Source organism: Vanellus vanellus, assembly GCF_965231255.1.
Source record: "Vanellus vanellus genome assembly, chromosome: 12".
In the NCBI taxonomy this organism is placed as follows: Eukaryota; Metazoa; Chordata; class Aves; order Charadriiformes; family Charadriidae; genus Vanellus; species Vanellus vanellus.
In genome coordinates, this window is record NC_138917.1 from 12,046,155 (window position 1) to 12,170,032 (window position 123,878).

At 48.8% G+C, this 123,878-nt stretch overlaps 7 protein-coding genes and 1 long non-coding RNA gene across 12 annotated transcripts; 3 read left to right on the top strand and 5 right to left on the bottom strand.

Annotated features, from left to right (window-relative positions):
• Positions 1-18,001: 18,001 nt before the first annotated feature.
• DHX38 (DEAH-box helicase 38) lies at positions 18,002-27,974 on the bottom strand. Its single transcript, XM_082489331.1, has 27 exons — positions 27,831-27,974; positions 27,350-27,743; positions 26,614-26,801; positions 26,354-26,458; positions 25,780-25,945; positions 25,547-25,665; positions 25,346-25,422; positions 24,971-25,126; positions 24,564-24,725; positions 24,371-24,478; positions 23,352-23,464; positions 23,111-23,248; positions 22,670-22,856; positions 22,394-22,579; positions 21,815-21,955; positions 21,509-21,619; positions 21,317-21,433; positions 20,973-21,080; positions 20,743-20,855; positions 20,070-20,278; positions 19,837-19,991; positions 19,604-19,759; positions 19,394-19,528; positions 19,189-19,314; positions 18,695-18,790; positions 18,409-18,530; positions 18,002-18,266 (listed from the first exon to the last, which is right to left on the bottom strand). The coding sequence occupies exons 2-27, from the start codon at positions 27,676-27,678 to the stop codon at positions 18,182-18,184; spliced, it is 3,708 nt and encodes a 1,235-aa protein (XP_082345457.1). The 5' UTR covers positions 27,679-27,743; positions 27,831-27,974; the 3' UTR covers positions 18,002-18,181.
• A 746-nt stretch (positions 27,975-28,720) lies between these two features.
• LOC309676831 (haptoglobin-like) lies at positions 28,721-30,696 on the bottom strand. The gene is made up of 5 exons (XM_082489479.1): positions 30,623-30,696; positions 30,337-30,398; positions 30,065-30,166; positions 29,726-29,800; positions 28,721-29,521 (listed from the first exon to the last, which is right to left on the bottom strand). The coding sequence occupies exons 1-5, from the start codon at positions 30,631-30,633 to the stop codon at positions 28,758-28,760; spliced, it is 1,014 nt and encodes a 337-aa protein (XP_082345605.1). The 5' UTR covers positions 30,634-30,696; the 3' UTR covers positions 28,721-28,757.
• A 2,866-nt stretch (positions 30,697-33,562) lies between these two features.
• DHODH (dihydroorotate dehydrogenase (quinone)) lies at positions 33,563-37,304 on the bottom strand. The gene is made up of 9 exons (XM_082489478.1): positions 37,282-37,304; positions 36,837-37,040; positions 36,227-36,426; positions 35,920-36,002; positions 35,187-35,374; positions 34,641-34,754; positions 34,134-34,287; positions 33,901-34,060; positions 33,563-33,754 (listed from the first exon to the last, which is right to left on the bottom strand). The coding sequence occupies exons 1-9, from the start codon at positions 37,297-37,299 to the stop codon at positions 33,700-33,702; spliced, it is 1,176 nt and encodes a 391-aa protein (XP_082345604.1). The 5' UTR covers positions 37,300-37,304; the 3' UTR covers positions 33,563-33,699.
• A 382-nt stretch (positions 37,305-37,686) lies between these two features.
• IST1 (IST1 factor associated with ESCRT-III) lies at positions 37,687-47,533 on the bottom strand. 2 transcript variants are annotated; one of them, XM_082489460.1, is made up of 10 exons: positions 47,435-47,533; positions 45,192-45,291; positions 44,333-44,513; positions 43,981-44,068; positions 43,587-43,670; positions 43,069-43,179; positions 42,465-42,671; positions 41,251-41,343; positions 40,002-40,047; positions 37,687-38,854 (listed from the first exon to the last, which is right to left on the bottom strand). In XM_082489460.1, exons 2-10 carry the CDS (start codon positions 45,277-45,279, stop codon positions 38,655-38,657), a joined length of 1,098 nt encoding a protein of 365 aa, XP_082345586.1. In that variant the 5' UTR covers positions 45,280-45,291; positions 47,435-47,533; the 3' UTR covers positions 37,687-38,654. The 2 variants fall into 2 exon arrangements, with proteins under 2 accessions (XP_082345586.1, XP_082345587.1); XM_082489461.1 differs by lacking the exon at positions 47,435-47,533 and adding an exon at positions 47,327-47,332.
• A 321-nt stretch (positions 47,534-47,854) lies between these two features.
• Positions 47,855-61,024, top strand: ZNF821 (zinc finger protein 821). Of its 4 annotated transcripts, XM_082489457.1 has the most exons (8): positions 47,855-47,901; positions 48,130-48,338; positions 49,823-49,914; positions 56,847-56,972; positions 57,506-57,648; positions 58,215-58,319; positions 59,220-59,386; positions 60,118-61,024. In XM_082489457.1, exons 3-8 carry the CDS (start codon positions 49,875-49,877, stop codon positions 60,770-60,772), a joined length of 1,236 nt encoding a protein of 411 aa, XP_082345583.1. In that variant the 5' UTR covers positions 47,855-47,901; positions 48,130-48,338; positions 49,823-49,874; the 3' UTR covers positions 60,773-61,024. The 4 variants fall into 4 exon arrangements, with proteins under 4 accessions (XP_082345583.1, XP_082345582.1, XP_082345581.1 ...); XM_082489456.1 differs by lacking the exon at positions 47,855-47,901 and having other exon boundaries at positions 47,933-48,338; XM_082489455.1 differs by lacking the exons at positions 47,855-47,901; positions 48,130-48,338; positions 49,823-49,914 and having other exon boundaries at positions 56,329-56,972.
• Positions 51,474-54,108, top strand: LOC309676814. The gene is made up of 2 exons (XR_014269626.1): positions 51,474-52,202; positions 53,484-54,108. It is a non-coding gene; the product is annotated as an uncharacterized lncRNA (long non-coding RNA).
• Positions 61,025-68,061: 7,037 nt separating the features above from the next.
• On the bottom strand, positions 68,062-70,424 carry ATXN1L (ataxin 1 like). The gene has a single exon (XM_082489454.1). It carries the CDS (start codon positions 70,314-70,316, stop codon positions 68,238-68,240), a length of 2,079 nt encoding a protein of 692 aa, XP_082345580.1. The 5' UTR covers positions 70,317-70,424; the 3' UTR covers positions 68,062-68,237.
• Positions 70,425-82,153: 11,729 nt separating this feature from the next.
• Positions 82,154-120,155, top strand: AP1G1 (adaptor related protein complex 1 subunit gamma 1). The gene is made up of 22 exons (XM_082489526.1): positions 82,154-82,407; positions 86,538-86,662; positions 89,581-89,722; positions 90,982-91,078; positions 93,359-93,435; positions 97,381-97,476; positions 97,981-98,061; positions 98,310-98,408; positions 98,831-98,886; positions 99,760-99,873; positions 103,414-103,554; positions 104,198-104,252; positions 105,911-106,033; positions 106,360-106,449; positions 106,925-107,052; positions 107,684-107,788; positions 113,123-113,264; positions 113,692-113,818; positions 114,271-114,366; positions 114,607-114,767; positions 115,810-115,908; positions 118,320-120,155. The coding sequence occupies exons 1-22, from the start codon at positions 82,207-82,209 to the stop codon at positions 118,419-118,421; spliced, it is 2,457 nt and encodes an 818-aa protein (XP_082345652.1). The 5' UTR covers positions 82,154-82,206; the 3' UTR covers positions 118,422-120,155.
• The last annotated feature ends 3,723 nt before the right edge of the window (positions 120,156-123,878 follow it).

Genomic DNA, 123,878 nt, shown 5'->3' on the forward strand with positions numbered 1-123,878 from the left:
GGGCGGGGCGGGGCGCGGAGGGATCCGGGGCGGGGCCAGGACGTGGCGGCTCTGGCCGCGCCTCCTGCGCTGCGCCTCCGCCCGCCGCGGCCCCGGCCTCCCCCTGCTCCGGCCTCCCGTCTCCCTGAGCCTCCCGCCGCTGCTGGGCCCTCCTGCTCTCCTCGGGCTCCTTCATCCCAGGCCTCCCACCTCCTCCTGCCCCTGGGCCTCCTCCTCGCCTTCAGCTGCCACCGGCCCTGCCGGCAGTACCACCTCCCTTCAGCATCCACCTCTTCCAGCCTCCCTGCTTCCCTCCAGACCTTCCCCTCCCAAAAAGGTCTCCCCCTGCTTTTTGGACTCTTTCTCCTCTCACTTTATTCTAGGCTCTGGGTCCCCTTCTGCCTCCCTTCAGCTGCTTGCTTCCCCCCCCTTCAGCAGCTCCTTTCCAGTCTCCCCCATTCCCTTTGGGATTTCTCTGCCTTTTCAGCCTCGATATCCCCTCTAGCCGCCCCTTCCCCTTTGGTATCTCCCTCACACTTCTTTTTAGTTTGCTCTCTGGCCTCAAACTTTTTATGGACTGCTGCTTCCATATACCTCTCTCCCCCCCCCCCGTTTCATCCTCTGTTCTTTTTTAAGCCTCCCTCTGGCCTTGTTCCCCCAGGAGTTGGGAGGCTGAACAGAGGTGGGAGGATGAACAAGGGTGGGAAGCCAACAAGAAAGTAGAGACTGAAAAAGGGTGTGAAACCAACAAGAAAGTAGAGGCTGAAAAAGGGTGGGAAAACTACAGAAAAGTAGCGGCCAAAAAGGGGTGGGTGGCCAAGAAGAAAGTAGTGGCCGAAAAAGGATGGGAGGCTGAACAAAGGCAGGAGCCTGACAAGGGGGGATAGGCCAACAACAAAGTAGAGGCCGACAAGGGGGGGAGGCCAAACAGGGGTGGGAGGTGGAAAAGGGGTGGGAGGCCAACAAGAAAGTAGAGGCCGAAAAGTAGGGGAAGGCTGAACAAGGGTGGGAATTGGAAATGGTGTGGGAGGCCAAAATAGGGTGGGAGGTGAACCCGAAATTAGAGGCTGAAAAAGTGTGGGAGTCTAAAAAGCAGTGGGAGGATGAACAAGGGTGGAAAGCCTAAAACAGGCGGGAGGTGAACAAGAGAGTAGAGGTCAAAAAGGGGTGGGAGGCCAAAAAGGGATGGCAGGCCAACAAGAGAGGCCGAAAAGCAGGAGGAGACCGAAAAGAGGTTGGAGGCCAAAAAGAAGTAGAAGGTCAACAAGAAACTAAAGACTGAAAAGGGATTAAAATCTGAAAAAGGTCAGGAGGCCAAAATGGAGTGGAAGTCAGACAAAAAATTAGAGGCTTCAAGAGGGTGGGAGACTGAACAAGGGGGGTAGACCATAATGGGGTGGGAGGCCAAAATGGGATGGGAAGCCAAAATGAGGTGGGAGGTCAACAGGAAGGAAGAGGACAAAAAAGTATTGGAGGCTGAAAGGGGGTGAGAGGCTGAGCAAGGGTGGGAGACTGACAAGAATGTACAGGCTGAAAAGGGGTGGGAGGCTGAAAAGGGGTAGGAAACTGACAAGAATGACAAGGCCAAAAAGGGGTGGGAGTCCAAATGTGGGTGGGAGGCCAACAAGAACATAGAGGCCAGAAAGGGATGAGAGGCCAAGAAGAAAGTAAAGGCTAAAAAGGGGTGCAATGCAAAAAAGGGGTGGGAAGCCAATGAGAAAGTAGAGACTAAGAAGAGAGTAAAGAACAAAAAAGGTGGGAGGCTGAAATGGGGTGGGAGACTCAACAATGGAGGGAGGCCAAAACACAGTAGGAAGTTGACAAGAAAGTAGAGACCAAAAAGTGGTGGGAGGCTGAAATGGGGTGGGAGGCCAAAAAAGGGTGGAACATTGACAAGATAGTAGAGTCCAAAAAGGGGCGGGAAGCTGAAGAGAGATGGGACGCCAAAAAGGGGTGAAAGGATGAGGCTAAAGTAGTGGCCGGAAAGAGGGGGGGAGGGGGCAAAATGGGGTGAGAGGCCAAAATGGGGCAGGAGGCCAACAACAAAGTATATGTCAAAAAAGAAAGAGAGACTGAACAAGGGTGGGAGGCCAGCAACAAAACAGAGGCTGAAAAAGTGTTGGAGACTAAAAAGGGATGGGAGGCCAACAAGAAAGCAGAGGTCGAAAAGGGGTGGGATGCCAAACATTGGTGTGAGACCAAAAAGGGGTGGGAGGCCAACAAGAAAGTAGAGGCTGAAAAGGAGTGGAAGTCTGAAAAATGGCAGGAGGCCGAAATGGGGTGGAAGGCCAACAAGAAAGTAGAGGCCAAAAAGGGGTAGGAGGCCATCAAGAAAGTTGGGGCCAAAAAGGGGTGGGAGGCTGAACAGAAATGGGAAGCCAAAACAAAACTAGAGGCCAAAACAGGGTGGGAGGCCAAAAAAAAAGTAGAGGTCAAAAAGGGGTGGGAGGCTGAGCTAAAGGTGGGAGGCCAAAATGGGGTGCAAGTCCAACAAGAAAATAGAGACCAAAAAGGGGAGGGATGCCAAAGATGATTGGGAGGGCAAAATGGAGTGGGAGGCTGAACAAAGGTGGGAGACTAACAAGAAAATAGACACCCAAAATGGGTAGAAGGCCGAACAAGAGTGGAAGGCCAAAAAGGGGTAGGAGGCACACAAGAAAGTAGAGACTGAAAAAGTGTGGGAGACTGTAAAAGGGTGGGAAGCTGAAAAGGGGTGGGAGGCCAGTAGGAAAGTACAGGCCAAAATGGGGTGGGAGGCCAAGCAAAAGTGGGAGGCTGAACAAGAGTGGGAAGTGAAACAAGTGTGGGAGGCTGAATAGGTGCGGGAAGCCAACAACAATGTAGAGGCTGAGAAGGGGTGAGAGGCTGAAATGAGGTGGGAGGCCAAACAAGGGTGGGAGGCTGAAAAGTGGTGGGAGGCTAAGGAGAAAGTAGAGACCGGAAATTGTTGGGAGGCTGAATAGAGGTGAGAGGCCAAAAAGGGGTGGGAGGCAGACAAGAAATAAGAGGCCTAAAAGAGATGAAAGGTGAAACATGGATAGAAGGCCAAAAAAAGAATGAGAGGCTGTACAAGGGTAGGAGACCGAAAAGGGGTGGGAGGCCAAGGAGAAAGCAGGGGCCAAAAAGAGGTGGGAGGCCAAAATGGGGTGGAAGGCCAACAAGAAAGTAGAGGCTGCAGCAGGGTGGGAGACTGAACAAGAGTGGGAGGCTGAAATGGGATGGGAGGCTGAACATAGGTGGGAGGCCAAGAGGGGTGGGAGGCTAGCAAGAAAGTAGAGTTCTAAAAAGGGTTGGAGGCCGAAAAGGGGTGTAAGTCTGACAAGAGGTAGAACACTGACCAGAAAGCAGAAGCCAAAAAAGGGTGGGAAATTGACAAGAAAAAAAGAGCATAGAAAGGGGTGGGAGTCCGTAAAACCTTAAGAAGCTGAACAAGGGTGGGGGGGTCAGAAAGGGGTGGGAGGCCAACAAAAAAGTAGAGGCCAAACAGAAGTGTAGGCCAAACAATGGTCAGAGGCCACAAAGGCAGTTGGACGCCAAAAAGAAGTGGAAGGATAAAAAGAAGATAAAACATGAAAAAGGATGGGAGGCTGAAAAGGGATGGGCAGTCAAAAAGAAAGTAGAGGTCAAAAAGAAGTGGGAGGCCAAACAAAGGTGAGAGGCTGAAAAGGGGTGGGAGGCTGAAAAAGCATGGGCGGCCATCAAGAAAGAAGAAGCTGAAAAAGGGTGGGAGTCCAGAAAGAGCATCTAGTCTCATATCCTTTTTGCCATCCTTTTTATCTTCTGCTTTCTTGTTGGCCTCCCACACCGTTTTGGCCTCCCATCCCTTTTCGGCCTCACAGCATTTTTCAGCCTCTACCCCTTTTTGGCCTCTACTTTCTTGTTGGCTTCCCACCCCTTTTTTGGCTTCCCTTACATCTTTTTTTGGCCTCCTACCCTTTTTTGACCTCTCGCCCTTTTTTGGCTTTTTCTTTCTTGCTGACCCCCCCCCCCCCCCTCCTTTTCCACCTCCCTCCCTTTTTCAGCCTCCCATCCCTTTTCATCCTCTATGTTCTTGATGGCTTCCCATCCCTTTGTTGGTCTTCCACCCTTTTTCAGCCTCTATTTTTTTCCCACCTCTGGGCCTCTGCTTTCTTGTTGGCCTCCCTGCCCTTCTCAGCCTCCCACTTCCTTTTTGTTCTCCCTCCCTTTCTTAGCCTCTTCTTTCATTTTAACTTCTTACCCCTTTTTGGTCCTCCCACCTTTTGTCAACCTCCACCTCTTTTTGGCCTTTCATTTTTTGTCACTTTCGCAGCCTTTTTTCTGCCTCCCACCCCTTTTCAGCCTTTCACCCTTTTTCAGCTTCTTCTTTCGTGTTGTTCTCTTACCCTGTTTTGGCAGTTGCCTCTCTGGCTCACTCAAAATTCCTGCTTGGGCTACCAGGAGTGGTTCCGCTGGGACCTGGCATGATGCAGCAGCGCTCCATACAGCGAGCTCTGCAAGGCTGCTACATGTCACCTTTGTTAAATTTGTCACTGAAATCAATAAGCAATCCTCAAGTGGTGCAGATGTCTGCAGCTCTTCAAGGAGCTCTGGACTAACCCTTCCCCAAATTCTAGGGCACTTGGTATTTTTGGACTTTGCACGGATGGTCCCGTTGTCGGAAAGCCGGTGGCAACGGATGGCCATGGAGACGTTTGTACTCTTACCTGTGGTTTCTTGCATTGTTCCTGTCCCTTGAGGTGGAAGAGCTCCCTAGCTCTAGATGCGAGTGGGTTGTCTCCTATTTTCGGACCAGACAATAAGCACATTCCCCATTAAATCCTGCTGGAGAAATCCAGCTGTTCCCCGGCAGCCGCTTTTTCCTTCCCTCTTGCCTCCAGTCATGCTCGGTCTGAGTGCCAAAACCACAAAAAAACCTGGGAAACCTTCCTGGGTGAGTCACCTTCTCCACGTTGACCACTGCCGGCGCAGCCCCGCAGCACAGCAGTCCTCGCCGTGGCCCCTCGGCAGTGGTCCACCCGCCCTGGTCCCAGCAGCCCAGGAAGCCTCTGCTGGGGCGGCCACGGCGGTGGGTGCTCTGGTTGCCCCCGCTGGGCCCTGAGCCAGAGCGTGTGGTCTTCTGCGCTGTGTGCCTAATAGGGGGGAGGGCACGTGCGTCCTGGGGAGAGACATCTTTCATGCTATCTCTGCTCTCAGTTAACAAACGTACACATAAAGTACAGCTAAAAAACTGCAGCACAGTGAAAGAAGCATGAAGCCTCTAAACTGTGGGATGGCGGGCGTCAGTACAGCTGTGGCCTCCTTTATGAGGTCTTGGGCATGTGCATGGTGGTGCATACAGGGGGTCAGGGGTGTCTGCTTATTTTAAGGTTTCTTTTTCAGTTCTGTTGTACAAATGACATCCACCGATGGCTCCATGGTCAGGTTGAGGGAGACAGTGGGATAGACTGGGGTTCCCTTAGTTTTCACTCTTTTTTTTTTCCCCTTTCTTTTTCCTTCTTCTCCCCCCTCCCTTTTTCCTTCTTCCCTCCCCTCCCTCCCCCTTCCCTCCCCCCCGTAGGCTTAGGATATACCATCTGAGCTTGTTCGAAAGCATTTTTGTTGTAGTTGCAAGTGTTTGTTTCTCAGGAAGGAGTTAGGCCACATGAGGATGAAGTCTGGTTAAGCTAAAAAAAAAATGTATCTATTTTTCCTGTGGTTAGAATTATTTTTAACACGAGTAATTTTTTACATGCGAGTATTTTTCCACGCATTCCACAACTCAGAAATAGTTGAAAGGAAGTTAATCAAACATTTGAATTAAATGCGTCTTCACGCATAGGCTCAGCATGGAAAATTTTAGCAGCAAACCAGACGTGTTTCAGAGGGAATTGAGCCCAGGTATGACATGGTCATGTCCGTGGTCCCCTCAGCCTGCAAACACCGATGTGCACGTACCCTCTGCTCACCTGCTACGCAGGTAGAGCCCCTCTGAGCGGCACTAAAATCCTGAATAAAGCTCTCAGGCCAAGATCTCTTTCAGTACTTCTGCAGTAGCTCACCCAGAGCCTTGATCATCCCTGTGAGCACCAGCACAGCAATACATCCCTGGACAAGCCCAGGGATGGTGTGCTGGCTCAGGGCACCAGAGGGGACCACCAGCATTAATATCTACTTTGGAATCAGTAACTGGGTGAACAGAGATGGAAACAAGCTAGCCAAACTCTGGTTTAAATGGCCACTGGTGGCACATCTCCTGCAGCCTTCAGTTTACTCTGCCAAGAGTTAACTATTAATGCATATGCTTTATTTCCAGTTTAAGTTTGGCTTGTTTCATCTTACAGTCATCAGGTCGAGATGTACTTTCACCTGCTAGAGCCTTCTGTTATCGACTCTGTTCTCCACAAAACCACTTACATACAGAGGCGTGAGCAAATTACCCCTCACGCCCCCCCCCTCCACTAAGCCCCGCACGCAGCATCCCGTGAGTCTTGCAGGCTGAGGCAGTGCCTGTGGCTCCTCTTGGAGCCCTTCCCAGAGCTCCAACATCCCTCTGCGCTGTGAGCACCAGGAGCACGCCAGCTCTGGCCGCCACCAAGAGACCACAACTCCTTGGTGAGATGTGCCTGTCGCTAACTCAGCAATAATGTTGACTCATTGAAGCCCACAGCTTCCACTGAGCACCCACAAGCTGCTGACATCTCCAATACTGCCACGTCTCCCACCAAGCCCGTGCGCCCAGGACAGGTCTCTGCACTGCTGGAGCAGTGTCTGTGCTTTGTTCCTGAAAGCAGGAGTTTACATTTTGCAGTGACCTGGTGTCATCTGCCTCCTCCTGGTGTACCACAGCATCCGGAGTCTCTGTAGTGGTGGGACACTTCCTTTGCTGTTTCCTACATCCCCGTGTGCGTGAATTTGTCATTAATGATTTCATCAGTCATTTCTTTGTTTTCTTCCATTTGCTAGGTAAAAACACTACTATCTGCTGTGACGTAAGTGCCTCGCAGTCGCTGGAGGAGTTCAACCATCCTCTGTGCTTCTTCATGTGCTCTGAGAGCTCATATTAAAGTGATCCCATTTGGGTTTTACTCCAAACTGTTTTTTCCTTTCGATTTGCTCGATTGCAGTATATTGGGCACTGGTACAGAGACCATGCAGTCCACCCATGTGGAGAGAGTGCGGCAACATTTGGGCTTGGGCCGGGGTGGGGAAACACATGCACAGACGTGCAGGTTTGGTGGGAAGGCAGAAGTTCCTTATGTTAAAAGGTGCTTCCAGTAGAAATACTGCACTGGCAAAAAAAAAACAACTCAAACCCATTCCATCAGTGGGCTTGACCCACACTGGTGCCAGTAGATGTATCTGGTCAAAACCAGACAGGATTACCTGGGGGGGAGGGGGGCGTACATATTAGCATACTCACTAAATACTGAAGTTTAACTGAACTGACATATAGTGGCTGCGCAAAGGCAGCGTTCCTTCCTCCATTCAGTGGAGGGGACCGTAAAGAAGGGGCTGTCAGAGAAAGGCAGGTTAAAATGCAGGAGGAGACTTCTAAGCTGTTAGACAGTTTACATACTTGGAGAGTTCTCCTTTTAAAATACCACCCAAAACCATCAGGTGTATTATGGAATTGGACCTCAGGACATGAGCGTCAGACATGTCTCGACAATGTGAGATAAGAAAGCAAAGAAAATAAGGATTCAAAGTCCACCCTGTCCAGAGCATTTTCCTGTTTCCCGTGTGCAAAAGCATCATCGTTGCTTTCTGAAAACTGGCCCTTTTAGGGTGGCTGCTAGGAAATAATAGCCAACCACGGAGGAAGCCTGCATGAGTTGACTCTGAGCAGCAGAACATCTGACAGTGCCCCCCGCAGCCCCCGCAGCCAGCAGAGAGCTGCCTGTCATCGGCTCCCCGGGCGTCGGGTCCATGTGAAAGGGAAGAGGCGGCGTTTGCTCCAGGGCCACCTTGCCGGGTCACTCTGGGGCTGTTCCTGTTATGCAGCTGATCACAGGCAGGACACTTCGGCCCACATTTTCGTTAGCTCTCTCTGTGGATGTTTGCGAACTGCCCCCTCCTGTGCACGCTGGCTGATTCTGCCGCAGTCACAGGCGTTTGGCTGCACAAATAGCCATCGGTGTGTCCGACGCAGTACTGGTATGTGGAAATACACTGTGTGGCTGCACGAGCTATTTATGCATTCACATGGTTACAAGCAAGACCTTAACTTATCTCTGCTTCGGCTTCCCTGTGCAAAATGGGGATAATAACACTTGCTCATTTTGCAGAAGGGCTCTGCAGTTGGGTTCATGAATATAAAGTAGTTTGAGATCTTCTGATGGAAGGTGCTAGAGATGGACAAAGGGGTACTAATGGCACAAAGCTGACTAAGTCCCAAGCACTGGTCTCACCCAGTTGTACTGTGTTTGCTAATCCAAGTGTGTAATCAGCGCATACACAGGCGACATGTTGGTTCAGGCTGTGTAATACACAGCAACTTCAAAGCAGGCTCTCAATGTGAGCTCACGCTTCCCGAAAGGGGCAGGCGGCTTCTGTGCACACAGCCACAAAGGGCTGGCGATGCGCGGATGAAAATGGAGAGCTGCCTGGTAGCGGGAGCGCGAGATGGGTGGATATCTAAATACAGACATGGTGCCGCTCCTTGAAACAGAAAACATCTAAATCTCTCTCCTCCCTCCCCACCTCTGCCTGTCAGCTCTTCCGAATGAAGTCCCAGCTTTGTTTTCCTGATTTCCATTTTGTATCCTAAAATATTCACTCCAAGTTCCGCTTGACAGACATCCCTAATCTAATCTCCATGTCTGCTTTCTAATTTTCGCAGTCAGGATAAAACAAATTGGCTGGCGTTAATTGCCTGTGCAGCGGCCTGGAGCTTTGAGCCGTGATTTACGAGCTCAGAGCAGGCGCTCTGCAACACATTTTTCTTAATTTATTTTTAATGAGTCTCTCAATTAATTTTCTTGGAAACATCTTAATGATGTTGGAGGCGGGTGTTAATGAGGTTTGTACCAGCGCCTCATTTTGCATATTTTAAAGTACTGAATGGCATCACAAGCAAGCTCCTAGTCCTAAACCAGGAAAAAGCTTAAGGCTGGAGAGAGAGACCCTTCTCAGCTAATACAGCTGTTTCAGATCAGGCTCTCGGGCTGTACGGGCCGGTTGGTGACTTTGAACATCGGGAGGCTGAAGCCGGCCAAGCCCGCAGGGATGTACGACCCTGGCAGCGCAGGAGGTCCGAGGGACAGCGCTGGGGCATGGCTCGTGGCCGGACGCTTCTTACAAGACGGGATCAAAGCCTGGACTCTGCGCCTGGCCACGCCGCAGTTCTCCCTGAAATCCCCGTGACAGCATCCCCCGTGACATGGGGGCCCTGTCTTCCACGTCCCCCTGGCCAGACCCTTTGGGTGGAAGCGCCCCAGGGCACAGGGGCCAGACTGCCTGGGGCTGGTGGCTCTGGGGTGCTCCGCGGCATCTCCACTGGCTCACGGGGTCCCCGGTAATTGTCGGTGTGAGTGCCGGAGAGAGGCAGCAGCTGGATCGCCTTTGTTTTCTCTCAGCACGTCAGTCTTCATTAAACCAGAGGGGAATGAAAAGGGATTCACTTTTGTCCCAGCCAGAACGTGGCAGCTGTTTAATTTCAATTAACGTGGCACTGAAAAGAATAACATTACGGCAGTAATTAAAGTGAGACAACTCCCACCCACAGCACTGCGCGGTGCCGGCTCACCCAGCAGACTCCAGTTTGGCCCCCCTGTCCTCCCAGCGCCCGGCGAGCACGGGCAGGTGGTTGTGGGTCGGGGCAGTGGGACTGCCCCAGAGGCTGATGAGGAGCCGGAGCAGGGTTGAGCCCTGCCAAGGTGAGCGGTGCCCACAGCCCCGCAGCAGCCCGGGGACAGCAGGATGGGCAGCACATCAGCTGGAGGCGAGGACAGGTACGGCAGTGGGTCAGGCGTGCCCAGGCACAGGCAGCCAACGGTCGCCTCCGGAAACACCGTCCGGAGGCACAGCCCCACCGCAGCTCCCCTGCTCCGGGAGCAGGCGGCCGGTCCATGCAGCACAGCGCAGCATGGTGCATGGCACAGTGCAGCACGGTGGTGCATGTTGCACAATGCAACATGGCATGGCACGGCTCAGCACGCGTGGCACGGCACTGCGGACCATTGCTGCACATGCAATATCCAGCTTGGCAGTGGGCATAGCCCGGTGGCACTGCTGCATGCAGTGACAAGGGCAAACGAGGTGGCAAAGGTCCACCTAAGCCATGGCTGCAAGGGTGCAAACTGCTGCGGGACAGCAGAGCGATGCCAAGCCATGCCGCCGTGTGCTGGGCAGAGCTGTGCCATGCAGATCTCCGTCCCAGCACGTGTGTTGTGAGCAGGGTGCTGCCAGGGGAGGGCTAATGGCTTTAATTAAAGCAGCAATAAGGCCGTGACAGAGCACCGAGGCAGAGGATGGCAGCTGTGGAGGCTCTGTGCCCTGTGGAGGCTCTGTGCCCTGGCTGCCACTGCCTGAACAGGACTGAAATCTGCAGGGAAATGTTGTTCCCTTGCACTGGCAGAAATTAGGGCTAAATTCAATTGCGTTCTGCGCAGTGGGGGTTAAGTGGCCCTGCTCGCAGGACTGTTGGTGCTGCACCCGCTCCCACCGCCTGTGGCTGCAACCCGCTGGTGGAGCAGGTCGTCATGGCAACCGATGATTTCTATTATGGTACATCTGCGTCCACCTTCTGGGCCCAGCTTGGCCTTGGAAATTTCCAGTTAAAATACTTACCTGCGAAACTACACTGAGCATCAGCGAGGGGGTGAGAGCGCAGGGAGCCCTGTCGCACAGGCAGCCCGGGCCCACAGCAGCTGTGGGCCCAGGGCACTGCTGTGCAGCCATGCTGCAGGCAGCGCTGGCACCCAGGGACACGCTCTGCCACCCCGGGTCAGTGGTGGAGCGGCGGTGCAGCCCCAGGCAAGGAGCACAGACCAGCCACATGCTGCCCAGAGCTGTGGAGCCGTTGTGGGGCAGCCCCATCCACTGCCCCCACCGCAGCGAGCACGCTGGCCTGGGCTGCAAAGGCTCACCCAGCGCCCCCCCCAGCTCAGGCACCGCAGGCCCCATCTCACCAGCCAGTAGTTACATCTGCACCAGCATTTTGCCTTTATGGACTGGTTTTCATACATCTGCACTGCTGCACACCTATCTACTGCGGGTGATAGGGTCACTGTGGCCCGGCAGGATGGAGGAGGTCTCCTGTGCCCCAGGAATTGGCTGGAGGTCGCTGCCTGCCAAGACCCGACACTGGTTCCTCCTGCCAGCACCAGTCCATCCCCTGTGCACCGGCTGATCGTTTTCCTAAAAGCCTGGGTGGAGGTTTCCTGCAGGGTGGCATGGCAGGATTTCCCTTCGCAAGAGCTGCTTGCCCTTGCCCCAGCAGATCGGTGCTGCACGTGTGCCTGGTGATTTGGGTTCCTATCGATGGCCCCAAGGCTGACAGCCATGCTCATGGCCGTCCTCAGAGCCTCTCCTCGCCCATGGGTGCCGCACTTGCCCCAAGAAGCTTCTGGGGCTCACTCAGCCTGCCCTGGGACCCGTGGCTGGCAGCCCTGCCAGGATGCGCCACTGTGGCGGGTCCCTCCAGCCGTGCCCCGTGCGTGGTGTGCCGAGCAGAGGGGCCAACGCTTCCCAGCCGCCCACCCTCTGCTGCCGTCACACCGCTTGGGCGGCCCTGGGCCCGATTTGTTCATATTTACTCTAGCACACACAGAGGCAGACGGTTTGTTTTGGGGTTGGGTTTTTTTTTTATGCTATTGATCTGGTGCTTTAAGAGGGGAAAAAAATCTTCTTTGCTGTCTAAACACTATTGATCTGTGCTGGGAAGCCGCATGGACAGGGAAGGGCGTGGAAAAATTGAAATTTCATTTCCGACAACTTGTTCCTGTTATTTTTACCCTTTTGGACAAGGAGAAACACGGAGCAGCGGCCTCAGTCGATGTGGTCAATAGCTCCCCTGAGAGCTCGGCGCAGCTTGGGGGGGGAGCATCTCGGGGAGCCGCGGGCTGGCACAGTGGGAGGCAGCTGTGCCCGGCTGTCCCAGGGCATGGCACCAAGCGTGGTGCCACTGCTGGCCCCACTGGCACCTGCCTCTGGCTGCCAGCCCTGCAGCGTGGCCTGGGGCCAGCAGTGGGGCTGGAGCACGGCACAAGGACGGTGCAAGGAGGGGGTAGCACAGAGAGAAGGGGTGCAAGGGCAGTGTGACGCCCAGCCATGGCACGAGGCTGCCGCAAGGCTCTCCATGTATGGCAGTGCTGGGTATGCCAGCAGGGTGGGAGAGGGCTTGCCGCATGCACCAGTACCAGGAAGGATTCCCTGCTGCACGAGGTCACCAGGTTCTGGTTCTGGGCATTGTCCCCAGAACCGGACCAGGGCATGGGCTGCAGGCAGGGCAGTGTCATGACGTGCCAGGGACAGATCGCGATCGAGGAACATGCCACATGAATGCTTTGGTGAGGGCTGCAGGCAGCGGTGGGGAGTTGCAGTGGCAATGCCGCAGGATGGTGGGGCTGCCCCAGGCAGGGCTGGGTGACATCCCTGGCTGCCTCCTCCCTGGGACCCAGGGTTGTCTGGGGCCAGTGGGAAAGGCCTGTCCCATGTTGTGGTCCCTCTAGGAGTGAGAGAATGTCCAAAATGTGGCACGTCCAGGGAGGTTCCTGCAGCTCTGAGCCAGCCTGAGGGTCCCTGTGGAGGGCTGCCAGGAGCAGAGGAGGCAACATCAGAGCTAAGCAGCTCCATCCAACTGCTTCAGCAGGAGACGGAGACCTGGCAGCCCCAGGTGAGCAGTGCTGACCCTATTCCCACCCCAGGCACTGTCTGTGTAGCTGCAGGCTGGTGGCCGGATGGTATATAGGTGGCTCTGCCCAGCCCTCACCTGTGCCACAGGGCAGCCTGTCCCGTAGGGCTGGGGAAAGCACAAGGGCTCAGGGGCGTCCAGCCCTGCTGCAGCTGCACTGGTCACACTGCCACCATTTCCCACAGCAGCCACAGCTCACATTGGCATCGCTGCATTGCCGAGTTCCAGCAGTGTCAGGGGCTTGGCTGTTCATGAGCCCAGGAGCACTGTCAGAACACACACACAGGGTGGTGCTGCCTGGGGGGAGAGGTCTGCACCCCACCAGTCATCTAGACCATTGTTGCTCTCTGACCAAAACCTGGACCATCAGCGTTGTCATCCTGCCCCAGTGCCTAGCAAGAGCTGCAAGATGGGCTGGCCACAGCAGCCAGCCAGACAGATGCTGCTCATGCTGTGTCCTAGGGCCAAAGGCAAGCCTCGGTGCTGGAGCCACAGCAAGGGGAGCCCCGAGCATGCCAGGACACCGAGCAGCAGGAGCTGGAGGCAGCACAGATGCTGGCCTCAATACTGCAGCTGCACCTGGACTTCTTCAGGGCCATGAACCACAAGCGGCTGGTCCAGCTGCAGCAGCACGAGCGTGCAGTGGAGCAGAAGCACCAGGACTTGGTCTTTCTGATGCAACAGTACCAGGCGGTAATGGGCAAGGTACCACTGCTGGGCACGATGGTCACAGCCCAGGCTGTATGGGTCCCTCACCCTTGGCCATGTGTCCCCCACAGCCATCCCATCACAGGCGAGGCACCATGCCTGCCCAACAGTCCTGCCTGTGCAAACAGCTGGTGAGCAGACCCCCACCCCGGGGAGGGCAGGGGATGTCCTGCCAGCCACATGTGGGACAAGGACTTAGCACTGCACCCTCAATGGAGCAGCCCAGACACAGGGTGGCACGGCCCAGTCCACCCAGCTGAGCAGAGCTGGAAGACTGCAGCCCCCAATGGCCCCACTCACACCCTGGGCACCATCCCCAGGGCTGGTGGCACTGCTGCAGTCCACAGCCTCACCAGTGAGCTGGGCTCACCGCTCTCCTCCCGTGCCCATGCCCTGTCACAGGTCAGGAACCTCAGGGATGCCTTTCCAGGGCTGATAGGTGTCCAGCAGACACTGCCACAACAGGGAGGGCATCTCTGGGGGCGGGAGGGAGGCCTGCACAGGGATGAGAGGGCCAGGAGCCAGCAGCCATCCTGTCTCCCACCTGGTGCAGACCACATCCTGCTGCCACAGACCCTCACCAGTAGTCCATTGCCTGGGGGTTGTCCCAAACTAGCTGCTTCTCCAGCCCCAGCCATTCCACAGCAGGAGCACAGGGCAATCTGGCACGTCCCGCACCCTGCTGGGTACCCACAGGCCAGTGATGTACCTCTCCGCAGGACCAGAAGGATGAGGCGGTGCAGACAGAGGTCACCTCCTACATGGCTGCCCATAGCCATGCCAGCACCAGCTACAATATCCTGAAGGAGGAGCGCACAGAGCTGCTCGAGCAGGTCAGTGCCGGCAGCCCAGCAGCCACAGCACCGGTGCATGGGGCCAGGCTGGAGCCGGCAGACAGTGCATGGCTGTGCTTCTCACACAGGTGGTGGTAGACACAGAGATGATTCACTGCAGGCAGAAGTGGGCAGCTGAGGAGCACCAGTACCAGGCACAAGACACGCAGCTGGGGAGGGCAGCTGAGCGGAGCAGTGCTGAGGAAGGTGGGGTGGGTGAGGAGGGGGGGGATCCAGGGCCACAGGGCTGGGAGATGTGAGGGCTGGAGCCCCCAGCCAGAACACTGGGGTTCCACGCTCTTGGTGTCTCCAGTACGGAGACCAGGCCCGGCCAGAGCTGGAGCCCATGGCTTGCCCTGATGGCAGAGAGCAGCAGCAAGGAGGCATCTGGCACCCCTAAGGGTCAGCGCACACACGGCTGGAGGAAGAAGCAGCAGACCACTCTAGGAGGCAGCAGGCAGCACCTCCCCATCAGTTATGGCACATCCACGTGCTACAGCAGCACTCAGTCCATCCTGGTGCAACCATGGGGAGATGGCAAGGTCCTGCGGTCACCATGGTCTCCCTGTGCTTGTGGGGCATCACTAGTTACCAAGTTACAGGGCAGACAGCATTTCCCTGTGCAGTTCTGGGAAGGTGGAGAGGCAACGCCCCAAGCCTGGGGGGAGGCAGCCAGGGGGCATAGGAGCAAGAGCAAATGTCCCAAAACCGCGCTGCAGGGCTGAGCCCTGCTCTGCTTCCCACAGAAGCCGTGGGACAGCATGGGGGGAAGGCAATGCCAGACAGCCCCACTGTCTCAAGCAGCCCCAGGCACCAACAGAGCAGCTGGTAACCCCGAGCATCCTTCCGCCTGCAGCGGAGCAGCCATGCCTGTGCTCGGGGAAGGGCATGCCCCATGAGGCCAGCTGCGAGGGGGAGGCCGAGCTGCAAGCACTGCAGAAGCAAGCAGCCAGCAGCAAAGCTGAGCAGGCAGAAAGCAGGTAGGCAGGCCCGGAAGCCAGCTGTCCCGGGCACAGCCAGAGCCCAACCAGGGTTCTGCCAGTGCCCACTCCATGAAGGGAGAGCAGCGCGGGGCTGCCACAGCTCGGACTGTGCCCTCGCTCCCAGGGAGTTGGCGGTGCGGCTGCAGGCAGGGCTGAGCCAGTGGCAGTGGAAACAGCAGGTGACCCTGGAGCAGGCGCTGCAACACACACACGCCACGGCCCAAGCCCAAGAGAAGCTGCAGAGAAGCCAGGAACAGCTCCAAGCCCTGAGGGAGCAGGTAGGTAGCAGGCAAGACCTGCTGCGGGGGTCCCTCCATCAGCTTGGCCCCAGTCTCCCCTGCCCCATGGATAAGCCAGGGCCTGCCCAGTGCCAGGAGCAGGCTACCATGCCATGGGAGCTGCCAGGGAGCTGTGCTGTCAGCAGGATGGGAAGAAAAAGCTCTAGCAAGAGCTGCAGCAGAGGAAGGAGTGGACGAGCACCCTCGAGAGAGAATAAAGCCCTGCAACAAAGCCAGTGCTGCAGGAGTGGGCAGCGAGCTGGGACCAGCAGCAGGAGAGAGGGCACAGCCCTCGCGGTGGCACGAAGCAGCACAAGCACAGCAATGCAGCACCCACTAACGTGTTTGCCTTCTCTGCAGCTGAGGGCACAGGAGGAACAGAGCCAGGGCCTGCGGCACAGCCTGGCTCGGCTGCAGGAGGAGTTGGGAGCCACCTGCGTCCAGAAGCAGCAAAGTCTGCAGCAGCTTAGGAGAGCCAAGGAGACCATCCAAGACCTGCAGCAAGAAGTGGCCTCCAACAGAAAGCATCTGGCAGAGCTGCTGCAACAGGTCAGGGCAGGGACAGGACAGTCCAAAGGTGCAGCCAGCCACCATGCAGCCCTCGGTGCCAGAGCCCCTTCCTGCTTCAGGGCAGCACTAGCCCCTGGGGGGAGCCCCAGCCTGCCCACGGCTGTGCCAATCACCCTCCCTACCCCATAACTTTGCATGCAGGTGCGGGACACGGCCACCCTGCAGGCAGAGCTGGCCCAAGCCCAGCAAGAGAAAGCCAAGCAGGAGGAGAAGATTGCAGCCTATGAGGAGCAGAGGCAGCAGCTCCACTGGGAGCTGAGGAAGTTGCAGGGGGCCCAGGAGCAGAGCAAGCAGGAGGTAAGCGCGTCCCAAGCCTTCCCACGGGGCACCAGGAGTCTGTGCTCAGCCTGTCTCTCTCACTGCCTCTCTGTGCCACCGATAGGCCCACTCCCTCCAGGAGAAGCTGCAGGAGCTGAGCAGACAAGCCCAACACTGGCAGCAGTTACACCAGGACAGCGAGCGAGCTCTGGCTGTGCAAGAAGAGGAGCTTGTTGTTTGCAAGGTGGAGCTGGCTTTCCTCAAGGAAGAGCTCCGCAAGGCCAAGGAGCAGGTGCAGGATAGAAACAGGCAGCACCACAGCCCAAGGGCAGGAGCACAGGCTGGACCCCTAGCACCAGGGAACGACGACAGATCCTCGCCAACAGGCAGGGGAGAAGTGGAGAGGACAGGACAGGGAACAGCATACTGCAGATCCCAGGCCAACAGAGTCTGGCAGCAGCAGGGCTGAATATCTTATCCTTAAACTAGCCCTCTTTGCTCTGTTGCTAGAAAGAAGCCCCTCAGCATGGAACTACCATGTTGTGACAGAAGTTCACGGCCAATAGTGCTGAGGTGACGGTTCTTCTCCAGAGCAGCTCTCCCAAAGCACCAACATCTCTAGAGCCTCTGCTCAGCCCCCACCTGGTTTCAACTTTAGTCCTGGGCTCATAGAGGGTGGGAAGAGCAGTCACATGCTGGATCACACATGGCACGGGGGCTCATTCTTTCCAGGTAGAAACCCTGTGCTCTTCCCATGCTTTGGCATGCCCTGACAGCAGCAGGCCACACAAGGAGATGGAGCTGGTGCTGGTCAACATCAGCCAGTACGTGAAGGAGCGGATGTGAGTGAGAAGCCTTACCGGAGTAGAGAGGAGCGGGTGGCTTCCTTCTCCTCACACCAACTCACTCAGCTCACGCCTTGTTTTCAGGCAGTCAAATGAGAAACCAGTGCACAAGATCCAGCAGCAAATCACACAGACTGCAGAGTTGACAGGCGAAAAGGAGTAAGTGGGGAACATGAGGAGTGGGGCTGAGCTGCTGCTCAGTTACTGCTGCTGGCAGGGATGTATGGGACCAATGGACAACTGCTGGACTACCCAAGCTCCTGCGAGGCCAGATCAGGATTGTCTCTGCACCACTGCATCACCTCATCTCCCCTGCCTTTCCTCCAGGCATCTTCAAGACACACTGGGCAGGACGCAGGAAGAAAACACATACCTCATGGTCAGAACACACGAGCAGCACCACAAGTGTGGGCAGCTGAAGGTGAGCAGAATTCCTGGCACAGCCTGGCCTGAAACAGGGCTGGGCTTATGGTCATGTGTGTACAGGGACAGCGGGGCACCAGCTGCCTGCCCAGGGCACGGGTTGTGGGAGAGCTGCCTTTGCAGTAGTATGGGCCAGGGACAGGTTGTCTTTGCCCTCTAGGTCAGTGTAATTCTGTGCCTTGTCCCAGGCTCTACAGGGCAACAACTTGACAGTACCAGCCCTGCACGATTCTACAGGGCTGCCTCCACCCAACACTCACCTCCAGGACAAGAAGCAGCGCAAAACAAAGTAAGAATTAGACTGACAATCTTTAAACAAATAAAATTATTTATGTTCTGTAGCAAAATTAGTGCCAAGCAACCAAAGCCTTCCTGGACCACAAGCTGCAGAGCACTTCACAGAGTACAGTGATCAGAGGAGCTCGGCACTCTCCTAAGGCTCAGCTGCTCCTGGAAGTCTTTAAGCCTCAAAGCAATGGGCACTGCCTCCTTAGAGTCCAAAGCGGGCTGGGGTGCGTCGTGGCGTCAGGGGCTCCCCCTGCTCCTTCCGCCCAGGGGTGTAGATTTTAGTGGATCTGCCAAGAGAGGACAAGGGTGGTCAGTGGAATATGCAACCTTTCCCTGCACCAGAATACCCTCAGGGAAGTTGAGATCCTCTACACAGCTCACTACTGTTCTTACGTAAGCAACCCATAGCCAGGTAGGGCCAGCACCTACCTTGCACTGCCCAGTGGGTTACGGCGCTCCTGCTCCTCCCGACGGGCACGCAGCTGCTCCTCAGCCAAAGCCATCTCTTCCTCCATGGCAGACACTTCCTCCTTGGCACGGCGGCGGTTCTCCTGCAGCAATGCAGGAGGAGGTCAGGGACAGGCAGAGGGCTGGCCAGCTGCAGACTCTACTGGCCCACAGGCCTGGTCGCTCCATGTCAAAACACACACACTACACTAGAACAGGCATACAGTGGGCCTGCTGTCTGCCAGCTCGTCCTGGACAGGAGACTCACCTGGCGTGACTTGCCAGCATGTTTGATACTGTAGAACATGGGGCCCAGCTCTGCCAGCCACTCTCCATCCACAGCAGTGACACACTGCATGTATTCCTGCAGGGACAGAAGGGCAGACCAGGGTAGCAGGATGGCACTGTCAGGGCCTGGGTACCATTTCTAGAGCCATGGCAGCTCCCTCCCTCCCCCATTCGCTCATGGCACTTCTCAGGCTAGGACTATACCCCTTCCAGACAATTCCTCCTGGCCTCAGAAGCTGCTATGGGCTGAACTTGGTGAGACTGCAAAGAGGTTCAAACATGTCCCATGTAGGCCAGGAAAAAAATATTGGGAAATGGACAAACAGGACTCCGCAGAGGACAGACATGCCTAGTCAGTTTAGATGAGAAAGGCTGAGAACTGCCCTTCTGATAGATCCTAGTATCACAGCAAAGCCCTCTCATCTCCCTCAGAGCACTCCTCACCCTTCTTGCTAGCCCTCAGCTCAAGCTCACCTTGGTGGTCATGACCAACTCATGATACACAATGTAGTCTGGTGTGTAGCCCATGCCAAACAGGGAGCTCGTGGGGTGCAGGTGGCAGGGCATGCCTGTGCGGATGTTCACATACTCCCCAATGCCCTACAAAGAGAAGTGTGGTTAGCCCACCTGTTCCCAGACAGGGCCTCTCAGCCCCAAGACTAGCAGAGACACCTCTCACCTTCAGCTTTGCAGCTTGATGGAAATAGGCAGCACAAATGCACTTCCTAACAACATCCCAGTCAGTACCACAGGAAGCTAAGCTCATCCGCTGCTGCACCATAATGTCCTTGAGCTGGGCACGCACCTCCCGCACCTGCAAAGGTGTGTGGCAGTCAGATCCCTCTCCTCTGTAAGGCTCCCGCCCCCAACCTCATTGCCACAGCCTCACCTTCCGCATGGCCTTGGCATGGATAAAGTGCTGGTTGCACCACAGTGTAGAATAGCTGTTGTTCTTCCACTGCAGGTAAACATTCAGATAAGTCAAGTGATCACTCTCTGGAACAGCAAATTTCTCCCGCACTTGGTCACTCTCTTCCTCTCGGCCCTGAAGGGTAAGCAAAGAACACGGGTTAGTCAAAGGTCAGGGGAAGGCCCCAGACTGCTGAAAGAGCAAACAGGTACCTTAGGCCGATAAAAGATGGCAGGCACAGACAACATGGAGACAATGAGCAAGATCTCAGAGCTGCAACCCATGTCGCAGGAGACAATGAGCATTTTGGAGAGTGCAGGATCCAGTGGGAACTCCACCATGAGACGTCCTGTTGAGGTCAGACCACCTGTAGGAACAGCATAGGGATCAGCAGCTGGGCAGGTCCCAGTCCCATGGGCTGAAAGCTTACCCCATCGGCCAATACCTGTGTTATCCAGGGCCCCTAGGATCCACAGCTGGTACATGGAGTTCAGCATGTTGTCCTCGGGGGGCGGATCCATGAAGTGGAACTGCAGCAGGTCCTGCACACCCAGGGACTTGAGCAAAAGCACTACGTTGGCAAGGTTGGTGCGCTGGATCTCGGGCACCGTGGTTGTCAGCAGCTCATTCTTGTAGGCACTCTGGGTGTAGAGCCTGGGGAAGAGATGCCAAGAGCATGCCAGTCATGGCATGGGGCAGCAACTCTGCACTCAGCCAGGCCATTCAGCAGGACACTAGGGAGGAACCGCTACCCTGGCCAACATGACCTCCCCAGCACATAAGGGTGCCTGGGCTCCAGGCACCCCTCTCAGGCACAGTTCTTCCCTGGGCACAGACCAGTCTCAAAGCAAAGCCTTGAGAAAGCTGCCTTTGGCTTGGCTGTTATCCTGACAGTATCAAGGGCAGAACAGCCACAAGTGAAGATGGGCAAAGGAAGAAACTGGAGCATATCCTTTCCTCTGCAGAGGAACTGGGTCCAAAAGACAGGGCCTCAAGGCCTGCCTACTGCCTTCATCCCCCCCAGAAGTTCAAGAGAATGAACAGCTCCAGTGAGAAAAAAATATATATAACTTGATGCCAAGCTGCAGATACAACAGGAACACCAGTGACATGCCTACCTGAAGCAGTGGCCTGGGCCTGTTCGGCCAGCTCGGCCTGCCCTCTGATTGGCATTGGCTTGACTGATGGGGTAGATCTGCAGCGCATCCATGCCTATACGAGGGTTGAAAACCTGTAGGACATGAGAAAAACAGACTGAAGTAAAAGGGAGTCTGGGTCACTATCACAGAATTCCCTCAATCCAACCCCAGAGATCACAGACGTAACAGTACAGGAAATCTTGGCTTACCTTCAACTTGCAGTAGCCAGAGTCAATCACAAACATGATGCCATCCACTGTCAGTGAGGTCTCTGCTATGTTAGTGGCAACAATGCACTTCCTAACCCCATCCGGAGCCTGCAAGCATACTGCACATCAGTCAAATCCCTGCACCGCTGAGGAGGAGCGCATAGCATCAGCACAGAACCCAGAAGGACAGGGGTGACTCTTGTGAAGTTGAGGGGGACACATGCTTTCTCTCACTCTCCACATGCAATACAAAAGGCATGTCTGAACTTCTTACTCATGCTCAATAGTCTTCCCTGGATTAGTTTCCCCTGTCCCCCCTCCTATCACAGAGCACACATCAGCACCTTCTGGAAGATCTTGGCCTGCAAGTCCGACGGTAGCTGAGAATAGATAGGCAGTACAGCAAGAGCAGGCGCCTTCTCCAGCTCCTCAAGATGCTCCACAATTTGCTCTGAGGTCACCTAGACACAAAGAGGGGTGTAAACTTAAGATTAAAATAACAAGGGGTTAGGACAGTACCTGCCCTTCCAGCTCACCTCTATGTCTTCCTGGCCAGGCATGAAGACAAGGATGTCCCCAGGAGCACCAGACAAATGGACCTGCAGGGCTTGTTTCACTGCAGCCTCCACATAATCCTCTTGTGGGGTCTGAAAGGCACAGCTCAGGTTATAGATGCCAGTAATCTCACCTGCCCTGTCCAGTGTGCAAGACTCTATCATATCATAGCATGGCTACTCCTCCTTAATCCTTCCTGTCCACCACAGAGTACTGTACACGCAAGTCACAACCCCCACCCCCCTCCCCCATCACAACAGAACTTCCCTCTGCAATGTTGACCATACCTTGCTGAAAAGAATATCAACAGGGAAAGTGCGCCCAGGAATGTGGAAAATAGGAACGTTCCCAAAGAAGGAGGCAAACTTATCTGCATCCATGGTGGCCGAGGTGACAACAAGCTTCAGATCTGAGCGTCGGGCCACCACCTAAAAAACAGATGAAAGGAACAATAAGGAAAGGGTATTTCTGCATGGCTGCAGGCTGCGGAGACAACAGCACAGGACAGAGCTTCTGCTGTACTCTAAGAGGCACTGGCCACTAATGCCAGGGAACACAGACACTGTATGATCTGTGCAGTTAAGAAGACACGCCAACCTCAGTCCAGGAAACCTTAAGACAGCAAAGATCTCTGTACCTAGAGTTTCTGACAGTTAGCCAGCAAGCCTCTGGCAGCATTTAGACACCAGGAGAGATTTAACGCCCCAGAACCAGAGACTAGGATGTTGGAACAGGAAGTGCAGAGATGTAGCTGCTCTGCTTCCCCCTCCCAGACCTATTAAAAAAGGCCTGTCCCTGCCATACTCTGCTTTAAGACCAACTCACGTGCCCTGTGCTGTTGTCTGCTAGTCCAAGCTCACACATACCTCCCGAAGCAGGCCAAAGAGCACATCAGTATTGAGTGAGCGCTCATGTGCCTCATCCATGATGATAGCACTGTAGTTGTCCAGGTCAGCCTCTCGCAGTGACTCACGAAGAAGGATCCCATCTGTCATGTATTTGATCACCGTTTTCTCAGACGTGCAGTCCTCAAAGCGGATGGCATAGCCCACCTGGGAGGGCAGAGATACCAGCAAGTCTTCCAACAGCCCCATGCACTCACTGTCATCAGGCTGCACCCCTACACCCACTGCTAGACTCACCTCCTCTCCCAGACGCACCCCCATCTCTTCACTGACCCGCTTGGCAACTGACATGGCCGCCACTCTGCGGGGCTGGGTGCAGCCAATCATGCCATAGTCTGTGTAGCCATCCTCATGAAGGTACTGTGTCAGCTGAGTCGTCTTCCCGCTCCCTGTCTCTCCCACGACAATCACAATGCTGTTGTCTCTGAAGAAAGGGAAAAAGTATTTCTTCATACACCACAAAGAAGGGCTTTTGCATTCACAGCCCCAGCAGGCCACCCAAGTGGTGTCCTACTCAGGCAGGAGAACTGCCACCAACTAAGCAAAGCAATGGGCTTTGCTTCCTGAGGGTACAGCTTCCAAACAGGCCATGGATCTAGAAGAATTTCTCACTTGGGCTCCTGAGATGTAAGCCAATGCCCTGGGGATGCTCTATGACCAGCTCCCTGGCAGCCATACCTAAGGATGGAGAGCAGCTCCTGTTGCACAGCAAAGATGGGCAGATACTGTCTCTGCTCCAGGATTGATTTCTTCTTGGCGAACTCACTGCTGGCTTCACTTTTTTCCTTCATGTGTTCAGCAAACTTCTGCTCAGTCCTAAGGAAACACCAGAAGTCCTGAAACTACCTCTCCACACACTTTGCTATGCCTACAGCCCCCATCACTGGCTAAGCAGGAGTAATACCAAGCAAGCTCCTACTTGTAATCCACTTTGCCATCTTCTGTCACCATCTCGTCCTTCTCCTCTTCTTTCTTGATCCCCATAATGTCTCCCAGTTTTGTGCCTGCCAGCTCCCAGTGCTTATGCTGAGCCTGGAAGGACAGAGAGCAGCATAACTTTGCCACAGCAACCACTGACAAATCATTCTTCTCCAATCCTACTCATAAAACTAGGAAAAAATATTAGCCCGACAATTTGCCAAGGCTACAATGCCACACACCCCATTCCTACACCAAGTTCCACTCTTCTAAATGAACTGGAGCAGAGCTTTTAGACACTGGTCTGGATACAGAGACTTGAGGCACAGGACGACCAACCACCTCCTAAGAAAATGGAGTGCTGACCTTTCCATTAAATTTGAACTTAAACCTACACAAATCTGAACCAGAGATAATCTTCCAGCTCTTGAAAGGTGCTCACAGGCCTCTCTCCCACCTTGCTGTTTGCTCTTACCTCTGATATCAGTTTAACTTCCACCTCCATTCTGCTCATAGTATACACAGCACAAATCCAACTAAGTTTCAGTTTACAAGCAATACATCTGTGCTTTCCCCACAGCTATCACACAAGCTTTAGAAAAAGTCCCTAGAAATCAACTCCAAAAACTAACATGCTACCTTAATGCATACCTCCTCTCAACTCTTCTGAGACATGACGATACATCTTGCTGCCATACTGACTGCTGACTGTCCCTAAGCTACCTTGCGTTCTTCCACCTGCTCTCTTCTCCCATGATCCCAGTGTCCTTTGGATCAGACTCCTCTGCACAAGCACACAGTGACTCATGTCCCAGGCAGTGCCTGAGGAAATCACATCACAGCAGTTGCTTGTGAGACAATGCAATGAGCTGGGCTGCCAAGATATATCACGTCACAAAAATATGAACTCCTTATTGTCATTGCCGCCAAAGCCTGTATTCTGCAAAGTCCAAACGAAGGCTATGAAGCACTACATAGAATGTGTACAGTGGGGTAGTAAGCCAAAAGGTCACAGCATACCCTTTTACGCTCCTTTTGCTCCCTGTGCTTGCGCACCAATTGGCTGCCTTTCCGGGCTATGATGGCCAAATCTGAGGTGGCATCCTTGACAGGGATGACTGGCTCTGGCTAGAGGAAAGAGGTATTGCTTCAGTACAGAGAGTTCACACTTGCGGGGCTCCCTGCCATCAGCGCCTTCAGCCACAGTCTCTACCTGCTTGGTGAAGACAATCCTTCCGTCTAGAAAAGGGGGCACTAGATTGTGTACCAACAGATGCACTTTAGCAGAGTTATCCTCCTCAAAATCTTCGTCCACTTCAATCCGATGAACCACACCACTGGTCAGCATGCGATTTGTCTCCCAACGCTCATTATCCTGCAGGAAACAACCTATCAGAAAACACACAGAAGCCCCACAGAAAGCCCAATAGATCAGACCAGAACACTGAGCTCAGGTCTGGGCCTCGCACTGACAACAGTATAAAACTGATCGTTCCAGCCTAGGGAGCCTGAAAGTAAGTACTAGGGGACAAACAGTAACTGGAAGCAGCAAGATGCAGGAAACACAGACTGGCCACATGAAGCACATGGCCAACAGCCGACCCCACGTCTCGCCCCTACCTCATTGATCTGACGCCGCTGTGCCGAGATGCGCTTCTGCCTCTGCTTGTGCAAGTGCTGCTCCCGCTTCTTCACGTACTCCTCAGAGGAGTAGGCCAAGGGGTTGTGAAACTCGTCGTAGCCTTCATCCATCATGTACCAGTCCCGGTCAGCTTGCTGGGAGGGAAAAGGTGCAGCCCTAAGCTCCGCGGGCCGGGCCCTCCCGCGGCTCACGGTCTGGCCGCCGGAGGGAGCCCGCCCGCCTCCCCCAGCCATTCCCGGCCCCTCCACTCCCGATGGCCAGCGGTGGCCCCGCGGCCCGGCCCGCCCAGCCCAGTCGCCCTGAGCCCACCATCTGCTGGGCGTCCCACTCCTTCCCCGCCTTCGGGCTCTCACCCGCTGATCATCTTCCCACTGCTGCCGCTCCTCCTCCGTCTCAAAAGCAATGCCCTCCTCCCCATCTGCATGCCGCCCTGGAGAAAGTGAGCTAGTCAGTGTGGCCACTCCAGACGAAATCCTAGAGCCCGACCTTGCGCTGTGAAGGGCAAGGGGATTCCCCCACTGCTCAGTCTAGGCAGCTCAGCCCAAGCTCCTCACCTCTCCCTCTGGACAGCCGCGGCGTGGCCCCCAGGTGTTTCCGGTCATCAGCCCATTCATTGTATTTGTATGATGGGGTGGGCAATGGCGTCTTATCCGAGTACCTGCTCCTCACAGACCTGAAAAAACAGCATGAGGGAGGAATTGGGGCCTGCAGCCAGGAGCGACTCTTACACACACCCTCCCCTTTCTGCAGCCCAACAGCTCATAGCCGCAGTCCCAGGCACTGATACCTGTCCCGGTCTCTCCGGTCCGTGTCCCGCAGTGATGATGCCCGGTGGCTGCGCTCTGAGTCTCGATAGGATGGCGTGGGTGAGGGAGATTCCCACTGTGAGCGGCGGGCACTGCTGTAGCCACTATCATCTTCCTCCCAGCTGGAGCGAGATGGCGTGGCTGCATCTAGCAGAGGAGATGGGGTTTGACACTTGATGTTCGAACAGTGACCCCAGGCACCTGGAGCCCCCTTACACTTTCTAGCAAGAAACATGCCCTTCCTTTAAGGGGCTGACCCAGCGATTCCAAGGAAAATTGCCAAAGGACCACATTTCTATCACACAGACCCAGAACAGACCCCACTGCACAGAGATCAACCAGATTTTTACACACATAGAGCTGCCAGACTGCTCCCAGATTGCTCTTAGACCCAGGTCGAACTAGGAGTTTTATGCTTGCCCTAACCACAAACATTAAAAGATATGGGCTTTTCTACCCACACTTGTCCTGACAAAAAACAGCAGAAAACAAAAAAAAGAACAAAACCCTTCCTGCTAGATCTCACACAAGAACTCTACCAGGTCCCACTCCTACCTTTAGGCCGATGTCTGGGACTCTCCGGTTCGCTCCTCCTGCTGCTCCGCTCCAATGAGCCATCTCTTTCTGATCTGCTGCTGTGACGACTTCTATCACGCTCCTCTGCAAAAAGAAAGTAAGATCAGGTGCTCAGTGCACAAATGGGCTTCCCAAGTCTGCTTCAGAAAACCATGAACATTAGCTAAAGACTACAAACAGGCTGAGGGACAAGCCCAAACCCTAAGCAGGAAAAGTCACAAAGGTCTCTGAGCAGTTACCACGGTCCCGTTTACGATCATGGTCCCGATCCCTGCTGCGTTCCTTCTTTCGTTCCTTCTCCTCCTTGGAGGAAGCAAAGACACCATGTTCCCGACGCTCCCTTTCCCGTTGCCGGCTGCGTTCCCAAAACTCCTCACTGACACCCCCTGTGTAGGAAGGTGTTTCCACATGGACAGAACGGTAATGCCTGGAAAAACAGAGCAGAGATGAGAAAAGCTCAAAAGTGCTAAGAAATAGCTGGCCTTTCACTTGTCTCATACAAGTCTACTTTTAGAACTAGAAGTTCTAGTTTTAGAAGCAGAAGCTTATGGTTAAAAGTGCTTTCTCCAACCTTTGTTAACAGCCCACCAAGTCTGCTGATGTTCTCACACACACTTCTGAGCAGGCCACTGCTGCCAGGCATTAGGAAGCAGACAGTGTCACGATTAGGATGGCTGGTGTCTGCAGGCCTAACTGTCTAAACACACTCCTACCCACAACGACTCAGGGAAGGCACCAGTAAAAGAGTTTTTCCCAGACCTCCTCAGATCTACAGAGGTGCCCCACAGTCCTCCTCCTCTGAAATCTATAGATCTCCCCACCACACAGGAGGTTCCAACTCCGCCTGTTACAGGGTGCAGCCCCCACAGACACTGACAGCGCTCATACCCCATGCTCACACTCATTTCCCCTGGTGGGGACCCAACGGCTGCAAAGTGCCTCGTGTCAGCACTGGAACCCCCACACAGACCCCACCTGTCCTTGCGAGTGCTCCGGCTGCTCCGATCGGTCTCCTCCTCATCATCCTCCTCAGGGCTGCCTGCCTCGTCATGGCCCTCTTCCCAATCCTTGTAGGAGGAGACCCGAGACCGCTTTCCACCGGACGCCTCCTCCTCGCGTTCCCGCCGCTTCTGGGCCGCCAACACATCCAGGCCCAGCAAGGAGGCCCGTGGGGCCGGCGCCTTGAAGACGTGCTGCTCGGCGGCGGCGCTCCGCTTCCGCAGCACCAGCCCGCCGGCCTCGGCGTCCGGACTCGTCCCCGCCAGCCGGTGCAGCGACTCCTCGCTCGCCTCGGCCATGGCCATCGCTGCCGACCGCTACCACGCCAGGCAGGGCCGAGAGGCCGGGCCGCGGCGGGCGCCCATGGGGCCTGCGGGGCACAAGTTAGCAGGAGGGTCGACGCCGGAGCGCTGCCTCGGCCTCGTCGCCCGCCGCCCCGCTCTCACAACCCCCAAACCTGCTTGCGGTTGCCTCAGCGACCATAAACCAGCTCCCTGAACGCCGCCATGGCCGCCCCACAGTGCTCCGCGAGAAGCGCCACTCTAGCCCGCTTGAACAATAGACATAACTGCCAGAGCCTATAGGAGCGGCAATCACCATAGAGTCCAGCCACCGCTAGACAAGACGCGCTACCGGTCCCTCGGCGGACTTCCTGCGTGGGAGCACTGTGGGGGTCACGTGGCCACGGGAGGACTTCCGGCCGTGGAGGGCGCGGCCGGAAAAGAGAGGTGGCGGGGCGGTGGACGGGGTGCCCAGGGATCTGCCACAGACGGGGCGGGGAGAACCCCACAGACACCCCCAGACACGGGGAAGGGGAAGAACCCCACAGATATCCACATCCGGGGGGGGCTGGAAGAAGCCCACAGACACCCACACACACGGGAGGTAGGGGGAAAGAACCCCACCGGCACCCATACACACACGGGGCGGGGGGGAAGTACCCCACAGGCACCTACACGGGAGGGATGGGGGGGAACCCCCCCACACACACGGGGGGGGGAAAGGGAAGAACCCCACAGACACCAACCCACACACACGGGGGGGAAGGGGGAGAACCCCACAGACACCCACGCACAGACGGGGAAGGGGCGGCAGAAAGGCACACGCACACACACACAGGGGGAAGGGGGAGAACCCCAAAGCCCCTGGCAGCCCCTGCAGACAAGGCCACCCTCCCAAGGGAAGCCCTGCACAGACCCCACAGGCAACACCCCCCCCCTCCCCCCCGAGAGGCACACGCGCGCACACACACACACAGACTCACACTCACTCACCCCCCTGCACAGACACATACGTGCACTCCCCCCGCAGTGCACCACACACAGAGAGACAGACAGAGCCTGCAGCTGGGTGTGGGGCAGTTTTATTCCAGCACGGCCGCGCCTCAGCCGGCCGCCACCGTCTCCTTGATCCAGGCCAGGACACGCTGCACATTGACATATACACCATACTTGGAGGCTGTGCAGGTCTTGTCATAGCTGAGGATTCCAGCTGCGTACCAGGTGTCATCATCAGGGTCCTGCACGGCGAAGGCACCGCCAGCATCCCCATAGCATGTATCCTCCCGCAGCTCACTCATGCCCACACAGAAAGTGTCATTGCTGAGGATGGGTTGGACCCAGTAGGATTTATTCCGTGCCTCGTAGTACTGCCTGCAGTTCTCACCCTCTGCCACAGGCAGCATAACATACTTCAGCATGTTGGGAAAGGCAAAGGTGGCGCCGCGGCCCCAGCCGGAGACATAACCCACCCGCCCTGGGTGCACGTAGTCCTTCTGGGGCAGGCAGATGGGCATCACCTCCTCTCCAAGGACCACCTTCTGCTTAAGCTTCAGCAGGGCCAGATCCACTGCCTCTGGGTAGCCAGGGTGCAGCACCACACGCTCGATGCCCAAGGCAGGCTCCTTCTGGCTGCCCAGGAAGAGCTGCAGTGTAGGGGCGATCTCCTCTGGCTTGGCATTCTCACTGTGGTTCAGGTAGACATTCTTGCCCGTGGTCAGCAGCCACTGGTCATCAATGAGCGTGGCTCCCACAGTGAGGTTGTGGCGGGTCACAAGCCGGCCCTGCCAAGGGAAGCTGCCCTTCCTAGCCAGCAGGCCCCCGATGATGCGCTGCATCTGCCTGGGGGGGTTCTTCGGCTTCCCGCACACTGCATAGGGCAGAGAGGGCCCTGGTGAGCCCTCTGAGGCTGACATGCGCCAGATGCCTCCTAGCTCACAGCAGCCCCAGGGAGCAGCACTGAAGATGGGGTTATGAGCAACCCCTGCAGCCCTTTAGCTGCTCGGACTGACCGCTCACAGTGCCTCCCCCCCCCCGCCCCTCGCAGCCCCAGCCCCTGCTGCTCTGCTCTCACCTGGTTCGCAGACAGGTACCTCCTTGCCAGCTTCAGGGTTCACCCACGCTTGATCGTCGTCACACTTGTATGTGCCTTTGGAGGGAAACCAGAGTCAGCACCCCTGCCCTGCAAGGCCGGGGGGAGGGAGGGAAGGACCCCACAGCCAGGGAGGCGAGGAAGTACTTGTGCCTCCCCAGGGCTTGGGGGAGCAGGGGTAGCTACTCATACCCCCCCAGGAAGTGGGGGGGGGGGGGAGCACAGGGCAGCATATCATCCGACTTTGGGCAGCCCCATGCATCCCGTGGAGCCAGGGACAAGCCCCGTCCCTGGGTGCTGTGCCCATGCTGTGTGACTCACCATCACCAGAGCCACGCAGCTGGTAGTATGGGTCGCAGCGGTACTTGATCAGGTGCTCCACGTAGCCATGTTCAATCTCTGCAGGCTTTGCACAGCTCCACTCTGCAGACACACGATGCTCAGCTTCCCAGAAGATCCAGCCCAGGACATTGCCCCCACCTCCGGCAGGTCCCTCCCCAGTCCTGTCTTCCCTGCCCCATGCCTGCTCCCTGCCAAGGCTGCCCCTGGCTTCAACCAAGCCTCAGTGCTCCCACCCTTGCCCTAGAAGGTACCAGTGGCAGTTGCAGTCTCCAGCACAGTCCAGGCCAGGCCAGCAATCAGCAACACTGCAGGTCTGCAGGGAAGAGAGGGCACACTCAGCAGAGAGACAGCCTGGAGGTCGCCTGGGCCATACCTGGACCCTGCTGCTGTGGAGGACGAGGCTGCAGTGTTGGGACCCAGAGCACTTCAGTCCCGACACAATTCCTGCCACAGCCCACAGCAGGGCCAGGTCCTCAGCCAGACAAGCACAACAGACACAGCACCAAGCATGTGCAGGGACACATCGATGTTGCTCACCCCATGCTCATAGCTCCCTCTCCTCACAGCAGCCTTCTTCTGCAGGTCAATGCTGTTCAGGGCTCCCTCCTGATCCCTTTTATTGCCACCTCCCCCATCCTAGTGCAGCCCCATGTGTTCTAGACCTCCTGACCCTGCTGTACGCAGCCAGCACCTTTCCCAGCAGGAGGAGCACAAAAAGCCCCACCTGGCCCACAGCCGGCCTGGCAGAAGCTCCTGGGAAGGCTGCCAAGCCCCCATGGGAAGCCAGGGTGCCAAGAATTTCCGGGATTTTGCAGCTACAAATATGCGGGGAGGGATCTGGCTGCAAACACTGGTGCCCTGGCGCTGTGACACCAGCTGAGGTTCAGAGAAAGCAGAGCCAGCCCCCCGATCCCTGCAAAACTGCTCTGTGCCCCCACCTAGAGCAGTCCCTGTGGGGGCACCCGGCAGCCCCACAGGGTGCAGGCAGCCACCCCAGTTCTGGCAGGTGAAGCCGGGGCAGAGGGGCTGAGTGCCATCCCACCCTGTGCCTGTCTCTGCCCACAGCCGGGGCGCACCCTGCCAGCCACCCCGCAAAGCTGGGGCACAGCGGGGCTCAGGGTCACCACTGCCCTGGGCAGCACCAGCCCAGCTGGCTGAGGGGTGCAGTATGTCCCATGCCAGCTCACTGCAGGTTCCAAAGGACTGCGACCAAGCTGACCTCTTCCCACAAGAACCCACCCCTTCCCGCCCAGCGGGTTCCAGCCCCACGTCCTGGCAGCCCCTGGCCCCTTGGGTGCAGGTTGTTTGTCAGCAGAGGCCAAGGCCCGGCCCAGCCCAGCCTTACGGGAACTCACAGCAGCAATCGCTGGCCAGTGCCCAGCTGGACGTGGCCGGCCAGCCGTAAGGGCACAGGACAGAGCATATCAGCCGGCTCCGATGAGCAGTCTGCTTCCAGCAGAAGCACAACCAAGGGGCAGCAGCCCCCAGCCTTTTACCTATCCCAGGGTGTCAGCGTTGTAGTGAGGCCATCCCAAAACCGTCTGGAGCATGTGGGGCCAAACCCAGCCCTGAGCCATCGAAGCCTGGCCTGTTGGGGGTCTCACCAGCACCCCTCCTGCCTCTCAGATGCTCCAGTCCTTCAAGCTCAGCAGGGACATCTGTGTCTGGCCCCAGACACTCCAAAGAGGGCTTTCCCATCCTGTGCAAGCTTCTTCCCATCTCATGGGGCGTCTGTTCCCCTAAACAATGCAGGGCTTGACATCTCTGGCCCAGCACCAGTCATACTCATGCAACCACACTGGAAGCATAGAAGACTACAGTCCAGCACAGGATGCATCAAGACTCGACAGCTCCGACCCATGAACCACACCAGTGCTTAGAAAGGCGCTGAGGCATTTGATGATAGCAGGCTTAGACAGCACTGTCCCACTGCAGCAACGTTGTCCTTCCACAGGAGACTGCTATGCCCTGGCAGGGAAAAAAAGACACGCGACTGTGCCTCAGTGCCCGCTCTGCAGCCTCGAGGTTAGCTCAGATAAAGGGGCTACCTGCAGGAAGGTGTGGGAAGCTGCCCCAGCCTGCCCATGGGGCATGGACCGCAGCCCACGCACTGGGCTACGGCAGCGCAGGACCATGCCTGAGACCAACACTGCCAGCGATTGCCATGGCAGTGCATGGCACTGAATGTCTCCAACCACAGTCACAAATCAGCTGCAGAGCACAGACAAGAGTCCTCTGGGACAAGGTGAAACTCAAGCTCACGATCCCACAGGCGTGACAGCCACCTTCAGACTGGGAGAACCAGTGCCTTCCAGGCCCTCTCCAGAGAAAGCACATCAAAACCTTGGCCAAGGGACCAGGTCACATCCCTGTTAGAGCAGGAGAAAGCACCAGCAGTCTGAAGCAGAGAATCTAGGAAATGAAGCGGGCTGGTGCAGAGGGCTGCGGAAGCAGGGGAGCAGCTGGCTGACAGCCCTGATGTGAGCTGAGGGCCACTGAGAGCAGGGTCAGCAGTCTCCCTCCTCCTGTAAACAGGTGTGGTGAAGCACTGTGATGCAACCCTGTGCTGCAGGGTGGAGTGCGAGAGGTTGCAGATGGAACATTGTGTCCAAGTCAAGATGTTTTGCTCAAGAAAAGCCCGAGACAACCACAGGGAGTCCAGAGCAAAGCAGCAGACAATGCCAGAGGCCCCAAAGCCAAAACCAACAGCCTCCAGAAGCATGAACAGGGCCTTTCCAAAACAAGTGACAGGGCATAACTGCAGCTGTCTCCAAAGATCTACATACCAGCAGCAAAAGGAAGAAATGGTGCCCAGCACTTCCCAAGGACCCAGCCTCAGGCAGAGGTCTCTGCAAGGGGAGCCGTGGTGAACTTTGCGTAGATCCATCCCAGAGCCCAGCTACCCTGCAGCTTCTACCACTGGGAAAAGATGCACTGAGTGGGAACTGCATAAAGAGAGCTGATCCCACTTGGCTGAAGAGAGCCGGGCTGTGCCCCTCCGACCCAAGGGGTTACTCCAGAGCAACACACAGGACCAGGCAAGCCAAACATTTATTGACACTCGGGCAGGACCCAGGGCTGGCAGGTTTGTTACAGGACCACGTGCGAAGAGGGGAGGAGGGCGGGGAGGGCAGACCCTCCGGCAGAGGCTCTGGTGCAGAAGGACCAAGTGCCAACCAGAGCAGACAGCACAGGCTGCAGGGTCCCTGGCACACAGCTTGGTCTGCAGCTCTGGGCAGTGATGCCAGGGAAGGTGTGTGACCTCCACAGGGAAGCACTGCAGCAGGAGCCAGGGCACAGGACTGCATACAACCTGCAGGGCTGTCCCCTCAGAGGCCTTCCTCACCATCCAGCAGAGCCTTACCCAGCATTGGTTTCTGCTGGGGACCCCAACCCACATGAAAGCCAAAATATGGCCCTGGACAAAGGCAGCAGTGTGGAGGTCCCCTCCCCTGCTCCCCACCAGCGCAGCCCCAGCTTCACCTGTCACTGCCCCTTCTCGGGTGCTGGGACCAGGACCTTGGCTCAATCCCAGCCTGCCCAGCACTGGAAGCGTCAGACCTGTCCCTGCTTGGCCACAGCTCCTCCTGGCTAGACCATGGTTCTGCAGCATATCAGCACCGGTGATCTGCTCCAACTGCCTCCATGACGTTCTTGAACCCCTGCTCCCTAACCAAGGATAGCATGTGACAGTTGGGCCAGCTAGGCACTGCGGCTCAGCCCTGTGGTACTGCTGCTCATACACCAGCACGTGTCTGCCCAGAGCCACCCAGGGCCTGGTGACTCCCTGGGGAGGTGCCTGGCCCCTCACTCACCTCAGCAGCTCCTCCAGTTCCCGCTTCACTGCCCCCACCACTGGCGGCCCGTGGTACACAAGCGCCGTGTACATCTGCACAAGTGAGGCTCCAGCACGGATCTTCTCCATGGCATCGTGCCCACTGCTCACCCCACCCACCCCGATGATGGGCACCTGGCCTGTGGGCAGGTGCAGGGTCAGGACAACATGGGTGATGCCAGCAGGTGCCCCCAAGCCCTGCTATGCCCCTACCTCGGGTGAGGGAGTACATCTCCCTGATGGTCTGTGTGGAGAGCTCCCGCAGGGGCTTCCCGCTGAGGCCCCCGGGCTCTGTGCGCTGCGTGCTCCGGAGGCTGCTAGGGCGGCTCACTGTGGTGTTGCTGACAATCAGCCCGTCCACACCTAGCTGAGGGGGGCAGCAGCATGAGGACACAGATGCCACAAGCAGCCCCCCACTCTCATCCTCAGGCTGCCAGGCCAGGACCTCCCTGGCAAGTGCCCCAGCAATGTGCCCGAGGACAAAGCAGCTGCCCCTCACTGCCTGGACCGTCCCCAAGGTCTGGGTGATGCACACGGGACCTCACAGACTCAGAGCTACCCAGGACACAGTCCCTACAGCAGCCAGAGCTGCAGGTCCACCTGTCCCTTCAGAGAGGTGACTTGCCAGGAGCACCGTGGTCCTGCCCCCGTGCTGTGTGAGGTGAGGCAGGAGGCACACCAGCCCAGCTTCTCGCCAGCCTCCCCTTCCTGCCTCCTCACCTCGCAGATGACACTAGCAATGTCCTGCTTGTCCTGCGCAGTGAGGTCAGGAGCAATCTTCACCAGCACGGCTGGCTTGCGCTCGCAGGGCAGAGCGTCCCTCTCTGCCAGCACCTGCATGGGGGTGTGTGGGGACACAAAGCAGCGCGTGGTGGGGGAACACCTCCTGCCCCGGACCGGGGAGACGCGTGCGCCCACCGCCACAGGCAGCAGAGGGACAGGCCCTGCTCTCCCTACGTGGCACCACCAATGGGATGTGCACCCTATGACACAGGGCCTGGGGCACACAGCCTGCACAGGGCCTGCTGGCCGCCCCCTTGCAGGAGCAGAGGGCAATGCCTCACTGCTCACATGCCCTTTGCTGGAGTACAGTACCCTGGCAAACCCCACACCAGCAGCTGATCAGAGGACATCTCAGTGGCTCTGCCCACCACTCCGGGGAGCCACCACGCTGCTCCCTGTGCTGGAGCAGAGCAGGTGCTGTCAGGGGATGGGATGCATCCAGTGCTGCAGGTGTGGTCCAGGCTGGTTGTGAGGATCACCTACCTTGGTCAGCAGGTCCTGCAGCTCAGCCTTGCCCTGCAGGTCCCGCAGCCCTGGAGTGTTCGGGCTGGACACATTCACAACCAGGTAGTCAGCCAAAGGGCCCAGCGTCTGGACCCCAGCCACGTAGTCAGCTGCAGCGTCAGTAGAGCTCTTGTTCTTGCCCAGGTTGACTCCAAGGGGCATCCCCGCTGGAACACAGACACAGCTGAGCCAGAGCAGCAGGACCAACTGTCACATAAGGGGCCAGAGTGCCTGACAAAGGAGACCCCAGGACCAGCTGAAAACAAGACAGGGATATGCAGCCCACATGTCTCATGAGGGTGGGCCTGGGACTGTCCTGCAGCCACAGGCGCATCACCACAGCCGCCCCAGTCAGCACCCCCCAAGTACCGCAGCCTCCAGGCTGGCCACCTGGTGGAGGCTGCCCTCACAAACTGCCCAGCTGGGGCCCTATTGGGTTTGGCTAATCTCAGCAGACACGTCCTGCCCAAAACAGCAAGCACAGCCTCTATTACAGAGAAAATGGCAGGAGAAAGGCACCAGGTCACAGTCCCAAGGGGGAGAAGATACAGCCCCAAGAGGGTTCCTGCTGTTGGAGTACACCTTGCTCTGGCCAGGGCCTTCCCGTGCCTGTTCACCGGCGTTACACACATTTCCCAGCATATAGCTACCTTGGAGACTCCCAAACCTGCACTTCAGGCACCAAGAGCAAAAGCTTATAAGCTTGTCTCACCACCAGTGAGCCTGAGCTGCTTCTCCTGGCGGGCCCGCAGCCTGCGCTCCACTGCAGCATGGCCGTGGCTGTTGAATCCATACCTGCATGAGAACAGACGGGGTTCAGGGCTGGGCTGGTGTCCACAAGCCCTAAGCAGGACACAGGAGAAACATGGGGGAGACATATGGTCTCTGCAGCTCTGCTCATCACATCCAACCCAAGAGCCACCACAACACAGACCACAGAGCCGTGACTACCCAAATAAATGCCTTCCCTCTGGGTGAACAGTCTGGGACACCGCAGAGCAGCCACCCTCAGATCCCACCTGTTAATGACTGCCTCGTCCTCCACCAGCCGGAAGACCCTGGGTCTGGGATTCCCTTCCTGGGGCTTGGGTGTGACAGTCCCTACTTCCACAAAGCCAAAACCCATCTTGTACAGCCCGTCCACAGCCTCGCCCTGCTTGTCGAAGCCAGCTGCCAGGCCCACCGGGTTGCAGAACCGCTGGCCGAGGACTCGCACCTCCTGTGGGGCAGGTGCTGGGTCACACACTGGCAGCCAGGAGCCAGGAGGGCCAGAGCCCACCGACACCAGGAGCCACAGCCAGGGCCTCCCTCCAGCCCCCACAGGAGCAGTGCCAGCCCCCTCCCCTCCATCCCTTCTGCCCCACAGCGTGTCCTCACCAGCTGCCTGCCCCAGGGGACCCATGGCTCCTGCCAGGGCCATCTCCTACACCCCGGGCCACCCCAGGAGCCCTGCTGGGCACCTCCACCGGCGGGCAGAGCTCATCTCCCCCCATGGACAGCGACAGGTCTGGAGTCACCCCGAGACCCGGCCGCCTGCCCACCCCCCCAGGCCCTGCTATCTCCCCAGCCACCACCCTCTGCCCTGGCCACCCCACCCCACCCCCGGTCTCCCCCGCCACAGAGCCGTACCAGCGCGGGGCCGTCGGGACGGGCAGGGGGCAGCAGCCCGAATGCGGCCGCGCGCAGGGCCAGGCCGTGGGCGGCCTCGGGAGGAATGGCCCGGAGCGCGGGCATCACCGCCGCCGCGTAGAGCCGCTCGTCGCCCGCCGCCAGCGCCGAGCCCAGCAGCAGCCCGCAGCCGCCCAGCGCCGCCGCCAGCGCCCGCAGCCGCCCCTGCACGAGAGGGTCAGCTCCGCGACCGCATCCCATCCCATCCCATCCCGGCACCGGCACCCCGCCCCGCCCACACCACATACCGCTCCCCGCCCCAGTGCTGCCCGCTCCAGCCCCAGCCGCCCCCGGCCAAGCCCGACCCCGCCTCGGGACCCCCCGAGCACACCTCGCCTGGCCGCCCCCAACTCCTCCCGCCGCCCCCAGGACCCCCGGACCGCCCCAGACCCCGCCGGGCGCTCACGCGCAGCGGCGCCGCCATCTGCTCAGCCCGACACGTGGAAGGGCACTTCCGGGAGCCCGACACGATGATTGGCGGAGGCCGGGCCCTCCCAGCCAATAGAGGGGCAGCAGGACTCGGGGCGGGCTGCCGGGACGCAACAAAGGGGCGGGGCCTCGAGGGAGACCGCCCTGACCCCGCCCATGGGGGGACGAAGGGCGGGGTCAGAGGGGGAGCCCGGTCCCGGGCGGTCCCGGCTCCCCTGCGGGTCACAGCGAGTCACCGCCCCTCGGCGGGGGGGGACGACACACAGGGACCGCAGCAGCAGCGTTATCCCCGCGCAAGGCACTGCCACGGCCACGTACCAGGAGCAAAGAGGGTCCTATCGCTGTGCAGCCCCCCAAGAACAGCCCATGGACACCGTTGCTCCCGAGCCTATACTTTATTAGGAACCAACCCGTAAGGTACAAATCGACAAAAACTTCAAAGAAGAGTTGTGTGAAAGTGTTATGTACAGATACGTTACACAGAAGAGAACAGGTCAGGCTCAGCAGTCCCTCCGTCTCACAGCAGTGCAGAGGCCAGGGATCTCCCACCCCCTTGCCCAGGGGTAAGCAAAGCTACTGCCACCCACCCCCTCAGTGTCCCCCTGGCCTCAGCCCTCCACACGTTCCTCGCCCTGTGAGAAAGGAGCTAGCGCAGCCACAGACACCGCATCGCTCTGCTAGCCCTGCCAGAGGGTTCAGGCAGAACCGAATGGGAAAGCGTACAGTGCCACACTCCTGTAAGCAGGGAGCAGGCCCCCGCCGGGAATGCACCAAAGGCCACGGTAGGCTCACTGGGAGTCCAGTGGGAACGGAAGAGGACATCAGGCAAACTGCAACCAGAGAGCTGGAGCCAGGGAGATGGCAGAAGTGCAATGCCAGGTCTCCTCATGACCATATTCCCTGCTTCCACCCCAATTAGAAGTCTTACCAAAAGGATTTAATCACCCTTACCATACAGGCCAATGAGCAGAGAGGGGCAGCTTGTGGATTATACCGCCCTCGATACCACTAGGTGAGAGGAGAAGGCCCCATCCCTTTTCAGCCTTCACCTCCCTTCTCTGCCAGGAATGGCACCCAGAACGTCACACACAGCTTTCCTGTACAGCTACCCAGACTGAGAGGGGCTGTTCCCTGCTCCAGTCTCATGAGATTCCCCACAGTTCATCTCCTGGAGCAACAAAGATCAGGAAAGCGGCAGCATTTGGTTTAAGTACAGCAGGAAGAGAGCTCAAAAAGAAGAGCGCATTCATTTGAGGTTAATACAAGAAACCAATTTCAAGGGGAGTGTTTCAGAGAGAAGCAGCTGTCACAACTACTGCCCTTCACACTGGAGTTACAGCCTAGTCAGTTTTATGTTTTCTTCTTTAGTTCCTCGAATCTCCGAGAAAGATCATCAAAGTCAATGTCTTCAGAGGCAGAAGAATTGGCGCCAGCAGATGCTGTTGGCAGTGTATCTGGCACGGATGGTAATTCAGGCAGCACAAAGTTATCAAAGGTATTAGCAGCTCCAGCTCTTGGTTTAGGAGAAGCTTCTGGCTTGGGCCCAGGCCCTATTTCGAATAAGAGAAATATCATTTCACCTCACCATCAACATGCTCTCACCAGGCCAAACAGCCACACAAAAGAAAGGTCATTCTATCAAAAAGGCAGTAGCAGTGTATTTTTCTGAACTGGATCAGTGGTCACACACCTCCAGCTGCATGTAGACTCAATGGGGAAACCCACGAGGTTTCAGGTTTATGTGGCTGCAAGGGGCTGCAGCAGCCATGGCAGATCCAGAGCAGTGACCCTGTCCCTATGGCTGCACCAGACAGCAGGAGATCCCCCTCCATGCCCGTAGCCAGCTGCAGGTGAGGTGAAGCTTCCACATGCCTACACTGTCTGGACTGCATCATGAGGATTCAAAGTCCCTCAAGACACATGCAGGTATCGCATGCTGTCACCCAGCTGTCAAACTGAAGCAAACAGCCAGATACAGTACACCCATAGGCCTATCAGCACGCATCACCAACACTCCCCAGAGACTCCATCAGATTGTTAGAAATCCTTGCTGAAGATAGCAAGGGTCTACTTACTCTAAAAACCCTCTCTGCCCTTATCAAGTGCTAGAGATAACAACTGCTTTCAAAACACGGAGCAGAACCACACTGTACAAGGCAGCAGAATTTTGTTCTGATCCAATTATGATGCATGAAGCATCTCGTAAGCCTTTAGGCAGATGGACCAAAGGATAACAGACATTTCTACTAGTCCTGTTCTGCTGTATGCAACCTCAACACTGACATTAATACAAACGTATCTACCCTCTTATTTCCTACTTCTCTCATTCTGTTGCTGCAGAATATTATTTATGCCATGTAAAAATGTATTATCACTTAGAGCTGTTGCTTTCTCATTTTATCCTGCAATGCCCTCCACTTGGCCTGACAAGTCAGCTTAAGCTGGAGACCCAGTACTGACTCCGAAGTCAAACTCTAGTTCTTGACCTTCCCAGTGGAAGTCTGTATCCTCACGGTTTTGAGAGGATACTCTCCATTTCCATCACAGTCCTCTCCAAACTCAAATCTCGCTCTCAAGATGTATTAAGTTTTACACATTGTTCCCTATATGGAAAGCTTCCTCCCAGGGACACCGGGATCCCAAGCTAACCGCAGCCCCATACCACCCTATGTTTCCCATACCTCTTGACATACTCACCAGCTGCTGGTGTAGCAGTGTCCTTGTCAGTGTTAGGCTCCTCAATCTGGAAAAGAAACTCGGTTACTACAGCGCTCTCTCCTACCAGGCACAGCATCACAGAGGCGTGTAGGCACTGCTCATGGGCAACAGTAGCCACACCCATGCAGAGCAATGCATGCCCCATCCCTCCCCAAGAACGCAGATGGTTTCCAGCACACTCTGAAGAATCTGCCTCTCTTCCGAAGAAAAGGAGGCAGTGCTTCGACTTTCCTCTCCCTCCCTGTCAATCAAAGCAGCTTCACTGGCCATATTCTGGAACTGGATAGACAGAGCATATCCACTAGCAGGTCTAAAATATTTATCAAGGATGTAAGTGGGAGAAGACCACCCTCTTCATCCACGTAATCACAGCTACTGCTTCATTTCTTTCATAAACAATAGCTAGGTCCTTGTAACCAGTAGCAAAGTATAAAATGACCCCATCTCAGGTTTTGGTCTGGCTGGGACAAAGGCCCACGGCACGGTCAGTTGTGCTGGTATAGCTCCTCATTCCCAGTGTGCTGCAGTCAGTGCCATCTATCTCCACCCAGCTAACAACTGTTACATCTGTGCCCACATCTCCTGGACTCAAAGTCTGCTGAGCAGCTCATACAAGGCGTCAGCACACACAGGTGCTTAGCTACGCTCATCCCTACTCAGGATACTGCAGAAACAAGAAGCACATCTCCAAAAGCAAAATGAGAGGCATGATCGTAACTACAGTAGCAAAAACATAGACAAGCATAGAAATAGAAGACTTCAGCCTCTCCTTTGATGTCCCCAAGGACTGAGAAAAGTCTGGGAAGAGTGTTTCAACATACATGATCTGCATCAGCCAAAATGTTCATGCAGGCTAACTATGAATTAGTTCAAGAGCCATAATTAAACAGACTGAAGGTGATAAACCCTTCACATTGAAAAAAAAAATCCCAAAGTTTGTGGACTCTACTTATTTATCACCATTTTAACAATGCAGTAAAATAGATCTTGGCTTTCCTTTGCAGCCAAAACACATAGCAGAATGAGGAACTTCTCCTCACAAGTCATTCTCCCATCACATGCACTCAGTGACTCACCACCCCCGTAAGCAATGCCAAGCACCACCCCAAAACCTCCAAAGGTTGACAGCAACATGCTTAATGAACGTTTGCCTTTTCCATGGCTACAACTGCACTCTTTTTGAGGTTCCCTCTGCTGCCTACAATGGTGATTCAGCTCAGGCACTTACAGACTCGTATGTTGGTGGAGTTGCTGGAATCGGTGGTGGATGGATGTTAGTGAAAGGCTGGTAGGTCCCCACTGGTAGGCCATTGAAGTTCTCCTGTACAGAGAGATCACAGTCGTGCATCAGACTACTCACCTGGGAGAGCAACCATGGGACAGAATATACCTACAGCTTCTATGGGAGTCAGAGAAAGCAGCAGTCTAAGATAAATGCAGGCAAGCATCCAACCTGATATAGTTTATACTTATTAGGAAAAGACTCTCAAGTATTAAGTCAGATGTAGTCACCTGGAGCAACAAGACCCAGCCAACAGGACTAGTGGGTAATTCTAAAGAACCAGCATGGCTAAACACTTCATCTTTCAAGGCACTAGAAGTACCAGGAGAAAAAGGGTAATACCCTGCCTTAAGCACACCTGAGCCATTTCTCCTCAGTCCAGTATCACAAAAGAGGACAGAGGTCTCCGGTTTACTCAAGGCTTTGTATTACTCTTACTTGTAACAAAACTTTGCCTCGAAGACCTAGAATTGGCACAAGTCCTCAGCATATTTATGACCATATTCAGCCAGCTGATGATACTGGGCCCAAATTTTCCATAAAAACCACTGCAGCATTGCAGGGACCACATTCAGATTCCAAGCCATCCCACTGTTCTGTCACTCTCCAGTCTACACGGATACCCTGCAAATGATTGAATTCAGAGAATGGTGCTCTTTTCAGCTCCCACCTTCCACCCTTGCAACAAATCATCTCCAAGAGCCATTGGCCTGGTCCCATCCCCTCCCCTTGCAGGTCTAAAGGCAGGGCACTTCCGCATTTTTCTGTGCTGTTCCCACCCCACAACACTCACCTGATTTCCTTGACTGAATCTTGGCACACTACCAGCCTAGCAACTTCAAAGTGCAGCTCCAACCCCTGGTCAAAAGCCTGACAGTCAGAAGACTGCCTCAGGAGTTAAGTCTGGACTCCTCTGTTCCCTGAAGGCAAAGAGGGCTGGCTGCAGAACAGGGGTAGGAACCTCCACAGTCAAGAAGCAACATGAAGCTTCAGCTGCACTGCCCACAATTTCCATCCCATGCAGTCTCACAGCAACACAATGGCCTTCTGACACATCAAGCTACCAGGTACAGACACTTCCCAATCATCAGGCACAGGACTAAACACCACAATCAGAGTCTTCCACAGAAAAAGGGAACACTCAAAGCAAAGGCACTTACCGGTCCCTTTTGAGGTGGATAGGAAAAGGGAGGATTTGGTGTTGGCATGGGCATAGGCATCATCACTGGCATGGGTACTAGTCCATCATGACCAATCAGCGGCGCTGTAAATCCACCACCTCCTCCGCCGCCATGGCCACCCTTCTTCACATCATCTGTGAATCCCACATCGATCAGATCTGCCTCTCCGCCTGCAGGGGCTTCAGCCTGGACAGGGTGGAAGAATTCTGCTCACCAACACATCTCTAGTCTGACCACAGCCCTCTGAACAGCATTAGATGCAGCACTTGTCACTGGACAAGATAGGACAACATGACAAAGACACCATACAACAAGGACAGAACAGACAGCAGCTACACAGTGATATTAATGGGAATCAGAAAGGGAACCAGACTATGGCACGACTAACTACAGCCACATGCTGTAGGACTGTGGGAAGGAACAGGTATCCTGCTATGCTAGGGCTGTCTAGAAGATGTTAAGGCAGAATTACCACCAAATTCGCTGCAGTGCCCTGTGCTCTGAAAGCCTGCACAGCACTAGCGGGACATTTCAGTCACTGGAACACAGTAGGGAGCTCCAGACTTACAGGTGCCTCACTCACCATCACCACTGAGTCAGGCTCATAGGGCACATTGTAGTTCTTGGCAATCTCGATGAGGTATCTCTCCACCAGAATCTTGGGTGGTGCCTCCACGCTCAGCTTGTGCATCAGCTGGAACACAAGGGTGCAGAGACAGTCAGCGGTACTAGGGCAGTGCAGCACTGCAGACCTCTATTCCAGCCACGGCCACCTGCTGCAGGGAGCACAGTGCAGCCTTGGAGAGGCCTTTCCTCCTAGTACGGCACCACTACAGAGGAGGCTGCCAGGCCAGGGCTCCATGTGCTCTGCTCCTCTCCATCCACAGCCAGCACAGCAGGGCCCTGCCTGCCAGGGACCTCAGCACTACGTTCCCATACTCCAATGCAGGCAGACCCCCCAGCAGCACAGCTGGCCCACCCTCCTCTGCAGTAAGCCACAGGCCTCAGCCACTGGCCACAGGAAAAATGGGCAGAGAGCCACAGCAGGCATGTCTGTTCTGCCAGCCCCAGCTGGCTGCAGCCATTCCACCAGTTTATTACCCTGTCATTGACTGTCCCAATCTGGTTTGTCCGGCACAGCTTCCCATACTCCTTGCTGTACTTGGCACACAGCTGGTCAGCAACCTGCAGCAGAAGAGAAACTCTGGGAATGTGCACACCCTTGCTTTCCCCCACCACACACTGCACATCTGCCATAGCCCCTACAGCTGCCCACCCCACCCCTCCAACCCTCATTTCTGCCAGAGTGCCCCAACTGAGCAGCCTTAGCCATCCCTGATGCTCCAGGGACACCTATACTGGTGTCTCCATCTGCAGAATCCATAAAACCATGTCCTCTGCCAGGACATAGACTCCTGGACAAAGGCTTCCATGAGTTTCTGACATCATCACCCCCACCCTGCATGCATAACACCCATCAAACAACCCTACTCACAATCTTTAACTCAGCCACTTCCGACTGGAGTCGCGGTGCAGCCCAAATCAGTGTAGATACTGCTTCTGCCAGGCCAGAGTCCAGCTCCCTAAGGAAAACAGAAGACAATCCTATCTCCACACCAAGCACCTAGTCTTTGCTGCCCTTAATCTGCTTAGCCTGAAAGCCCCCATTCTCCATGCTGGGCTCCAGAGTCTTCCCTGCCTGGGGAAGAAAAGGTCTCTGGAGGCCCTAGGACACTGAAACAAACAGGAGCCCTTCTGTATCCCAGGGCTGCCCCCAGCAGCGCACCTCCCCTAGCCCAGGGGGCCTGAACCCTCTCCCACAGCATACCCTCTAGGCCAGAGCTTACTTCATGGACTGAATCAAGCCAAAGCGGGCTAGCAGCAGATCGCAGTACAGCTCCAGGATCTCCATGGCCTCCACAAGGTAATCTTCACGGATGATGTGCTCCACACGAATCCTGGCACGCTCATCTTTTCCAGCTGCCAGATAATCTGCAATCTCCTTCCTTGCCTTCTGGGCCAACTCAGCTACGGCACATATCCCCAAGGCCAGTCACTGTGCTGGCAGGGGCTGCTGCCTCCATACCCATCCACAGTCCCCACCACACACAAAACCATCATGAGTTTCTCTTTCTCCTTCATTGAGCCTCTGCAGTGCAAGACACCGAGCCATGGCTTGGTGGAATCCTTGTGTCTAGGTCCTAGCATACTAACTCCCAGGAGAAAGGATAATGGGCTTGTAGCTCCTAGAAACACTCCCACACCTTCAACTTCCCTGCAGAGTCTATCAGAACCATGGATTTTATCTGTGTCTGGGCAGGGCAGGACAGCACAGGTGGAGAGAGCCTCCCACAGCACCCACAAAGTTCCCCACTATGCTGTGGGCAAAGAAAGCCCAGGAAAGGCCCCCCAGGGCAAACTGGCATGTCCCTCCAAACACAGCCCACAGCTACCACCCCATGCACCCCATAAATTGCACTCTGACACCTGCCAGGAAGGTGAACAGAGGCCACGTTATGGCCAGCCTGCTCCTCTGGGTACTCGCACACCAGGCAGACTGCAACGCCTGGGTCCAGCAAGGAAGAGCAAAAGGCTACTCCATACTTGGCCTACGGAAGTACCCTGAGCCCAGAAAAAAAATCATCTCCTCATGTCTCCTGAGCCCCAAAAGCATCTTGAGTCACATCTGCCCTCTCAAATACTTACTCTTCTTTTTCTCCAGCAGTTTGAGGCGATTGATGACAAGGCGCAGGTTGACTCGTAAGCGCTCAGCCTTGAACCCAGAGCCCAACATGATAAACACTTTCTGTGGGAGAAGAGAGGAAGGTCATTGGAACCAGGAGCTGTTGGTTGTGCCAGAAGGACACCAGTCACTGTTTTACTTGGGGAAAAAAAAAACAACATGATTTCTTCTGCTATTTCTAAATCTGGTTATTTGCAAAAGACTGGACCTACAGCACTCATCATTCCCTTTCCCGCTTTACAACCCTGCAACTAACCAAGGCCATCAGGGAATAGAAACGTCCTGGATATTCCCAATCCGACAGACCGAATCTTGACCCCAGAAACAGCTGCAAGATAATAAAAAACTGGGGCTACTCCATAAATAGGGTTAGAAAATACACCCTAAACCAAAAAGTTAAAGGCCTGGGTCTATTCAATCTAGACAAGTGACACCAGCCACTGATGTGAGCACCAGATTACATTAAAGTTTTAAGAATGTTAGACAAATATCCACCAACAGTTGTCTAGGAAAATGTGACTGTGCCTCAGTTCAGTAAGCTGAGCTTACCAAGATGGTATTTTGAGGTTCCATTCATCCTTAGGTTTCTAAGAAGCCCAAGTGGGAAAAAACCTCAGATTTCACAGTAAACAGCATTGCTGCTAGAAGACATGCTCTCATTCCCTTACTTCAGAAGATGAGGGAAGTAAACCAATGCCTCAAGATGCCATCTGCAACAACTACCATACAGTCAAATCCCCATTCTCTCTCTCTGTGTTACTTCATTGACAAAACCACATTTTTAAAGAAACATGAAAGTCAACTGTCAGAACCAAGCCAACCTCTGTCCTAGAATATGCAAGTTTTAAAATGGCTGCATGATTAACCCATGGACTGTACAAACTAATGTTGCAACAGTCCTGTCACCAGAAGGAAAAAGTTGCCATTCCATATTCCCCACTCTTCCTGCTTCCTGAACAAGTGCTCTGACACTTCTCCAGTCTCTTGTGAGCCAGTTCAACTCATTAGTCCTACAGAAAACTAACTCAGAGAAGACTTTACTACAACATTTTGTTACGCCAAGAACTGTTCATCAAGAGATCCTTCCTTAAGAGCTATCACATAGCAAGGCCTTGGCTTCTACCTGAAGGACACATTGGAGCAGACTTTTGGATAGTGATAGCATTTTGTGTATAACTAGTGGTTTATTACTACCTAAAGTATATCCAGTTTATTTAGCTGATGTAGTCACACATCAGCACAGTTATTTCCATGGTGCACAGAATGAGCCAAGCTCAAAAAACATTGCCACAGAAATATATATGTGTGACATAACTCTGATGCCATAAAAAAATCCCAAGTTTTGCCCTTCTGTAACTGGAACATACTCCTGCAACATTAAAATAACTTTATAGCACTGCAAGAAATAGTCTCAGTGCGAGCTGCAATGTCTCCATAAAAGTACCTGTTAAATAACTTTTCTGATTAACAACAACTTGTTTTAATAGACTCGTTCAAAACACAGCCATTAAGTAGCAGGCAGCTCCCAGCCATTCTTTTGCAACCATCCCACTGCCACTCTAAAAAGTTTTGTTGCCCCTGCTCCCCAGCATGAGGCTCTCAGCCACGCTGCTGCAAAAAGGCTGATCCAATTCTTCCTTCCCTGTACCTTGCCTTTCCGCCTCTCCCTGAGGACGGGGGAGCTGCTACTCTGACCAGGCCAAAATTAACCTTTACTCATACAGCAATCCGCCTGTTGCTAGGGCGGTTTCCAGGCGCATTAGTCAGCCGGCCAGACTCGCCGCCTGGCTGCCCAATGACCAGGGCTAGCTCAGAGAAGTACTCAGGCAGCGCAGCAGACACTGGGTTCGCTTTACCGGCGCAGCTGCACCCTGACGGGGCTGAGGGGGGGTGATCCCTCTACCTCCCCGCTGCCGTCCCCACCGAGGTGGCGCCGAGGGAACGTCCCACAGGGCAGGCGGGGCAGGCCCGGGGCCTGCCCTCGGCCCAACCAGCGGGTACTTGGGACAAGGCGTCCTCCTCACTACCAGCACCTTCTCGATCACCGAGCGCACCCCATCTCCCCCAGCTCGGCCGCCACAGCCACAACCCTACTCACCGGCCGCCCCTCCGCGCAAGCTTCGGGCACCCAAAATGGCGGGGTCCGGACCACACCACCTCACCGAGTGCGGAGGGATCCGCGGAGCCGGCATTCCCTATAACTTACCCGGGGCACGACCCAGCTGTTCTGGCAGCTACGGCGCCAAGGACGCAAGAATTTCCTGCCGCACCGACGCTGCGGCGTCCCGAGAAAGAAGCGGCAGCGGCACCGGCACAAGCGAGGAGAGCGGTGATAAGGGACTAAATGACCGATCGCAGGGATCCTCTACGCGTGAGTGTACCGTGTACTCCCGATAAGCTCCCGCCGGTACCCCTCCCCCGGCGTGGAGGTTCCGGCAGCACAGCGTTCCGCCTGCGGCTCCCCCCGCCGTCAGCCCCGCCTCTACGGGGGACGGGAGCCGCTCAGTTGAAGACACCGCGCCGGGTCGCGGGTGGGCGGAGGGGTCTCCGGTTCTCTGAGGGCCAGGCGGTCGTGGCGCCTTCGTGAGGGGGGGGGGTCGGGCCGAGGCTGAGCCCGGTGCCGGGGGCTGCAGTCCCGCCGCTGCGTTCCTCCGGGGCGGCGCAGCCCCGCGGGTAAGCTGGCCCGGGGCGAGTGGCGGGCGGTCCCCGCAGGCCCCTGCGGCGGCGGCTGCTCCGAGGCTGACGATGGCCTGCGGGGGGAAGCAGCCCAGAGGCCCCCGCTCTGCGGTGCAGGGGGTGTGGGGGTGTCATTTCTAAACGGATGCGTGAGTTCATAACGCGCGTGGTGGCTTATAAATTAATAGTAAAATCGTGATTTTTTTTTTTTTTTTGACCTTGCAGGGTAAGCGAGATTCTGGTGAGCTCGGGAGGCAGAGGGGCAGCCGCTTCCCGGCCCGGGCGTGGGGAGAGGCCGCTGCCAGCGGAGGGGGCCGGAGCTCGGCGCCGCTTCCCGGGGCTGCCCGCCGGGATACAGGGGACCGGCAGCTGGCACGGATGACCTCCTCCGGGCGGCCAGGAGCTGCCGGCTGGGACGGATCCATGAAAAACAGGTGAGATGCTTCAGAGAATGGAAAACTGGGGTGAGAAGGCGAGGTCTTTGACAGCTAGCGGGACCCTGCCGTCCGCCGGGCCGGGGGTTTCCCGGGCCGTGGCCGTGCCGGGGGCTTCCCGGGGCCGTGTCTGTGCCCGCGCCCGTGCCCGTGCCCGCGCCGCGCGCTCTGGCGGCGCCGCCATTTTGCCCGTCTGTCTGTCCGGCGGCCCTTTGTCTGTCTGCGGCTGCAGCGAGACCGGGTAAGGCGGGCTGGGCCGTGGGCCGGGGCCGTCCGTCCGCCTGCGGGGGGCGGGCCGGATCCCGCCGTCCGCCTGAGGGGCGGCAGCGTCGGTCCCTCTGCCTGCCAGGGGCCGGGCCCGTCTGTCTGTCCGGGCTGTCGGGCTGGGTCCCTCTGTCGTCCGTCGGCACCCTCGGGGTCCGGGCTGGGTTCCTCCGTCCGTCCTTCTGCCAGAGGAGCGCGGTCCGTTTGTCTGTGTGTCCGTCTGCTTGTGGGCTGGATCCCTCCTGCCGCCTCCCGTGTGCTGGGACTGCCGGCTGGATCCCTCTGTGAGAGGAGGCTGACGGGATCCCTGTGACCGTCTGTAGGGGGAAGTGGGTTCAGCTTGTCTGTCTGTGCCTGAGGGGACTGTTGGGGTTGACTCCTTCCTCTGTCAGTTTGAGGACAAGGAGTTGATGTTTCCCCCCCTTGTAAAGCTGGACGGGGTCAGTGTGGCCCCGCGGGTGAGGGACAAGGGGGTGCGTTCCTCCCCGTGTGAGGTGGGGCGTCGGTGGTCCTTCCCCACGTGAGGGTGGGCAGTGTGTCCCCCCTTGCCTGTCCCTGTCCGTGCCTGCCCAGGGGCGCCCTGGCAGCAGGGAGGGGGCAGCAGCTCTGCTATTTCCCTCTCTCTGTGCCCATCTGTGAGGGCGGTGAGGTCAGTCCCTTTGAGGGGGATCTGTCTGGGGCAAGACCTGTCCCTAGGCTGGCCACACTGTCCCATCAACTGCTGCAGCCATGTTTGGAGCTATGACTGTAGGGCAGCGGGTTCTCTTGTCTGCCTGGGCTGGGTTATCTGGGGGCTGACACCAGCCTTCTGGGCATGGTGGGGCCTTGTGTTCCCTCAGTCTCTTTGTGGGTGGGGGGCCAAAGATAGGGCAGGGTCTGTGGGTTTGATTAGGCTCTTGCCCTATCAGCCCTGGGAATGGACAGGGGGAAGAAGGGTGTTTGGACTGAGATTGCAGTCACTCATGAAGTGGGGCACTCTTAGCTTTTTGAGTGCAGGGGACAGGATTGCTTATAACTTTACTTGAGAACTGGGTGGGACTGTCCACGGTTTGTGAAATGCTTGTGGATGATGTTGGATGCTGGCACTGAACACAGCTGTGGTGATATACCACAAGCCCTGTAGGCAGAAGGGTGGGGAACGAGCCTGAGACAGCCAGCTGTGTTTGGCCAGAGGCTCAGAAGGTTCCAGTGGTGTGTGTGACAGGCTCTTCTCTTCTCAGGTGAGCCCTCTGCTGAGGGAACGAACACTCTGTGCTCCCAGGTCAGGGAAACATGTCCCGTCGGAAACAGACCACTCCTAACAAAGTTCACTGTGAGTATTATGTTACACAGCCTTGTGGGATCCTTGCCCTAGCTGGATTGTTGTGGAGTGAGACGGGGAGGAGGGGAATGATGAAAAGGTACAGTTTGTGGGGGAATGGTGGTTATTCACATTTTGTCTTAGGGACTGTAAGAAGAGAAACTGAGCTCTGTGCATCAGGGGAGCTGGCTGTGCCCTGGCATGGCAGGACAGGGATAGGCTTGAACAAACAACTCATGCTGTAAAGGTAGGTGTGTATGTGCAGGGCCTGTAGCTGTGCTTTGCATTCACACTGTCACAAGTGCAAGTTAGCATACTAAGAAACATGACTTTGGGGCTCTGGTCCATCTTGGGTAGCAAAGGAAGTTCTAGGCAAGGTGGTTTGAGTGTGTGGCTGAAAGCCAGGAAGTCCTGGGTTCTGATCTTTGCCTTACCGCAGACTCAACTGACTGGCCTTGGACATGTTACTTAAGCTCACTGTATCTCAGTTTCTTGCCAGACAATGTAAAGAAAGCCATTTGCTCTTTCCTTGCAGGGAGTGGGCAGTGGCTAAGTAATATACTGGACAGATAAATGCTCTCTGTCAGATCATTCTTGAGCTGAGCTGATAGGACAGGTCTCCATTTCTCCAGCATTGTCAAGACCCTGGCATTTGTTTGATAGTGAAAGGTCTGAAGATGCTGTACATCAGCACTTCTTGTGGGCAGGCTACAGCAAGATATTAGTGGAGCTAAGAGACACGTATGGATCTTTGGCTGCAAAGGGGAAACTGCACATATACGGCTTTTGTTGACTGATTGCAGCAGAGGGAAGTTGGGGGGCTGAACCTATGACCTTGTTCGTACCCAGCTTTGTGGGTGGAGACATTTGGAATTTGGGCTGGAAAGAGGAAAACAAATTTCCACTTCTGTAGATAGATGAAAGCAAGGCTGATGAGAGGGCCCTGGGTATTGCTAAGCTGTAGTAGCTGTCAGGAGTATGTGACAGAGCGCTGAATGCTGCAGCCCTAACACTGCCTCACTTTGCTGATGCTGCTGGCTTGCATGTCTCTGCGTGTTGCTCTGTGCTGCCTTTTTGTATGGGTATGGCAACAGGAATCTATGCATGCTGTTCTCTGTACTAGGGGAAAATGCACTGTGATATAGCCTAACACTTTGCACACTCAGTGAGTGTGCTGGGGAGAGTTACCTCCGTCTGGGACTTGAAAGCCCCATTGGCTGCTGAGCTAGGCATGGGAGAGCTAACAAAGCTTTCCTTGGTGGCCAGCGTTAAGAATCTGGAGGCGTGGCTTTTGGCATCTGCACTGACTTGTGCTCTCCCAATTCCTGCTTCTGGGTGCTGGGTTCAACAGCGGGCAGAGTATAGCTTTGATTTGCCTGATAGTACATTAATGACTTTGGAATTGTCTTCCTTAGAGAAATTTGATATGTCCTGTGTTTTGTCCTATGATGCCAGTAACACATCTTGTTGTCCACACACTTTTGCTTCTGATAGTGCCCAAATATTACTGCTGCTGTTTAGATCAGACTTACATAAGGCATGCACTTACACTGTCTCCCCTGATGTAGAGTCATGATCTCTTGTGTATGGAAACCAAGGGGTACAACAGCTCTAATGGTGCAGATAGAGTTTCCATGATATTTAGGTGGGCTGTTTTCTGCACTCCACCATGTAAGGGTTATGTTCTTCAGAAGCTCGTACTACTATATACGAAACTATACATATTACGGAGTTTAGTTGTGCTCTATTTTCACAGTGGACATTGCGTTTTTTATCTGCAATACCAGTGATTGTATCTCCAGTTTTGATCTCAGGGGAAGCTATTTGACAAACATGCTATCAGTGGGCATGAGGTTGAGGTTTTGGCATCTGGTATGCCATAGAGAGGAATTCTGGGACCTGTTCACCTCCTTTACATGCCATACATTGCTACAGAGCAACTATTCAACAGGAGCCATCAGGAGCAGCAAGTAGGACCACAAGAAAATAAAGGGACCGAAAGATACAAGAAACATGTCAATGGTGATGTCTCCACCTTGGGATGGAAAATCTTGTCTGTTACGATGAACACCGCCAAATCGTTGGGACTTCTCTGTCTACCTAGCCTGCTGTGTATCTGGAGGGCCCAGAAATGCCATGCAGTGCACTGACGAGGATAATCGGAGAGAGCATCAGCTCCAAGAACTGGGTGAGCCAGCAGAATGAGGAGTCAGGCTGAGACATAGCAGACACATTACTGAGACTTCTTCACAGGGACTGAAGTGGTTGAGAGGAGAGGAGAAAAAAAAAAGGGACAGCAGGTATGCAGCTTTTTACGCAGTTGTCTGCAGCTGGGGTCTGATTTGGCAGGCTATGGGACTGGGGAAGTGCTTTTTGGATTTGCATAAATGCCACTGTGAATATCTAACTGGACAAATTTGTGGGAGGACGGTGCCTACTTCTTCCTTGCATGGCCACTCCACATTATCTTCTTTCTTGGATTCACTAGGGCAAGCAACAGCTGCAGATCTCTTCTCCCTGGCTTGCTTGGTGCCACCTCTTTCCGGGCTTATTTTCTGGGCTTACTTTCCAGGCTTGGCATGGCCCTCATTTAACCTTGCTCTCACAACATGGTTTGCTGTCCTCACTTAGCACAGGATCACTTTGTTTGGCATGCAGAGCGACCGGCTGGGAAGTTGTGTGGTTACAAGTAGAAACAGTTTTAAATGGAAGTTGATGTGTAAGGAAATTCAAAATGATACAGAAACAATGATAAAAATTACTATTATCACAGAAGTCTCATTGTGCATGATGGCCAGTCCTACAGTTTTAATTGTAGTAATTTCCCCTTAGGCAGGGCTGCCGCACATAACTAGCTCTTAATAATTTAATTTTGTTTTGCCACATGGTGCATGAAAAACACACCTGAAAAAGTGGTAACAAATGAAACTGTAATACTGGAATATACTTACTGCATTGCCCATTCCACATTGAATTGAACAATGCAATGCAGTTACACTTTTCCTTCGGATATTATCTTAATTGGTTCAATTTGGTCTTTATTTTCTCCCAGAGCCTAAAGTATAAAATCTGTCTAAGCAATTCATCTGACTTGCATTCAAGCCCATCCATTTCTGCACTGTCACTCCATCAGTTATGAGCTACTCACTGTTCTTGTGCTTGCCAAAAATTTGCCGCAGGTGTTAGCATGCACTTTTTTTCTCTCCCTGCTGTCCCATGAGCTGCTTTTCTTTCTATTGCTTGTACCCTTTGCAAGTGATGCTTATTTTTGAACTCGAGAACAGCTTTTGTTAGCCAAGTTAATTCCTACTTCTTAGATCTATTTATCATGGTCCCAATATCCCATTAATCCTCTGTTTCCTTCCCTCTCCCTCTGACACACACACATTCTCTGCTCTTCAGTGTTCCTTCAGTTCTTCTGTCTATAACATTCCCAGTTTGAAGAAAAACTATCTTGCAAGAAATAGCACCCAGCATTCAAAACTGAGAAGAAATGTTACTTGCATCAAAACCCTTGGTTCTTAAAGGGCTCTGTGGGCTGCCATTGTTAACGCTTTCAATTGTGTTGTTTTTCATTTCAGTAACCACTACAGCAGTGTGGACAACCCAGAATAGCGATGGGGCAGGTGGACTAGATCCACAGTGGTGGAAAGACTTGCAAATTTCAGGTCCAGGAAAGGAACACAGAGAAGACCTACATGAACAGGGACTTTAAATTGATGTACAAGGAGGGAATAAAGTGGCTCATGTCTGAGAGACCTCTCTATTTAGGAAGGAAGACAGGGGAATGATGCAGTTCTTTTTTATTTTGTTTTGTGGATTTTGGGGTGGGGGTTGTTTGTTTGTGTGTTTATTTTCCAGAACACCTGAGAGTTATCCTGCATTCATACAGTTCAAGAAGGGAAGGGCTCAGAAAAAAATAAATAATTTCTGGCTACCAAGTTGATACGCCACCAGATCCTAGCGGTCATAACTGCTGCTGTTGCACAGTACCACAGGGCTGCCCCCTACCTCCACAGCTGCTCAACTGGCATCCCACTCACTTACAAGATTATGGAGAGGAGAACTGGAATGCAAAGCAGAGGCATTTGTATGATCTTTGACTGTCCTACGTCTCTAGCTGTTTGTAAAACAAATAGTGACCTGTTTTGGTGTTGTGGTCAGCCTGCAGCCCTTTTTGTATTTAATAAAGAAACTTCTGGAGAAGAGTCTGTGAATTCACTATTGAGCATAACATCCTTTACTGATAGCAGTGATCCTAAAGCTGTTGCCTGTCTTACTCCCTTTCCAAATGAATGAAAGTGTATTCAAAGTGGGGTGGAGGTGGGGGTGTAAGTGTCTGTATGTGAACATGCGTGTGCAGAAACAATAAAAGTATAACCCTGTACCTATTAAACATCAAAGCTGTAAAGCTTCATCAAAGTAGGACTTAGTCCATCAGTAGATGAACAGGACACTCTTCCCCAAGTTCTTTTGGAGACAATTTTAGTTTAATACATAAGAAATTCTGTATAAGCTAAAGACAGCATTTTTAAAAGATGCCTTTTTAGATACAGGCTAGTCGAGAATGTACAAGACATCTTCTGCTAACAGCACTGGTTTGGTTAACAGTTTGTGTTTCTGGCTGTAAGCTGATAGTTCTCTGCCCTGCGCTGAATCAATGCTAACTTGGTTCTGGGTACATTGTACAGAAAGGCCACTGGCAGACATGATCGCTCTCCTAGTTGTTGTGGTTGATGCTAGTGTTCCTGGTTGGAGTTCCCTCTTCAGTCACCTCATACAAAGATCACAGCTTTTAAAATCCTGCAGACTGTCTGCATATCTGAGCAGGAACCTACCTGCCATTAGACTGCAGGCTGGCACTCAGTGGAAACCTAAGCCACCTGGAAGGGGAAAGGAGGAAGAAACCAAACATATAACTGCTTCCACTAGCAGTTGCAATGGTGTTTGTGGATCCTGTTTTCTAACTGTCACAGGTAGCAACTCTCCCACTGTAGTTTTACATCTGTCCTGCGTTCTGCAGGTTTCCTCATTTCACCATACTTTCTCTTTGTCTTGCAACGCTTTTTTGGTCTCTGGGCTTTTATCCTGGTGGTTTGTGGATATCTGCTTCTTGGAGAGGCACTGTAATTCTGTTGTGTCCGCTGTTCATGCAGTCTGTATCTCAGTCCCACCAATGTGAGGTTGTGGTCCAGACATAAAAGGAGCACTCCAGGTTATGAAAACCATTCAGTGCTGAAATGACTTCTGATGGGAGTACGTGTCACAGCAATCACAATGGTGCCTGCTGATTTCAGTGACAAATAGACTTAAGGTGCTCCTCAGCACCTCTCTTCACCCCACACCGATTGTGTTCTCAAGTCTTCTCTACAGAAACCTTTTTCACATTTCTGAAACAGAATGATAAATGCCTTCAAATGCTTTTGGAAACCTCCATGGGGATGTTGGGAACTAAAACTCTTCTCCCACAGTCTCCGTGAAACTTCTGAAGGTCTTTGAAATCTTCCATAAATTACTGCTTTTTAAAGCACTGCCGGAAATTGCGAGGTAAGCACCAGAAAGGCAGTGTGAGTATGAATATGGGGCAAAGCTGGCTGAAACAGTTTAGCGTGTGGGAATGTATCTGTCCTTGTAACAGGACTGGTGCACTCAGTGTGCCAAGAATTCAATTCCCTGGTTATACTGATGCCATTTGTGGCCCTATACTAAAAGGCACAATTTTCTTCTGAAAGCTATGTTTTGACTTTTGTTTTATGTGAAAAATGTACTGCATTTTCCTTAGCATTTTTGTATTTATGCTTTGAGTGGTTCTTGAGAACTTACAAATCAGTTGATAAATTTAACCCAAAAGCCAGCCTGCTGGGAACTTCAGCACCTTGTCCCAAGCGCTCCCAGCTCATCTACTGAGAGAGGCAAATCATGACTACACCTAGAACAAAGTAATTTGTTCAATTTAATATGAAAATTAATGGTCACCTTTTATTGTTTTTCTTGTGAACCAAAAGTTGTCCTTAGCAGGGATTGCTGTAAGAAGTTTTCTTTCAGAGAAGCACAAAATTGCCTTCTTTCAATGTGTTTGCCATCTCCTATTGAGTTGAGGTACTAGTGATCACTGTCATTCAACAAACAGACTGTAAGCTATCCTAAACAAGCAACTCAGCCTTCTGGGTTCATTCCCTTAGTTTTCTGAAGTGTCACAGATTTATTTCAGCCAAAGCCACTCCTTGGCAAGGTAGTGAAGCAAGTTATCCATCATGGAAGCAGAACACCACCTCTGAGCACAAATACCTTTTTGAGGGGCAGCTTGTCCTCAGTCCTCCCGAGACAGAAAGGGGTGACAGAGCACATCAAGGACACCCCCTGGTTTTAGTATCACTATGGAGAGCAGGTGAGGTGCCAGGCACTCGGAGGTTCTATTTTTGTGCAAGTTGCCTGTTACAGCAGGGAATAGGACTTAATGATTTAGAAGAGCCATATAGCACTATGCCTGATCGGGGATACCATCACAATCCCAGAGTGTCTTCCCCCAGCCTAGAGCTATGCTGTAGCTCTAATGGCAGATACCTTGGTAGCAGAGAAAGCCACCTGGCTACATATGGCAGATATATGGGATCTCACAAGTGTTTGGTGGTTTTGGGTTTGGTTTTTTTTTTTTTTTTTTGGCTGGAGTAGTATATAAAGAATATGCAGAGAACAGCCTGATGCTGAACATTTCCACTAGCAACACTGTTCTAGACACAGGGACTAGACTCACATCAGCAGGTACAAGAGGCTTGTGTTGCAGGGTAGGCAAGCAGAGAGATTGCTTAAATGCTTTCTGAGAGGTGACTTCAGAGGTTCTGCACAGTGCAGGTGAGCAGCCCCACACTTGTGTTTTTGGCAAGCCTTGGTGGTGAAAGTGATGGAACAGCACCAGTCTGACTCTTTGTCCTTGTGGCTGCCAGGGGAGCAAGTCTTTGCAGGGCTGGAGGAGCAAGCCCGCCAAGCCATGATGAAAAACAACTTTCCTGGAGCTCTTGGGGACCAAAGGCCAACCATTCATCCACTGCAAGACCCTGACTCCAGCAGCAGTGAGTTCTGCCCCTACCAATAATCGCAAGGTAGTGGACTGGGGAGACTCTGACAAAGGGCAAGGCTAGGTGCTGCACAGCTTGTGGGGGTCCTCTAAGGACCATCTTACCTATCTCCTCCTCTGGGTTAGCCCTTGTAGAGGGCCTTGGCTCCTGTGTAGGACTTAGTGTCAGCAAACAGCAGGAGCAGGGCTGCTCCCTAAGGGAAGGCAAGCCTGGAGCCAAGGACCACCACAACACAGATTGGGCAATGACCTCACCACTGGGATGCAGTCCCAACTTACCAGAGCAGGGTGGTAACAGCAGCAGATCCATCTGACAGTCCAGTAATTGCCAAGCAAAGCAGGGTAACAAAACAGGTCCAGGGCCTCTACAGAGCACTTCAGCCCCTGAAGTGCCCCAGCCTGAGTTTAAATGGAGCCCCTGGTCAGAGGGGGTGGGTAGAGGCCCCAAGTGATGCTGGTCAGGACAATTAAGGCCTATGAGCGCCCTCAGGGTCCTGACACTTGGAATAACTATTCTGCATGTTCCAGGTGGCAGCGATGATGAAGAAACCACCCAGGATGAAGCTTCTTCCCATACATCTGAGGAGGATGGTTCAATGGTGAAAGTGAAGAAAGAATTAGAAAACGCAGAACAACCTGCGGCTGGAACCCCTGTGATGAGAAAAAATGAGGCAAGTGTGTACTGGCTTTGCACTCCCCTTACCCTCCCAGGGAGAGAGAAGGGTACTATCTAAACACCTCCTCTCCCCATAATGGTTTCTTATCTTTTTCTCCCTCCTACCTCCTCCAAGCAACATCTCCTGGCAGGAGGAAAGGGTATGAAGAGCTCTTGGGCTGGCAGGAACAGGACACAAACTTCCGTTCTCCTGGCTGGCTAAGATGATTGTGCCATGCCCCTTCCTTCAGTTCTGGTGCCTTTCTCTGACTGGCTACCCCTTCCATTGTGCTACAGAGCAGGCCTTGCCTACCAGAGCCACTGGGCTGGCAAGAGACTGGGTGTGAGTGGAGGTCGTGAGGCATCTGCCTGTTCTCCCCGAGACAGCAGGATTTTTGCTCATAGGCTACATAAAGGCAGTTTCAGACTGCAAGAACACAAACCAGCCCCAGCGGGACTGGGCACACAGCACTTGATCTGGTCAAAGCCTGTCTGCAGTGTTGACTAGATACTAAGGGTGGGGTGGCTGTGTGTGGGGGGGAATCTGTGTGCCTTACACACAGTGTCTTTATCTCCCTGTAGGTGCCTGAGAGTTTGAATGCTGACCCTATGCTGGGACTGTCACAGTGCCCCCTCTGTCAGCTGGAGTGCGGAAGCAGAGAGCAGCTTATTGCTCACGTATACCAGGTAGGGGATGATTCCAAATTGTGGGATATCTCTGCTCTTAAGCCCCAAATCCAGAAACAACCCAAAGCACAGGGTGGCTTTGTTCTGGTCTTTGCAGTCACAGAACTGAGCTTCTAGCTAGGATGTGATTGAAGTTTACAGCAGTAGACTGTGTTCAGAGGGTGTCCTAGGGAAAGAATCAGCAAGGCACTCATCTGCAGATCTGGAAAATATAACTCTATCCCAAGACAGTCTCTGCAAGCAGTTGCAGGCTAAGATGAGGCAGCTCCTTCAGATTAAACATGGAAGCAATTTTACATCACTGAGATAAGAAACCTTCCTCCTAATCATCACTCAGTTCTTTATTTTGTACCTTTATCACAGTTCCCACCCATGAAAACAGCTGTTCTTCTTCTGAAATGATTCCAGTACTGCAGGAAGTCTGTGCTGGAATCTCACAGGTTTTGTTGTCATTGCTCTTTTCACAGCACATCAAAGTCTGTAAAAGAAGGAATGAAGCAGAACTGAATTGGCCAGTTACCTGCACCAGCTGTCCCCATCTAAGCGCTTTCTCACCAACATCCTGCCTACTGTTAGTCCAGTCATGCTTTGTCCAGCAACAGCAGCTCCTCAGATGCATTTCTGAAAACAAGGGTCAGGTCTTACGATCCAAGTGTTTTGGCCTTAATTGTTTCTCTCGCACTGGAGTGGAGCTGTAGAAAGGGTTCCTCTTTGCTGTTTGACCTGTGACACCCCAAATGCCTTGAGCTTGGTCTAGGAGCTGTCAGGCTGAGGTTTAGTGGTAAAGTGTTGCCATTCTACGAGGCTGAACTGAATGGTTTGCCGTGTCAGTTGAGCATGCCTCAGACTGGGCAGGGAGCTGGGCAATTTGTAACTAACAACCTAGTGGTTGTTTTGCAGCACACTGCAGCTGTGGTGAGCGCCAAGAGCTACATGTGTCCTGTATGCGGCAGAGCCCTCAGCTCACCGGGATCCCTTGGGCGACATCTCCTGATCCATTCAGAGGACCAGCTGTCAAACTGTGCAGTGTGTGGAGCACGTTTCACCAGCCACGTCACTTTCAACAGGTCAGGGTCACCCTGGCTGGTGAGTGGGCTAGGGTACCCACATTAAAGTTTAGGTGGATTGCCTTAAATGATACAGAAGTCATGGCTGTGGACCCACTAAGGCTTTTAAGAGAGTTGTGAACACCCCTAGTGAGTGAGATTCCCTCAATCCCTTCCTGCCTGCAGCGCTGCATCACCTGCTAAGACCTCCACGGGCTGTGCTGCTAAAAGAGTGTTCCTTAGCTCTGTGAAGAACTAGAATTGTGCAGAAAGTACTGGGGGTACTGGGGTCTCCAGTCACTGGAGATCAATCAACTGCTGCTCTTGCCCAGCAATCTATGAGTAGGTCTGTACTGCCCAGATGGTTTCATCATTTCCAGAGCAGGACTACAGGCAGAAACCAAAATGTTCCTTGTTTGTGTCCTGCCTGGTGGAAGATTATCCACTGACCAGTGGAACAGGGCTGAAAGGAGAAATCCAGAGATAATGGGGAAGAGCAGCCTGCTAGCTAATTCTGCTCTTGTGCTCTTCCAACCCAGATGTTGCTCTGGGCTAACCCACTTCCTACCCCTGGATATGATGTTTCTTCATTTTAGATATTCAGACACATCTGTGGGCAGGAATGGTTCAGCAGAGGCCTCTATCATGGGCTGTAATAGGGGTACTGTTCATTGCAGCCCCCTGGGCAGTCTGAGATGGGGAGTTTTCCATCAGCACCAAGTGTCTGACTCTCTGCTCTTTCTACTTTCCAGTGAGAAGCTGCCAGAGGTGCTCAGTGCAGATCGGCTGCCAGCACCACAGAGCGAGGGCCCCTCCAGTGTTGAGGGGAAAGACATTGCCTTTCACACCCCTGTGTATCCTGCAGGCATCCTCCTAGTGTGCAACAATTGCGCTGCTTATCGTAAGCTGCTGGAGGCACAGACACCTGGCATGCGAAAGTGGGCACTTCGTCGGCAGAACGAGCCCTTGGAAGTGCGGCTGCAGCGTCTGGAGCGGGAGCGCACGGCCAAGAAGAGCCGGCGGGACAATGAGACACCTGAAGAACGGGAAGTGAGGCGTATGCGGGATCGAGAAGCTAAGCGCCTGCAGCGCATGCAAGAGACAGATGAGCAGCGGGCGCGGCGGTTGCAGAGAGACCGGGAAGCCATGCGACTGAAGCGTGCAAACGAGACCCCAGAGAAACGACAGGCCCGGCTCATCCGGGAGCGCGAGGCCAAGAGGCTCAAGCGGCGCCTGGAGAAAATGGACATGATGCTCCGGGCACAGTTTGGCCAGGACCCCTCTGCCATGGCCGCTTTGGCAGCTGAAATGAACTTCTTCCAGCTGCCAGTGAGCAATGTGGAGCTGGAGAGCCAGCTGCTGGGCAAAATGACCTTTGAGGAGCAGAGCAACAGCACACTGCATTAAGCTACAGCCAAGGACTGTGCTGCCTCTGCTGCATCTGCCACGGGTGCACTAGCAGGCTTCTACACTCAGGAGGCTGCTGTGGGTCCCTGGCTGACTCTCCCTGACAGATGGTTCTGGTTTTCTTCTGAACATAGGATGAGAACAGAGCTGAGAGACATTTGCCAAAGTAGCCCTGGTGGGAGCAGATTCTGAGGATACAGTCTGCTCTGAGGCCCAAATCACAGCCTGTGAACAGAGGGAAAATAAATTAATGTTCACGTTTATTGAGTCCTCTTCTTTACCTTTTGTGCTTCGTCCTGTTCTTGAACCCGTGCCCCATAGATAGGCTTGGGCTGCTGCAGTTCTGTTGTAGGTGAAAGCCTGCCTCACTAAAAAGGGAACTTGTTTACAGCAGCATGAATTATGGAGCTGAGGACTTTGATAGTCCACAACTCCTCCAGGAGTAAATCCCTCACAGTTTGTGCCCATAAAAAGGAAGCAAAGGAGTACGTCATCTGCCTGGAAATGGCTGTGCACACCCTTTCTCTTAACACTATCATGACATGCTTATTTGCAGTAGCATCTATGGAAAAAGTAAGAGGAAACTGAGTTCCTGTTCTAAGATACGCCATATAAACACTAACAGAAAGGCTGACTGAGGTAAGCAAACAGCAGACAACTTTGCTGGTTTACTCACAAGTTAATTTTCACTTAAGGTTTTTCAGGTTTGCAAGTGAAAGAGTTGATTGAATGGTAAACGATAAGGTGTAGGTCAGTTCTCTAGTGCTGTTTAGATTTGCTTTCCCCTTTATTGAGCACTGGTGAGGCACACCTGGAGTACTGTGTCCAGTTCTGGGCTCCCCAGTGCAAGAGAGGCACAGACATACTGGAGAGCATCTAGCAAAGGGCCTTGAAGATGTTTAAGGGACTGGAGCATCTCTCCTATGAGGAAAGGCTGAGAGAGACGGCACTGTTCAGCCTAGAGAAGAGAAGGCTTGAGGGGGAAGGGGGGATCTTATCAATGTTTAGAAATACCTGAGGGGAGAGTGTAAAGAAAATGGAGTCAGGCTGTTTTCAGTGGTGCCCTGTGACAGGACAAGAGGCAGTGGGCACAAACAGAAAGACAGGGGGGTTCCCTCTGAACATCAGGAAACACTCTTTCACTGTGAGAGCAACTAAGCACTGGCAGGGGTTACCCAGGGAAGCTGTGGAGTCTCCCACCTTGGAGATATTCAAAAGACATGGTCCTGGGCAGCTGGGTGTAGGTGGCCCTGCTAGAGCAGGGGAGGTTGGACCAGATGACCTCTGGAGGTCCCTTCCCACCTCGACCGTTCTGTGACTTCATAGTAAGCTGAGCTTGTTCAACCATTTTAACACAGCCAAATACAACACTGCTCATCTAGCACCGTGGATCACACTCACGTTATTCATTCTCATAGTAAATTCCCCTGTGACCAACAATGACTTTGAGTATTCACTGCAGATAACACTGGGGGGGCAAGAGGGGAACCATCAATAAACAGAACCACACAGGTAGGAAAGTCGCTTTTACTTCTGCACTCAGCAGCAAAACCTATGAGAGGACTGTGGAAAAGAGGTGAGCCAGGGAAGAGCCATGGAAAAGCCATGGAAAACTACAATAACTGAGTCCAGAAAAACCTGCCAGAGGGTAGGGAATTTAAGCTGCCTTTAGTTTATTCAAGAGGTAGCCAAGGCAAAATGTGATCATAGTCTGTACCTATATGAAAAGGCTCCCATTGCTAATAGAAATCATTATGAAATGATGCAACTATGAAAATTAAATCTAGGCATATTTAAACTGGAAAAGGCAAAACATTAGCACAGCAGGACTCATGGGGGGGCAAAGGGGTGATATAGTCTCCATTATTTGGTTTCTTAAAGAATGAGCATCTAAAAATGCATGCTGTAGCTTTGTAGTTTCCAAACGCCAGCCCACCAAACACCGGTGTTCCACACATCTATGTTTTGTAGCCTGAAGACCCCTACTGCTTTCATAGCATTTCCTGTTAAGGTCTGCAGTACAGTTACACAGTGGTCTAAATACCTTGGGAGCTACCAGCTTCTCTCCGATGGCTGTTTCTCTGCAGTAAGTCAGAAATGGTGACTGCAAGGCCCCTCTTGAGATCAGAGGAGTAAAGTTAAAACAAGAAGCAAAACCTTTCAGCCAGTCTACTTAAAAACCTGATTTTTCCCTCTTTTTTTTTTCAGTTTGAAAAATTTTTGATTGAAGTCCCTTAAAGCCCTAGTTAATGCTTATAATAGTTTCTTTCAAAGTGCATAATGTTGCATTTTTTTCATGATAATGAACTAACCTTACAGACAGTCTTGTGGATGCTTGCTACAAAAAGCATTTAATCTTTTCAACACTAGAATTTCTTCCACATGCTGCTGTAGTATCTTGTTTCCTCACCTTACAGAAGCTGTTTTAACATATCGTTCATTAAACAGAACTGACATCCAGGAGCCATCCTTGCCTCTCACTTTGGGAAAAGGCACCAGATCTGGAAAAGATCTATTCAGTTCCATGTTCCCTTGTTCATATACTCCTTTGTTCTCTGAACTGATCTCTCACTTTTACCTCTGTCCATTTTCATGCTCAAACCGACAGTTTGCTTCTCATATTTGCTATTGCTCTACCTTGTGTGTTTTGCTTGGCCAGCAGAGATGTAGCTTCACTCTGCAAACTGTAGCTGAAACTTTCCCTGCGGCGTCACTGGCACCTGATCATTATTCCAAAAGGTTCAAGAAAGAGGCCTCATAAAAGCAAAAGTATTTGAACACAGAATGATGGCTTATAATCCGTCAGACGGCCTTTACCTTGCACTTGTCACAAGTCTCCAGATCACTCTGTATAAAGACCAGAGAAGCCACATCTTAACGATCACTGATGCTACAGACAAGCAAAAAGTCTCAAACACCAAAGGAAAAGCTATTGGTTTATATATAGATATATATATATAGATATATACTGTGTTTACAGAGTCAACAAGTTAAATGCAATATTCATAAGAGCATTAACAATAAAAATACAATCTGTGTGTAGCCAAGTACAGACTTAAAATGGTAAAACAGGAAAAAGGATCTCACCAAAAGTACAAATATACAGTACAAATTGATTTATTTAAAACAGTTACAAAAAAAGCACAACAAAATAGAGATTATCCTTAGAATTATTAATGCTTTGTTAAAGATCAGGTAGGAGGAAAGGGGTGGGAACAAGGTTGGAGGGGAGCACCTGACTAGTTCTAAGGCTTTAGATACAATGCGGTCGGTTACATGTTAATACAGCCATTACATAACTGGGATTATAGTTGAGGGATCAGCACTTATCTACAAAGACCTCCTTGCCTCAGCGCAGCCCAGCCGGTTCCCCCGGTGCGACACGTCTGTTTCTCTGCTTTGCATGGGCAGACCCTCCCCTGGCGCTAAGGTGCCATGAAAGCGGAAAACAACTAGAATGTGCACGGGTGCATTTGCAGGGTGGGGTGGCAGCAGCCTAGAAGGACGTTAGGGGCAAGTCCTGTCCTCCATGGACAGATGTGAAGACCGTGGAAGGGCCTTGACCATCAGCATTTTAAGCCATACATGGAACACACCCTGGGCCAAACTCTGTACAGAATGTGCATTCGTAGCCATCTTAGCAGCTTCTGCAAAGTTTCAGGCCCTAGGACAGCCTGAAAGACAAAGAGCAGTTGTGAGCGACGCTAGGGAAAGGCACATGTACTGCTGTGGGCAGGAACTAGCATTTGGGCTACTCAAGCTGCTGTAGTTTCTTTTACAATATTTTCTGAGTAACAAGGATTGTTAGTTCTCTACAGGGGAAAGTGACTTCAAGTGTGGGGTGGGGGACAAGGGGAGCGGGGACACTTAATGTGAAAAGTGCATTATACTTGTGCACCTGCTGGAAAGGGGAGGCAGAGGGGCCTCTGCAGCTTTCCTTCTTTCCAGACAGAGCTTCCTCTGCATAGTCTGGTAGTGATGAGTGCTCGTCGCTTGGAGCAAGTCTCACGTTCCTGGAGCAACAGTGTACCCATAGCCTAGAAACAGGCCTGGCCTCTGCCGGGCAGCTGACCCAAGGAATGTTTCATGAGATGGGACAGATGGCTACAGACACCCATTATTGCATCCTACAGACTCTTGCCACAGACTGTGAGCTGGGTAAGACCAAGGCCAGGAGGCCTCCTCCTCCGGGTAGGACAGACCACAGCTCTCCTCCCCTTTACAATAGCAGCAGGAAAACAGTATATTTCTCTGAGAAGCCTGTCACATCTCTGCCAGCAGAAAAGCCCGGATAACCATCTCATTCCCCAACGTCTTCCTGGCTTTATCTCCTCCTTTCCCTGTAAACCTAAGAAATGGGCTTATTCAGAGCCTGTCTCATGTGTTCCCTATCTCAGGAGAGGCTCAACGCTCAACACAACCACCACCACAGGTGCTGAGCAACACAGCCCAACCCAGTAAGGACAGATTCCAGTGATTCTGAGTACTGCTAAACTGGGCTAGAGGGCTGCCAGTGGCCCCCTCCTGCCCACCACCTTTGGGGCAAGCAGCCAGATGCCCAGATTCTTCATCTCAATGCCCTGCCATGAGATGTGCCCCAAACCGTTGCTTCCATAGAAGAGCTGGCAGCTGAAACATGCACAACAGTGGGACCGACAGGGAGTCTGGATAGAAGCACCGAGGTCAAATTCACCCTGGCCCATTCCACATAGCTCACAACTGCACTCAACAGATGTGCAGCTAGCCAATGTCCAGGGTGAGCACCTTCACAGCCCTTCAGCTGCCTACAGTACTATTTTAGCCACACAGCATCTTGCCTCATACATCAGGGTCTGCCCTTTCAGACCACTGTTCAGTGCGGCTGAGATCAAGGAGCAGTAGTTACAGTAACACACGAGATAAGGCAGGCTCTCCAAACCCTCTCTCTAGGAGACAGAGACTCCTGTGTTCAAAGATGCACATGAAGGGCTCTGCACCCTTCAGCTGCTCAGACATTCCCTCTGTGCATGCAACCAGCCCACCTACATTCACACGCCATACGTATGCAAGATCCCTTTCTTAGCTGCCTGCCACAGCTCTGAATTCCTCTGCATGCACCATGCAAAGAACAGGCAAGAGAACCTGGGCTCCTCTGCCTTCTGCCTTTGGCCACAGACACCCTGGATATCCTGAGCATTAAGTACTAACCAACATTAATCGAGGTCTTTGCGTAGGAAAGTCCAATGAATAGCAACGGTGAAACACACAAGGTGATGAGGCCAGGCACCTGGGCCCAGACAGTACATTTTACTGACAAATGGTGCCACAAAACCAGCATCTGTTCCCACAGCTGCTGCATCTAAGGAGGCAGAATCTTCACATGACAGCATCACCATGACTCCATACATTTCAAATGCAGCTGATGAGATCGGAAGCAGTATGTCATTTGGGGGAAGCTACATGTGATACAGGCAGCATCCTCATTCTGGAGAAACCCCCATGAGGCACAAACACTGAAGGCATGAGTAGCGCATATCTCACCTATGGCCTGAAAAAAAACTGTCCTCCTGGTGCAGGCATTTCAAAGGCAACAGAAACGGCTAGCAATGTGCTAGGAAAACAGGACTGACGGCCTGGAGGGAAGGGACACTATGGAGACTCTCTAATTTGCCTAATACCCAGGCAGAGCATCCCTCCATCACACAGTCAACTGAAACCAACCAGTTACAGGACACATTCCTGGAAAGTGTGCAGAACAGCCCTGAGACATCACCACTGCAAGCTGACGGACGGACGGACATGCCGAGGAGAGGTGCTGACACACAAGCCATTCAGGGGCAGAGAGAAGCAGTGCCCTAGAAGTCAGGCATGCCTGACAGAACACTTCAGGAAGATGAGAGAAGGGAGTATGCTGAACATCAGGAGCAGCGTCAGGACTCTAGCGGGGACCTGCACACTGAAAAGAAACCCTCTCAAAAGCCTGGTCCTAGCACAGAGATGGGCACTGTAATACAAAGAATACTTAACCCAAGCTAAGTCAGTGAAGGCTCTTATCCTCAACATAATAGTGATGATTTTTAATTCTAGCTACGCAGTTAGAGCTGGTGTCACCATCAGAGAGGGCAAATTAGTGTAACTACAGGAGCCTTCACTTGAATGGAGTGTTATTACCATAACGAGGTATTAAGATACATTTGTATTAAATCTCACCGTGAAAAAGACTACTCTTGATTTTACCATGTTGTTCTACAGAGGAACTCCAAAGACAAGCATCAGAAAAACTAACACAAAACCACCCCAAAATGCCCTATGATGCTGTGATATTTTTTGAGTCCCTACATTAGTCACAGAACTGTACTTAGCAGAAACTTTGTACCTTGCCTGCACATGCACAAACACTCATCTCTTGTCTAGAGCTTATTCAGGAAACTGCCTGCAGGGAAGAATTAGCCATCTGGAAAGTTTTCTTCTGATTCCATTACAAAATAGTCTCGGTTCTTCTCACAGAAAAAGGATATGTTTCCATCCTTCCCTAGAGAATGTTGAATACATTTTACTCCATCTTAAAAAGAAAACAAAACAAAACAAACAAAACGCCAAACCCCCAAATCCAGCCAAACAAAAAATCCCAACCACATTCACCCATAGGCTAAGCCTCTGCAAAAGCTATAAGCCCAAGAGATTTTTTTTTTTTTAAAGTTATTAACACGGGAAGAAAGATTTGATTTGGTGGCAAATAATTAAATGTATTTTACAGCAAGAAACTAACGTCTCCCATCCCAGCTTGTGTCCCATCCCAAGTGCTCAAGTTCCCTATTCACCTACACCCAAAGCCATCCTTTTGGTCCTTCCTCTTGAATTTCTGTGATTCATTCAAATCTGTACATTCTTTGCAAGAAGAAAGAGCAGTTGGATTCAGTGGAAGAGACATTAAACAGAACCACCAGAGAAGCATCTCTGTCCTGCCCTCAAGAGCTCCATCGGTGAACGGTCCTTTTAAAGTGCATGTGTGAAGAAAAGGGATACCGGGAGTAGAGCCCCCTAAACTCCAGTGGGGACCCATCTCTCCCCATTGTGAGAAAGGAGGAATAAAATCTTCAGCAATTTTATCTGCTACCTTAAGCCGTGTCTGCCCTCCTCATCTCCTCACCTATCCTGAATGCTTAGACCCTGCCCTGCAGGGAATCAGTTATTCAGGGAGGTGTGAGAAAGCCCCAGCCTCCAACCTCTGGAATGCTCTCATCACAAGCTCATGAGCACATCCCTGTTCTCTACCCCAGCTAGCCTGTTGCTGCTCCCTGAGGCACTGGAGCCCTCTTGATTCCCCAAGAGGAACTGGTCAGCCACTGAACTGGATGGAATAAATCCAGTCCTGCAGGGCAGAAAGCAGCCTTGCTGGTGAACCTGTCACAAAATCTGTGCAATTTCTCCACCTGATGGTGAGGCTCACCTACAGGGGATGCCCTAGCTCACAGCCTCAAAGGGATCATTTCCCTGCATTAGAACGCCCTTCGATAGACAGCTTGACCTCCTGGGGAATGAAAGAGGGACGGAGCAGAGAGGGCCGAGGCTCCTCTGCCTGCATGCTGTATCTTTGGAAGCCTGGGGCTGCCCAGCTGTGCTGACTGCCAGTCTCAGGCTGAGAGGGTTCTGCATGAGAGCTCTGGGCTGCGCTGTCCCTATCTGTGTGGCTCTTCCTTTCAGCAGCTCTGTCAGACGGTTCTCTGGACCCCTGAGCTGTTCTTTCAGATCTCTCCCTAGTAGATATCAACTGATCTGTGAAAGGGTAGTTAGCCTGAGAAGCGGAGTTGCCATTCATGCTCTGTAAACTGATTGATATGCAGACATCGCCCACTTGCAGCCTGTGACAGGGCAAAGCAAAGAGCTGAGCAGTCCGCCCTGGGCTACAGGAGGACCAACCCTGGCCATACACAAAAAAGGGATGCTCTGGGGGCACATCAATGCTCACTTTACTTTGTTGCTCCCCAACCACAAAATGCAGTGTGACAAGCCCAGGCCACTGGCTTTCCTGAATATCCACCACAGTGCTGGAGTCGATCTTCAAGCCCCCGCTCACCTCCGCACTGCGAACAAAGTCTTGAGTCTGCAGGTCCTCCACCCGCTTCAGCTCTCCTGTAGCCAGCTGGATGATGGCTCCTTTCATGAAGTGAGAGGGCAAGTGCGAGGAGCTGGGTGGCTGCAGCTGGGCCAGGTCCTTTTCAAGCACGCTTCCTCGAGCCTGTGCATCTGGGCTCCGCCTCACCAGGGTTTCTGAAGTGGAAGACCTGATGGGCTCAGATCCAACGGGAACCAGGACTGGCTTGCCGTTGGCTATCACCATTCCTTTGGTTAATTGTCTTTGTCTAACCACCTCTTCGGGGGACATTACATATGGACTCCTGGACTGGCTTTTCTCAGAAGCAGCCCTTTCCACTGTGTTCCTCAGCACGTCCTTTGACTCCCCCTGCTGATCAGGGATATTATGGCAAAGGTTTAAAGGGCTCGGGTCATCTTTCCTCTGGGCTGCCAGAACATGATAATCCTGAGATGCCAACACCCCCACCACCCTCTGAACCTCCAGATCAGCATCTGGGGTGCTTCTGTGAGCTGGCACAGAGACCTCTGTTCCCAACGTCTGGTAACCTGAAAGGAACTGTCCATCGACCACACATCCCGCTGCAGTCCCCGGTAGACAATCTTCAGCTTTACTGCTGGCAGAGTCCACAGCCTCGCTGGTCCTCCTCACCACATTATGCTCCAGATGTCTCTGTCCACCATTGGCAGCTGCTACCTCTGAACTCAGCTGACTGTCTTGCTGAGGAGACTCTGGGCTTCCACCTGCTGTAGGTGTCTCATAGGCTGAATACCCTGGTGGGAGGCGGGACATCTGATAATAAACAGGAATTCTACCTGGTGCAATATCTAACGGCTGGGTCCCAGCATGGTGCTGCATCTGGCCAGAAGGAGAGATTGCAGAAGCGGATTTGTTGAAGGTGTGGGTAGGAGAGGTAGTCTGGGGGGAAGGAGCGGCTTCTTCCGTGAAGACAGAGGTGTATGGCACAAAGTGGGGGACATGAGAGGCGGTGAGGTTGGTGGAAGGAGACAGAAGAGGGCTAGGCAGAAAGCCAGGAGGGACAGCATAGGGCACTGTGTAATGAGAGCCGATGAACTGTAGGGATGTTGGAGGGATCTGCGCATAGTGGATGGGAGGGTAGGGCACCCCTGGGTGCTGGATTATTGGCGAGGTCACATTGAAGGCAGGGGGCAGGGGGCTCACGTTCACCACGGGGTGCAGACCCGTGGGGGAGAAGGTGGCGGGTGGCACTGCCACTTTGTAGAGCATCCCATATTGGTCCACCGTCAGCCCTGCCACTGCTTCCGTGGCCTCGCCAGGGCCATAGCGCAGGGCCGCAGGACCCGGCCCAGCTGTCCGGGCCCACTCGGGGCCCTCGCCCGAGGCCTGGGCACCCCCCGCCCGTCCTGCCTCGGTGCCGGTGGTGGCGGAGGGAAGTTCCCGCTTCTTTGGCGGGAGGCACTCCTGGCTCCGCTCGTGGCCCGCTCTCATGGTGCCCCACGGTGACCCGGCAGCCCCGGCCGCGACGCTCGTTCATGGGGGCACCCGCAGGGGCTGCCACACGCCGGCTCCCGGATCCCCGCTGCCGGCCGCCGCCTCACCTGCACCGGGAACAGAGGGAGCCGTGAGTCCCGGCCCTGCCATCGAGCCGCTACAGGCCCCGGGACCGGCGGGATCCCCCAGCTGCAAGGACAGAGGGAGCCACGAGCCCCGGCCCTGAGAACAAACAAGGCGGCGACCCCCCAGACCCAGTCCGGGGCCCGGGGGACGGAGGGCGCCCGAGCCCGCTAGCCGGCCCCAGAGCCCCGGCCGCATCGCGCCCCACCCGCCGACCCCGAGGCGCCGCCGCGTCCCACCCCCGCTGTCCCGCCCGGTGCCCCCCGCCGCCCGCGGCTCACCCGCCATCGCCCGGCTCCTCCTCCGCGACCCCCATCGGCCCCGGCGCCGCCCGCGGCCGCCTCCGGCCCGACCCCTCCCCGCGGCGCGGCGCACGGCAATGACGCGCTGCCCCCGCGCGGCGGAAGTGCCTCACCCGTCAGCAGCAGCGGGTGGGGAGAGAGAAGGAAGAGGGGGGCGTGACGCCGCCGCGCCCGCGGCTGACGTCGGGGGGCGCCCGTGGCGCCGGTTGTCGTGGCAACCGGCCACGCCCGGCCGGGCCCCTCGGCACCGCGCCCGCCGTGTCGTTCCCTGGGTGCTGCCGTCAGTGCCCGCCACAGCGGATAACCCCCGTACCCCCCCGATCCCGACATCGGCGGCTCTGCGCTGTGCCTTGAACGCGCCGGGCCGAACCCCCGATGTCAGGAAGGCATAGCGCTGTCCCGCGGGGTCACCGCTCAGCACTTAAGCAGGGCCAGAAACCGGCCGGGCGGGCTCCCTGCCGCCCTCGCCGCCCGGGCCCCGCCGCCGGCCGCCCCCCCCCCCCCCCCCCCCGCGCCGCGGAACCCTGGTTGCGGGCGGCGCGAGCCGCCCGGCCTCGCCACGGGAGAGCGCTCGCGGCGGTGGACCGCCCCGCGCGTGACGTCATCAGTGACTGCCACGGTGCAGACGTACCGCGCCTCGCAAGGCCGGCACCGTGGGTGCTTCCGCCTGAAAAAAAGTAGTGCGAGCGTCCTTTTTTCGCCACGCCGCCGCCGGTACCGCGCCGTCCCGTTGCTTTCCCCGCTAAGGCCGACGCGGCTGTGCCCGCCACCCGCGGCCGGCAGAGGCCGGGAGGCTGAGGGGAGCGTGCCGGCGAGCGGATCCCTCCGCCTGCGGTATCGGTGCTGCGGCCGCGCCGCCGCCATTTTGAATGCCTGGCTCCTGCCGCTGCCGCTTCCTCCGCTGCAGGGACCGGCCTGGTGAGTGGGGCCGCGGCTCCCGCCGCCCTAGCCCGCCTCCGCGCGGGGCCTTCGCCGCTCCCCCGCTCCCCTCCCTACACCGCCGGCCAGGCCGGGTCTCCGCTGCTGCGGCCCGCGAGGTCCCGACCGCCTGGGGCCCCCGTGTGTCTTCGCTGCCTCTGCCCGCGGCCGGGCTGCGGCCCCGCCGTAGCGCCGCGGGGTTGTCTGCTGGTGGGGGCCGCCCGATACCCTCCTGCGGCCTCCGCCGGCGGCGACTTCTCGTGGGCCTTGGGCTGCGTTTGGGCGCCGGCCTGTGTCCCCGGCCTCCGCCCGGCGGCCCGGGGCCGTCTCGGACTCTGCCCCACGCTCCTGGGCTGGCCTGCTGCCTCCCCAGGCACAGGGGAGCGCTTCTTACCCGCTTCGGCTCTTACCCGGTGGCGGAGCGTCGCTGGCGGGAATCTGTCTGCTCCCATCACCCCTGTTGCTGGGACTCGGGTGATCTCGCACAGCGTTTTTTGAAGTGGAAAGCGCATCCCTGCAGAAGTTCTGTCAGTGCAAAATGTCGTGTGACTTTGTCCATGCTGGAGGCCCGTGGTGTCTAAGAAGTTGCTCTGGTGTTTGCGTCCGTCCTTCCTTTGTTGTTGGTTTTTGGGGTTTTTTTTATTGCTTGTGCTGCACAACTGCTTGGAGTGTTACAGTTAGCGTCTCTCTAATACTTACAGTGCTTGTGTGTTGTCTTATGGTTTCATGGATTTTAACGGAAGCAAAAAGTCTATGATTTCTGGCCAGAGGCATTTGCAATAAACTGCAAGTGTGGGTTTGTGTTAGTGGTAGACTGCTGTTTGAGAATCAATCTGTAAAGATAGTTTCAAGTCTCTTGTTCAAGGTTGGTTGAGTTCTCTTCTCTCATGAGCTATAAGACAAACTATAAGTTTCTTTATAGTAGGTGTTGTTTTTAAAGTTTGCAGATGGAACAGCTGTGTGTTTTATTACATTGTCAACAATGCCTAAAAGTGCTTAGTGATGTGTTTTAGTTTCTAATGCTTGAAATGTTAACAGAACAGTATGGAATCCCAGTGGAACACCTTTGGAAGGGTTACATTTCACGTGAATGACCAGAAGGTGTGTTTGGCCCATACTGGCTTAAAGAAAGTAAAATATATGAGTATTTTCCCCTGTGTAGTAGCTGTAGCATTGTACGTTTAAAATGACGGAGATTTTTGTGTTGTTAACTTTTCTTTTTATCTTTTTCCATTTAATTGGAAATGTTCCAATTCTATGTGATAGTGCACAGCAGGTTTTTATATGCCTGTGTTCCCCCCTAAACTACACTTGTTACTTTTTTCCTTTGTTTATTTGCATGCCCTGTTCTGTTGCCAAATTCTTTCTTTTGCCTGCTCATGAGCACTCTGGTATTTGGCACAGGATTTGAAAACTTTCCTGTGTACCTGAGAGCTCAACAAAGGCAAGAGATGTTGTGTGTGTTTTGTTTTGGTTTTTTTTTTTTTTTCTGAGAGGTTCAGTGTGAAGCCCTTGATTCTTCCATGGTGGGAGAAGTAGGGGGAGGTATTTAAATTCCTGTGAGTTGAGAAGGGGAAAGGAAGTTTGGGGTAATTGTTTTGTGAAGGGATCCACCTTTTCTGTCTTCAGTGTATAAGGTAACTTTCAGATTTCCTCCTTTTTTGATTAAAAAAAAAAAGCATTCTGTCTTTTTTTTTTGTTGTTGTTCCTCTTGTGACTGCTGATCTGATTTTTTTTTTTTCCTGAAAGTGATACGATAGGAATGGAGAGGTCCTGCAGTGTCTTCGTTGCAGTGTCCTGGTGAGAGAATAAGGGATACAAAAATGTTCTGATTCTTGATAGCTTCTTTGCATACAGAATTTTGCATTGACATAACTGTAAACTGTAATGAGATCAGTAAGTTTGTCAGGCAGTAGTGTAAAAAAGTTGTGAACAGCAGCAAAGAAACTGAAGTTGTCTGTTCTTAGGCATGCAGACAGACTGCACTGGTTAATGCAGTTCAGATGTGGAAAGTCGCCTTTCAAAGTGTAAGGACTGATAAAAAGCCTAACTGCTTCTAAAGTTAATGGTACTCATTCAGTAGAGCTTCTTGTGCCTCTTTAGTGTGAATATTTGTTTTTATTTTTGAGTTGACAATGTATATAACTTGAGGAGGTGGGTTTGATTTATTTTTATTTTTTAATAACAGGGCAAACTCTTCTGACTAAAAGTGATGTTAATTTGTTCTAGTTGATACTTAGTTATTCTCTGAGGAAAAGGATCTGGTCTGCCTTGATAGCAGTATTACTTCATTGGATGAGTTTTGGAGTTAATTACTGAATATATGATGAGGCCGTAACTCAAAAAACAGTTACAGTAACGTAAGTACAAGTGAATCTGCTAATATCCCAAGTAGTAGTATTAGCCTTTATCTCCTGTTTGGCAGAGATGCTGTAAGTAAAAATCTAAGATTAAAACTTCCTGGGACATAGCTGAAGTTACCTGGTGTATTGCAAAGTTTATATTAATTAATGTAGAAATGTCGCATCTTGTCTTTCATCTGGCATTAATCAAGGTAAAGAAAGGTGTGTTTTTTTTGTCCCAAAGTAGTAGTGTTTTTTTTTTTTTAACTCTGCAGGAAAGTGAACAGGAAGTAAAATAACGAGATTACCTTACAGATCAAAATAGGAAGGAAACTAGAAGCAGGTGAGAAACCCAAAGGTAATGTAGGTCAGCAGTGATTGAAGTATAGAAACAGAAGCCAGGAAATCTGGAATTCTGATCTCATCTGTCATACTGCTCAGCTATGTAGATGTGCTAACTCTTCTTCCAGTGCTTCATTTGTTAGCTTCTGAATTTAAAAAAAAAAAAGGAAATATTTATTTTCTTCTTTGGCAGATGCTAAGGTTAATATTTGCAATGGTTGAAAGCTCAGTGCATCTTTTGAAGTCACTTCAGGAGTTGTTTGGTTTGGTGTATATGTACTGTTGTGCAGGAATGGAAACCTCAACAGGAGTGCTTACTTAGTCTCACTAAATTTTGTTGTTGGGCTGTAGCCCCAGGAAGCAAAGAAAAGAGAGGTAGGGCTGTGTTCACTTTGGCTAGCTGGGAGGATCTGTTCATACTGAGGGTCTTTAAGAAGAACAGTGTAACATCTCTGTCACTGTCCTATCTCATCCTCTCAGCTTCTGAGCAGCATGCCGGCTTCCCTCTTGAATACTCATGCTATATTTTTTGGTTTTTTGAATGTAACTGGAAATGGGACCATCACTTCTTCTGAGACTGTTTTTAGCTCTCTTTTTGGGGCGTTTTTTTCCTTACTCCCCCCCGTCTTTGTATAATGCAAAGTGTAACACTGATGACTTTTATTATCATACTGTATTGTGAAGCCCCCTGCTGCCTTAATTTCTTTTTGATTTTCGGGTGTTACTTATTTTCTACTTTCTAGTTCTCTGCTGTATTAAATAGCTTTTTTGCAAGAGAGATTATTTTTCCACTTGGAATGTTGTATGATTGGTTGCGTTTCCTCTCAACTCTAGTGTTGCCTTTGCCCTTCTTTGCCCTTCTTGATTATAATAGTGCTCCTTGGTTAGGTGTTTACTGTTTTCTGTATAAATATTGATAATACTAGACTATATACCAATATTTCTGCTTTTGTTCACAGCTTCATCTCTATTTGCTGGCTATATTTCTGTTTTTACTGCCAATATGTCTTTCTTTAAGTATCTGATGGAAGTGTGAAGCCCACTGATAGCAGTATGGAGTTGAGGCCATCAGCATTTTGTAGTTACCCATCGCATTTATTTCTGTCACGTAGTCCAGATGTATCTTCTGCTTTTATGTACAGGAGGCTTGACTCAGTTATACTGAACCAAGTAGGGGAGTTCTGCTACTGATTTCAGTTGGGAGGTGGGTCAGGCTTTAATTATGTAACTTCCCAAAAGCTGTTTTTGCTTGAGGAATATGGTGACCTTCGCATGCATTGGGGTGGAGCAACTTAAGTTGTGTATTTCAGATGTGGTTGGAAATGTATGCTTCTTAAGTCTTGGGTTGCTTTCTAGGATGAACCAAGTTCAGAAATACTATTTACAGGAAAAGCTGTAACTGGATATGTATGTATCTTGAATTGAAAATTCAGATAGTTTCCCCAAACGGTGAATGATTCCATGAGCTTTGGGTTTTATGTCCTAATGTTTCCAGAATTCAAAGCTAAATAATAACGGAATTTTAAAACATGTCTGAGAATTTGAGAATTTTTCCTAAACAAGTTGTTAAGCAACTCTTTATTTATGTAATTAATATATTGAAAGAGTGGTTTTAATTTATTTTTTTCTTTTAGACATAAGCTAATGTTTCTGAATAGTTTCCAGAGGGAGGGATCTCAACTCAGTTACGTGTTTAAGGATAGTAAGTCCTTTTGTCTTTACACTGCAATTCCTGACAGAGGAATATAGCTTGGCTGAGGCACTTGAGCATTTTATGTGTGGGGTTTGATAATATTAGGTGCTTCTTGTAAATATAAAATGTTATTTGGTGAACAGTCATATTTGAATATAATTGTATTCTAAGAGACTTTTAGTAAGGGTCTATACTTAAATATTTTTAATGTTGAAGCGCAACAAGCTTAACTATTAAAAGACTATAAAAGGGGAGAAAATACTAATCTAGGAGCATAATTTAGACCAAAACGAAAATGTTTTAATACATTATGATTTTTTTCTTGATTAATTATTTTTTTCACTTTTGGATCGTTTAGGAGGAATGAGTTGCATAAAGGGTGCCTTTTTTTATTGGTTCAGGGGAAGAAATAATGAATAGCAGAGGGAAGAGGGTCACTGAGCTAAGACCCTTCATGCAATCCAGAGACTAGGAAAAAAACTGGAATTCTGTTTTTAAAGGAAGTTAGACACCAGCAACCTATACCATTGGAACTAATCTGAGTTAGGTAAATACCTAACTCTTTCAGAAGCTTTGATCTTGATAGTAGGTTACTCTAATGAGCAAGGCTTGCAAATGAGAAGGGGAAGCAGACTTTGAGGTGAAAGAATTCTGTATTCAGTCCTACCAGATATTGTAAATATTAACTGGTAGGCTCTTTTCAGGTATTCGGTGACCATCCCTGACTTCTAGAGGTTGTAGTGAGCAAAACTGCTGCTGTGAACAAAATGAGGAAAGAGTTACCTACTTTTAAGAATTGCTTTGTCATTTATGTTAACGTGCAAAGAATAAACACATGTGCCTGTACTGGTGAAAAAAGTGAACCAATCCTGAAGAACAAGACCTGCTACTTTGAAGGAAGTTCTAAGCAGCATTTAGCCAGCTGCAGGTCTGCTATTATTAGATGATATGGTTGTCCTGTCTCTGTTTGTCATCTTCTGCAATAAAAGACATTTCTGTAATATAGAGGAGTCTGTAAAATTTAATTTTTAATGGCAGTTTGCTATCTGATAGCTTTGTCATTGTCACCTGAGGCTGACTTTTCTTAATGTTTCACATGGTTCATAGCATGAATTTCAAGACTCCATCTAGAGGAATTATATAGTCAAATTGCATGATCACTTAAGTGTTTTAATTCTTCTGAGCTCTAAATTGTTTACTCCTATTTATATTTTGATTTTGTAATTCTTTAGTATTCTTTTTGTTTTAACTCTGATTATTAGTCTGTTTATTGATGTATAGCCCTAATTCCCTCCCTCAGTGAAGTCTGTATGGTCATATATCATGTCACAGTAAGATTTTGATACCACAACTGTTTGACTGTCTTGGCAGAGCCATGCTGTGGTTGTGCTTCATGTTGTCCATACTTTGTTTATATGATCAGGAAAATCATAAATACCTGTAAATAAATCATCTTCTAGGCCTTGCTGAAGAGCCCTTTCCCATTCTTTGTGCCTCTTACTATGCTGCAGCTTCCTAGAGTGCAAGCTCTATATCCACGGAGTACGCTAGACCTTGTGCTGATCTTGCTATCACAGCTTGTTCTTCTGCTCAATGAGTCTAGTTTCCAGTCGTGGATTGCTTGTCAGTTATGTATATGGAAGAATCTTCGTTTCCTATTGTTCTGTGATCTATCAAAATCCTAGAAAATTGATACACAAGTATCTAATCTTAGAGCTGTGGGTGACATTAACAGGCAGGATGTGAAAAAACACTGCTCCGGCATCCCCAGCTCTTTTGTTCAGATGTTTGAGCTACACATGCAGCTGTATTTTTTTTTTCCTTAAGTGGTAGTATCTGCCCCAGCAGTCCCTGCTGGCTTGGCTTCTCCCAGTTTTGTAATTATTTACACAATAGACCTTTGTGTCCATGCCTTTTTGATGTGTGTCACCTGATGTAGGCAATGATCTGAGAACTGCAGTTGACGTTTTTGTGGCCAACACATGGTTCTTCAGGTGTATGTATTCTGCAGATCCCTGTAGTAGGAGCAGTGGGAAGCCATTCTGTGGGTTGTAGTAAAAGTGACCATATTTGTTTCACCTTGCTGCTGCTTGAGATAACACTGCAGTAACTGAGGCATTTAAGCTATTAAGCCTGCAGAATCCCAGGGCAGTGAGTATTATCTGTGCTGTATGGGTGGGAACTGAGACAATAAGGTGGTCTAGGAGAACTGATTTACTGGTGGTGATGTGGAAGCCATAGCTGACTAGGTCTTTCAAATGTGAAAAAGTGTCTGAGAGAGAGAGTAAAAAGGAAGAACTGCTTAATATTTGTTTGAAAGTGGTTTTTTTTTTGTGTGTGTGTTAAGTTCCTAAGCAAACTTCTTGATCTATTTTCCTGTCCTTACTCTTCTTCTCAACTGGTGTACATAATTCATTTTCTCAATACGTCAGCATGGATGAGATGTGTTGGTTTTTGTTTGGTTGTTTTTTTTTTTTCCCAGTGTTCTGGTGACACCTAAAGACCATGTGGCTGGATAGGACTCTGTTTTGTTGCCTAGTATAGGAGCAATGTGGTATATAGCAGAGACATGCTAGAAGTCTGATAACCAATGTGTAAAGAAAACAAATTCATAGGAAAAAAAAAATCCACATTATTTACATGAATGCTTTATATGGAAAAAATGGGATTCTTGTGCTGAAATCTGAGAGGACTACTCTCAAACTGGAATGTCACAAGAACTCTTGGATTGCCAATAGAAAGTGAAGTTCACCGGTATCTCTGAAGGAACTCAGAATTGTTTGACTTGTAAGTCTGGTTTGTCACTATCTTAATCAACACTTTATTTACAACACAAGAAGGTGGTAATTTGTGTGATGCCAGTTTTTAGAAGGGGCTCCAGGAGAGGATCCAGGAACTGCATGGTTCTTGACAAGTTCTTAGTAAATGGATAAAGGCCGTCTGGATTATAAAATTGTTGGATTTTTTAGAATTCTTGACAGAGCCTGTAGTCTAAGGTTTTTATTGCATTAGAGCAAAGTTTTTCAAGGGAGATCTTAATGTGAATTAATAACTAGCTAAGGAAGGAACAAAAGTGACCAGACAATGATAGAAAATTTGTCTGCTTTTGTAATAGGAAGATGTTATTGAGAGGCACTCCTCAAAACTGTGCCATTAAGTGTGTTCATAAAGCGATCTGGAGAAGAGGAGTGAATAGTGAGGTGACAGTTTCATCCTGAAGCTGTGGAAGGATTTTGTGATAGTAAGGAAGTATGCAATAAGATGGTAAAACGAATTCATTGTCAATAAATGCAAAGCAATACTTATGCTGAAAAGAAATTACTATAAAGATAAATACACAGTGAAAGGCTCTAAATAAGTTGTCACTCAAGCTGGAGGTCTTGGAGGTCTATGGACGATCTTTATTAAAAATGTCAGCTCAACAGTAGCCAAACAGGCAAAGTGAGTTTAAACAATTTTAACTTTCTAAATGCAAAGAATAAAAAGGTATTCTGTGTAACTCATGGTGCTTGCATTGCTTGAATACTTTTTATAGGTCTACTCTTTGTTTAAAAAAAAAAAAAAGGGAATTCTGAGAGGTACAGATATGAAGGAATTGTGCAATAGCTCCATACAGGAAGAGATTAGAGTAGGACTCTACTGCTTAGAAAGGGAGGTGGCCGAGGTGTAGATACAATTAAAGGCTGTAAAATCATAAATGACATAAAATCAATTAATAGGTGATGAGTACTTCCTTTCTCACGGTGTGAGAATTTCATTTAGTATCGCTTACTTGGTCAGACAGCAGGTTTAAAGCAAAAGATAACTTTTAAATGGAATTTATAGTTAAACTATGCAAAATATTACCATAGGTAGGAATGGGGAAAAGGTTGGATGCTTTCAAAAATTGATTAGATAAATCCATAGATCTGCAGAAATATACTGTCTGTGGTTCAGGAAGTCCCTTAAATTGCAGCAAGTCTTGGAAGCAGGGAATGTATCAAGGAGATGTACTTTCTCTGTTACTTCCCCTATACCCCTCCTACTTCCCATCCTGAGACAGGGTACTGGGTTAGATCAGTTTTATGCCTTACCTGGCATGGATGCTGTTGCTCTCTGCAATTTCCCCTTTATGCCCTGTAGCGCATCAATACAGGGCAACAGATATTTGATCATGCAGTCTATTAGTGAGAAAGCTCTCACCATATTATTTAAATTGTTTGGGTGTATGCATATTGTGTCATGTGAATAGTCATGCTTAACAGAAAATCAGCAGGAATTACCCAAGGTATATGACATTAAAGATCTGTTGGCATTATAATAGGCTTTGGAATAGTTGATAATAGGTAAATGTTAATCTCTTCTGGAAAGTTTCTGAATTTGTGTTCTCATGTCCAAAGTTCCATCGCACCTGCAATATCTACTACTTAAGCTTACGTGAAATGTCTGACTTAGCTTAAAAATGAGATGAGATTTCCAGTGTATTAGCATTCAAAAGAGTCTTAAACTCACTGAAGGCAGAAATCAAATACCTGATGTAAGAATCTCTTCGTAGTAAGAGAATGCTTTCTTGTGGAGGGGAGAAAAGCTGACCTAATACATTGCATGGGAATTACAGTGAAATGCTATGAGTGTGTGCACAAGAAAGGAACTCAAGCCTCAAGGAATAAGCATGTGAAGTGATCGGGACACACACACATTATTTTATATAGATGGGTGTGAAACTTTTTATGGGAAGAATTCAAAGATATTTTAAAATAAGCTGAATGATTTATTTTTTTTTTTAAGACTGAGTATGGAGTTGCAGCACAAGGATGGAGGTTCTGAATGTTGGAAAATAAATCATTGCTTTGTCTTTTGCCCTTCAAGTTGTCCTCCATCAGAGCAGTTCTGTATTGTTCTATACTTATCAGGCAGGAAGTGTATGTGAGATACAATTGCTCTTAGGAAGTAGTTCAGATTGGACTGTGTCTGTAGTAACTGCCTGTTGATGTGTTACATAGATGAAAACAGGAGGTAGCCTCGTAATTTGGCTATCATCTCATTTTGAGTCTTACTCTTTAATTCTTTGCTTTCTGAAATGCTGGTTTCTGCTTGTTTTCCTGTGGTTATGATGTGAGGAGGAAAAATAATCTTTACAGTGTGGCTTGCTGATTGTTTATTTATGCAAGGACATTTGTAAATATAGACTATTCATTTTGTTCATTGGCTGGATGATGTTAGAATGATGTTAGAATTTGGGAGGGGATTGTATCCTACATTATTGCAGAATAACTTCCTAAGTAGACAAGCCTCATGCCTTAAGTTTTATTCAGAGCTTCAGCTATGGAGGCAGACTCTAAGGCTAGGCTTATGCAAACAAGTTTTTGGGATATGTAGTTCAGTTAGCAGCAAGTGAACAAGTCTCCAGTGAGAACACGGTTAATCTGTGTTTTGCCCTTTTTTGCTAACAGTAAATTATTGCGGAATAAAGCAATGCAACCTGACAACAGCTAGGAAACAACTAATACATGCTATATTGGAATTCCAGCTTGCAATAATTAACTCCTGCCCAGTTACCTTAATTTTACATGCCATTTAAATCCGCATTTTTAGTTGTGTGGTTTTTTTTTTTTTTATAGTTTTAAGTTGCTCATTCTGAAATTTCCCAAGCTAGCTATTCATCAGAGGCTTTTTGCAGGATTTTAGAAAAGTATTTTGCTCTCTTTGGGCAGGTGTCCTCTGTAGGGTAGGCAATGGATAGGATTAAACTATCTTTTATTTTAAAAGCTTTGAAACCTTCACGCGTCTGTCTGATTTCCTGTATGAGTGCTGGAGAGTGCTCTTTTATTTTGAGGATGTGTATTTTGTTGCACTGGTGAAAATAGTCTTCCAGTTTGGCCAAATAATATTTGCAAAAATGATTTGTACGTGCTTCTTTGAGACTTGCACTTCAGCAACTGAAATCTCCAGCGTCTATGTACAACAGATTTTTCTAATATGCTGGAAAAGCAAAGGTGATGTACAATGAATTCCTCTGGTTTTCAAGTTTACTTTTAATCATGCTACTGAGCAGTCTTCATTTTCTTATTTCTTCTACTTATATAATTGTAGTTTAAGAAAGAAAATAAAATATACAAAAGTATGAGACTATTATGAAGCCTTTCGGTACAGTTCAAGGTTTACAGATCTCTTTCTCCTCCCAGAGGATGCCAGCCCCCATCAGACTGCGGGAATTGATCCGGACCATCCGGACGGCAAGAACCCAGGCAGAAGAGCGTGAGATGATCCAAAAGGAATGTGCTGCTATCCGGTCATCCTTCCGAGAGGAAGATAACACATACCGATGCAGAAATGTGGCAAAGCTGCTGTATATGCACATGCTGGGATACCCTGCACATTTTGGACAGGTAGGTCAGGGTTCAGTGCTTGCTGTGCTATTTGCTAGTCTCTTTTGTGTGCTTTGGGCACATTGACTTGTTCGGAGCATTCCTAGCTGCAGTTTTGCTGTCTGCTCTTTTGGATGTTTTGAGGTCTGTCTTCATGTATGTTCTGAATCCACATTAGTTAGTTTTGACTTTGTTAGTGAGATCTGCTGTTTGGAGACTTAAATATTTTGTTATGAAACTCAGGGTTAGTTTGCTTTTGCCAGACTGTCTGCTCCTCACCAGCCGTGTTTCTGCAGAGCAGTAGCTCTTAAACCACAGTCCAGTACATATGGATATTTCTAGATGGGTTCAAAACAGCACTTTGGAGTTCTGTCTCTTATGGAAAATACCAGATACTTCAAAGGAGGTTCTATACCCTTTTCCTTCTAAAGCAATCTATTCTAGGCAGATAAAAGCTGGTCTGTTCCCAGCAATAAGAAATTGGTGTTCCTTATCCCGATCTTAGTGAGGCGACTTGGAGAATGCTGGTATGAGTTTTCCATCTCTTGGCTTCTTTTTGTTGTGTTGTTTTTGATACAGGTAGGTTGTGGAAAAGGGAGTCAGGAAGATGGGAGTTCTTGATCTACTTGTTTTTCAAGCTTTGCTTGGTCTTTGGGGCATAGTCCGTTTTGCATAGAAATCAGTAAGTGTCCTGTTAGTAGTAATATAACCTATGCCTTTCATAAAGCTAAATATAAAGTCAGTCAAATTGTTGTGTCCCTTGAAGTATCTTAATCTCTTGGGACTCTATCCATTCATGATTTGATTTACTAATCCTGACGTGTCTCACTGAAACAGTAAACTCAAACCATTGAAATCAAATTCCAAATAGTCTTAGTGTTAGGGAGGGAGTCTGGGCTGTACTATTGCACATAAAGTGCATTGCCTTACTTCTACATCATTGGATTCTTCTCTCACAGGATACCAAGGTGTTGCATAAGAGCTAGTAAATTTGTGTGTTATCCTGTTCTTAACACTTCACGTAGCCAGGCACCCTGGTCCAAGAGAGAAACCTTCTGTTACAAAAGACAAGGTTAAGTATCTACGAGCTACAAGAAGAATGAAAAGTGTTGCAGATAAGTGTCATCTAGAATTTCTACAATTGACCTATGTTAGGAACATGTTTAAATTTCATTGGGATTATTTTATTTTGTAACTCAAGTATTTAATCCCATATATGGAAGGTAAGACCAGATATTTAAGAATTTTTCCGTTTCTGCTTTGATCAGTAATTATGAGTTACCTCTTCACTCTCAGTGGAAGGAGGGTAAAACAGATTATTCAGTATCTATTATTGCAGGGGTTGCTACATCTCAAACAAAAGCATCTATGCTGACTATTTTGGGAACAGAGTACTTCATTCAATGGCCTTGGTTCTCATGCATTTTTTCAGTTGCACTTTCAGGAAGGTATATGGCCCAAGGCTGAGAAGAGAGTTTAACAAGTATTCTCCAAGTGACTAAGTTGCAGGCCTCTGCATGTCCTCAAGTGCTTATATTATAACTCAAAGAAATCTTTGAAAGTGCTAATGTTGTGTAGCTGGGGTATAGTTTGCTTGAGCTGGGAACCTGTTGAAGATAATGCTGTTCCAGCAGTGGACTCTTGTAGATAGACAGTCCAGCATTGTAGACAGGAAGTCTCTGAGTGACAGGATAAATATGTGGGAAATATGTTTTGGTGAAAAACAGAAGAGAGCCACAGGCTGTGTTAGGCAGTCTTTTGTAAAGATGTAAGCAGACATTGACTTCAGCTAACAGTGCAAGTGGGGTAACCAATAATAAAAGAGGATTTAGAGAAGGTGTCAGAAATAGTGAATGGTTGATCTACTTCTTTCCAAGCCAGGGACCCTCAACTTTGATCCAGGATATCTTGTCCAGAAATATAAGCATGAGCACCATATTTAGCCAGCGTGTGCTGAGATGCACTGGATGACAAGCTGTCTCTTGTGCATGTGCAAAGGGCATTTGTGCAAATCTGGATGGTACCAGGCAGCCTGGGCAAATAGTCAAATAACTTTATTATTATTGTCATTATTTCCACTTGCAAAAAAATTCCAGTTGGAAGAGTGGCTATGTCAGTTAAAAACTTTGGTAAGTTGTGGTCTGGGTACAGGCCTGTATCATACCTGGCTGTACTAACGTATCTGTTACAGTACTGATGTAGCAGATTTTAATTGTTCCTTTGAATGAAATGCATATAATGGTATCAAGATTTCTTCCGCTAATTAGACCTACTAAGAGCTTCAGCTGATCATGTTTCTTAGTATTGCTGTGACTGAAGCTAGTTTGCATGTATTTGTATACAAGTGAAACAAGAACTCATCAGCCTCTCATGGAGTAAATTTCAATAACATCTTTCAAATTCAAAAGTACTAGAAATATGTCTTACCATATCTGTTGCAGTCATTGGTTTGCTTCTGTTTTTTCTTAGTCCTTTGTCTTCTGCCTCTGTTGGCTCTTATACTGTAGTTTAGATGTCATCGGTTCTACATTGCATTTTTGCAGAGGGTGTATAAGAAAGTCTCTTGTAAACTGGTGAAGAAAGTTGGTTCAGAGGTGCATTATTCTGTTACAGAAAGCACTGGAAAGATAAAAGGTGGATATCTAGTGTTCTGTACCTTATCCCTGGTTGATCTTGCCCATTTGTGCAAGTTCAGTTATCCTTGTGGATGACAGATCTTACTGTTCAGAGGTGTTTCTTTACTGTAGATTTTTAACCCCTTTAAATCTAGCAAACTGAACTTGCATTCTTTCAAGCTTTTTCTTATCAGTTTGTCACCCTGAATTAGCTGGGTGTTTGTGTGATGACTTGCATAGTTGGGTTGTATGTTCTGATGCCCTTCAGTTTTGAGCTGCTACGCCACAGCACTTACTTTCTCTGGCACTTCAACTTTAATTTTCTTATCAGTATCCTGTACAACTTTACCCTCCTGATGTGTGTGTGCTTCTTGCATCTCACCTGTGTCTGTTGCCCTGTTCAAGCTCCCTATAGCTGGGGATCATGAAAAACTTTTCATGACGCCCTGTATTTTTGCCTGTGCATGCCCCCTTTATTTCCTTTAAAATGGATCTGTTGCAAGCTTTGTCTGACCCCTCCTTACATCCATTGTGTATGCTTACTTGCTGCCTCAGCTCATTTGTAAAACAGATTTATGGGATGTGATTGTGAGGGATAGGTCTCTTGCCTGTTTTGGGAAGCCATTTCTTTTACTTCCTGCCTGAGAAGTCAAGATTGATTATGCTTGATTAGTTGTCTCTTAGAGAGAAATATTTTAGTGCGTAGTAGTGTCAGAATATCTCTGTGGTTGATGTTTTGTTTTGGTTTTTTTTTTTCCAGTAAGAAAGTGTTAAGTTTAAAAATAGGTTAGCGATTAAATTCTTATCAGCTGAGTGCAAGTGGCAGCTATGTGTGTTATCTTAGGGATCTCCTTTATGCTATTGAACGCAGTTGACATTTCTGTGTGGTGGAAGGGAGGCTTGCAGTGGCTACAATGCATGTGATTTTAATCAAACTTCAGGTGTTCAAATAGAGATTACAGAGCAGCATAAAATCTTAACTATTTCTGAATGTATCTAAGATTTACCTAGCTAGCAAGTTAGTTACAGATCATAATAAACAAAAACTGGTTTTGACAACTTAACTTACAGAGCATTGATCCTCTCTCTCATGGGTAGATGGACCCATTTAAGCTTGGTTCAGAAGTTTCCAGAGCATATCAAACATGACACGTGATCTAGATTTCCAGATCTTTACTATTTTGTTTTTAATGATGGAACTCTTGTCTATATAAATATGTTATCTTTTACTTTTGTGATCTGACATGAACCCGCATATCTGGTATGTCTGAGGTCATGGAAGGCCAATATTTGCTGGCTACTTCAAGATGCAGGAGCTTCTAAATGACTTTTCTGCTGGCTTGCTGGGAGCTTTGGGCTCTTTCTTTAGTTTCCACATCACCAAAATGGGAGTAAAATATACTTTAAAAAATGCATTCTGAGAGACCTAAATGAGTAAACATCAAAATTCAAACTGTTTCTCTTCTAGCTAAGAAGTAGTTTAAGCTAATTCTGTCTTTTTTTTTCTTCTTTTTTTCCTTTTGTTTTTTTTTCCAGTTGGAGTGCCTCAAGCTCATTGCCTCTCAGAAATTCACAGACAAGCGCATTGGGTATTTAGGTGCCATGTTGCTGCTGGATGAGAGACAGGATGTCCATCTTCTTATGACCAATTGCATCAAGAAGTAAGGGTACCACCTCTCTCTCCATCAACACATGCTTTGAGGTTTCAGGATCTGAAAGTACACTCCCGACAGTGATACTTTGAGTACTTCAGTTTTTTTCCTTTGTGTTAGAAAACTGGTATCTTCAATCTGTTGTATGCTGTTGACTGTGCAAGACTGTTCTAGTATTGTACTGTATTGGAAGATCCTGTCTGGCTTCCTTAAAGGGAAGAGAATATAAAATTGCATTGGTCCTGAAGAGATGTATGTGGCAAACAACACTTCATGTAGCTACTGTTACAAAATGGTAGTGCGTGTTTCTGAAGGTCATGTTATGATAAATAAAATGAGGAAGGTGAAGTGACCATAGTAAGCTGCTCAGCCAGTGCAGAAGACCTCCAGTTGTTGTAAAGAGCTCTCTTCCACTTTTGTAAACTAGTTATCTTCCAGCTTGCAGTAGGAAGGAGCCAGGCGAGCAATAACGCAGCATCAATAAAGGTCCATGCACCTTTTAAATACGATTGAATCAGCATGTTTTTGTAACAGTTAAAACTCTGTAGGCTGGACCGGCCATCATGTGTCACAAAGTCATATGTATTGCTGCAGCCATGTTGTCCTGTGTTATTTACTTGACTACTTCTGATGAGCTCTGAAGAGTTGTCTGACTTCAAGGATCAAGGCGTGTATTGTGTTTTCTTTTAAGGTTGGCATAACAGTCCAGATGAATGGTTTTCCTTGGAAGCAAGGCAGCAACTTGGGATGTGCTGTCTGCTTGGCATCTTGCTGAAATCAGACAAGAGGGGATGGGAAAGAATTTATTTTTTTTTTTAATTTTTCTTAATTTTTTTTCTCTCAGCAAAATGCCGTTAAACTGGGACTGTTTTACATCATAGTTTAGTAGATCATGATTGGTGCATTTCTAATAACACTCTTTTTCAAGGTGGATGGGAACAGGAGTGGAACAACTGGGTTCTAGTTGATTTATCCAAATGCCTGCTTGGTTGTGTGTGGCGTGTCTGTTTTTATTATTATTTACTTTTAGAACATAACTCTCCCAGATATTAGCAAGTAAAGTATTGATTTTCAGTTAGACTGTGGCCTCAAAGTGCTTGCAAAGAAACTTGACAAAACTGCAGGCCTCAGGATCTGCTAACTTGGGACCTAGTGTCCAGGAGAGAAGAGACATTCGGCTAAAGATTTTTCATTGAAATGTCATACCTGTGAGGCTCTTCCATTAGAACTAGGCTGCTAGGTTAACACCTCTTTTTGATCGTTTATGCTAAAATGAATTTGTGTGGTAAGGGTATAGTGACTTTGAACTGGGAATGGGTCAGACTGAAGCTCAGCAAAACTGGTGGACAGCTTCCCACCACCTCAGTGGGTTGTTTATTGCTTTCTCCTTTGCCTTCTGTATCTACCACTTTGTCTTGCTTTTATCTAGACATTAAGGTATTTGATTTGTGGCATTGTCTTTCATTATTTTATCGCAAGACCTAGATTTTTGATACAAAAAATGTGAGAACTCTTTTGAAGTACATACTTGCTATACATGCAGCTATATGTAGCTGCCAAAAATTTGTTAAAGAAAGGAAACAAAAAACAACCCATTTAGTGGCATGTGCTATCTGTTCCTTCATCTGCATGTTGCCATAGCTGCTTGATGTTACAACCAGAATACTGTTTCTTGCTTTTCTGCATGTTGTGTGCCTTTGGTTACATACCACTTGTTTCCCCAGCTGTCCCATCACGCAAACCCCAGCTCCCCTCGCCTCCCAAACCAGGAACCATAGTTTTTACTTTCTTCAACATTGAATCCTGGATACTGTGGCGACATGAGTACCAAATAGTCTGATGGAAAAGTAGCGTAGAAATCAGTTTTGAAGGCTGTTGGTATTGCCATGTGGAAGCTACATTGTCTTGTACTTAGTGTGACATTGGAAGCTGGCCTCATGAGTAGGATCTACTGTTAGGTGGTTTAACTTCTTATTGACCACTTTTCGCAAGTTCCTTAGGCATATGAATAGTTAGTATTGCTAAACAAAATTCCTGTATGGATTATTTTCAAGGTGTGCAAATGGTGGGGTTTGTGATTTTTCCTCAAGATAGAGGATATTTTTATGCAGATGTTTATATACTGCTGTCATGGTTTGGCCTCAGTCAGCATCAAAGAACCACACAGCCACTCACTCACCTCCCACAGCCGTGGGAAAAATCGGCAGAAAAAGGTAAAACTCGTGGGTTGAAATAGTGTAATTTAACAGAGCAGCAAAAGGGAAGAAGAAAGAAAAACAAGAACGCGATTACAGTACCGCCGCGCAGCGCACCGACCGGACCCGCACTGCTGCAGCCCGCCCCCGAGTGGCGACTGACCCCCAGTCCCCGGCTAGCTCCTCTTATAGCCGGGCATGGGTCACGTGGGATGGAATGCTTGCCTCCCCTGCCGGCTCCTTGGGGAAATTAACCCCATCCCTGCCGGAACCAGGACAACTGCTTGGTTTGTAAATGCAGAACCTAAAGCTTCTCCATGTGTAAACTGGGGCAACCCACAGAGTCACTGCCCGACTATACTTGATGTTAGGTTCTTTTCTGCATGAAAGTTCCAAAATAAACATTTTGGCTTTACTTTAGAAGTTTCGACGGAATTCTGTGTGGTCTTCCTTCTTCTCAGCTCAATCCCTAGATGCCCACCCAAGGGTTGTAACCGAGTATTTTATCTTTATAATTCTAAGGATTCTAAGTAGAATTAGTAGCAAACCCTGTGGTATATGCACTCAAAGCTGCTGTTGTTCCTAATGCATGCTCCCATATGCAGAGAATCTCGAGAGTTCTTCTGGGCCATGTGTGAGCTGGTTAGATGACTGTATATATAGATGCCTTTTCTTGTGTGTTCAGGTTCTCTGTGTGCATGCTGATTGGCTTTTTTTTGTTCTCCTTTACAGTGACCTTAATCACAGCACGCAATATGTGCAGGGGCTGGCACTCTGCACTCTTGGCTGCATGGGCTCCTCAGAAATGTGCAGAGACCTTGCAGGAGAGGTGGAAAAGCTCCTCAAAACTTCCAACTCCTATCTTAGGAAGAAGGTACTTCAGGGAACTTTTGAATACTTTGTTATGGATTAAAACTCAAGATTGATTGGATACCTTGCTAATATCTGGAATATTAGGTGGCTTGTATCACACTGGCTGAGTATTTTCCCAGTATGCAAGATGGAGGTCAAAACTCCCTGTGTCTATGGCAGGAATATGTGTAAGCCTCTAAAAGACAAGCCTCCAACAGGTGAGGCAGTTGTTTCTGTTTTGATACTCTCTACCTTCAGGTTATTGATGGTGACGTGGACACCTGCCCATTCAGATATTAATCCCAAACTTCTAGTCACCAGTTTCATTTCTATATCTTCTCAGATAAGTCCAGAGAAACTTTGACTATGAGCAGCAGAGGCTGATATCTGAAGATTTCAACCTGTTTGATCTCTTCTGTTGATAATGACGACAGTAGTATGTGAGATAGAAAGGTTATGGGCTTGAAATAGACAAACAATTATAAATTGTGTTGTTTCCATAGCAAGTGTGCCGTAGCATCTGCAAAGTGTAGTCACACTTGTTCTTCTAAATTTATTTGTTAATTCTTGGGGAGGGTGGGGTGCAGTAAGATTTAGGAAGAGATGCATTGTTGCTTTTGTCTGGTGCTGGATCTAGAGAGAGATTGGAGAGAAAGCAATGCTAAGAGGTATTGCTGTGTTCTGGGAAGAGGCCCTCAGTGCGCTTGATTCTCAAGCAGCTGCAAAGAATAGTGTCTCCTGTTGCATCTGCACCCTAGAAGAAGTAGGCAATTTTTTTTGCCGTATACTTTTGTTTTTCATAGGACCCATCACCTCCAGGAGGAAGTTATTTTGTGGAGAAGGAGATGATATTCAGGGGAAAGAAAATGAGCCGTAAATTTGACCTAAAATTTCATTATTTGCTTCCAATGCATTATCCCCTCCGTAGCAACAGTAAGACAGACTGAAGTAGCCCTGTTAAAGGCAGAGCTGCTTTGCAGTTAATATCACTTCTGAAGTGAATAATGTAAAAATGAACCATTGCTAGTGAGAGTGTTACTTTGTAGCTCAGTGCCTTTTTTTTTTTTTCACCCCCCTCCTCGCTCATGGTAGTTTTACTTAACTCTTCTTTGTGATGCTGTTTAGTATCACTTGTAGTAGCAAGATGGAAAAATGTACCGTAAACTTTCCAGGCCTTTGTATATCATTAAATTTGTGATAATTCCCACTGTACTAGATGTTCTCAAAACATGTATCATTGTCATTACAGTATGTACTAACAGAGCTGTTTTTCCTATATAGGCAGCATTGTGTGCTGTTCATGTCATTAGAAAGGTGCCTGAACTCATGGAGATGTTCCTGCCAGCCACCAAAAACTTGCTGAATGAGAAGAACCATGGTAATATCAGAGACTCTACTTAGCAAGGCTATGCTATTCTTTATGGGGTGGTGCGCTTGCTACCTAAGCCTTTTGTTTGGAAGGAACTATTGAAGTGTGTTTGTATTTTTCATCCCATTTCTATGCAGTGAAAGCAAATGTCATTCAGAAGGAAGGGATGTGTATGACTCTGCTAGTCAGCAGAACTTTTACATGCCGTAGGTGACAAAAGGAACCAGTTTTTTTGTTATACTTCAGAGTGGGTGGAATGGGAATGTTTGGTGTTGTTTTTTTTTTTTTTTTTTTTCAATACACTGCCTAAAAGGACTCTAAAGTGCACTTTTTAGGGTTTTTTCTTCTTTGTATCTTTTCTTAGCATAGCACTGTAAGATTCTCTGGCATCGTTTTAGAAAGCGTTCCCAGGACGTCTGTCTTCAGTGCTGTTTTTCATCAGAACTATATCATAAAACAGATTCTCTCTTTAGTGGTCATGTGAGATTATTCTGTTTTGATACTTTCTTGCACAAGTGATTCTAGAAGGCTATTTAAAGAGAAATACTAATATTAACACCTTTACTAATTTGTATCAAGCCTAGTGCTCACTTCCTAAAGTCTTAGTCCTGTGCCATATCTGCAATGAGCATATGCCTTAAGAAAATACATGGATGGGCTAGGAGTTTTAGAGTAGAGGCTTGCAGTGCTGAAAACCCATTACAGGGGGAAGTTCTGTCTCAAGACAGGGTAATTGTAAGTTCGACAGTGCTAATGGGTCACAGTAACTTCCTGAGAACCTATTGTTTCCTTTTTTTCCCTGAATGTATTGTAAACCTTTGAGGTACAGGGCAGTTTGCATGTGGAATGTGGTTCATGTGTGTGCAGCTCATTTACCTTGATTTAAAACATGATGATCAGAGCATTTAGACCAGGCACTGCTTCAAATAGGCAACAGATAGGCAATGGTCTGTAAGACTCTTTGTCAGTAAGTGATGTCTATGTGATCCAACTTGGTAGCATGAAATCCTGTTTTATGCAACCCTAAAAAGCTGAGAGCTGTTCCGTTCCTTATGTTCCTTCTTTAAAGATGGGAATGCTTCTCTTGGAGCCTTGGCCAAGCAGAGTATTGAGTCTAAGTTCACCTGAATTCAGGAACCGGATCATACTTTCTGCTTTCCTCCTCCTTAAAAATCAATATCTCCTTTCCAGTGGTCTTAGCCGTGGGCTTTGTGTTCAGCTTTCTCTAAAGCAGAATATATATGAAACCCTTTTAGCAGCCTCTTGGGAGATCTTGGTGATAAGTAAGCAGTGTCAGTGTTAAGACAGCTGTGACACGAGCTTTATAGATAGATATTTATGTACTTCAAAACAGATTTTGGATAGAACCTGCAATAGGTCAGACAGCTGCATAGCTTGTGGAATGTAAATGTCATCATCCCTGCAGAAATCGTTGCTTATTAAGCAGGCCTCTAGTCTCTTTCTGAGTCAGGAGCTCTCCAGCACATTTTTAACAGCTACAGAAAATAAGTAACTGAAAAAGTTAGCATCTGAGAAGGATTGCTATGGTACAGCTGAATGCAGATGTAAAATAATGCTTGTTGTTGAAGTTTCATGCTTTACAAGGTTATAACTCACTAACAAGTTATCTAGCATTGCCATCTAGTTAAATGGTTTGTAAATTACGTGCCTTTTCTAACTGTTTTCAGGGACATGTTGAGTGGGCTTTGTGAAGGCAGGGCACACAGCAGCTGGCTGCCAATGCGCAGACTCTGACTCAACCAAGCAGTCTGTTGTAGTCTTTTTCGAGACTGAGTTCTGAAACCTTCTGAGGAAGACTCAATTCAGGTCATGTCAGGTTTGCTACCGTACCCAAATCAGAAGAGAAAAATCAGGAAGTGTGAGGAACCCAACACCGACAATGCAATTAACACGTTGTCCTTCTATAGTACTATGTTTGTATAGAATCATAGAATGGTTTGGGTTGGAAGGGACCTTAAAGATCATCTAGTCCAATTATGTCTGTTGCCATCTGAATGTACATTTAGTGTGTGGGTTTCTGCAGACAAAGTCCAATTTCTGTCCTCCTTTGGCCTTTAGTTGCTGCTTTAAGACATGAGTTTATTGCTGTCTGCATTCCTTTGGGCACAGCTGCAAGTGCAAATATATTTTGGGGTAGATATGTTGGATTCAAGAAGAATATTTTTCAATCATTTACTGTTGTTTCCTTATGATCTTTGTCACATGTCTGGAGCCAATGAAATGATGTTAAATGTAGATGCTTTTTTCTTCCCCCCTCCTTACCTTTAGGTGTTCTTCACACATCAGTTGTCCTCCTCACAGAAATGTGTGAGAGAAGCCCAGACATGCTTGCACACTTTAGAAAGGTAAGTGTGAACTGATGATATTGCAGAGTTAATATTCATGGTTTTGTTTGTAGTGGATTGTGGTGGTTTTGGCGTTTTTACTCTTAGTCTCCCTAGTGAAAGCAGTGTGCACGTCTTTTAATAAAATCCTTAAAACTATTTGGGTGAAGAATTTAATGATACTGTCTGCTTGTTAGCAAAATTGTTTAAAAAAAAAAAAAACAAAACAAAAACAAAAACAAAACAAAACCCCAAACGTTAAATTTGGGAGTTTTGTGTGTATCTAGCCCAAATCCCCTTCAATAAGTGGGTAAGTTACAAAACATCAGTCTTAAGACTGTTCAGTGTTAAATTCATCCTAAAATTAGATTTAAAGTGTCCTCTTTGGTGTTCTCTTAGGGTTTTCCCCAGTCTTTGTAGCTAATTGAATAGTGACGTGGGCATCACAAATGTATTAAACATAAAGAGGCAAAGATGAAAAATGGAGGCTTATACCAACACTTGAATGCTTTAATCACAGCCACACAATTTCATAAACTCGGGTCAAAAATACCAACGGAAGTTCTAGTTCTATAGATACCTCATCCCTGGTGCGTGCTGTATTACATCATTTTCCATCTTAACTTACGGGTTTGAAAGTCCAAGTCACTGTTCTTCCTCTGGTTAGGAATGTTTGCTTCTCCCCTCGCCCTCCCCCAGCATAGATTTCCTTATGCTGTTTGCTATAATTTGTTGTGCAATATTATCACCATATGAAAGACTACCAATACAAAGGCATCTGAAAATTTCATTGATTATGTCATTCTGACTTCTTGGTCAAAGAAGAAGAAATTGAACAAAGCTGGTAAAGCAGAACTGGCTGTTTGCTCCTCTGAAAGTCTTACAGGTGCTTATTTACTTGCATGCCCAGTTTACTGTTTTTCCTTGGCTTGTCTATATCGTTAGGGATTTCAAATAGTACATCCTTTGATGCACCTTAGCATTTTGGCATGCATCTTCCCTTGCCCTGATTGTATATGTCAGAGCAGGAATGAAAGTGGGACTAGGGTCATCTGGAAGGTAGCCATCCCTGCTACTAATTGCTCAGTTGGTAGTCGTGGGAAAAGACCAAGAGCTGAGTCCACAAAATTAAGGTACTAGGTACATTCTTTTCTAGCCATTTCTTGTAGTTGTTTATGCTGTGAATGGTATAACATTGTATAAATGGATCTCTCTCTAATGCTTGCTTCGTCTGTTTTGTCCCTCTTGTCTGTTTGGAATCCTGCTGTGTGTTAGAATGAAAAGGTAAGAGTTAATTCTTCTAGTCGGTGCATGCTTGCATTGAATCTGTAGATTTTTGCCTGTTGTGAGGCAGTGCCTCTTAATGCCACACTTGTGATTGATGCCACATGCTTAGATCAATTGTACTTGTCTAATACTTTTTGTGCGCTGGTCTTTTCTTGTCGCTAAACCTCTGTACCCATGGCAGCCCTGAAACTCAGTTGTGGCCTTCTCTGAACATGAGCCTGCTTTCCTCAAGTGCCTTCTCATTTGAGGAGTATTTTAGGGAAGATTTTTTGTACCTATGCAAATTGTAGCCCTGGGCTTTCTTCTTATGACAAACTGGGCTTTGTGATTTGCCTGAATCATGGGGTAACTTTGAGTGGTTGGCAAAAGGGAGCAGGAGAGACAGTTACTTATCTGCCAGTAAGTGGGCTACTGTGCTGCAAAGAGCTACTGAGTACAGCTGCACTGTTGATATTTTTCATGGGTATAATTGGACTACAGAAGATTGGGGAGGTGGCCCTCAACCGATCTCCATGGCTGTAATGTTTCCCTTTGTTTGTCCCAGCCCCACTCCTGATAACTCCTGCATGTTAGAAGGCAAAGAAGATGTTAATCAGGGTTCCAGGAATGCTCCAGCAGGTCACTCCACTTGTCTGTTAATCTGTCTTGAGGGAAGATGTTGCAGCATCCTTTGGTTTCCTCTTTAAGGCAGATAATGGGAAATTCATGGTTCCTTTTGTGTGTTTTATGAAATGCCCGTTTTCAGAGGAGTATGTAATTCCTTAAGAGTGAAGGTAGGAATAAAGAGATATGCTGGGGAAATGCAGCTGGTTTTCTTCTTGCACTGTACTACGAATATCCAGGACTCTAGTCCAGAAAACATTGCCCATTTTGTATGTCCACATGCAGCTGTTGTGCTCTATAAGTGGTTTTGGCACCTTCTGCTACTGTCTGTTCTGAATCTGAAGCACCATCTTGATTTGATGTCGTCATAAGTGGCACCCTTTCTATAAGCAATCTCTGGCTAAAAATATAGCATGAATTCAATCCCTGACTCATAGTAGGCGTACGTGAACGCAGGTGCAGCCCATCTCAAGGACGGGAAAAATTCTTAAGTCTTAAGAGTGAATCATTAGGATGGGTTTTGTAGAGAACATTTTGATAAACTGTAATTGTCATGCATGGAGTTGAGAGAAAAAATGATGCTGTCCTGGTGCTAGCTGTGCTTCAGGAATGAAAAAATCCACTTAGTGCAGCCACCATAACACCTCTGTCTAGTCTGTCACCTCATCTCCAGCCAGTGTCTGGATTATTTTAATAATACCAGGACTGAGAGGGATAGAAAAAAACTTTCTATGGAAGAAATAAAGCTTGTAGAGAGCTACATCTCCATGACATCCACCAGGTGTGACTTTTCTCTTACAGTTCAATGACAATTAGTCCAGTTTCTGTCTTTCAGCCTTAAGATTTTTCATAGGATTTGTTGGAAATGAGCTTCCATTTCATTCCTGAGACTTGTTACTCATAGCTGCTATGAAGGTTTTTGGAGATAAATAGTGAATTCTGTTATAGCTTGACTGCTTTAACAATTGACTTACTCTGCCCTAAATTGATTACTTGCTTGGCATCTGTGAGATGCTACAGAGAAATTCTATCATGGTTCCTCAGAGTTGCCCGGACAGATGAAGTGCATCACTAAAGATGCCTAAGATGGAGGGAGTTGAACCAAACGTTTGCAAATAGGTAGTGTTTCTTCAAAGCTCTTGAAAGCTAACTTATTCCTATGGGTAGATGTCTACTGGGAGACCAATGCCATCAATATCTAAGGAATCTGAAGTGCTTCTGAAAGTTTTTTAGCCTGCACAGCTGGAAAGAGACTTTAAAATATCAACAGTGTAAGTTGATACGATCTTGTGCTCCCAAATCTGGCATAGTAGCAGTGCTTCCATCAGTTTCTCTGCTGTTATGCGGAACCCTTCTGACAGTAGCGAAGCAAAGAATTTGTTCAGTGTAGTATTGCTGCTCTTGTTGAGAACTTTGGGGTGAAAAGGAGGAGAATATACCCTGAAGCTACTCGTGGGGAAGAAGTATTTTAACAGTAGAGCCCTGGGGGAAGGCTGGAGGGAAATCAATTCTCTGTCCTATTTGGAAACTCTTGGAGAGGAAGCAGATCACAAAGCTTTTCTTTCTAGAAGCTAAGTTGGATGCAGTGTCAAAACTTGAAGGAATTTGTAATAATTTACTCTAATCATAGCAGTACAGTACTTGAAAAGATCAAAACTCTTGGCTATGCCTGATGCTTCCATGGAGATGTATGCTAAAAATTAGTCAGGAGCTAATGTAAAGCCTCAAGCGAAGTCCTGGAATTATACCATTTTAATAGTCCCAGCACATCCCCTTTTCATGAAGAGAGGAATTTAAGGTGGTATTTCCTCTTGGGTCTCAACTGCCAAGCTCTGGTAGATTTAGTACTTTAAAGATACGATATGCTGATCAGGCCTCAGCCTAACAGTTTCTAGTTGTGCCCCAGCTAAGCTGTAGGTATCCATATAACATCAGCTCTAGGTGTACAGGTTGAACTTTGTGGAAGAATCCATAGACTGACTTGCTTTCAAATACAAGATTTGTTCTTGGACCTGTACTTCAAAGCTGGCAGGGGGAAGGAACAACACCCTAACAGGACAACTCTCTTCTTCACAGCTTGTTCCCCAATTAGTTCGTATTCTGAAGAACCTTATCATGTCTGGATATTCACCAGAGCATGATGTGTCTGGGATCAGTGACCCCTTTTTGCAGGTAAGAACTGATGCAAGCAGTGATTGATAGCTTTAATTCTGGTGCTGTTTTGAGACTTGGGTATGATGAAGTGGTTACCTCAGGGCAGCTGTGTTGATTTTAAGATTTTGTCTTGTTAGAGCTGATTGTGTAAATGCTCTTCACCTACCTTAGTGAAGGACACCTGCCTTAGTTTAAACAGCAGTTGTAGTGCCTTATCATAGTATGTGAAGCTGTGACAAAAGGGAGAGGCAGCAATGCGTGTTGCTCTTGCAGGGCTGAGCCTAGAGGGTAGTAGTGGGGGTACTCTTAACAGTTCTGGCTAGTGGGAAGAAAATGAACACAGCATAAGCCTGTTCTTGTTGGTAAAGTTCTTATTAAAGATAAGCATTTTGCTTAGGAATGGAAATCAGCAGCTTGTTTTGCTTCTTTGTCGCTCCTCAGGAAGTGTACTAGGCATTTCATGGTCCCCATGTAAAACACTGCCATCCAATGAGATTTTCTTTGCTTTGTTTTGTCAAATAGGTACGAATCCTGCGGTTGCTAAGAATTTTAGGACGAAACGATGATGATTCTAGTGAAGCGATGAATGATATACTTGCACAGGTAAGGTCTGCAAAATTGATGAGCAGCTTAAACTTTCTCTTTTGGTTTCTTAATTTGGATTCAGCAGCACTGGTGAGGATACAGCTGCTTGCTATGCTGGAGTGAATTTTGCTGCAAGAGGCGCATGTTCATAGGTGTGATGCTTGTTGGCTAGCGATTGGGTGGTTTCACTGCCTGTTCTGCAGAGCAGCACAAAAGGGATCTGTTCTGAATGCATTGGAGTCGCTTATTTTGCTTCTTTTCTCCAGGTTGCCACTAATACAGAAACAAGTAAAAACGTGGGGAATGCCATTCTCTATGAAACTGTGCTGACTATTATGGACATAAAATCTGAGAGTGGACTGAGAGTAAGTTGCCTTTGCTGTGGCCCCTTTTCTTTTTTTTCTAGGCTTATATCAGAGTAATTTGTGTAGAGGACATGAAGCAGTTGTTTCACCCAAGCATAGTTCTGCAATTGGCTCTAGATAAGATTGTAGCCCCTTCAGAAAGTGGTGATGTTATGTTTTGTTTTGTTTTTTAATAACAAAAATAAAACCCCAAAACTTCCTGCAGACTCTTCCCTTGGGTGCAGGAGGGAGCTTGTGCTGTGTTTGTCTTAGCTTTTTCTCTGCTTAGTCAGCTTCTAGAGCTCTTTATGTTATGCTTTTGGCTAAGAGCCACAATGGTAAGAACCACCAGCTTTGACATCTTGCCTTTAAAATAATCTTGAAACAATGAAGATGACCAGCAGCCTTTTTTGATCTCTGACCTTCCCTAACTCTTTCTGCAGGTGTTAGCCATTAACATCCTAGGCCGTTTCTTATTAAACAACGACAAAAATATTAGGTAAGTTGTATGAAGTGTGTTTCAGCAACATCCAGTTTAAAATGTGTGAGAAGCAATTACACAAAGATTATGCTGAAGTAGAGCTTTCCAGGAAACCGTGTTGGGAAGTACTGTTGTTGGGCTTAGTATGACTGTCTGGCTTGCTTTCTTCCTTCTTGGTGCATTCTTTTCTCTGTGAAAATCTTAACTGTAGCCCTGCCCTTGTTGATGAGTCTGGGTCTATGATCTAACTCTTAACATGTGATTTCTTAATCTAATCAAGTGGGTTTTTTCCAGTAAGCTGTGAATCTCCTGCCTTTCCCCAACTGGTCTGTGGTGATATTCAAATCAGAGTTGTCATTGGAGATCTGAAAAATTAGGCAAAGGCTTTTTTCTGATTGTGTGCTTTTGTCAACAAGAAAGTTTGGTTGTGCTTTGGTCACTATGAATCTGGAAATGGAATTGCCGCAACTGCTAGAATGAAGTCCCATCTCCAGGCATTTTGATTGTGAATCATGGTATCGGTAGAAGACTCTAGCCTTGGGAGTTGCAACTCAAGCTAGTTTGACTGCATGATCTGTGGAGGTTTAATCTTTAATTGCCTTGTCTTTTCGAAATCTTTGAAGACTGGACAACTGACATGAGCGCCACAATTGGGACAGGTGCTTGTCCGAGCAGCAGGATGTTGTTAGGCATGTTACAGTTCAGTATGGTAACTCACCTTTGAAAATAGGCCAGGCAGTCCCCTGGAAGATTTCCATTCACTACTGAGTACAAGAAAACCCTATTCTGTTGCAAAGTAAGACTAAGTTTTGGAAGGTGTGAGTGTCTGTGCATAGAAATTAAATGCCTGCTGTCAACTATTTATTACTGAATGTTGTGTCCTTATCCCAGATATGTAGCTTTGACGTCATTGTTGAAAACTGTGCAGACAGACCATAATGCAGTACAGCGGCATAGAAGCACGATTGTGGACTGCCTGAAGGATCTGGATGTCTCCATTAAAAGGTAATTGAAATATCAGTGAAATAGACTCTCGAGGTTGACAGCCTATGAAAAGTGAGCAGGGCATAGGGGAAAACGACAATAATCCTGGGGAACTGTAAGTGAGACAGACTAGTATTAATGCATAGTATGGTTCATACTTCAAATAAGGTAATGAAGGTGTGCGACCACCTTCTTTAGGAAGCTGCTTTTACATTTTTTGCATGTTGGATTGGAAAAAAAAGGTTTTCCTGTTTGCCTGATTTTTTCCAAAATGGAGTCTCAGTGGAGATCAGATTGTGTGCTCACAAGATGGAAAGCCTTCATAAAGTATGATCCTAATCAAAGCTACTCTTGACATGCTCCATGTTGCTTTTCTTTCCCAGACGAACAGGCAGTGCCATGTTGTCTTGAAGCAGTGTTAAGACATCCAAATAATTTCTTCCAAATTAAATTTGATTAGGCAGTGGTAGAATTCAGACTTACTTGATTGTTCAAATAATTTGCTTACCATGTCCTGTTATGCATTCTTGGTGTTCGTTTGTCATTTAAATAGTGGTATGTTGCTACTTCTCTGAGCAATGGGAGAGCTTGCAACCTTACTTCTCACTACAGGAAGACTTTTTTTCTGATACTCAGTTTAAACTACTTCTTTCTTCTCATTACTTCAGTTATGTTCCTTTTATTCATGGTAGTAACTTTCTCCTGTGTCTGTCAGACACTAATAGATACTCTTGAATTGTTTGATCTCGCTTTTGCCATACCTATATGGAATTCTGCTTTTAATCTTCTAAATTGCATCTTTCAGCCTGTTGATTGCTTGCTCTTTCTTTCAGAACTCTCTTCCTCATCATTAAGTCTTTCTGTAATGGGTGGTCTGAGCTCAGTGCAACATATGACACATCAGTGATGGGGACAGTTGCATCCTTTTTGCATCTTGTGGAATTATACTTTCAAAATTGCTTAATCTCTCTTTTTTCATTTTGTCAGACATATTCAATACATCATAGATACCCGTTCTGATGGGTATGAATTTGAAGAATGCCTATCCTTGAATCAGATCTAGATTTTTAACAGCACCGCTCAGTCTAATATGTACAGAATAGGAAAGAAATTGGATCTGTCTTGCTTTTGAAACTTAGTTTTAACTGGTATGTAATAGGTATCATGTAATCTATTTTTACAGTTGCAGTCTATCCCAAAACACACATTTGTATCTTATGCTGAGCAAGTCAGGCTGCTGTTGCTGCTTGGTGCCAGAAGCAGCTTGAGGTTAGGTTGTGGAATAGCAAAGCCTCATCTAGGTTTTGGATAGAAGGCAACAAAGGCATTTTATTGGTACCTGCTAGGAAAACATAGGTATGCTACAAATGATAGAGCTTCATGTCTGAGTGCTGTTGGAGGATGAAGCCTTTGAGTGATCCATCAGCAGAGCATGATGTTGCCGTGCTGACACTCGTGCTGCTGACAATGCACTGTCTTCATTGAAGCAATATATTGACTGACTGTCAGAGTCCCCAGGTAGCAAGTTTCAGGGGCTGGGATTTGAGGGAAAGACACGATACCTGGTTTTGGTTATCTGAAGCATGGCCTGTTGTCATCATCTTTTAACCATTGCAGCGCATCTTTGGTCCATGTAGTGCAATTCAGAATGGCATTGCCATTTAATTGAAGTCTTTTTGTCTGTCTGCTTAATGTGATCAAGCTACATGGTTAGGAACTTCATGACAGAAATGAGCTGTGCAATGTGATTGAAGGTAAGCAATGTGTGTTGAGATAAAGGCCTGATGTTAAGATTGCAGAGCACCTCTGTGCACCTGGAGTATTGATATATCTGCTGTAATGTGACTGTAAAGTTAAACATAAACGTATAAAACTTGTAACCCAGTAGGGTTAGGTGTAAGGAGTTTGGAACTGATTGAAGGGATGAAAACAGTTCTCGTAATGGTTAAGGTCTTCAACCAGCCATGGATCTAGACGATAAAAGGTAACTAGTTATGTATTTCCACCCTAATTCTGAACAATTCTATATTTTCTAGGTCCCTGGGTCTTAGTTGGGTAAAAGGCAAAATAACACATTTACAGTTCACAATTCTGTAGAAATCATTCTTATTACAATAATAACTAGGGAGATGTTGAGAAGCAGTGCTGTCTAGATGCTTTCAAATTCTTAAGAACAAATAGCTTGTGCCCAATACCAATGGATTGAGTAATGTGCCTGGTCCAAGTTGTTAATATTTCATGAACACTGGGAAAATACTAATCGTTCAGAAAAAATAGCTTTGTCCATGTAGTGGCAGGTTGATAAGCTTGACACTGGAGCAAGACAGAATCAGTGGGACTGCTGATGGGTTTGCTGCCAGTAAATATCTGAAAAGATGACATCTCAACATTGTGATTTTAATGAAAATTGCTGGAGTTAAACACACATTGAAGTCAGATCTATTTGAAGAAAGTATATATTACAAAATAGACTTTAGGTCTTTTGGCATAACTTTAGACATAATCTGTTGCACAACAAGCAGTAGAAAATCACTGTACACATGAAATAGTTCAGCAACTGTCCAGATTATTTCAAAGATAACTGAAATGGAGGAAGCTTTTGATGTGCTATGAGGACCTTTCTTGAGTCTTTGAGTAGGCTATCCCAGTGACAAGCAGAGAATAAAGTTGCTGCTAGTATGAAGAGGATGCAACTTGGAAGTTTGGGTTGGGGATTACACCAAATGCTCAATTTTAAAGAATAGTCGGGGTTTAGTGAGGCTGTTTTAATGGATTTTAACATGACTAACTGCCAACATTGTACAGAAATCAGTCACATTTGAAGATAGTGGTCTTCATGCAAAAAATGTCAGAAGAACGGGAGAGCTGTGCTAGAATCAACTACAGAAGCTTCAAGTAGAAGGGCTAAGGACTGGCCTCTGACCTCTCAATGTATGCAACAAGGAATAGCAAAGAGCCGGTCCTCTGTCAAGTTGTGGTGTCAACTTGTTGAGGGGGAGGAATGGATTCTGGAAAAAGCACCAGGGTAATTTTGAAATTACCTGGTTCTAGAAATCTTACATAGTCCATCTGACAGGATACCATAAAGTTTATCAGTTAATACTTTGAATCTCTATTGTATTTGAATCTCTAATACATGGAGATGAAAACAGGTATCTTCTGGATTCCCGAAGCCGGAGAAAGCGTGTTGTAGCACGTGTTACTTATTGCAGTTGTGTGTCAGAAATGAGCAGCAAGTGATTACAAATACTTGGGCAGTCGGACCTTAACTCTGAGGGACTCTGGTTGCTGAAAGATATTTCTATCCTTTAGGACATCTAGATATGTGTTTCTAGAACACCCCACACCCCCACTCTCGCTTATTTTTTTGGGGGTGGGTATTTATTGTCTGCCCATGAATGAGAAAATACTGGTATATTTAATGTGCAAGGCTATTCTCATGGGGTTAATTAATGTTGCTATCTTGATTAAAAGGTAAGTGCGTTTGAAGAGCTGGACTTGTTTAGTTGTTTTACTTCACTAGCTGAAGATACTTCATTGGTTTCCTGTCTCTTGCCCCAGGCGTGCAATGGAACTGAGTTTTGCTCTTGTTAATGGGAACAATGTCCGTGGAATGATGAAGGAGTTGCTGTATTTCCTAGATTCCTGTGAACCAGAGTTCAAGGCAGACTGTGCATCTGGAATATTTCTTGCAGCTGAAAAGTATGGGGTCAATTTACTTGCTATTAATTTTTTGTACATCCTTCGATTTACGAGCATTTTGTGTGTTGTTCCTCCCCCTCTACACCCCAAAGAGAGAATATGTTGATCATCTCTTCTCCCTTTACTGATCTCTGTGTGGCTTGTCAGTTTTAACCCGCTCTGAGGAAAAGAATACACTAGTGTGTCCCATGTGGCTAGTCCTCTTATCACTAAACCAGTCTAGTACATTGATTTCTGCTGCACTTTGGAACAGGTATTGTGCTGACATCCTGGCCCTGCCCTCCCCTCCGCACACACAGATCCTCTCTGGTTAGTTGTACAAGTGAGATGATCTTGTTACTGTTGAGCCATTGTAATTAGCAGCTTGACTTTGAAGTATTGTATATGAAAGGTATGGGTGTGCTATATTATACAGACTTGTATATTCATTCAGCTTTCCATTGTTGGCATTAACACAAAAAAGTCAAAGAATGTGAAGTGATTGGTGTTTTGTTTGGGGGGGGGGGGGGGTTGTTGGTGTCTCCCCCTCAGAAAACAGTGGGCCAGGAAGTAACTGAATAGGGAGGTTCTGATAATGATGGGCTTCTTGCTCGTGTTGAAGGCTAGCAGTTACTGCTCTAAAGTGTTTCCTTAATTTTTTCAGATATGCTCCTTCCAAACGCTGGCACATAGACACGATTATGAGAGTCTTAACAACGGTAAGTGAAATTGCATCTCTTATGTGTGACTCCATAAAAAACTTTTTAATTCTGTAGGAAGTTATTCATCATGAAATTGGAGGTGGCTATAAAGGCTGACAGATAACAAATGCTACACTACACAGAGGAGGTGTACTTACATGGTAGTGACCCAAGGCAGCCTGTCAGAAATATGTAAACTAAGTAAATATGAACAACTCTTTTTTTGGTTTTTTTGGGGTTTTTTTTTGTTGTTTTTTTTAGAATAAATGTATGATTTCAGAAGCACACAAGAATACAGTGTGTGGCAGAGTTGTTTTTTTTTCCTACTGCAGTAATCACGTTATGTGCTAAGTTAGGACAGCTCTTGTGTTGTCTGTGAGTCTAATATACAGTGCTTTCAGGGGAGAGTGAACACAGGCTTAAGTGACTTACAAAGAGAAAAGGGGTGAAACAATTTCTTGGAATTATTCCAAGAGAGTTTATCAAAGCTTTTTTAATGAAACTGTATCAACAGCTTTCTAGTTCCTCTTTGGGTTTAATTATGAGTCTTGACCTACATGAATTTCTTAATAAACATCACAGTTGAGGTGGAACTGGAGTAGTGTTTTGGTAGACAGGAGGGAAGACATCTTGACAGCTTGGGTAGGCAGTGTGCTTCCTGAGGCAAAGGAGTGGGAAGAGATTTATTTTATCAGTATGAGTGTTCAAATTTGAGAAGATCATCAAGAAGCAAGTCTTGCTTGTGTGCTGTTTTGCCACCCTGCAACAGAGAAAAATAGATTCTTCTGAACTGAGAATTGATTTCCATTAGAAGGTTGGCTGTGAGAATTGCTCTCAGATTACTTCCCTCAATAAAGTAACTTCCTGCTCTTTGCTGCTAAAGAAACAATTTATAAAGCTGTATTCATGAGATGACTGCAGACTCTTAAAGATAAACATCCTTTTCAGTTTAGCAGACTTATGAGAACTAACACAGAAAGATGGCATCAGTCATCTTTGGCTACGTGGATTCTCACTTAGTTGGCCTAACTGGGCTCACTTAATTTCCTTTTTTTTGCATGCTCTGCTCTCAGTGCCAGAGGAGTGCCTAAACAGAACAGGTTTTGAACAGTATATATCTTCCCTTCAGTGCCAAAGCTGTGTGATTGTGTGTTGCCCCACATACTTTCCTGGCCTTAAAGTGGGCTTTGCCTCTGAGCTCTGCGTTTCTATCCTCTAACCAAATAGTGATATGCAGGCAAGTTCCTGGGTCCTGTGCTTATTTGGCGTAGAATCTGGCTTTGAGCAAGTGATTTAATAAGCTGCGTTCTGCCCCCTGGGTGTCTTTTGACTTCCGTTTAACAGAGAAGTTTTCTGTGTTGCTTTTTGTTCCTTCTGTAGCACAGGCTTCTTATGTCCACACTCTATCCTCTTGACAATTTCAGGATATCTGTAGTACGGATTTCTCTGGGTATAGTTGAATTCATTGGGAAAATGTACTGTCCTGCACTTTTACCCACCTGAGCCTGCTCAAAATCAACCATAAAGTACTTGGGGATGAGGAGATTGACTTTTATGTCCATGCACGTCAGGTGGCTTTGTGAAGGGTATCAGTAGATGCTGTGTGTTACTGAGAAGTCAGATAGTGAAACCTAACAACTTTTATTTGTCTCTTGAATACACAATTGTTCTTGCAGGCAGGAAGTTATGTTCGCGATGATGCTGTTCCCAATCTGATTCAGCTAATAACTAATAGTGTGGAGATGCATGCCTACACTGTGCAGAGACTCTACAAAGCCATCCTTGGTGATTACTCCCAGGTAATACAAAACAAGACCAGCTTCAGTTTCCTTGTTGTACTGCAATAAGCATGTTCACTAAGCATCTCAAAGTAAATCAACATCACACTGCCTAGCTCCAAGAGACAGATTGCAGAGGAGGCATGTCTTCTATAAGTTCATGTTCTTTTTATTTTCTCCAATTCTCTTAGGGAATTCTTGATTGAATCAAATATTCCCGTTTCTTCTGCTGTGGAGAACTTCTGTGGCTGGAAGGAGGGCTAAGCTTGCTCTGGGAAATGGTGATAGTTTAATTTGTTATACAGGCATCCATTTATCTCTGAGGCTTCTGATTTTTCTTCTAACAGCAGCCCCTGGTGCAAGTGGCCTCTTGGTGCATAGGAGAGTATGGAGATCTTCTGGTGTCTGGTCAATGTGAAGAGGAGGAACCAATACAGGTACAGCTTGGGAAAGAACAACTGTGTACCTGTCTGGTGCTGGAGCTGCTTGATGCTGGCTATGTGAGGGGAACGCTTGCAACGGATACTTGGTGTCCATGACGGTGATGGGCCCTGGACAGGAATCTCCTTCTCATGCTACAGGCATGGGCTGTGTAAACACGCACTGTCAGGAGTGCAGCTGCAATTGCCAGAGCGGTGTGCTAACCTAGCTTGTGGGGTATCTGCTAGGTATTTTGGTGATAAACCTGCTCTTCAATGTGTGGTACAGGAACCATATTTTAAAACTAATGTCATGAGATTTCCACCTAGATGCATCTGTCTCATACACTTTGAACATATGCTATAGGCTCGCAAAGATGTGGAGGAGGTACAGCACAGCCATTAAACAATAGACAGGTTTTTACATTATGCCCTGGAAGGCTTGCAGCAAAGCTTATCTGTGCCTCAGCCTAACCTTTCTGTACCTTTTCAGGTAACAGAGGATGAAGTTCTTGATATTTTAGAAAGTGTCCTGATATCTAATATGTCTGCATCTGTTACACGAGGCTATGCTCTCACGGCCATCATGAAGCTTTCCACAAGGTTCACCTGCACTGTCAAGTGAGTTCTTATTGATGTTGTACTGCATAGGGCTTTGGTGCAAATATGCTGGCATCAGTTGTCTTCAGTAAAAGTGTTCCTTGGGCATCTTCTGCTTCCATGGTTTACAATAGTCATCTTGTTATTTCTGGGCTTTTACAGTCCTCCTTTGTTTGCAGGGTGGAAGACTTCCACTGATTTGTGTTTTCCATGTGAATGTCCTCTACTGTGTAGGGACTTAATCTATGTTTCTGTTGCTTGAAAACTCCTTTATGGGGAAGATAAGTCCTTACTTTCAGTAGACTGTTCTGTTTTAGATGATGGAGAGAAAAATAGACTTGTTTCCTACTGCTGGCTTCTCAGTGTGGGTAGTTGAGCTTTCTTGTGATATACCTTGTGGTGGTATATTAATCACCTGCTGATGCTGTTGTGAAGGGGGAGTTCAAAAATGGATTTTGCATAGATGCTCCAGGAAAGCAGCAGTGACTGCTGCTTTAAATGAGTTACATAGGACACCTGTTCAGCAGATGCCAGGTAGCATCTTCTGGATGACACACGCTAATCCCTTGCTTATTGCTGCTAATTCCATGGATGTGTTATTGTTTTCTTTTTTTTTTTTTTTTTTTTTTGTTTCCCTCCTGCCCTCACACAGTCGCATTAAGAAGGTAGTTTCCATTTATGGCAGCAGCATTGATGTGGAGCTACAGCAGAGGGCAGTGGAATATAATGCACTTTTCAAGAAATATGATCACATGAGGTAAGTGCTGATGAGTTTTGCTGTTTGAAAAGGATTGTTATAATCTACTCTGATCTCCTGTGTACCACACATTGTGTTTTGAGAGCTTTGTCTGGTGAGTTTGGTAGGATTACAGAGGAATTGGAATCTCTCCTTCATCTATAGGGTTAGTTAGTGTTTTAAGAACTTAACGTATCTTGGGAGATTGTTCTGTGATCAGAGACTTTCTCTGCCAAAACATTCGCCCTGCTTTGAGCTTGAACTTGACTAGTTTTTACTTCTAGGTGTTGAATCTCAAACTTGCTAGCTGAGTAAGTGTCTGCAGGTAGCTTTGACCATGCTTGCATTGCCACGGTCATTAGGTTCAAACTTGTTTTAAAATGTCTTTGGAATAAACATGCAGAGATCCATTCACCTGTCCTCCTAAGCTGTGCTCTGAGCTTGAGGTAATTCTTCCAACTGTTAATACTTTTCTGTTTTTCAGAACATCTCTTTAATTTACTGTATCTTCTTGTAGTATCTGTTTAAAATCATAGTATCATAGAATGGTTTAGGTTGGAAAGGACATTGAAGATCATAGAGTTCTAACCCCGCTGCCATAGGCAGGGACACCTCCCACTACACCGGGTTGCCCAAGGCCACGTCCAGCAGGGATGGGGCCTCAACAACCTCTCTGGGCAACCTGTGCCAGTGCCTTACCACCCTCAAAGTGAAAAACTTCTTCCTAATGTTTAATCTGAACCTGCCCTCTTCCAGTTTAAAGCCATTCCCCCTTGTCCTGTCGCTACATGCCCTAGTAAAAAGTCCTTCCCCAGCTCTCCTGTAGGCCCCCTTTAGGTACTGGAAGGCTGCAATAAGATCTTCCCGGAGCCTTCTCTTCTCCCGGCTGAACAGCCCCAAGTCTCTCAGCCTTTCCTCATAGGACAGGTGCTCCAGCCCTCGGATCATCCTCGTGGCTCTCCTCTGGACACACTCCAGCAGGTCCATGTCCTTCTTATGTTGGGGACTCCAGAGCTGGATGCAGTACTCCAGGTGGGGTCTCACGAGAGTGGAGTAGAGGGACAGAATCATAGAATCATAGCATTAGTGAGGTTGGAAGGGACCTTTAAGATCATCAAGTCCAACCATTAACCTACCCTGATAAAAACAACACCACTTCTAAACCATGTCCCTAAGCAACTCATCTACCCTTTTCTTAAACACCTCCAGGGATGGTGAATCCACCACCTCTCTGGGCAGCCTATTCCAATGTTTAATAACCCTTTCAGTGAAAAAATGCTTCCTAATATCCAATCTAAACCTGCCCTGACATAACTTGAACCCGTTTCCTCTTGTCCTATCACTTGTCACCAGGGAGAAGAGGTCAGCTCCCATCTCTCTAAAACCTCCTTTCAGGTAGTTGTAGAGGGTGATAAGGTCTCCCCTCAGCCTTCTCTTCTCCAGGCTAAACAACCCCAGATCCCTCAGTCGTTCCTCATAAGGTTTGTCCTCCAGACCCTTCACCAGCTTTGTAGCCCTTCTCTGGACACGCTCCAACACCTCAATGTCCTTCTTGTAGTGAGGGGCCCAAAACTGAACACAGTACTCGAGGTGAGGCCTCACCAGTGCCGAGTACAGGGGGATGATTACTTCCCTAGTCCGGCTCACCACACTATTCCTGATGCAGGCCAGGATGGTGTTGGCCTTCTTGGCTGCCTGGGCACACTGCTGGCTCATGCTCAGCCGGTTGTCCACCAACACCCCCAGGTCCTTTTCTGCCAGGCAGCTTTCGAGCCACTCCGCCCCTAGTCTGTAGCGCTGCATGGGGTTGTTGTGACCCAAGTGCAGGAACCGACACTTGGCCTTGTTGAACCTCATACCATTGGCCTCAGCCCATCTGTCCAGCCTGTTCAGATCCCTCTGCAGAGCCAATCTACCCTCAAGCAGATCAACACGCCCCCCTAGTTTAGTGTCGTCTGCGAACTTACTGAGGGTGCATTCGATCCCCTCATCCAGATCATTGATAAAGATATTAAAGAGAACGGGCCCCAGCACCGATCCCTGGGGGACACCACTCGTGACTGGACACCAACTGGATTTAACTCCATTTACCACCACTCTCTGGGTACGGCCATCCAGCCGGTTTTTTTACCCAGCGAAGAGTATACCTGTCCAGGCCATGAGCAGCCAGTTTCTCTAGGAGAATGCTATGGGAAACGGTGTCAAAAGCCTTGCAAAAATCCAGGTAGATAACATCCACAGCTTTTCCCTCGTCCACTAAGTGGGTCACCTTGTCATAGAAGGAGATCGGGTTTGACAGGCATGACCTGCCTTTCACAAACCCATGCTGACTGGGCCTGATCACCCTGTTCTCTTGCATGTGCCGTGTGATGGCACTGAGGATGATCTGCTCCATGACCTTCCCAGGCACCGATGTCAGACTGACTGGCCTGTAGTTCCCTGGATCCTCCTTCCGGCCCTTCTTATGGATGGGTGTCACATTTGCCAACCTCCAGTCAGCTGGGACCTCCCCAGTTATCCAGGACTGTTCATAAATGATGCACAGTGGCCTGGTGAGCACTTCCGCCAGCTCCCTCAGTACCAGAATGACCTCCTTTGACCTGCTGGCCACACTTCTTCTGATGCAGCCCAGGATACGGTTGGCCTTCTGGGCTGCAGTCGCGCATTGCTGGCTCATGTTGAGCTTCTCGTCAGTCAGCACACCCAGGTCCTTCCCCTCAGGGCTGCTCTCCAGCCATTCCCTGCCGAGCCTGTATTTGTGCTTGGGATTGCCCTGACCTAGATGTAAGACCTTGCACATGGCCATGTTGAAGTGCATGAGGTTGGCTTGGGCCCACCACCTCTCCAGCCTGTCCAGGTCCCTCCGGATGGCATCCTTCCCCTCCAGCATGTCTACCTCGCCAAACAGCTTGGTATCATCGGCAAACTTGCTGAGGGTGCACTCAACTCCACTATCCATGTTGCTGACAAAGATGTTGAACAGTACAGGTCCCAGTACCGACCCCTGAGGAACACCACTCTTCACTGCTCTCCACTTGGATATCAAGCTGTTGACCACAACTCTTTGAGTGCGACCGTCCAGCCACTTCTTTATCCACCGAGTAGTCCATTTGTCAAATCTATGTCTCTTCAATTTAGAGACCAGGATATTGTGGGGGACAGTGTCAAATGCTTTGCACAAGTCCAAGTAGATGACATCAGTTGGTCTTCCCTTGTCCACTGCCTCTGTAACCCCTTTGTGGAAGGCCACCAAGTTTGTCAGGCATGACTTGCCCTTGGTGAAGCTATGCTGGCTGTCACCAATCACCTCCTTGTTTTCTGTGTGCCTCAGCAGAGTTTCCAGGAGGATCTGCTCCGTGATCTTGCCAGGCACAGAGGTGAGACTGACTGGCCTGTAGTTCCCTGGGTCTCCCTTGTTTCCCTTTTTGAAAACAGGGGTTATGTTTCCCCTTTCCCAGTCAGCAGGAACCTTGCCAGACCACCACGACTTCTCAAATATGACGGCTAGTGGCTTGGCAACTTCATCTGCCAGTTCCCTCAGGACCCACGAATGTATCTCATCAGGTCTCAGACTTGTGCACCTTCAGATTCCTCGGGTGGTCTCGCACTTGATCTTCATCTACAGTGGGCGGTTCTCCATTTTCACAATTCTCACCTTTGCATTCTGCATCATGGGTAGTGTGGCAGCAGTCCTTGCCAGTGAAGACTGAGGCAAAAAAGTCATTGAGTACCTCAAAAAAAATCTCAAATTCTGCATGCAAAGGCTCACTATTTCACTGCACCACTAGGCATCCCTGTTTTACAATTCGTGAGCATGTTAAACTCTTTACACCTTATCATTGAGAGGTCCCCATTCATCATCACTTTTCTCAAGTCATTGTTTCTTTATGAGAAAGTTAAAACCCTGCTTTGTTGCAATAACTAAAGCTGTAGTTCTTTGCAGAATAGCGATTAATCTGCTGTCTCCAATAGTTAATTGTTGATACATTGGAGCACCACAGATTCTCTTCAGTGAGGATCATAAGATTGGAGGAGATCTTCTGGGGATTAACTTCATCCAGCCTTGGAAAATTTTCCATAAGATTCCATTTTAGAGTCTAGATGAGAGGACAGAGAAAATGAGTGCTGCTGGAATAAATATTTTCTGTGTTTGTAGGGGCCTCCAAACCTTGTTTCAAAGGCTCTTCACAATCACTTTTTTCCATAGGTACTATCCTATTCGCTATGTCTAGGACACAACATTCTTGTGATTTCGTTTTCTCCTGTGGGATCCATGCAGTGACTCAAATTGTTCTCGGAAAAGTCATGTTAATAAGCTTGGGCATGCAAGCTGCCTAGGGCTTCATGTGAAGCCTTATGAATGGGTTGAGAAAAATCTAGCATGAGAGGCTTTTGATCTGCAGACATTGCAGACAACAGTGTCTGGTGATCAGATGGCAATGTATACTATCTGTAGTTCTGGGAAGTGTTGCACTTCAGAAAAGCATACCTGAACTTCATTCAGTTTTACAGAACATCTGTATTTTTTCCCCGGTATATTCTGGTGTTCATTACAGTGTAAAGGTAAAAGTTTAATAGTTTCTGCTCATTAAGACTTCGTTCGTGGTCAAAAAGTGGCCCATTGTTGAGTTTATTGGCACTGGAACACTTTTTCAGGCCAAAAGGCGTGTAGGACAGTGTGGCTTACCCCTATTACATGCAGCGCTTGGTGGCTTGATCTGCAAAGGTAATGACCTTGTATTACAGACAGGTTCTCCCTACACAGGTTTTCCTAGTTTTTTTGTTTAATGTCAGGATTCTGTATCCTGTGCCTCTTCTTCAGTCTTTGTGTCATTTCAGGAGGGTACTCTCAAGGGCTCAACTTAATCTCTTTGAAAACTTAATTTGGCTAAGTGATAGCATGGTGATTGTTTTTCCAACTTTGTTACCTTTTCTAAGTTGTTAACCCTTCTGCGAAGAGAAGTCAAATGAGCTGACTCTCTGATTCAACTGCATATGGAACAGAACAGTCAAGTGTCTCATGGCTGCAGTTAATTCGCCATTGCTCAGTTGTTTAATCTTTGTCTTGGATTTGTTATCCTAGCCCCACAGTGGAAACTGTGTCAAGTACTAGGGGAAAACAGGAAGCAGAAGGGCCTGTTTTGCTTTCATATCTCAACTAACATATTTCCACTGCCACAGAATGCCAGGGATTGCTTCTGACCACCTCAAGCTGTCATGCAGTCTTAGAGTTCCCCAGCATTGGAGCTAAAAGGAATAGGCAGGTTGCCCTGTGTATATCATCTCCTGAATGTCTGAATATTTGGAGTGGGATCCAGGAAGATGGCACAGTGTAACTATGTCAGCTTCTTTCAGGCCAGCCCTGCTGGAGAGAATGCCAGTAATGGAGAAAGTCACCACAAATGGCCCTACTGAGATTGTACAGACCAACGGAGAGACAGAGCCAGCAGTACTGGAAACCAAACCTCCACCCTCTGGATTACAGCCTGCTAGCCAGGTAATGGAACCTGATCTAGGATAAGTTTCCACTGCCTGACAGACCACATTACTAGCCACTGCCAACAGTAATCTGAGACCATCTCCCTCCCCCTCTCTGCCCCTTTGCTAGTTCTGGCCTGGCGATGATTGCATCATCTCTCTGTGCTGATGGCTCAAGTGTCATTGTGGGGAGTGCAAGAGAAGGGTGGGGTAAAGCCATATATTCCCCAATCTGTCTCAGTGTGAATGAACTTCATCCTTCTCTATCTCTGTGTCCCAAGAGCATGGAAATTGGATCTTTTGTGGGGCATGGGACCATAGCCAAACTCAGAACCTCTCTGACTGGCCAGCAGCTCTGTTGATTTTCAATCTGAGAGCAAGTAGAATCCATTAGATTTGCAAGCAGAAAGTTGAATATGTAACTGTTGCATCCACTCTCTCATTAGGCAAATGATTTGTTGGACTTGTTGGGGGGAAGTGATATAACACCTGTAATCCCCACTGCACCTACAAGCAAGCCAGCCTCTGCTGGTGGGGAGCTCCTTGACCTTCTGGGAGACCTCAACCTAACAGGTGAGCAGACTGCATCTCTTAAGAGTCTGCATTCTCAGTCCTGGGGTGGGATGTGGACTGGTTAGTTCTTCGCTTTCTGTCAAGTCCTAGTCTTCACACTTATTCTTACCAAGATCTGTATTAGTATGCAGGTGGGTGTCACAGAATGAAGTCACAGGTTGACTCTGCATGATTAGCTCATGAAACTCGAGCATTTTCATGCTCTAGCCTGGGAATGCCGTGAGCCATTCCAGAGAGGATTGGGAGATGTGAGGAATTAATTCCATTTGAATGCCTGCTAGCTCAAGGGGAGCCAGTCCTTGTTAGTGAGAGCAGAGAAGGGGAGGATGACAACGCAGATGATTTATAGAGCTTCATGTAAAGAAATATGATAGGCAGCAGTTGATCTTTGGAGGAGTAATTACTCTTCATTTCATGACAGCTAAGTAATAATCCTTCAACATTTTTTGTAGGTTCTCCAGTATCTGCCCCTGCACCCCAGGTAGCACAACCTCCGTTCCTGCTTGATGGACTTTCATCACAGCCTCTCTTCAATGATATTGCTGCAGGTTAGGGACATGTAAATCCATAGCTTAAGGTGCTACAGGACCCAACTAGTAGAGGAAACAAGGGGTAGTAAAAAAAGGGGGGGATTTGGGAGTAAAGCGTGGCACAGACACTGGAGCAGGAGGAGGGGGTGTATTTAATCTTCAGAAGAGTTCGTGTCTGGAGTAAAGTAGATGTGTTCTGTGATGTTGAGGGATGTTCTCCAGATTCTGTAGGTCTGCTGCTTTTTTTGTTTTCTACAGGAATCCCTTCAATTACTGCATACAACAAGAACGGGCTGAAGATTGACTTCACCTTTGAGAGGTCAAACACGAACCCTAGCGTCACTGTAATCACGATACAGGCCTCCAACAGCACAGAGCTGGATATGACAGATTTTGTTTTCCAAGCTGCAGTACCAAAGGTACAGCCACTTAGGGCAACTACAGTGGTAGTTTTAGGACCAGCTGCAAATACTTCCTGATCAGTGCTTTCATGTAGACAGAAACTTGCAGCATGGTAAACAAGGCTAAGAGCTGTTAATAGGTTCCCTGAGTGTTCAGTTTGGTCATCACTTCCTAGCCTGAAAGTAAATGTTATAAATGCAATAGAACACTGCTTCCTATCAGAGTGGACTGCTTCTGCTTGGACGAAATCTTGTTTAACATCACCACTTTCTAGGAAAGTTGCTAAACAACACACAGAAAAACACTGGGTAAAAAAAAAAAAGTGAAGACACTAATCTTTCCCTTAATTCTTAGAAACTAAAGAATGATACTGTGCTTTTTGCAGCTATGAATACATGAAAAAAAAGCTTTTTAAGCTATCAGCTGCTTATAAAAGCTTAAATGAATCCCTGCATGGTGATTAATGATGGTCCTCCTTTAAGCAGTGAATTGTCTCCCCTTGCATTTAGCTGCAGCACAAAATATGGGAAACGGATATTGCCTACTTTGTAGTAGAGCAGACCATTTAAGTGGGGTGCAATTGGAAAGTTCATCAAGTTTAAGAAAATACATTCACTTGTGGGAGTTTCACTTCTAGGAATTAGTAACGCTCTAACTTCAGTTCAGATAGGTTTCATACCTGCTCTAGGAAGGAATTAGGGAAAGAATGGGCCTTCTGAAGTTGCAGGTGTGCTGAACAGTCTTGACTGTTCCTCTGTGTGTGATGCTTGAAACAATGCATCACTGCTGATCTTGATACACTACCATAAGACCTCATCCCCTAGTCTTTGTGCTACCTGGATCTTGCTTGTGTAGAATACAGGTGGGCCAGTGAATATTTTGTTCTTTACGGACAGGGAATTGAAGAACAGATTGTTTGACTTTATTGTGGCTGTACATACACAGTCAGGGCCAGGAACTGAACTCTTAATTTTCCTTGCCTTCTCTCAGTGCAAACAAATTGATTCGTGTTGTTACTTGACTAAGCATCAAATTATTCTCTATTTACCCTTTTTTCAGACATTCCAGCTGCAGCTCCTGTCTCCCAGCAGCAGTGTCATCCCTGCATTTAACTCGGGGACCATCACACAGGTCATTAAAGTCCTGAATCCACAAAAGGTGAGTGATTCTGAGAACAGTTATTAAAGATATTGTCTTAGAATTGTGCATTTGGTGGTGGTCAGTTTGGGATGTATCTCTGATGAGCGATAGGGAGTGATGGTAGTTAATGATGTGCTTTTAATGACAGTCGTTCTGGTTAGAGTTAGGAAAAAGTTATGAAAAAGACAGGAGATCCTGGACACAGGATTGGCCTTCTATTTGGTTATAATGCTAAAACAGATTCACAGGTTTGCTGTCTTCTTGAATTCATGAATGTCTTTTGCATCCGAATGGTTGCTAAACAAGTTTTTAGATGGCCTCTGTAGAGGAGCTCAACCTAGTGTTTGTATGTGTTGTAAAAGTGTCTGAAAGGCAAGCAACTTGCCATATAAATCTGACATTCATTCTTGCTATCTGCAGCGATGTTACTCGAAATGTTTGTCACACAAAAAATAGTTTAACATAATTGTAACAAAATTGTCTGTTTTCTCAAGTGGTGTCATTTGTTTTTAATGTGAGTGTAGTTTTAAACAGTTAATGGAAAGAATCTTTAGGTGTGATTTAATCATAATTCCATTTGTTTTACAGCCTTCAGAGACAGGCTTCAAGACTGGGATACAAAAGACTTGAGGGGAGGGAGGGTTGTGGCCCACATATCCTCCTTAAGAGGCTTTGCAAGTATTCAGATGGCATCAGAAACAAAAATAAAATTGAGGTCATGTATTTCTTCCTGTGTGGGACACCCTTAAGATCTTAACCATTTTTAAGAACTTTAAAAGTCTTAATTTTTTCATAGGTTAACACTTATGTGCTGCTGTAGATGTTAATTGTTGCTGCTAGACTGATGTTCAAATTAGAAAAATTCTCAGATCTCAGCCCAAGGTTTCACTGAAACGGCTGTCTTCTAGTGCATAGTTTTTGTGCTTTCCATGCATCTCCCCTTATCTCAGTGTACTGTGCTCCGCTCTGCCTGTATTAAGGCACTGGAGTAATTATTCTCTTTGTCTTGTTTACGTGTGATATGAATTTCTCTGTGGTGCTATCTAGCACCTTTTAAAGACCACCTTTAAAGTTATTTTCTGAACTTGGAAGGGTTTAGGAGTTTTCCTGTAAGGTGCCAGAAGTTGCAACATATCCACCTCAGGTGGGCCCCACAAGGTGAAATACACCTAGATAGTGGGATGCTTTCTTGTTAGAGCACCAGAACTGGTATGAACACTTCAGAATACAGAGGTGCAAAATAGTATTTTACTACCCTCTTCTCTTGCCTGGTGTTTTCGGACTCTTCCACCTCAGGCATTTGTGCATCTCTTACTGTACTTTAGATTGCTACTGCCTGAAAGTACAGCTTTGCAAGGACCCTGTCCATGAGATAGTGTAGTTACCTGGAATACTCTGAGGGAGGCAACCTTGGAACAGTCTTGCTATTTAGGAGGTAGCTGTTTGTCTTGTCAGTGTTGTAAAAGTCTGTTCACTGGGACATGGACTGTTGTTATGCTGGATTGAAACTGATGTTTCCAAAACAACACCAGATATAACAAAAACTGACACTGATTATATTGATCTATTAGTGATAAAGCATAGCTTGTTTATCCTAAGGCTGCTTGGAGCAGTCGTTGTCCTCCTTTGCTCCCTGTGCTATCCCTTTTGCATATTTCGCTGTAGGTGTGGGGAAAAGAGCCAGAAATAGCCAACTTTTTGCTTTTTCTTTTAGGGTTTTTGGGAAACAAGTTTCTTTGAGAGTGAGGAGAATAGGGAACCTGGCTGGAGCATGCTGTGCCCTAGCTGTTATTAAGGGCCACCTAGTATCTGGATGGCAGCCAAATGATAGTGTAAAACAACTTCTGAGCTATTCCATCATCTACTCACAGCAGGAGGAAATGTTCTTAGAGACTCTGTTTTCTAGTCTTTCTTAGGCTACTCCTTCTTAGTGTCACTGAGCTATGCAATACTTGGAAGTTTCAAGACCGCTGCTTTGAGTGACCAGCTAGTGTGGGAAATGACACCTCTCCCTGCAAGCCTAAGTGCAGAGCAGCAGAGTCCAGACCTGCCTCCTGCTTTCTTCCATTGTTAACTGGGATTTTTAAGGCAGTTATTTTTATATTTAAGGACTTCAGTGCTTGTGAGAGCAGGGCCAGTCCAGAGAGAGATGTGGGTAGAAGCTGTGCTATAGCTTTTCTGAGAGCTTGTACCTGATCTGAGAACTACAGTGACCAATCAACGTCCTACCAGATTAAGCATTTATCTGCAGTGTCATAGCTTACCCTGCACATCCTTCCAGCAAGCTCTGTGGTGAGGAAAGGTCCATGTTTTGTATTCGTGGGGCAAGGGAGGGGAGCTGGACGTGGGGGGATTTGCTGACCTTTAATGAAGACCTGAATTTGTTTTGTGTGTGTGTTTTTTCTTTTTTTTCCCCTTTTCTCCTCTAGCAACAACTACGTATGCGGATCAAGTTGACATATAATCACAAGGGCTCAGCAATGCAGGATCTAGCAGAAGTCAACAACTTCCCCCCTCAGTCTTGGCAGTGATGCTCTGGCACCATTCTTATTTGCACCCCACCCAATCAAAAGAACTCTGGGAAGAAGGTTGTGATCCTTGGCAATCCCCCAAACTGCACCATGGGCATGGGGAACAGATGAGACCTGCTGATGAGGAGGAATTTTCCTGAAGTGATTGCTGACTTTGAAGCATATCTGTTAAGACTAATCTCCTCTCCTCCGCTGATGAGGCTGGTGGCTTGTGGAGGCTACTGTGCACTCCCTCACACATGCATTCACAGCCAGAAGCAACATTCCCTTCTCCCCTCTTCTCCTTCCCCTCCCCCCTGCAAAGAAACACAGCCTGGTTGGAAGAGAAGTCTGGAATTTCTAGCAGGGAAACTTTCTTCTCTCTGCAGCAAGTGAACAGCTGCCCCTTCTTTCTGCTGTCTTTTTCCCCTGGGGTGGGCAAGGCGTGTTGTCATTCATTACTAGCTGGATTCCTTCAGGCACTTTCATATGGGGCTCAGACTGGGGACTTGGGGAATGTCAGGCTGCCCTGCCTCTTTCTTCTTGTATCCCCTATGTCTGAAGGGGCTGGAGGCTTCTTACGGCTATTCCGTGCATTATTGTATACACCCACCTCTTAGTTACGTGATACATACCAAGAGCAAGTTAGGCCTTGGGAGTTCATCTGCAAACCTGGGACAGTGCAGGAAAAGAGGTGCTGGTGGGAGTTGATAAAATTGCTTTGGTGCTGTACTTGGAAATGAAGACCTTACACTTGAATTTTATTTCTTTCCATCAATAGCTACAGCCATGCAGATTCACAGATAGTCTTCTGTACCTTCCCCAAAAGTGTGGTGATGTATGAGAGCTGTAGAGATCCAAGAAGCAGCTGGTTTTCTACCATAGACGGTTTCAAAGCCTTTTAACCCATTAGGTGTGGTTTATGGGTAGAAAAGACATACTCAATTTTGTAGATCAGTCTTTGAGGCTCTGTTCCTGCTCATCAGAGACTATGCTGCAAAGTTGCTCTTCCCAGTTATTCCAGACCTTCTCCCCAATTTAATTTCCAGAGCCTGTTGTAGACCCCCAGGATTCCATTTGAGTTACTTCTGACTGGGATATTTGTGTTGTATCTGTAATATTGGCACTGAAATAAAGACCATGCGGTTTAAAGAGACCTTTTCCCATTTTGTTACTTAATTGATCCTTGTAGTTTGCTCCTTGCTCCCCTTTCAGAGAAATGTGCTAGTTCAGGTTCAGACAGAAAGTAACTAAACTGTTTTTTGAATGGAAGCTGGTCGTTTGAGTATCTAGATCCAAAGATATGAGGTCCGGTACTCTTCAAAGCTTACAGAAAGCTGTGTTCAGTTATGCTTCCTAGAGTGACCTGTTGTTGAGGTAGTAGAGTTCACGAATTCTCATGGAGGTGATGCATAAAGGCGAGGACATAAAGCACAGATGCTCAGCATTTTTCAGGAAGGAAGAGGGGAGGGATAGATCTTAGATCTTCATCCATGAGTGTACTGGTAAGCTGAAGGTACTCCAGCTTCCAACCTAATGCTTTCTTAAAAGAAAAGGATGGCACATCTGCTTTATTTCTGTTATGGGGCTTTCCAGATAGCGATCATTCAGTGCTCTGGTGGCAATTAGACGTGGCTTTTTGTATCTGCAAAAGTGCTAACACTAGGCTCCAGTCCTTGCCAAAAACACTGCAAGAGTGGTGCACAGTGTACTTAAGGAAAATTGAAGAGCTATTCTGCCCTTGAATCGGGAGCAGCAGGCCACTAAAAGTTATTCAGTCTGCTTTGATTTTAACTGCGTTAAGTAATATAATGTAAGACTGACTGTCACTGACTTAAGTGCTGGTCTGTGTAGTGGAATAAGTTTAGCTTCTCTTGGAGGGCATTTTTTCTGCCTTATTGATTAAACAGGTTTGGGCCTTTGGATTAGCAAAGAGCTTTATTATTCTACTGGAACTGGCATCAGCATGGGGTTATAAAATCTAGAACGATGTATGATTTCCTTAAAAGTAACTCTCGGTTGTGGCAGGGTGATGTCGTGGCTATCGGTGGTGAGATAGATACTGTGCTTCAGGTAGAAACATCATGAAGCAGGCAGTCTTGCAGAAAATTACTGAATCAAAGTCCTTTTGTAGGTGCTGAGCAATTACCTTTGTTGCTTTCACTGCATTTGTGACTATTCACCACCCCAATAGCTCAAACTTCTTAGTGTTGAAGGCTGAGCATGTTAAATCTAGACTCCAGTGTATTCTGAGGGCGTCCTAGATATGAAGTTAATGGAAACTCTTTGCCTTAGTTCCTGAATGCCCCATAAGCTCTCCCGTTCTTGTCACAGAATTGTACATGGTCACTTGTACTGAAAGCTGGCACACCTCGATCTCCGTTTGGTTTTGCTGAGAAAGAGCACTGGTGATTAGATAGGGAGAAAGAAGTAAATGGTCTCTCACCTGTCCGGTTTGTTGCAGCATAGTTGGGAACAGCTCATCTTGTCCCTCTTGTTGCACGTGTTTTCTGTCCCCTGAAGCAGCTGGGTTTTGGTGTTGGTCTCTGTCTGGTAAGCTTGTAGGGTAATTTCCTACTGTGTTCTTGGCTCCTTCAGCTACCCTTGCACAGGGTGTTTGTGTTTTGGGAAATAGATGCTTTGTTGTATACTTCTGAGTCGAGCTGAAGGAGGTGGTGCACATACCTGAAAATGCATTTTGCTTGAAGCCACACTTTGGCTATGAAGTACTCCTTCGTAGCAGTTGAACATTCCTGTTGTCCTTGGAGCTCTTTCCCTTCCCCTTGCTAAGGGATGGGGTACTAACATTACACAGGAAGGCAGGCCAGGTTTCACACATTCCCATATCTGCAATACTACATGCCATTGCTTGCTCCTTCACCCCTAAGTATGTCTCTTGAGCTCTGTGCTGCTGCTTTGTTTTCTCACTGGAGAGTACTTGCATGTCCACATCTGAGGCACTCTGAGGATAGGGTGAGTCTTTCTTCCACCAGTGGAATGCAACAATTCTTACAGGTCTGGTCAACTTTTTCCTTGCTCCAGTGTAAGGGGAATATAAAGGGAGCAAGATACAGACTTCATGGCTAATCTTACTAATATCTGCATTGGAGACTTCGAAGCTGAGAGAGATTGGATGCCTGTTTTTTCCAAGTGAATGTATTTTGAGTCAAAAAATGACAGAAAGAATAGTGGCCGTATTGGGCCTGAAGGGGAAGGAGGCATGGGAAGGTCCTAAGATTCGACTTTGTCCAGGTTTTGATGGGACAAAATAAGGCCTTGAACAACCTTTTGAAGCAATAGCAGTGAGGGGACTGCCACTTATACAGTACCTTTGATATATAACTCAGAAGATGCTGAAACAGCTGGGAAAGGTGATTTAGTACCTTCCCCAAGGCTGGTACTAGCTGCGAGATGGAGCAGCAAAGATGGCTTTTTTTAGATCTGCTGGTGCGCTTTCTATGTGTTCATTTTCTACTTGGGGGCTGTGAGGGAAGGAGCTGCTGGACTGCTTCCCTCTGAACTTTCGCTCTATTCCTGTATATTCCTTTTTCTTTCCTGATGTTGTAATTTACATTTTGCATAGAGCCCCATCCCACCTCTTTGACAGTATAGTAAAAAAACCAAACAAACAAAAACCCCAAACAAAAAACAAAACAAAACCCCAACAAACCCAACCAGATTTAAAGTTAAAACATGCCATTTGAGCAGGGAGCGTGGTGGTATTCGAACTTCTGCAGACCTATTTTTGAGATGTGAAAAATTTAAATAAATGCTGAGTCTTAGGTGAGTGAGGAGCATAACGGATGTAAACATTTACATGGGATGCATTAGACTTCTGCTGTGTGTATTGTCTTTTGGTTGAAACAAATTATGAAGTGACTAATAAAATGAGTCAATATTCAATGATTTAAAACTGTGCCTTGTTGCTTTTTGCAAGTACAGTGGAATAGGTCTGTCTTGATTCTTAATGTTTGGCCATTACAAGGTCAGATGAGGTGAAATAATCAATGAGGGCAGAATTTGGAAAAACTTTCCAGGAAGTTCTGGAGAGCAAAATGAGCAGATCACACAGTCAAAGTGAAATATCACCCTGAAAGAGAGGTGGTCAACTTCTAGCAGCAATACTTGTCCAGGTGCTAGAAAGGTGTGATGAGATCTGAACACAAGGAATCTTTTTCCCTGGTGTTTGCAGCCTGCCCTTGGGTTTGGTTACAATTCCCCTGCTGATTAAAAAGGTGCCTTTCATATTCCGTGTGCCTCTGAGATGAGGATTGTTGTCATCTCGCTGTCCATTAAAGCAATACACGTGCCTCCTGCTGTAAGGCTCTTCCTTGTGTTTTCTAGTCAGAGTAATATTTTATTCGATAAATTTTCATGTGTTTTCTTACACATAATTGCATTTCTCTCTACAAAGTACGATCTCCTCAGTATTGCCATGTGTCCTTCCTTTATGGAAATTCTTCTGAGGCAAAGTAGTTCCAGCTTTGTAGTTCTGTAGCTAGAAGTGGGTTGTAATCATGCCATTCCGTAGGGAAAACCCAAGGGAAATTTGACTTACTTTAAAAGTCTCCTCACTTTGTGCCTATTCTCTGGAAATGTTAAGAACTAGGCAGCCTTTCCTGTGACTGCCTTGGTTTGATGACATGAATTAATACAAAGTGCCAGGGAGCACTTTCAACCTTGCTGATAAAAGATGGGTTTTCTGTCAGTTTCCTTTTTTTTTTTTTTTTTTTTTTTTTTTTTTTAAATAGAAGATTTAAGTCCAGATAGATAATAAATTAAGATCCAGATACTGGAGAATTCAGAAATGGTGTCAGAAACTGCCAGTTTGTGTGGCAGCAAATGGTCAGTCATCTTAAACCCTGGTTCTGGGCTGCGACAGACCACTGGGAAGCTTTTCTTTGGTGTTCTCCCGTGCGTGGGGCAGAAGCCTGGGGAGCACTGTGTGGGCAGTGGTGTGCACAGCACGCGTGCCCAGGAGCAGAGCTGCTGTGCTGTGCAGCAGAGTGCTTGAACAGACTGGGAAGAAGGCGGGAGATGCTTAAAGGAAACACGTAATAGACGTGAAAGTGTTTGGTGCAGTAATAATATGAATGGTGAGAATTTGGAAAACATGCCTGGACTTAATTCTGAAGTAAGACCGTGAGTTAGTGCAGCAAGAAAGAAATGTGAGGATGATGGGCCTAAGTGTGTTAAAGTTTGGAACCACTGGTGATTATGAGGAAGGGAGGAGGCTTTTTTTTATGTGCTTGATGCCGTTCAGGCATGAACGGTAGCTATCTGGAAAACATTAATCGAATTCTGGTAAGCTGTGCAGTGATGATGATCACGATTAGCAGACCGTAAGTCGAGACGCGCTGGAGCTACTCTGCGCAGCTTTGGCCTCGGGAGGCCGACGGTAACGGCCGCTCTAGAGGTAAGTGAAGGCAGTCGGGTGGCGGACGGTTTTAGAGCCTCGAGGTAAGCCTTTTCTTCCTT

What these genes read in the sequence shown, in the direction of transcription:
- AP1G1 (XM_082489526.1), top strand. Translation starts at nt 82,207, where the DNA reads ATGCCAGCCCCCATCAGACTGCGGGAATTGATCCGGACCATCCGGACG. An exon ending in ACTCCTATCTTAGGAAGAAG is followed by an intron (nt 89,723 to 90,981) that starts GTACTTCAGGGA and finishes TTTCCTATATAG; the next exon opens with GCAGCATTGTGTGCTGTTCA. An exon ending in TCCTTGGTGATTACTCCCAG is followed by an intron (nt 106,034 to 106,359) that starts GTAATACAAAAC and finishes TTCTTCTAACAG; the next exon opens with CAGCCCCTGGTGCAAGTGGC.
- ZNF821 (XM_082489455.1), top strand. Translation starts at nt 56,804, where the DNA reads ATGGAACAGCACCAGTCTGACTCTTTGTCCTTGTGGCTGCCAGGGGAG. An exon ending in AGACCCTGACTCCAGCAGCA is followed by an intron (nt 56,973 to 57,505) that starts GTGAGTTCTGCC and finishes TGCATGTTCCAG; the next exon opens with GTGGCAGCGATGATGAAGAA. An exon ending in CTGTGATGAGAAAAAATGAG is followed by an intron (nt 57,649 to 58,214) that starts GCAAGTGTGTAC and finishes ATCTCCCTGTAG; the next exon opens with GTGCCTGAGAGTTTGAATGC.
- LOC309676831 (XM_082489479.1), bottom strand. An exon ending in GCTGCGTGGCTCTGGTGATG is followed by an intron (nt 29,801 to 30,064) that starts GTGAGTCACACA and finishes TTCCCTCCAAAG; the next exon opens with GCACATACAAGTGTGACGAC. An exon ending in GGTACCTGTCTGCGAACCAG is followed by an intron (nt 29,522 to 29,725) that starts GTGAGAGCAGAG and finishes TGCCCTATGCAG; the next exon opens with TGTGCGGGAAGCCGAAGAAC.
- ATXN1L (XM_082489454.1), bottom strand. Translation starts at nt 70,316, where the DNA reads ATGAGAGCGGGCCACGAGCGGAGCCAGGAGTGCCTCCCGCCAAAGAAG.
- IST1 (XM_082489460.1), bottom strand. Translation starts at nt 45,279, where the DNA reads ATGTTGGGCTCTGGGTTCAAGGCTGAGCGCTTACGAGTCAACCTGCGC. An exon ending in AGCCTGACTCAGTGGTGATG is followed by an intron (nt 42,672 to 43,068) that starts GTGAGTGAGGCA and finishes CACCCTGTCCAG; the next exon opens with GCTGAAGCCCCTGCAGGCGG. An exon ending in ATCCACCTCAAAAGGGACCG is followed by an intron (nt 41,344 to 42,464) that starts GTAAGTGCCTTT and finishes CTCTCTGTACAG; the next exon opens with GAGAACTTCAATGGCCTACC.
- DHODH (XM_082489478.1), bottom strand. An exon ending in TTGCTAGTGTCATCTGCGAG is followed by an intron (nt 34,288 to 34,640) that starts GTGAGGAGGCAG and finishes TGCCCCCCTCAG; the next exon opens with CTAGGTGTGGACGGGCTGAT. An exon ending in GATGTACTCCCTCACCCGAG is followed by an intron (nt 34,061 to 34,133) that starts GTAGGGGCATAG and finishes ACCTGCCCACAG; the next exon opens with GCCAGGTGCCCATCATCGGG.
- DHX38 (XM_082489331.1), bottom strand. Translation starts at nt 27,678, where the DNA reads ATGGCCATGGCCGAGGCGAGCGAGGAGTCGCTGCACCGGCTGGCGGGG. An exon ending in AGCGGCGTCAGATCAATGAG is followed by an intron (nt 24,726 to 24,970) that starts GTAGGGGCGAGA and finishes TGTTTCCTGCAG; the next exon opens with GATAATGAGCGTTGGGAGAC. An exon ending in GGCCCAGGCCACTGCTTCAG is followed by an intron (nt 20,279 to 20,742) that starts GTAGGCATGTCA and finishes TCTCTTCCCCAG; the next exon opens with GCTCTACACCCAGAGTGCCT.